General features: G+C 42.2%; 4 protein-coding genes and 1 long non-coding RNA gene across 5 annotated transcripts; 2 read left to right on the forward strand and 3 right to left on the reverse strand.

Moving 5' to 3' along the window:
• Positions 1-583: 583 nt before the first annotated feature.
• On the reverse strand, positions 584-19,966 carry hs3st3b1b (heparan sulfate (glucosamine) 3-O-sulfotransferase 3B1b). Its single transcript, XM_071462956.1, has 2 exons — positions 19,091-19,966; positions 584-3,751 (listed from the first exon to the last, which is right to left on the reverse strand). Exons 1-2 carry the CDS (start codon positions 19,669-19,671, stop codon positions 3,133-3,135), a joined length of 1,200 nt encoding a protein of 399 aa, XP_071319057.1. The 5' UTR covers positions 19,672-19,966; the 3' UTR covers positions 584-3,132.
• On the forward strand, positions 19,953-23,933 carry LOC139608853 (uncharacterized). Its single transcript, XR_011685102.1, has 2 exons — positions 19,953-21,574; positions 21,734-23,933. It is a non-coding gene; the product is annotated as an uncharacterized lncRNA (long non-coding RNA).
• cox10 (cytochrome c oxidase assembly factor heme A:farnesyltransferase COX10) lies at positions 23,542-59,707 on the reverse strand. Its single transcript, XM_071462955.1, has 7 exons — positions 59,555-59,707; positions 57,961-58,103; positions 57,362-57,758; positions 56,354-56,478; positions 35,046-35,116; positions 31,583-31,815; positions 23,542-24,701 (listed from the first exon to the last, which is right to left on the reverse strand). The coding sequence occupies exons 1-7, from the start codon at positions 59,583-59,585 to the stop codon at positions 24,268-24,270; spliced, it is 1,434 nt and encodes a 477-aa protein (XP_071319056.1). The 5' UTR covers positions 59,586-59,707; the 3' UTR covers positions 23,542-24,267.
• On the reverse strand, positions 25,264-31,576 carry LOC139608848 (M protein, serotype 2.1-like). Its single transcript, XM_071462952.1, has one exon. It carries the CDS (start codon positions 28,826-28,828, stop codon positions 27,200-27,202), a length of 1,629 nt encoding a protein of 542 aa, XP_071319053.1. The 5' UTR covers positions 28,829-31,576; the 3' UTR covers positions 25,264-27,199.
• A 44,251-nt stretch (positions 59,708-103,958) lies between the features above and the next one.
• LOC139608506 (heparan sulfate glucosamine 3-O-sulfotransferase 3A1-like) lies at positions 103,959-134,267 on the forward strand. Its single transcript, XM_071462348.1, has 2 exons — positions 103,959-105,662; positions 133,326-134,267. The coding sequence occupies exons 1-2, from the start codon at positions 105,139-105,141 to the stop codon at positions 133,945-133,947; spliced, it is 1,146 nt and encodes a 381-aa protein (XP_071318449.1). The 5' UTR covers positions 103,959-105,138; the 3' UTR covers positions 133,948-134,267.
• Positions 134,268-144,179: the final 9,912 nt, after the last annotated feature.

Below are 144,179 nucleotides of genomic sequence, written 5' to 3' on the forward strand. Positions count from 1 at the left end.
CACAATGTTGACAGATAGGGCTGGCAGCTGCAGCACTGCAGCAGTAGAAGTGTGGACACACTGCAGCCCAGCAGCTCATCCACAGCTCACAGCTTTTTCCAGCTTCTTATCGCTGGTTAAGTTGAATGCTCACCAAGCCAAGTCCACCCTGAGGCCACCGGGAAATGTCCCGGTCCTCCCTGCGGCCTGTCCTACTGCCCTGAATGAACTGTTTGTTTCTGTTTTTTTTTTTTTTTTTTTTGGTCTAAATGTAATTATGCACCGAATTTGAATGTGTTCAGTTCTGTGTGTGCTTGTGTTGTTTGGGTGAAGAAATGGATTTAAAAAATGAACATTCTCACTTGAAAAGTTAGATTCAGCTCAGTGAAAAGAAGATACTGTGGACACAGAATCTCACTGTGCCAGAACTGAGAAACAATTTAAAAGCTTTGAATGCCTTTTTTTTTAAAATAGCTTTTATGATAAATTGATCCCATTTAAAGGTGGCTTTTATGGAGAAATGCTCACATTTGAGTGTGTAATTTGCCATTTAAGTAATAAAACTCCACAACATCACTAAGCAATAAAAGTCAGACACAAAGGGTTTTGGTAAAATATATACTTTTTTATTCATTTCTTCATACAAAGAAATATTATGAATGTTCAGTATTTAATCATCTAGAAACATCTGTTCCATTTTGCTTTTGCATTGTGTAAAATTAATTCCTTTGATGTACATACCACAAAATACTTGATTTACATGTCTTTTTTTATTTTTGTACATACAGATCTGCTACTCTAAATACATATTATATGTGGGTAAGACAAACATTCTAACATTTTAGATCTCAAAACAGGTTGAATAAAACTCAACCGTAACCAATGCAGCCGCATGGAGTAAACCCATGAGTGCCACTATATTTTATTTATTTTTTATTTATTTTATTTTTTTTAATTTTTAGATATTCCCTCAATTACATGAACTTGACCAAAATTCAAATGCAGTACTCCATCAGTTACAGGGAAGATGTCAGCTTGCTAAGACATGTCACCATAAATGCTTTTTTTTTTTCTAATCAAACATTGCACTAATGAGAGAAGGGGAGATGAAGGCTTAAACCCCTCACGAGGAGAATCAAGTGAATGGATAGCACTAAAAAATAAAAAAAAAAAGTACAGTGTACGAAGCCTCCATCTCCCCTGCTACCATCGGTTTGAGGCTAAACCAGGCAGCTGGTTTCAACTGGAAAATAAGAGATAACTGAATTAAGGTCATGATCTGTTTTAATGACAGAAGCAGGCTAACTGTGCTGAATAGGAGAGTTAAAGAGGCACAACATTTCCTTAACTTCAGAAAGGAAAGAAGGACAATCAAGTTTAACTTCAACTAAAGCTGAGTGACAATCTGACCTTTGAAACTGATTTGAGGGACTTTTCCATGTGAGGATAGGTTGTGTACATTCAGTCATGAAGCCCTCCTCTGGACGCTAATAATCCTTTCCCATTATCCCTGCATTTTCATAATGGCCACCACATCGAGCATGCATAGCAATAGCGTAGCACAGAGTAACGTATCGTAGTGTGGCCGTCTCCCTGTGCCCTTTAAAATAGCGTGGCCACCCGCTGCAATGAGATGCCGCAGCACATCAAAGAATGAAAACTGCGCATTTTCTCCCTCTTGCATATCAAGGATTCAAGCAGAAAGACAAAAACAAAGAAGCAATGGGCATGATGGAGGGCGGGTAGTGAAACATGATATCAACCCAAAGGTTTTTTTTTTTTTTTTTGGCAACAAGTTGAGAGTTGAGATCTGTTGTGGAGAGACGTGACACGTGAGGATGACGAGGATGAATAAGGCATAAAGTATATAGGCCATGGACGATGGCACATGAGGTTTTCTGATGACACTACAGAGGTTAGACAATGAAACCCTGCCTGAGGCAATTCTTGCTGTGCTGAGAGTGCTTCACAAAAACCTTTTCTTTCTCCTTTGATCTCTCTAGTCTGGGATCTAAGACAGGGCCTGGTGGACTTCTGTTTGAAGGAAGGCGCTATTTCAGTGAGGTGAAGCCAAGTTTGTTGTTTGTCTGTCATCTCTTCTATCTTTATGCTCGATTTCCAACAGATATGCCTCTGCTACCTCACGCTAAAGATTTCCCATCTCACCGTGGAAACAAGGCACATACCCCCGCCCTGACCCACCGTGCTCCAGCTCTGCTCTCCACAACAAATCAAATGCCGCTCAAGGAAAATTTGATTGAGACTTTGTGTGACCTTTGAACTGAGTGGATGGGGCAAGAGCCTGGCTCTGAGCCAGCACTGCTTCTAATGGGGAGTTAGAAAGCGGAGGCTCGATCGATCTCCCAGTTACCTTTACCCAATTAGCATAATGTTAACATGGGCCCCTATGTGGTCCGGAATAGGATTTAACATTTGATGGATGGGTCATTCATTAGAGCAGGCAGCAGGAGCACTGAGAATGAAAGGGCAGCTGTATACTTTAAGCGTGAGTGACACAATGAGGATCAATTAGGGCTATTGATTTACCTGTTATTGAGTGGAAAGGGACATGAGATCTGCAGCTTAGGCCGATGCCAGTGTAGGAAAATTGCATGGTTTAAAAAAAAAAAAAAAAAAAAAGTGGAAGGTCTGTTTTTTAGTGAAACACCTTATAGAAGAATCACACTCAGAATGACAGGGTTTGAAAAGAATGAAGGTAAAGTTGTGATGTATAAATGAGGATGCACATGGATAGGTGTTCTCCACTTCTCTGTGAGCACTCTGTACCCGTAATATGGTGCTTCTACATGTTCCAGGTTCGCCTTCAGTTATCGCTGATTATCGCATTATAAAGCACCGATAAATCCACTGAGTTTACAGGACCACGAGGAAGGAGCGAGAGAATTCAAAATTAAAATGAGGAATGTTAAAAAAAAAAACCAACATGTGGGCCAGATGTTATGTACAAATATGGTTAGGCAGCTTAGTGAATTAATTGCTTAGAAATAAAAATAAATTATTATAAAATAGATTTCTGTACATTTTACATATATATAGCAATATCTCCACATCTTGCCATTGAATTACAGAGGAAAAAAAAAAACTTCTCAACAAATTAACAAAACAAAAAAAAATTGTCTCATAATTTTCACATCAATCCCAACCAAAGTTATGTCCTGTCATCTGGTAGAACTTCATGTTGAAGGGCCTGTAGAAGTCCCGTAGCCTCTGCACCACCTCGGGGTCAATGTTCGGATGGGTCCTCCCTTTGGTTTTGCCCAGGCAGTGGGGCTTGCTGCTGCCCTCTGCCTTCTTGAGGCACGGGAAACCCTTGGTCTGGTTGAAGTAAAAGTGTTTGTCTGTGATGATCCTCTTGAGCCCCAGGAAGTCCTGCACGCGGCCCAGCTCTCCGGCCGGGTCGCTGATGAGACGCTCTCCGCTCACAAACAGGATCTGGTCCATGGGGAAGTACTGCAGCCAGTTGTCCAGGTGCTTGGCGTAGATGCCGATCTGGATGGCGCTCCACGAGGTGTCGATCAGCCCCGTAGTCCTGTTTTTGAAGGTGAGGTTCTCGAAGGAGGGAATGTCAGGCTTCTTAGACAGAGTCTGTGTGTAGTCTGAGATAGCCCTGGTGACGGGGTCCCTCACTACCACGATCAGCTTGGTGTCCCGGGACATGGCGGAGATCCGGGCCGGAGCCTCTCTGGTCACAAAGTAGCTGGGCGTTTTCTCCATGGTGATCTGGCCCTCCAGGGTTTTCGGCATCAGCTCCCTGCAGAACAAAAATAAATGAGGACACAAAAAGGAGGTTAGGAGAAGGTTAAGGTGGAGCAAGGTCTTACATAATGCAATCAAGTTGATGGAGTGTACTGTGTTCTGTAATCATTGACTCACTGACTGTGTTTAGCCTTATTATAGGGCTTGAAAACCTATTAGTGCAGGCAGCCCTCCAACATTAACAAGCTCACTCACTCATAAGATATCTCACCTCTGACAGAAAACAGAAAACCTTTATTTACTGCATAATCAGACACAGGGAAGCATTTACAGGAATTTCCAAACATGACCAACCTTGAATTTTACCATATTAGGGATTAGGAGCTGGGTTTTCCCACGCCAGCTCAGGCTCCTAAAAACATCCTCTTCTATTTTGCAATTTTCATTATAAATCATTTTTGATTCACCCCCACAATGCGTTTTTTTGTGATTTCATTTTATGTGTGAATCTGATGCCTGATCCCTGAGCTCATCTTTTCTCAAATCTCACTGCTGGATGTAATGATCCAAAGTGGTCAGACTTAATCAAAACCCGCCCTCCTCTTTATACCATTGGAGCAAAAAAAAACAAAAAACAAAACCACACGCAGTCTGCCTTGCTGACTCAGGCGTAGCTGTGCCACAGTGCCCCACCCCCCTATCCAAGTTACAACGCTGAAAGATGATGAGGCTTATTTCAGAAAGGGAATCTGTTTTTTGACAAGAGTGGGTTTGGTTTTGGGTGAAGGGCTGGCTGATGGACCTAACACAGATATGTTACAAGCAGACATATAATCAAGAAGAACTTGAGAACAAACCATTTTTGAAGGAAAGGCAAATGCGCTCTGCTCTCTCAGTATTAGGTTTCAGAATTGGTGGCCAACCGCAGAGTCTAGATTATGGTGGAGGCGATAAGAGCAGTTTGACTGACATTGGGACGCAGATCACCTTTCCCTCTTTCGCCCCTGCACCAGGACCAGGAAGAAAACTAGTGATGTACATTTGGTTTGGATCATGAAAAAGACGATTACTAACAACTCAAGACGGAAAAACTCAAGGAAGACTCTGACAACCAAAAACAGCACATTAGCAGTTTAAAGCAATAAAAGGTGGAACAAACAAAGGAAAGGAAGATAACCGGGAGGCAGAGGTCTATCAGGGTGAATGCACTCTCACAGATAAGACACACTGTTGTACCCTGAACCTCGCCTTTGTTGTTAAGGCTAGAGCACTGATACACCATTGTGTAGACAGTTCCATTGTAGTGGATCCCATTCAAATACTGTAATCCTACAAAGAGTAATCACACGCAGAGAAAGGTAAAAGACGTGGAAACTACAATGTTGGACACATTCTGTACACTCAGAAGTCTGTAATGCTCCATTCTTCCCCTGGGCTTCAGAAATATACTCTAAAAGCTGGAATCTAGTTCACGTCCATCTAGCTCATGGCTAATTCATGTAACATCAGCCCTCCATCAATGCACATATTTGTGTGCAAGAGAGACGGGAATGGTGAGGGGAAAGAGAAAATGCCCAACATCAGGTAACCAATAAAATGCCTTATGGAAATGGTGTTGGCAGATTTGTGTAATCCTAATGCAGTGCCAGTGATCTAATTATGATAATATCTTCTTGATTGCTGACACATCAGTGGCTTGAATGGAATAGATGGAGGGAGAGAAAGGCTGTTTCCAAAACCTCATTAATAGCCTTTTGAAATCAAAACAGATACAGCTTGTGGTTTTATGCAAGAGCATGACAGATCTTTCCGCCAGCGAACCATTTCTGGAGATATAAATGCAAACAGCACATTATGTGCACACGCACATTCAAAATTCTCTGCCATAATTTAAAACTGTTTATACAGCAGCTCTTGAATGTCTTCAAGGAATATAAACCAAACACGCTCGACTTAAACTGCTCGCTATTTGTCATTTTCTCGATTCACAGTGGCAATACTGCCTGCGAGCTTTTTGTCATTCCTTGTGCTAACATACACAAAGAGTCCAGAGCCAACACAGGAGAGGCAAATGGCTTCCCATCTAATCCGATTTCAACATGACAATGGAGCATGGAGATAGGGAGGAGGCCTGAGTTACAATGTGCATAGTGATAGATTATGCTGATCCAAGCTCAGGGAATTCTTTTTTTTTAAGAAAAAAAATCATGTGCTGGGGGTCGTAGGAGCATAAAACTAGGGGATGGTTGGACAGCGAGGGAGAAAGAAAGAAAGTGGTGATGAAACCCTTAAAAAAAAAGGCGCCAAATCCACAAGAAGAGGCTCGACCCCCAATAAAAAATCTCCACCTCTGACTTTGCCCACTCTTTGGGCTAAAGAAAAAAAAAAGGCAGGAAGAGAGAAAAGGGAGGAGAGGAGGGGAGTTTTAGTTGGACAAGTAGTTCTTGGAGAAACAATGCCTATTATGCTCTTTTTTGATTTATGAGGTGCTGCTTTTAAAGATTCCGTCAGCAAACAGGCAATTCTATGACACCGGGCTCCTCTTTTTTCCTGCCTCTCTTTGAAAGTGAGCCATTGTCCCCGAGCGGAGGGGTGAGCAGGGCAGTGGTCAGGGCAGAAAGGCGGGGACAGGGGGCAGAGAGGAGGGTGGGAGCGGGGGGTGCTTATCGAGGGCTGAGTGAAGCACTCCTCCGTCCCTCTCAGCCTCAAGTGAGAGAAGCCTTTTGGAGAGCTCTTAAGTAGAACGTGTGCCCAAATTGCCCTGTAAACATCACCCTGTCCCCCTTCGCCACCGAGGACTCCACAGACCTCTATTGTGGGACGCAGTAACACTGAAAACTGTAAATAACTAACATGACCTCAAACATAATGATGTAAAACTACTTCCTGCCTTCTCCATCTTTCACAATATGTATCTGTCCACTGTTTTTTTTCCCCTCCATGACTCCCTGCACCTTTGTCCATTGAGAATATTTCCAAGTTGAAAGACATGCCAAAAACAGCGATAAGACACAAAGCAGAAGCCCTTGTCACATGAAGGCATCAAACAGGGGCCGGCGGAGTGGCCTTTTGGCCTTGTGTTTTAAAGAGCCCTCATCCTGCTGGAGATAAATGGCAGGCAGGAAAAGGGTTATTTCTGTCTGATGCCTCTGCCTCCCTCCTGTCACGTTTGATTCGATGATAACGGGCTGCCACCGAGCTGTCCATGTCGCAGCATCCCTGACAAAATGACTGGTTTGCTCATAGACAAAAGGGGAAAAAGCTATTTGGCGTGTGTCTGTCGATTTTCTCTTTGATACAAAAGGTTTGCAATTGTCTCACATGTCTGGATGTTGAAAGCATTTGAATCTCAAATTAGGGTTTGTTTATTTGAATATAGACAAATCAGAGGGCATTTTGTACCTATCCACCGTCGAAGGGAGGGTGCGACTTTACCCTTATGGGCATGTAAAGCTACACATGTCTGGTTTCTATGGCTGGAGTGAGTGTTATCTCCCCCGTGGGAGGTAACACCTCCTGAAACAACAACAGACACTAAACAGCGCTCTAAGTAGCTCTAAGCAGAGGATGAATTAACCTGTCTGAATAAACCTTAGGGGAGAAAATCAAACAAATCGACTCTTCTGGGAAATCCCGCAGACATTCGTAATCAACAACTCACTTTTTCTTCCTGAAATCCTAAAAGTTTTATTTGCATTAAAACACTCCACAGTCTCCCCTCCACCTCTTCACTCTGTTCTCTTTCCCATTGATACCCCAAAGTTCCTCTGACCCCTGGCAATCAGGCCTTGAGGTCCGATAGCAAAGTGACACTTCACAAGTGGAAATAAGGAGAAGGAGCAAATGAGCGAAGAAAGGCTCCCTTTCTTTTCTGAGGGCCTCTTACCCGAGCCCTTCAAATGAACCGTTGGACGTTGAAGGATTTTCAGGAAGTACAAAGAAACATCTTTATTCCGTATTGGATGATAAGGATCTTGCGCTACTTGTTCGCTCATAGTCAAAAAATGTATGTATCAAACAAAATGCATGCATTTGATATTAAATACAACAATGCACGAGATGTAATACTTTAATAGTCTCTTTCCTGCTGCTTTTAGAAAACCTATGAAAATGATGGTATATGATGCATGCGTGATGTGGATGGCTCATTCCATAAAGTCAGGGATGAGTCACTGGTAAATAAAAGCAGCGTTCCCTTTCAAAGCTCTCAGCTCACAGTAGGAGAAGCTGGAACTGCACTGAGCAACATATTTATGTAACACACATACAGTACAAATACAAACATACACACACACACACACATTATGGCTACTACTAAGGGGAGGCAGGCATGCACGCCTCTTCTGGCTCACTGAATATTTTCAAAGTAGCATTTAAGCACATACAGAAGCCAGGCATTTTGAAATATACTCCACTGTGCCTGGAGGCTGACATTATATTTAACCACAGAGCATGGCTTTGGCTGTAAATTAAAAAGAATAAAGAAGATGGTTTATGGCGCAGTCAGCTGGGCCACTCCGATGCAGAGAGAGGAGGAGAGCTCCGGCTGCAGCTACACAGAAGCTTCATCTGGTCTCTCTTTCAAGCACTTGGAGCAGAGTCCAGGTGTTAGTATGTGGCCACTTAGAGCTTTTTGACAGTTCACTTCCTGGCTGAGAGGAGCCAGAGATCCCTCCTTAAAACTGAGATCTTGCAGGAGTGTATGCTGAAGGGTTTTCTTCCCATCTGTATCTTATATCTCTCTAGTTTTGTGCTGATATGTCTGCGTCCGGGTGCCATAAAGCATGCAGACCTTTATGCTTGCTCCATATCTGCAGGTGTGTGTACCTTTCACACCCTGTGCTTAATGTAACCTAACACTCAAAACTTGCCCCATGATGAGCCCTAAGTGATGCTGCAGCCTCATCAGCTTAATCAGAGTCAACTGTCAGTGCACCTCCCGTGCCTGAGGTTTCAAATTAACAGGCTTCACTGAATAATGGTGTCATTGGAAACTCAGGAAGGTGGCTGAGTGGAAGCCCCTCTGAATCATCTGTCTGCTAAAAGGATTAATAATGCAGGCTGTCCTAGTATCACACACTCAGAAGCTGGATGCCAGGGCCCTGCATGGGATGGTGCATATCATGCAGCTGGAATAAGCAGAGCTGAATTCCTCCACTAGATTACTAGGAATGCTGTTGTCAGTATGAACTTAATCTCTCTCTCTCTCTGTCTGGTTCACTTTCTGACCAGCCTCCACTGAGGATGATGTTTTGCAGTCTGGGTATTGTTTACCACTGTCCCAGGTCAGTGTCATCCATCTAAATTTAGTATTTTCAACAGTGCTGTATGAGCGCATGTCCTTGTAAATAATGCAGGCCAGGGAGGGGGAATTTGGTTCAGATGGGTGGCTGTTGATCAGTGTAGCCATATCTGTGACACTTGTATTGGATTTCTGATACATATCTGATAATCTACACCCCTACTGATACCACATACAACTAGAGATTAGGAGGGACCTAATTGCTGCAGATCCTCTTTCTCTAAAGAGATGAATAAATCCAAATATAGAGGTTTGATTATAATATAATATTTACAAGGATAAGATTCAGAAGGTGTCCTTGAGCGATGGTGTTAAGACAGAGATACATCTGGGGTTTGCAAGATGATTCACATGATAGGAATGAAAGAGAAAGGCCATCAGTGCAACACAAACTTTCTTCACTCTGGTGAAACTGCTCACAGCTTATGGACTTTAGCAACTGCTGACACAGAGATGTGATCAGGCACTGCTGTTCAAGAGTTCAAGACTGGAAACACAATTTCTCTGCACAACTGGGAAAACAAAAACACACATACAGGCTTTGGTTTGGTCTTTATCAAGAGGGAAAGAGGGGAGTGTTAGGAAAACTTCACACATGGTATCAGGTCAGAGCATGAAGAAGCAGCTCCAGTTTAAGCAACATATACTGGGTGGATTGGTTGGACTGGTCGGAGCCTTTGTGTCTTGCTCAGTGACACTTTGACACCCGAACTCTGGTCTGCTTGATAAATGCAGCTCCCAGACCCTTAACTCCATCAAGACGTTGCACTGTGTCAGAGCAGCCTGGGAATCTACTGACCCTCCATGTAAACAAAACAGTTAACCCGAACCGACGCAGCCCGTCCATTCATCATTTTTCACTGGAACCGGGGAGTCGTGCCTCGCCAGAGGGGTGCGTCTCTCACAGCCGTGTAGTGTGTGTGATAGAGTGTGTAGGAGAGGGAGAGTGAGTGGCAGAGAGAATGTGAGTCTAAGAGGGAGGAAGAGACTGAAATAGGGAGGGGGGGGGGTCAGGCCTTGCGGTCAAAAGACCGTCCAGATTGGTTTCGGGCTCATACCCAGCCTGGGTTTTGGAAGCAACATCAGACACTAGTAAAGCAGAATAAATAAATAGAGAACTAACCACCACATATAATGTCATGGACTACATGTCAGACACCCCAGCAACACATTACTCCCAGCCACAGCCCCCCCTCTGTTATGTCCTGAAAATACTTAACTGAGGCTTCGACTCTTCTCTCATTGTGGTCGCCTTGTGATGGGCAGCATCGCAGAGGCATGACGAGCACAAATTATTCAATTCAACAAGCAACTGTCTTTGTTCCTACTGCGACAATCTGGTTTCAAGTATATTTGTTGCTGTTTGGCACCTTTGGAAAACAGCAACAGGATTGTGTGGAGCCATAGGGCCTGGAACCCACATCGGCCTGTGGCTGTAGACGACTGCCTGGAATTACCGAGTGTTAATAACCCTGCAGTGAAGCGAGCGAGCCCACCATGTGGTATAAATAAGACAGAGGAGTTGGTGAAAGGGATGGTGGAGGGTAGAAAGCCGAAATACCTCCTCCCTTCCTCTCATGAATGTGCAACAGCATGTCTGGAGAAGTGTCTTCCCCCCCTCCCTCTCTTCAAGCTTTCAAAAAAAAAAAGAAGCTTCATTTTTCTGGCTTAAAAGAGATGAAAGATCCCATCGTTTTTGGTAACATTTAACACAACATCTCACCGCTTTGTTTGACACACGATACAAGATGAGTCACCGGACACCGCCACAGTGATCAGGGCTACTCACTCACACCGCCAGCAAAACACACACACACACACACACACACACACACACACACACACACACCATCCACACCACTTGGCGATATTACCCAGAATTTGTTTAGCGTTAGTAATCCTCACTAATCAGTGTGTTTGCTCTGGGTGTTTGCAGAAGGTGTTAGCCCAGAGCTAGAGAAACACATTCCAGCTCTCCGTCAGAGTCAGGGTGTGAGAGGCTGACAGCTCGGACCAAATAAACCGATGAACTGTGAAAGGATAGGGAAAAAAAACAAAAAAACACAACAGACCAAACAACAATGAAGGGCTACAGGTGAAGACTGTATATGTGTGTGTGTGTGTGTGTGTGTGTGTGTGTGTGTGTGTGTGTGAGCATTTCTGAGTGTTGTTGTGTGCGTGCGCAGGCAGAATCAGCAATTCTGACTTGATTTCCTGACATTTGACATGCACCAAGAGGCGCATGACTCCTTGATCTAGCTACAGCAAAGATGAATAAAAGATGAAACAGACTCGAGAAGAACATACATGCCACCACCCCCACTCCCCAGACGCACACACACACACACACACACACACACACACACACAGAGACACATACACAGACAGAGAGAGAGAGAGGGAGCAAGCCAGCTACTTTGCATCCTGTTTGAATCTGCTGTCATCCGTAACTGCCTGCACACCTTTTTGAAGACAGGTGAACTACAAAGTGTGTGTGAGGAGACAGAGGGGATTTCCTCTCTGCTGTGTGTCACTCAGTGAGCAGAAAAACCATCTTCCTGTGTGTTTGGGCTATTATTATTGAGCTCCACCGTCGCTCACACTGCAGCTGTTGTTGCAGGTTAATGGTTTACAAATTCCTGAAGACAGCCCGCCTCGCCAGCTAACGTGTAATTAGCTAAATTGAGTAACGATAACACCAGTCGTGACAATTAACCTGCGCCATTCAGAGCAGAGAGAGTGGCAGCAGCGGTCCGCAGGCAGTGCTTCAGTTTTCTTTGGAGCAGAGCCTGGATGTTGTCTCCTATAATATCTCTGAGCTCCCTGAAGACAAGATAATTGCTGTTAAGAACAACAGGCGCAGTTTTAACCATTTCTGCTGCAGAGCTCTGCCAAAAGTCGACATCGGAGCTTGAAGTTTGGGGGATTCGGGGTTTTTTTTTGTTAATTCAAGGAGGCTAGTGGTGGAGCGCGATGACAAATGTTTTCACCCCTTCACTGTATCTCCATCAGTAGGCCTCTTGGTTAGAAGTGAAACAAGATCTGCTCCAACTCTGTGCCAGGAAGACAAGGCTATTCTGTGAAGAGAGTGGACAGAAAATGCAGAGCAGGCCCAAAAAATGTATATATATCTATAAAAAAAAAGATATTTGAGAAATGCCAGAGTATGCTACATGTCAGGCGTCCGCCAGAAGACTTCAAGGGATGTTTGTTTTCATAAATCTTTTCAACAGTTTTTCCTTTTTCACAAGATATCCACTCTACTTTTTTTTTTTTCTTGTCAGCCCATATCCAGAGTGCATGACTCCACAAAAACTCCACAATCCTCTAAAACCTCTTCTTTAAAAACTAGAAAATCTTGAGATTTTTAATTCATTCAGAGGTGGATCTAATCATACGCACGGCTAAAAACCGTAGCTTTTTCCATATTCCACAGTAGTTTGAAAGAAGATAGAGACAAAACCTCACATCTTCCTGGACCCACAACACTCACTAAAATCTGCTACCGGGGTGTTTGATATTATGCTGTTGTAGCAGTTTGATTGTAGTTTTCCTGCCTCCACAGATCCAGGGTGCAGTTTCCAGAGCTGCCTGCAGACTCCAATCAGTTAAACAAGGGAGAGAAAAACTACACTCGGTGGAAAATAATTGGAATTGAATTGAGTTTGTACAGGTTGTCCTGAAGTGGAAGTGTTCTTACAGCTTCTTATGAGTGAGCACATCTAAATGGAGAGAGTGACGAGTGTCGAGCAGCCACAGTGCACAGGGACAACGCAGGGCTTCTAATGAGCTCTGCTCTTTTACTGCCAGGCTAATGGAAACCTCAGGAGACCTCAGTGTGAGTGTGTGTGTGTGTGTGTGTGTCCTCCTCTATCCCAGAGGCAGGCACACTCTCCAGCACCCTAATGGCTGCCTCTGGGACTTAATACCTGGGAAGCTTTACAGGTTTACTGTCATCTTACTTTCTCCACTCCCTCCTTTCTTTGGAGAGCAGCTTTAACCTGAGCAACAGCGAATGATTAGCAAAACCATAATTTCAGCGTTTGTTTTCTCCCAGCCTCCGGGGGAACCTCTTTAATGTGCTGTGGAGTGTTTATTTAGCAGCGATGAATGACCATTAACTCTGGAGGGAGGATGTCTGGTTTTGTTCTGACATGTGTAACAACATCCAAATTATCACCTTGTTAAAAAAAAAAAAAAAGGGGGGCCTAATTCACACGTCGCACAGAGGGATTGTTTGTACGCAGCTCTCTCCATCCTCCTCCAGAGCCACGTCGTTAGACTCCTCCATAAGTATTTCATTGTTGTTGATCTCGAGCTGTGTCGACTTCGTCCTCAGGGAGGAGGAGAGCGTAAAAGACGAGCTGCAGCAGCAGTCATATGAGTCTTCTGCCGGAGTGAATGGGCACCAACAATCAGTCCACGCTTTCTGAAATGAATGCGCGTGCCCGTGTTTTTCTGTTTGTGTGAATTCAGGAGTGTGTGACTGTTTGACAGCGAGTTCCTGTCAAGCTCTGTGGCTTTTATCCTCAGCTCCAGCAGGAGGTTCCTGTCTGTGGCAGCCATATTGTCCTCACTGTTGTGGGTAGTGTTCACTGGACACCATCAGGAGGAGTAAGAGGGGGTGTGGGGGGGGTATAGGCAGCACAGCACAGCCACTCCCCTATTCACAGGTCTCCCCTTTCACAATTAACCGGTCGTAATTTGGGGATGAAAGCCGCCTTTTCACTGTTCCTCCACCCCCCGGTTACTCTCTATTCTCAGATGGGCCATGGCAGCTTAGGCAGCAGGGAGAGAGAGGGCCTCCGTCCCCTCCACGCTGACCAAAGGCTTCTCTGGGAGAGGGCCACTCGTGGTCAGCGAGGCCTGCAGCGAGCCCCGCCCAGGATTGGACGAACCAAGCGTGACATGTGACACTATTCTTACACACCAGCGAGCGCGAGTGCACAGCTGGAGAATGGAGAGAAAGCGGTTCATAAGGGAGGGATTTTGAGGATGATGTTTGAGGGGAGGAACTGGGAGGGGGAGAGGAAGTTTAGCCAACACAGAGGCACAGTTTCAAACTGCTTGTTTTTATGTTGGCCGCTACAGCTGAGGATTTAAGCAGAGGATGTGAACCTGCTGTCAGCTGTACGGTTGGCTGGCCGGGCGCTCAGTCTCCGAGGAGCCGTGGAGTTCCAGGAATCAGGAAACAATCGGAGCGCCAAAGTATCTAATCATCTGAAGTCAACATCGTCCTCTCCAGGACTTTAACTGAGTTAGAGCCACGTATAGTTTCATCGCTTTGATTCTGTCAAACGCAGGAGTTTCAAAACAAAAATCATTTACATAAATCAGGCCTGAAAAACTCTCCTGTCACACTATTGTTTCCAGCTATAAAATCCCCAGTGGGGCTCGTAGCTTCCAGCAGCTCTCTGCAGCTCTGCAGATGGTCAACACACAGACCCTGTCAGCAAGCAGGCGTGGGTTTGACCCCAGCCACAGGCCCTTAACCCATCTCTCCACATTACCTCCAATAAGGCCTGACCAATCAATACTAGCTGTCCCAGAGGGGCCAAACCACGGCGACGTTTGTGCACGCCGTCTGAGTGTGTCATTCTTTTGCGACGGGAGATGAAAATTATTTGTGACTTCACAGCTGAGCCTGTCACAACCACACAGCGGATACAAGTAACACTTTTCTACACAACATCCCTGTGTGTGCAAACATCAGCACCAGACGTCTTGTCGGTCTGATGCCTTTCACTGGCGCCCTGTAGAACCAGGTGGCCCCTTGTGCCATTGAGAGGGAGGAAGGAGGGCGAGGTCAGCGGCAGCAGAGAGCCGACGGGTCACCTACGTTGGAAATAGGAGCACCCCTGTGGCGAGCAGATAAAAGGATGTGCACCCATCCAGAACTGTCCCTGGTGTGGCTGGGAGCTGCAGTTCAGACTCCAACTCAAGAACAACCAGTGGGGTGGGGCAGAGGAGGGGGCATCTAGCCTTTAGATAACGGCTTTCAAACGACACAGACTTCTGCAGGCATCTCAGGTCTGATAGTTGAACATGTTTTTTTTTGTTTTTGTTTTTTTTTGGGAGACCCCTTCTCAACAATGCCCCCACTTGTCCTTTTGTTGTGTGGTGCTATAAGTAGCTTTTACTGAAGCTGCTTTGTGAGTCTGTTCATCTCCAAACAGACTCACAGACAAGACACAAAACTTCACAGCTAGAAACAAACATTCGGTCTTAATTAAAGAGATCGACAATCTCTGATAACTCCACAATAGCACAACTATAACTTAGATATAATAGAACATAACACTCAAACCATAAACTCTATTACTATGCTCTCTCTTGACTCCACAGCCGCTCCGAGGGAGGAGCCAACAGCGTCAACAGTGCCGGGGCCCCGACAGCAAGCTAAGACCAGAGCCCGCGACACGACAGCAAAACCACAGCACAGTAATTATATATCAAAGCCCCTTCATAGCCAATAGGGCTAAATGGAATATGAAGAGAGCGGCGTGCACCACAGACTGACAGGACGAGCTGAGGGCTGCAGTCAACAAGAGTTAGGAGTAAATAAAACGCCTCTCGCTCAAGAAGAACTGGAGGGTTGTGGGAAGAGTGAAACTTTGAACTCCCTGCAGCTCGTTCCAAAGTGATGTGATCATTTCAAACATACTGTAAATAAAGAGTTAATATACACTAAGACAAGCTTATAAACGGCTAAAGCCAAAGGCAATTGTGTTGTTAAATTAGTGCACATTTTATACTTGTTTTCTTGGGCTTTTTTGTGATTTTATAACTTTCTCTTTGGTGGTTTCTACTCTTCCTCCTTCTTTTAACACATCGTCCTCTCTGTCTTTTATTTCCTGTTTCTCTTTAAAAAGCACTTTGTGTCTCGCTACATAACTTTTATTGCCACAAGTTACATGGTAGTAAATAAAAAATAAATATACAACAGGATAAGTTGTTGCTTCACATGACCCTGAGCTGCATATGCACTGGTTACTTATCTTCTTTTTGGAATTAACTCACTGTATTTGCTATTAACGTATGTGCTAAAGATAAGCACCTCTTTTTTTTTTTTTTTTACTTATCACAGTCAGATAACACCAGTCGCGCTCTCACCACCCCAGCAAACAGGTGCAAATAGAAACTGAGAAATAATGAACTGAATGTTCCTGTTTACATTCAGTCACACTGGCCTGTTGAGCTGTGACTCTCTCTTTCTATATATGTGTGTGTGTGTGTGTGTGTGTGTGTGTGTGTTCCTTGGGGCCGGTTTATGCATGACCTCACAGTGAAAATGTGTACCTCCTGATACAAGGACCCCTTGGTCAAAAGCATGAATCATGTGTTTGTCTTTGGCACAATTGAAAACTGTCAAAGTGCATCAAAAATCCACAATAAGACTCGTTATCACCACCTCCATTCATTTTCAATCCTCTCTCCCTCACTCTCTCTCTTTTTGTGTATTTTCTGCTCCCTCTATGGCTGCATGTACTTGGTGGAATTCCAGCTCTAAATGTGTGTCCGCTGGGAGAGGCGAAGATGGTGCAAGCTAGTTACCATACTGGATGGCAGAGAGATTGTGCAAACGAACAAACAAGGAGAGGTGAGTTGCTCAACTCGCACACAGAACTGTCTATAACTGCCTCCGCAGACGACCCTCACTGCGATCCGATCTTATTCCCACGGAATAAATTTCAATGCCATGCAATATTTTTTTTTTCGCCTATCTAGAACATTCCAGTGTCGCCTCCCAACGTATCTGCTCCTGATGGGAAACTCTGGAGGATCAGCGATGAATGAAGTATGGTTTCCTTTCTCTGTCCATCCTCACTTGAGAAAAAGAAGCACTAAAACTTTTTTTTTCTTTTCTTACACTGCAGGGACCGCTTACACCAGCTGTTTCACACAGACATTCATTTCTTACTGCAAAAGTGCGGCAGGACAGATTTCACCGTTAAAAACTCTTCGATAAGAGGCAAACATACTAATGGTTTTTTGCATAGACGCATATGAGACAAATATCTAAAATGTTGTTTTCAGTGTATGAAAAGTTAAACTCCATTGTTCTATGTCTTTCTGTAGTTGTGAGGTCATTTTTTTTGGCAGCAACAGGAAAAGAAAATATGACTAAAGTGGATTTCAGCGTCAGACAGTACTCTCTATACGCCTCGGTTCTATCTCCACAGAAAACCTTGAGTCATGACTTCTTCACATGGCTGAAAAAGTATTACATTTCACGGCCTAAAAACTAGCAGACAGCACTTTTCCACAATTCCCCGACCAGTCCAGGAGAGTTGGAAACACTGCTGGTGGAAGTCGGGTTAAATAACAGCTTTTCTACAAACTCAAAGCTGAAGGCCTGCAGTAAATCTGTGTTTCTGTCAAAGCAGGCACACAAAACTTTGCACAAATCAAGGAACGGTGTCTTTATTTTCAATGCTGCCAACACTTGGCTTCTCCATGTTAAACATTGCTGGGGCCCTCTTCCCCCTCTGGCATACTGAACATGCAGAATAAGAGCATGAGCCAAAATCCTTTAATTCCTGAAGCATTTTTCAATGAACTTGACAAATAAATTTTCCCTTTTTTTTTATTATTTTTTTTTAAAACTTTAGATAAAACTTTGTGAAACCTACACATTAACCAAACGACAAGCACATGACCTGGAATTTTAAAGTTTGATATGAAGGAAAATTTCAAGTGGGATTCCAGCAGCCAATCAATAAATTGATCTATCTATCTATCTCTGGTTATTAGTGCAGAACAGTAAAGAAACAATACCCATCCCGATCAAGCCTTCATATTATTCAGATACAATTATCACCAAAAACTAACTAAAAAAAAAAAGAAGGCGGGAGATTTTCAAAATGTAATTTCGTCAAGTTTTGGTTTTATTTTCTACCAGACTGTGAGTGTTGTGACCTGCGCTCATTAAGCCCCCAGCTCGTTAGATGAACACTTTGTGCTGTAAATGACAAGGATAATGTTGGTTTGTCGACCACTGAGGATGTTAAACGGTTTTGTTCTGAGGAGGATCCGGACTTTGTCTTGCAGATCCCCCTCTCCTCTGCAGCGCAGGCTGCTCGGCCTGCAGCGCCCATTCACATAAGAATGGTGCAAACGCCCAAAACCTTTCAGCTCTGTAAACGCTAGTAGGTTAAATATTCGACAAACAAACTCACTATAATATTCTCTATTTTTTTAATTCGTGAAATCGTTTAGAAAATGTCTAACATTTGGATCTGATCGCTGTGGGATCACTCAGATTTGTGCAAACTGTGCCATCCACATTAAGCCTTTTATCACAATGCATTGTGGTTAAGTAGAAAAGTGTCTGCAGCGTCAGGTTTTATCAGACCAAAACGCAGCAGGAGGTTCACGACTCTAAAGCAAAAACTTGCTCCTGATAAATGAAATGTCATTTATAAAAACATATAGATTTGTAATAAAACAGTAAAACGGCTGAATTTTAATGTAGCTTGACAGGAAAGCCTGAGGACTCATCGCCACCGTGAAGCTGCAGTGTTGCTCTGTGTCCAATAGAGATCACTGCGCGTCGCAGAAACACGCCAGCAGCCTCAGTGTCACACAAGTCAATACTACAAAAAATTACATCTTCCACATGATCAAATCAATCTGCTATTAAAGATAAAAAATTACCACATTTAATTAAGCAGGCAGGGCCTGTGCGGGCCAACAGCGGGAGGCGTAAGTGGACGTAAAGCACAGCAGAGGTCACAGCCCGTCCCCAGCGGGTTCACAGAATAAAGCCCGAACTTGCTGCTTAATGACTATAATGAAAAAAGAAATATAATTTTTTACTTTTCCATGTGAGTGTCTTTGTAAACCAGTCAGGAGCTTGTTGTCGGTGTTAATGTGCCTGAGGGGACGAATAAAGAAACCTGCGAAATCCTCTGTAAAAGCAGTAAAATAAATGGAAACACGTCCTGATACTGACCAGGATCCGCGTCTCTGCCTCCACCTCCCATGTTTACTGCAGGAAGAACATCATCCAAAAATGTCCCAAGTCACATTCTGTTTTTCTGGACATATTCAACCATCATCCACACGCACGGCGCGGAGAGCCGGTCTTACCTGTACCACTCCAGTCCGTTCTCGTAGTTGCGGTCGAAGAAGTGCGGCTCCGCTCCCACGGCCCTGATGTCCGGATGAACCCGGAGGAACTCCAGCAGAGCCCGGGTCCCTCCTTTCTTCACCCCGATGATGATCGCCTGCGGCAGCTTCTTGCTCCCGGAGCCGTTGGAGAAGCTGGACATGGCGCTGGGCTCCGGGGCTCTCTGCTGCTCGCCCCGCATCTCGTCCCACTCCTCGGCTCTGTCCGTGTCCAGCTCGTCGTTGAGCAGGTCTCTGGACGCGGCGGTCCTGATGGACGGCTCCTCGTAGTCGCTCTCTATATCCTCCCACGGCTGCGGCTTGGCCAGCAGCCTGGACACCAGGTCCGTCCTGCTGCTCTCTGTCCTCTTGCCCACCGCCGAGCCAGTCTCCTTGCCCCGGTAACTGTCCACCACCAAACTTGGCATAGTGGAGCAGTAGCCCACGCAGGAGTACAGCATGTATACCCAGATTAAAAACATGATGCTGAGCAGTATTAGTTTCTTCTTCACGGGGCTAGACCAGAGGGCATACAGGCTGTGACACACCGGGCTATATTCCATAAGCCTCTCGGTTGAAAATCATATCCCAGCGGCGCATATTGCCTCACTCACTCCCGGTGGCACCTCGGCAATCCTCGCAAAATCACGCACATGCTCACCTAAGAGTCAGAATAAATCAAAGCTTAACAAACAAAAACAAAAAAACACTAATCTAAATTTAATCGAAGAAAATGATACATCCGGGAATGGAAAGGCATTGAGGAGTTTTCAGTCATAGTTATGGCGAGGAAATGGAAAAGAGTTGAGCTGCGACGGACGCACCGCGCTGCCGCTCCAGGCTCATCCCAGCTCCGTTACAGCGGCCGCCGGAGCTGCGGAGCTTATAGAGAGCGCGGCGGCGGAGCGGCAGCCGCGGCAGCCAATAGAGCCGCGGAGGACAGAAACATGCAGCCCATGGTCCACAGAAGCGGACCAATCAGAGGGAGGAGTGGGCGGACCTCCAGCCGTGGGAGATGAAGCGTGTACGCGGGACTCTGGTGAGAGTTTGGAAAACTTTTTTATTGGGCATGAACTTCAATTAAGTCCAGGTTCTCCCGGCGCAGACTCTTTACTCAAGTGAATCTAGACGAGTTCAGATTTTCCTGCAGCCTCGATTCATCCTGACGCGCTTCACGCATTTCAGCTCATCTCCACCGACTTTTCATGACTCAATCAAAAAAACAAAAAACAAACAAAAAAAAAAACAAACAACAACTTTCAAATCCATTTAAACTGAGCAACTCTGAAGATCAGAAAAGACGTCAGGGGAAAAATAACCTGCGCACATCAGCAAGATGAGTGTGGTGTGATGTAAAGTCTGATTTTACGTGGGGAGGACAGGTCGCTGCTTTCGCTTTAATTCATCTTAACGTTAAACAGGGAAAAACAAAGCCAGACAGCTCGTTAATCACAAATCTACATTGTTTTCATTATGTAATTACTTATACAATATTTGTGCACGTGGTAACTATTAAAACTATTACAATTATAGCTGGAAAAACAATAAAAGATCGAGTTATTAATAATGACAACCATAATAATAACGACGAGCGTAATAATAATAATAATAATAATAATAATAATTTTTGTAATGCACAGAGAAATGTACAATGTGTTTGTTTTCCTTTAACATTTTTGCATTAACTGTTTTCATTGAATGTGTCCTGACAAACTACAGGAACTTTATTGACTTTTACATGAATCTAAAAGTTACTAAAACAATAAAATAAAAGTGTAAACTGGCGCAAAGTTGAAATTACTTATTCAACAGGTTCAATTCATTTCCAATTCATTTCGTATTAATCATATTAATATAAATAATCGACTAATCGGAAGCTGCCTCATACTCTATCCTGGCTTCGCTGTTTTTATTGTCACATAAATGCCTCTGAGGTCTTGCGGCAAATTCGCAGAAAAAGCCAATTAATTATTATTTATTAATTCACTGTATTTAGTTTTTTTTTCCTCATCTCAAAAACAATGAGGGCATTTTACTTTGAAAAATATGACAGCAAAGGCAGTCTGCATGATCATGGAGCTCAAATATAGTCAAACCCTCTCAAGGGTTCACCTTCCCCACGCCCACTGCCGGTAATTAAACTTTATCTTAATTATCTGAGGGAATCTAAAGAGTCTCGGGAGCTGCCGGGAGTGAGGATGCGCACTTCACTCCAACTCAGAGAGACGAAGGAGGAAGAGGGACAGTCGCAGCGAGGATTTTGAGTCAAAGCGGATCCGTAATTTCAACCTCGGGAGCTTCAGCCGCCGTCAGAGTTTTTTAGTGTTTGGAAATGAACGAACAGAAGAGATCAAACATGTGACACAGCCACTCGGACGTGTTTTCACTGTGGATGGACACGCAGACTTCTCGGCTGCAGGGAGGCCTGAGTCATCGTGATGTGACCGCAGCCGAGGCCGAGAGCTGGTGAGTGTTTTAAGAAGAGAGTTGTTTAAAAAATGTAATTTTCCACATGAGAAAAACAAATTAAAAAAAAATCAGAGTATAGTAGAAGGACCTGTTGCTTGTGTTCTTCAGCTTTAACAGCGAGTTTATCGTTCTTAATTTTTTTTTCCATGGCACCAGAGTCTTTTTTGCAGGGTAATATTCCTGCAGGGGCAGTTTCCCTGTGGCGGCTGTATAGTTTCAGGATTACTGCAGCGCTGCAGACTCTATGCGCAACAGCCAACCTTTGAGGAGAGGCCAGAGGTCATCCGTCATCCTGGAGGTTTCATGGCCGGTTTGAAGAGTCCTGGAATACGATCTGTTGCTCGGTGTTTCCCGCTCTGATGTGAGAGTCAGAGTGGATATTAAAGCTGCAGCACCGGGCCGGACTGCAGATTGCTGTTTGGGGACTCTCTGCTGTTTACAGATGCATATTTCGCTCTTCACTTTGTTGACTCTGGCATGAAAGCTCAGGCTCACAGTGAATGGGCAAACAGCATGAATGATTTAATGAGCGATATCAGCAGTGGGAGAGAGAGAAAGCTCCCTGTTTTCATGCGCAGGAGAAGAGCGAAAGAGGGAGAAGAAATATTGTTGGATTATGAAATAACAACATAAAGCCTTTCTGAAGTTTTTCTCCATCCTGCATGAGAGTTAATGTGATAAATCTGAAGCACTAAATGTCGAATAATTGAATAACTCTGCACATGCATCACTCTGCACAGTGAAGCTCAAATGTCCGAGTTAAGTTATAAAAAGTAAAACATATTTTTGAGAGGAGGAGGTGGGCTTTAAAAATACCAGTGTTTCAATAAAGTTGTATGAGTTAGGGAACAACTCTTATGTCTAAATGTGAGACTGGATGAATTTAGTTCTACCTCCCTTGTTGCCTCTTTAGTTTGTGGTTTAGTACAGTGGTTCTCAAAGAGGGGTTTGGGGACCTCCGGGGGTCCATAAGGGAGTTCCTACGGGTCCCCAGCAAAAAGGGGAATCATTTATTTTCACTATAATTCTGTCCATAAGTAAATGACAGAATGTGTGACTATGTTGGATGTGGACTTCTTACATTTTCTGTAATAGAACATCTAAAAGCTAAAATCTTATCAGATGGGGGTCAATGGTCAAATTTGTGTTAGTTTAGGATGTGAAAACATTTGAGAACCACTGGTTTAGTAAATCAAGCAACAGTTGAAAGCTCAGTTCGAGCCCCAATGCTGCGTTTGTATATTCAATATAATTCAGATTCTCAAATAGACGCCAAAAAGACAAGACAGCACCAGAGGCACCACGGCTCCTCTGTAGGAGCGGATGTTGTAAACCTTGGCAGCCGTGGAGGTCGACGACGACATTCAATCTCCACACAGGTTGAGACTGGGTGTGTGTGTTTTTTCCCCACTTTTCTCCCAACTGTAACAGCTGGCTCCATCACTCCCCCTTTCGCCCTCTGATATGAAACTCCGTATCCGGTCAGACGCTTTACGAGGATGCCGAGCCCTTTCAGGTCTCCCGGCCTTGGCTAAATCCCACAGCCCCTCTTTTATGGAGGGGAGGAGGATGGCAGCGAGGGGAAGGGGGGCCCGCTTGTTTCTCCAAGTGCAGTGATGGAAACGTAACCAAATACCAAAACTAGGGGTAAAGGGCGGAAGGGGAGCACATGTCGACTGACAGGTGCAGAGGTGGCCTGCTAAATAGAGCTTATTGGAGGGATGGTGATTTGTGCTTAAATTGAACATATCCACTGAGGCTATAACTGAAACTTAAATCCAAATATTACGTGTACTCTGAGTCAGCACCACCACCTAACGAGGCGAGGCGGCGGCTTGTGTGTGTTTGATGAGAGTTGGGGCTTTGACTTCAGGTACACAGCCGTTCATGCACCATTTACAGCTTCTAAACTGATATTAAAGTGGAAACGGTGAGCGAGTAAATGATGACACAAAAGACAGAAATACAATCACGACGTGTTTATTGTTGGAGAACATTTACCCTTGTGTTTCTTACAGGGCTTAACTATTCCCTTTGTTGTGGTTCAGGCAAACCGTTTTGAAATAACACATTATGTAAATGAGTGAAGACCCATCAGTGCATTTGCTCAGTCGCAAAATACAACGCGTTTTATTAACTGTCAAGTAGCAGGGATCAAGTAAAAGTCAAACAACCACCAGACATCAGCTGCTTCAGAATAAGTTTGTATTTGTCCTATTGTCATATTTTCTCTTACTGAAAATTAAATATATATCTTTTGATTACACGATGGCTTCATGTCCATCTCCTAGTTTGCATTTATACAATGCATTGGGTAATCTGCAGACAGTGCTGCCGTAAGGAGCCACAGGAGCAATTTACACTGTACAAGATCATTTAACATTAGTCGTGTACAACATGGAGAGGAACTGGAGGGCCCCTGTGTAAATAAATACAGAATATATACAGTACACACACAGTGAAATGATTACAACCTGATGTAACAATTCAGTGTGTTTTCTGTAAATCAGCTGTTTTGATCCAAATCATTCCCAGCTCATTTCCTGATCTGCAGTGAGAACCACTGACTGAAGTTAAACACACAGGTAAAATAATGTGTCCATCCCCCCAGCCCCCACCGAGCACCATGGGTGTTCAGGGGAAACACTGAGCGAGCGTCTCAGAGGTCTTAGAGGCGTCGGTGAAACTAGTTAGCTCTGCAGTGTGAGGGGTAAAGAAGGAGCTGGAGGCAGAGCTGCCTCCTCCTGGTCTTTGCGAGGCTTCTTGCAAGTGAGCGCCAGCAGCAGCAGCATGGGCAGATGCCAGAGGCTGCAGAAGAACAACTTGCGGGCGCTGCCGCGGTCCGCCTTGCGATAGAAGCGGAAGGCCAGGTAGCTGATGTACAGGTTGATGGGGAGGGAGATGACGGGGAAGGTCCAGGTGGTGACGTCCAGCAGGGGCGCGAGGGTCGCCAGGCCGATCAGACCCAAGCTGTGGCGCAGGGCCACCCGCCTGCACATGCCAGGGTGGGTGACGGACATCATGCGGTAGCCGCCGCGGGAGTAGTCTTCCCTCAAGTTCCAGCTGAGGGCGTTGAAGTGGGGGAACTGCCAGCTGTACAGGAAACCACCCAGCAACAAAGCACCTGGGGGGTGAGACGGAGGGAGAGATAAAAAAGAATGAGGAGGGGGAGGATTAATGATGCAGAGTGCAGAGTCTGAGCGCGTCAGACTAATGTGCTACTTCTTCCATTCATACTCAGCTGCTAATTTTCAGCCCGAGTGCTGAAAGATGTGTGGTTTTTGGTTATAGGTGGGTTTTTTTATTTGTTTTTTATTTATGTTGATTGATTTTCAAATGGCATTGTGATTTGATCGAAGCAACAAACATCATAAAAAAAATAAATAAAAGGAACAGAACAAAACAGAACATCTCAGCTCACAAACTAATTCACTAAGACACATTCACATTCAAACAGGTGAGAGACTCAGGATTTACATCATGTAAAAGTGGAAGTAATGAACAGCTCATAGACAATTGTCGCTCAGGTCTATACAACACAAGATTACTAACCAAGATATAACATAAAACCGTCCCCTACTGTGTGAAACACACTGTCTTTGCAATGTAACGTGCAGGTCAAATAATCCAGTGATACATATTGAAGTATGACCTTATGTCTTACGTTTTGGACGGAGCTTTATCTGTTATCCAGTTCACAGTTGCATTTTCCTGCAGAGAATAAAGTGCTTATTTTTTTTTATTAAGACAGTGCTGTCATGACAAATTATACAGTATTTAGAAAAGTGCTCTGGACCTTTCTAAAAACTAGTTTCCCAAGTATATAGTCCACATCAACACCTTGGTCCATTTTAAACAAAAAAACAAAACTACCATTTCAACAAATCACTGTGGACTGTGAGAAAACCAGCAGCATCTGTTGTCTTCATGTACGATCTCATATTCAGACCTCTGTGCTCCTCCCATGTCACACATACAAACGTTTCCAAAGGTGATGTTTTGTTTTGTTGAACAACAATCCCAAACCCAAAGATATTCACTCTGCAGTGACGTGAAACACAGAAAAGCAGCAAATCCTCGCAGTTGAGAAGCTGGGAACTAAGAATTTTGGCATTTCTGTGCTGAAAACATACTGAAATGATGTTACTGAAAAGTTCCTGATTAAATTTCTGTCAGTCAACTATTTCTATCAGAAGTTTGTGGTCATAGGGGGACTTATTTTTTCCCATGCATCGTCTTGAAGAATGGGGGAAACTGCTCACCATGATTGGTTTCTCCCACATTTGTTTTCCCAGGTGATCGCGCCTCTGAGGGCCCATCTTTTTTCATCCTGATCTAATATAGTCAGATTCATGAATGTAACACTCCTGCAAGTCTATTGTTTTTTCTTTGTACTGTAAAACCAGAGGAGGGATTTCTGACACAGCTTCACCTACTTCACAAGGTTCTCGAAGAAGGAAAAATGTGAGGAGATCAAAACTCCAGCAACATTTGTAGAATAAAGAAGCCTGATCGACATTTAAAAAGAGACATTCATGGTCTGTTAATTAAATGACAGTGAAGCAAATACCTGTAAATGATATTAATATTCAGAATAATCATAAGTTTGTCAGTGATGAAGGTCACAGGCTTTTCCTGCAGAATATCATTGTTTATTACAGAGGCAGCTCCTGTAATTTACCACAGGTTAAATACCATTTAGAATAAGGCTTTTAGAACATCTGTTATTTAACATTCATCCTGTCAGAAAACAACTTTAGTTCTGTTTAACTCCAAAGTTAAAGCCTGATATAACAGCAGCAGTTGTTCTGTGCATCTGTATTCAGAGCGGCTGATACAGGCAGGAATATTATTGCAATTCTTTATTAGATTTTTTTAATTAACAGAGTGGAGGGGAAAGGAGTGGGGGGGGGGGTAGAGGGGAAGGGGAAGGGGGAGATAGAGGGGAAAGGGAAGGTGAGTGGAGCAAAGGGAGTAAGGTGAGGGAGATAGAGGAAAGGTAGAGGGGTGAGGGAAAGTGGGTGGAGCGAAGAGAGTAGGGTGGGGGTGAGGGAGATAGAGGAAAGGTAGAGGGGTGAGGGAAAGTGGGTGGAGTGAAGGGAGTAGGGTGGGGGTGAGGGAGATAGAAGAAAGGTAGAGGGGTGAGGGAAGGTGAGTGGAGCGAAGGGAGTAGGGTGGGGGTGAGGGAGATAGAGGAAAGGTAGAGGGGTGAGGGAAGGTGAGTGGAGCAAAGGGAGTAGGGTGGGGGTGAGGGAGCTAGAGGAAAGGTAGAGAGGTGAGGGAAAGTGGGTGGAGCAAAGGGAGTAGGGTGGGGGTGAGGGAGATAGAAGAAAGGTAGAGGGGTGAGGGAAGGTGGGTGGAGTGAAGAGAGTCGGGTGGGGATGAGGTAGAAAGAGGAAAGGTAGAGGGGTGAGGGAAGGTGGGTGGAGTGAAGAGAGTCGGGTGGGGGTGAGGTAGAAAGAGGAAAGGTAGAGGGGTGAGGGAAGGTGGGTGGAGTGAAGAGAGTAGAGTGGAGGTGAGGTAGAAAGAGAAAAGGTAGAGGGGTGAGGGAAGGTGGGTGGAGTGAAGAGAGTAGGGTGGGGGCTCCAGAACCCTTTTTCTTTCCTCCATCTCCTTCTCCTCTTATTGTCTCTCTTTTTCGGCCGCCTTCTCGTCTTTTTGTCTCTTTTTTTCGGCCTCCTTCTCGTCTTTTTGTCTCTTTTTTTCGGCCTCCTTCTCGTCTTTTTGTCTCTTTTTTTCGGCCTCCTTCTCCTCTTTTTGTCTCTTTTTTTTGGCCTTCTTCTCCTCTTTTTGTCTCTTTTTTTCGGCCGCCTTCTCCTCTTTTTGTCTCTTTTTTTCGGCCTCCTTCTCCTCCTTTCTTTTCTTCTTTTCCATCTTCTCCTCTTCAGTCTTTTTCCAAAACCAGAAACGTCTCCTCCTCGCCTGCTTTTTCAAAGGAAGCTCCTCCAGTTCTTGCTCCTCCTCTTCCACAATACCCTCCTCCTCCTGCAGATTTTTCTGTTCCACCTTCAGCCCTCGTTTCTCCACCTGTGGTTCTTGCTTTTCCACCCCCAGGACCTGTTTCTCCACCTGCAGATCTTTTTTCTCCTGCTCCAGGCCTTGTTTCTCCACCTGCAGGTCTCTGTTCTCCTGCTCCAGGCCTTGTTTCTCAGCCTGCAGGTCTCTGTTCTCCTGCTCCAGGCCTTGTTTCTCAGCCTGCAGGTCTCTGTTCTCCTGCTCCAGGCCTTGTTTCTCAGCCTGCAGGTCTCTGTTCTCCTGCTCCAGGCCTTGTTTCTCAGCCTGCAGGTCTCTGTTCTCCTGCTCCAGGCCTTGTTTCTCAGCCTGCAGGTCTCTGTTCTCCAGCTCCAGGCCTTGTTTCTCAGCCTGCAGGTCTCTGTTCTCCTGCTCCAGGCCTTGTTTCTCAGCCTGCAGGTCTCTGTTCTCCTGCTCCAGGCCTTGTTTCTCAGCCTGCAGGTCTCTGTTCCCCTGCTCCAGGCCTTGTTTCTCAGCCTGCAGGTCTCTGTTCTCCTGCTCCAGGCCTTGTTTCTCAGCCTGAAGGTCTTTGTTCTCCTCCTCAAGGACTTTTTTCTTTGCCTGAAGATCTTGGTTCTCCTCCTCAAGGACATTTTTCTTTGCCTGAAGATCTTGGTTCTCCTCCTCAAGGACTTTTTTCTCCCTCTGGTCTTTGTTCTCCTGCAGGACCTGTTTCTCTCTCTGCAGGTCTTTGTTCTCCTCCTCCAGGACCTGTTTCTGCCTCTGCAGGTTTTTCTTCTCCTCCTCTTTCTCTTCTGCCATCTGTATCCAGGCACATGTTCTCCTGTCGAGCTCTGCTCTGAAGTTCTTGATCCTTAGCTTCAGAAAGGCATTCTCTCGTTCGGTCTTTATGAGCTTCCAGGACATTTCCTTTTTCTCCTGCAGTAGTTGCTGGATTTGAATGTCCTTCTGTTTCAGCTTCTCCTTCATGTCATCCCCCTTTCCCTGGCTCTGCTCCTCCTGCTGTTCAACAAATTTCTTTGGCTTGTATGTGCGCTCGTTGTTTGGATGAGCTTGAGCTTCTGATCTGTTGTAATTTGCCTCATCCTCAGGGTCAGGAAGTGCAAATCTTACCCTTTTTTCGGACTTTTGTCCTGCCCTGTTATTAAAGGGCACTTGTGGAACAGGGCGCTCATGGTATGGAAATGCCGGAGCACCTCCTCTACCCCGTCTTGGACCGCCCCGAGGGGCAGGTTGTACAGGTCTTGTCCATTGCCGTGGATAGTTTTGTGCTGCCATGGCACAGAGAGACAGATGCTGCAGGGAACAGAAGCAGTACCGCACTTGTCTGTAGTAGACTGAAGTTTTTTCTAGACGTTTGCAGTCGTCAGTGGTAGTCTTGAGTGTAGAAGATGCTCTTAGATCGTTCTTGACTGTGGTTCACAATGTCTGTGTGTGAAATACAATGTAAATGTGTTTCTGAGGTCTACTTGCAGATTTTGAGAGTTCTGAAATGTTGCATCACAGAAGACGTAGAATTCTCTGCATTATGAGCCTGGAGTTCCAGAGTGCTGCATCACGGAATGCTGCCTTTGCCTTGGACACCTTTTTTGTTTGTTTTTGTTTGTTAGTTTCTTTCCTGTAGATAAAAGAGGGAGGAGCTATTCCAAGTGCACCTGGATCCAATAAAAAAAAGTCCCATTCATTTTCCAATAGACAGTGTTGTGTGACTGACAGTTGAAGCACTTCTGTTGTATGGATCTACACCAAAGTCTGCTGGTTCAAATATCAATGCAAAAGATGAACACCTGATTTAGAAAATATCTGGTTCTTAGTAAAGTAGTAAAGTATATAAGTATATAACTACAGCCCCCAGAGTGCATTTCAGCAATAAAGATTCACGTACATATGCCATTGCGCCAAGCTCGCCGAGGCAGCAGAGCACAACAAGGGCTGCTGTCGTCCACTATATAAGATCACCCACTCCTACTTGGGAGCATTAACACATTATTCCAAGGTGGTTAGCACTATTGCTAACCGTGCAGTCAATGAGACAAATAGCCTCAAGTGTAGCCATTCTTAAGTTTTTAAAGGTCTGTGGTTCTTTTCACCAAGGGACTGATATCGTCAGTCAGACATTGATCATATCTCTGACCCTGAGTTAGTCAGAGGCTGATGTGAATGGTTTTTCCCACTCAGCTGCTTGAAATTACAGTTTAAGCATAATTCAACTGTAACTTTAAACAGAAACTTCTGTTACATGCATGCTAATAGCAGGTTAAAGCTAAAGACTACACTGCTGGGAAAAATGATTTTATAATCTGCAGCTTATTTCAATTCACATTTTGAATTCACTGCAGCTCCAGTGTTTCCCATAGGATGAAGCTGTAATAGCGGAGGTGAGGGTTAGGTTTAACAGCTCTGAATCCTATTCAAATAATATGTAACATTAACTCTGTGAGGGAATCTGTCAGTTGTCTTTGAGATTGACAGTTTTTGCATGTCACAGTGGCCCTTGTGCATAATAAGGCCCGCCTCCAGGAAGTAATCAGTGTGCAGTTATCATCAGGTAGGCTCAAAGTTTAGGGTTTCTCGTTTATATGCTTTATTCACAGCTGTGTGAATTGACCTGGATATAAGTGTCATGTAGGCCTAACATGAGTTTCTAAAGAGATAAAACAGAATCCGTTCCTCTCCAATTAAAGGAAAAAAAATGTTGTTAGGTGCAAACAGGAGAAACACTGGAACAGGATGAGTTGCCATGGAATCAGTGGTCCTCTAAAAATAAACAGCAATTGAATGGACTAGAACTGAAAAGCCAGTAAATTCATTAAACATGATGTTGAAAGAGACCACTAAATATTTGTAGCATAAACATGAACTTGTATGAGCACTCCTCAGGGATACGGCGGCAACATGATGAAACACATCTCATGCAGTTGCCATAACAGAACACTTAATGTGTCCACCAAACAAGCTGGATAAGCCCCCCAGTCTGTCTCTTCACTAACTTAACATCACATTCATTTGGCAGATGCTTTTGTACAAAGCCACTCACAATAAGTGCATTCAAACTCCACAGGCACCGGGAACAACGACAGCTAACAGCACTGCAGGGATTCTGGGCCATATGTAAATAAAGCTTTATGTAGTGTGATGTCAGGCCTGGTCAGAGAGGTCCTGATGAACCCAGTGAAGTACAACAACTCAAAAAAGTTTTAACCATGGCTGCAACAGTTATTTTCAGTATGAATTGATTGTCTAAACATAATCAATTTACTATCATACAAGATAACAAACAAAAAGACATTATTCACCTTTGAAAAGTTGAAATCAGTTAATTTTTTGGCATTTTCACTTTAAAAATGACCTAAACAATTAATTGTCAGTACTGGTGCAGATTAATTTTCTGTCGATTGACTAATTATAAACTGTCTAATTGTTTCAGCTTCACATTGAGTGAAACTAAACTTCTGATCTGATGAAGTCTAACACAGACTGTTAAGATGTGAATTGTGTTAAATATAAGAGAACCTAAATGATAGTTACAGTGACCATGCAGCTTTTTACTTGTTTGTCATACCAAACAGGTTGGAAGACTATTCGATTAACAGCTGAATTTAATATTAATAAATGAAAAAACAAAACAAAGAAACAACACACATGCCAGTCTAGGTAGGCAGATATGACTGAATTTTACATATTGCAGCTGCACTTTGTCCTCCACAGTGTTGATCATTTTTCTAATCTTCTAATCTAATCGTTTAATTTCATAAAATCTCAGTAGAAAGCCTATTTCACTCTCTCAGAGTCCAAATTGATGTTTTGTAATTGCTTCCAAAACTGAGAGATATTTAATTTACACTGATATAAAACAGAGGAAAGCAGCAAATCCCAACTGGGGAGCTGGATCCAGTGAATGTTTAGCTTCTTCGCTTGATAAATAACTTACCAAAACTGAATACTTTTCTCAACCACCTTCCTGTTTCAGCACTAGCATCTACACACGTATGCCAATCCGCTAAACCCCATATCTCAGCTGGTGAGTCGTACCTGGCTCCAGACAACCTGTGGCAGCTGTCCATCCCATGACAGGAGGTATTGCACCCACCACTGCCCCCATCCAGGTGTTGGTGATGCTGAGCCTCTTGAGTGGGGTGTAGCAACAGGTGTAGAGAAAGATGTTAAGGGCACCCAGGAAGCCTGTTAAGGGGTTTACAGCCAGTGTGAGCAGAGCTACTCCAGGAACTCCACAGGCCAGAGCAAAGGACACTGCATGGAGGGGACTGATGTCAGAAAATGAAAGAGAATAAAGAGACAGAAGGAGAGAATATGAGAGTCAACTTAATCAGCGAGACAAAGAAAATAAAATCCAAAAGCAAATTTACAAGATAAGTTTTTTTTTTCTAAAAGATAAGTTACAGTACACACATTCATGCACAGACAAAAGTCCATCACAGCAATGTGGACTACGGGATGATAAAGTTTTGTGGGCTTGTGCAGACACAAGATAGGACAATGATAAGCAAACATGTTCAATACACACACGTGCAGACCAATGGGGGCCACACACTGACAGTCTGCAGCCGTGCATGGCGGAGTCCCAAAACGGGAGGCTTAGAAGAAGCTCATCTGATAAGAGTTTGTTGGGGATAAAAGTAGCCCTGCAAGATGAAGAGCATATGCACACGCCAGAGATCAAAACTAGCGGAAGAAAACCACAGTGGCTCAGGCTTTTAGCCGGATGAAGATTTCCTCCTCCTCCTCCTCCTCCCCTCATCTTTTATTGAAAACAGTGATGGCAAGGTCTGGTTCAAATTCACCAGTAAATGCTCCATAAATTAAAGAGAGGGTAGATTAAAATCTTGACCAAATGCAGGCCTTTTCTTCAAAAAGCAAACAGGGCTTTTATTTTGGTGGTGTGGCCGAGCAGGGAGATTGGTACATTAATGTGATTAGTGGTGTTATGTCTGTTTTATGTGGGCTGAGGTGGGGCCGTGCAGGCTGGCTATGGGCTGTTGACAGTCTGGCTGTGGGCTGGCTCAGTGGGGGTCAGAGGAGGGAGTGTGTCACATGGCCTGAGGTGGGTTTACTGTCCTCTGCTTACAGTCTGACACAGCCGCAGTCATAACGTCAGGTGGATAAAGTCAATACACAAAGGCAGAAATGTGAGCAGCTGGTCAGACCACAATCAAGGCCATGGATCCTGATTTAAAACACAAGGGAATGAGTTAAGGAAACAGGAAGATCCCACTTAAAACTGAGTTACCTGTTAAATATTCAAGTGGTAAGAAACTGCAGTGAACCTGCATAAAGAAAATTGCCTTGACAATTTTTTGCTGCAATTTGTGTGGGAAAAGTAAAGAAATGGAGGAAAAATGCTAAATTACAACATGATGTTAAACAACATAGAATTGTTGGTGAGTTAACATTTCTGCACAAAGAGCTAGATGAAGTGGATTGTAAAATGCTTCTCATTCACAGCACACTGCACTGTCTCATAGATTCCTCTCCATTTTTCTCCCATAAAAAATATCTCCAGTTACATGATTTAGACAGTCACGATTGCTGTCATTTACAAAAAAAACATAATCACAAAAGCTGAGCATTAAAGTTCATTTTTGACATTGGAACAAGGTTTTCTCAATAACGCAACTCCATCCACTCATGAAAATCAAGATTTACGGTTTCACTGATTAGTTCAAATCATTTTCTTGAGAACAATAGACAGCAATATGACGAGAAGACTAACCTGACATGTACAATTTTATCTCCAAACTGTCAGAACTAACTGACCTGGTCCTACTTGGTTAACAGTTGTGACACCCAAATCACAGCCATCTTCAACTCAATAACTGCAGTGTGTGTCTTCATCATTCAGAGACTAAAGCTCTGTGCTCCATCTCTTACCGAGCTGAAAGCTATTCACCACATGGAAGCCTCAAATTCTGCAAAACCACAACAAACGATGGAGGACTGCGGTCTACATTTTACAGGAGAACAATAAAAGGTGGGAAAGATGATACACTATTGTAGTCCTGACATAAAATGGCAAACTACTGCTGGCATCATGATGAGCAGAAAAACTCCTGCAGTATGGCAGATGTAGTGGAGGAACAAGCCTCGTCCTTGAAACTAAATGGAAAATGTGTAAAATATGGCCTTTTGATGAATTGTTTGACAGGAGAGTCCAGCCTCCCATCTGCTCGCTGTCTCTATGCAAGATTGTGTGTGTGAGGGAGAAAGAAGAGAGTCAGAGAGAGAGAGAGAGATAAAGTTTCAGTGTGTCTCGCAGACAGACAGACACACACCTCCTTCTGTCAGGGGCACACTAAAAGCCGGAGAGAAGAGGCTGTGTTTAGACAGTCAGAGAACATCTTCAATCAGCTCAACAGCAGGAGAGTCCACTTTTAAACAGTGTGTCAATGGAGAATTCCTACAACTGGGATGAGATAGCTGTGCGTCAAGGCCCAGTTATGATACTAACAGGCTGTTAAGTCATAAAGTCACTATGTTGCTGGTATATAATAGAAGGTAACAGAGGTATTTATATTAGTAGTAGTAAAAAGTGCTTCATCCTCTAAGGTCAACAAGTTGTTTGCTTTTGCTCCTCCTGGATAAAAATGAAAGGTGAGACGAGGAGCTTATACAGTGGCACTGACAATGGGTGAAGAGGACGTGTGGTTGGTTTGTGTTTTTTGGTTCATGAATCAATGAATATGTGTGCGTGTGCCTGCTGTTGAAGGATGGCAGTCTCCCAAAGATTTGTCGGAGCGTGGTGATGCATCCAGTTCACTGACTGCCAATACAGAGGTTATCTGTCATCTAAGCAGTGGAGGCAGCAAAGTAGGTAGGGGTGGTTAGGTAAACTACACCCTCGCCTCAACGTTGTCCCTGCTCCCTTCCAACCTGGTAACAAGCTCATATTACACCTGACAGGTGTAACGCAGGGGATCTTCACTGCTGGCGTGCATTTCTCTTATTGGCAGCTTCGCTCTCTGTCTTCCACTATTTCACACACACAGCTACTGCTCTGTTCCAGTGCCATACGAAGTCAATAACAAAAGCTGGAACAGAAGTACAGTATGTAAATCAATACCGAATGTGTGCTCGGCGCTAATGTTTTATTTAAGGCTAACTCTTCATTATAATATTGCCAACAAATACACACAGGCTTCGACACCACAAGCTGTTATGTCATGTTTCACCCCTTGAAAAATGCCCCCTAGCAAGACTGGGTAAGGTCAGCGAGCGAGGCAACAGTGGCAGACTTTGACATTTGTCCAGTATGAATTCAACAAAAGGCAGCTTGGATGGCTCAGTAGCTGTCATGTAGTGTTGCTGGGGTGCCTCTGCACTGAACCGAACTCCAACTCATGCTGAGCTCTTGCCTCTCTCTCCAGTCCATCATTTTAAAGTAATAAACAGTGCAGATGGGGCTGGTATTTCAAGTATTACATGCAGAGGATCAAGAGAAAAATGCTGTTAAATAAGCACAAAAGACAGAAAACTGTACCTGATCTGTCCTCTGACGAGTGGACGGTTCTTTGTACGGTTCATGTTAGAGTCAAAGGGCACCTCAAAGTACTGTGGAGACAGAACAACAACAGGGTTAATGCAGGAGACACACAAACACAGCACAATGACACATACTGTTCCAGACACAAGACGCATTCAGACCAAAACCAAATATGGGATCTCTCCACATACTGCAGGCAACAATGAAAATTCACCACATCGGGTTTTAAAGCCGCATTTAGACATAACTTTTTAGGCAGTTTAGATGTATTTTTTATGTGTGGTTGATGCACACCTCCAATGCTGCAGCTCAGAAGGTACAGATGTGGTTTAAACAATTCAGATTCAGATTTTATGTTTTCAACAACACTGAGGTGCAAAGGTTGGGCTGAGATGCAGTTAGCTGACAGATGTATCTCCTGCAATAATTCTGCAGATGCTTCTTATACATTTCTCTGATGTTGGTGCTGAAATTTATCACAGTCAGAGCAGCATTACATGTAGAGTGCATGGCAGAGCAAAGATGGGAGACTTCCACCACTGCTGCCTCTGTGAGTCTTTCTATGCAACATCTGGAGAGAAAGAAAGTGAGGAGAGTCGCTTAGGACATAGTCACAGCAGATCTCTGAGCCAAATGCTCACCCTGCACCTTTGAGAGTAAGTGGACTGGAGGTGGAGGTGGAAGGTGGAGGCAGTGAGCTGTTGGGTGGGAGGTGGTGGTGATGTTGGTGGTGGGGTGATCTGGGATAGAACTATGTGAAAAACTACTTATACTCCTGTTTTATGATCTGCTCTGGAGGAGTATGCTTCAAAGTGCTCCCATGAGATTGGCAATGTGTGACTTAAATGCAAACACATGGGGTGCTTATATGCAGGAACTGGCTAATCTGTGTGTGTGTGTGTGTGTGTGTGTGTGTGTGTGTGTGTGTGTGTGTGTGTGTGCGTGTGTGTGGGAGCAAACGCACATACATGTGTGTACTTGCCTGCCTGTATAAGAGCCTTTAACTAATGAAGAAAACAGATAAAGCACTTAAGACTTGGGAATATCAAGATCCATCTCTTCTGATATATGGTTCACATAAAACGTCTAATAAACAGATAATCCACTTTTCTCTTCTTAAACCCCAGTTCCCAGATTTACTGCACTCATGACATCGGAAAGCCACCATATTATTAAAGTACTCCTGGTGGAAGGCATTGCATTTCATATTGCACAGATTTTTATTTTGAAGAACATTAGGGAGTGGGCCGCACCATTAAGGTCTGATGCACAAGATATCTCACATAACTCGACCGTGACTTGGAGTCATGATCCAAATACAAAGCACCAACAAAAAGATCAAACGTGGTTGATAACTTTGAAATTTGGCCTTTTTAAATGAGGGTGCATCAGGTTTGGAGTTTTGGAGGCACATTAAACCTCTAAGAGCAGAGAGTCAATAATACTGCTAAACGACTCCACTGAAATGCCAACCCTAAATCTCCATCCAGGCCTTTGGGTCGCTGGTTTTTACATTACGTCTCACTGTGATTTGCATGAGCCATGAGAGAACTTCCTCGTGATGTCGGGCTTGAAGTGGATCATAGCAACATTTAGTCAAAGTGCAATTGTGCTATTATTTTTGCATTATTTTCAAGATAAAATTAGCTACATAATAAAGGAAACAGAGCCTTTAAAGAAACAGAGTGAATGGGGAAGTAGTCTCAGACTTTTGGACTACACTGTATGTCATTTGGCTTTAGTTTCTACTGACTTTGCAGCAGCACTAAAACTCCTCAACCAACCAAAGACATTAAAATTAGCAGTGGAATATGCTCTTTTCATACGCTCCAATGAAAATCTCCCGCTTCCCTTTTCCATCTTAGCTTCAGTTGTCATGCAGCACTAGCTAGCTGGGTCTGACTGGACTGGGCCAGGCTAATGCACAGCTGTGTATGCGGCTGTGGGACCCCAAGGCCCAGACTGAGGTGTTAATTCTATTTCCTGGGTCAGGAAATGCGTCAGGAGGTCAGGGGCCACATGAGAGAGAACTGCACTTTGTGGCCGGGCCAGAGCAGAGCAGTGCTGAACCAGGCCTCAGGCAGGCCCACGGCCAAGCTCGCTGCAACACTGCTCACATAAAATGGATCCACTTAGTTTCCAATAACATCCTCCCACATGTTACAAAAAAAAAAAAAAATACTGATAGTGTGCATAACAGCATGATGTCTATTGTTGCCCCACAGACACATATGGCACCTACAGCAAATAAGACAAAGACGAAGTTTGCAGAGGGAAAGTAATATCTGAAAACACAAGACCTACAGTGTTGCCATTGTTTGGATGAACCTGTTGTGTGTTAATACAGATGATTTAATGTGAATGTCAAAGTCACTCGGTCCACCTCACTGTGTGCGCTGTGCTGTCAATTCAGTTTGTCCAGTTCCGCTCTTGTTCCTCCCTCTCTGCCTTTTAAGTCAGAGTGCCTCATCTGGTTCGCATCAGTGGCTCTCCCAGCCCATGTCATTATTTCCGCCCGACACTGCCATGTGTTACAGTGATGGCATTAAAATAACTGGGCCGCTGGTGTTGTGTGTGCATGCACATGTGCTGCTACAGGTAGGTCTCGAGGCTGCAACAGTTCAGAGTGCATCACTTTAAAAGTGATGGATTTCCACAGGTCTTCACCTGCACTGAGTTTACTGAGTTGACATAACATTCAGCTGTTATGGTTATACTGTTTAGTAATATGCTCCATTTCCAGTGGGGCACCTCTGACCAGTATATTCCAGTGTATATTTTTTCAGTGTAAGCTTTTAATCAAATTGTAATTAAAATTAGGCCTACCCCCAAAATACTCATGAAACTTGATGAATGTGAATATTGATAAAGTGGAATATAAAACGTCTGTTACTATTTATAGGCAAATAAACATAATATATACAAAACAAATGATAACAATGTTACATTAAAAACTACAGCAAATTTTACAGCTTTGCTTCAGATTTTTTTTTTCTTTTTGTTTTATAGTCTCCTTCAGTATTTTGAATAATAAAGGTAAAAAGACAAAAAAGAGAAGAGTCAGTGAGTGTCAGTGGGGATGTCAACAGCCTCGCTTCATTTCCAGCATAAACAATAAGCTAATGTTCAAATTCAGTTATATCTTCATATTATAACTTCATATTCATATCTTATTAAAACTGCTGGTGTGTTTGCAGAGCTAAATATGCTATTTTTCATAAGTGGTGTACAAACAAAGGTTTGAAAACAGATTAATCTTCAGGCAAGATACAATTTCATGAACACTGCCTGGATCAATACACACCCCAAAGCTATGGATCAGCTCAGGGTATACACAGAGAGGTGGCTCGGGCGACTGAACCGGAAGTTATGGAGAGTCTGGCTGCTGCTCTCAATTATGGACACAAACACACACAGACGCACACGCACAAACCCATAACTGTAGGGGCAATTATCTGCCAGATGACGAGGACTGAAAACAGGCAAGACCAAAGTGAGAAGCAAAGAAGAGGGGGTGTTCAGCTGCCAGAACCTCCCAGCTATCAAAGACAGAACGTGATCCACCGCCAACCACCCGGGCAGAATTGATAACAGGCTGCAGGAAGGCATTTCCTATTCTTGTGTGGAAGCAGAAGAAGATAACTTGGCTTTGTATCATGGTGACACTAAACCATAAACTCTATCTGTTTGATGAGTGTAAATCAAGACTTTATGTGCTGCATAGATTTGACATAAGTGTGTAAAATGTTTTTTCCCCACTGAGTGAATGTTGTGAATTTGACCTGTATAACGACTACATTAAGGAGAATGAACGAGACTAAAAAATTCATAATTTTATCCTGTGATTGTGCACCAGCCACTCTTTGTGCTCCCCATGGGAGAAGAGTTGCCTGACCAACCCCATGACAAGCACACCTCCGATCTGCCAGCAAAAAAAAAAAAACACTGGGAAGTGCAGCAAATATCAGAGAGGAGAGATACAGTAACTACGCAGCGTGCATTTACTGTGTTTACTCGAGAGGCAAGAGTGTGCTTAAACACAGGCTCAAGAATACACACAGCTGAGCAGCTGTATGGCTTTGGCTCACAGAAACATCAGCTGGCCTAAACAGCGCGTCTCTCTCGCTTTGCAGAGGGAAACCCAGGTGCATGAGCTAAACCCAACAATAAGACCAAGTCATCACTTGTCAAAATGTCAACTGTTTGCACGCTGAAGTAGAATGGCAGACTCAAACTTCCACAGAGGAGGGTGGTGCGCCGATCCCTGAGCCAAGTCTACTTAAAAAAAAAAAGCTTGAGGGCTCTCAAAGCCCCTTCAACACCAACTGTGAACGGTCTCTGATCAGCCACTTGACAAACAAGCAGTCAAAGATTTACATAGATTAAGCTGTCCTCAGAAGTCAATTCAATGGTCTTGGCAGACATTCGCTTTGTTTTGAAGTCGAATGAAAGAAAAGAAATGCATGAAGAAAGGCATGCAACCTGACTAGTCACAACACAAAAAGGCTGGTTAAGCAGATCAACGTTATTTCAAGGTGTTTCTGCGGTAGAAGTGGGACTGCTGCTCTGTCTCTGAAATGCTATTGATGTCTCTGGAGTCAAATGAATAGACTTGGAACTATGCAAGCAATGCTGTGATTTTTGCACCGGTTCCCTGAAGAACCTGTTAAACACTTCCAAAGTACTTATTAAACTTAAACTGTTAACATGAACCCTTGTGAGTGTCTGTGTGGATGGCAGGGGTGTTATGAAATGAGAAAAAGACCTAACGGCAAAAGGACGAGTAGGAAAAGAAATGAGGAAGCAGGAGGATGAACTTAAAAAGGAGGAAACATAAAACAAAGTGTAGAAAGAGGGAGGAGGCTGACTGCAGACAGTGATCAGACACTGTGCATTGTAATTAGGGATGGGTGGTTGGTGGTTTTTGACTGGTATACACAGGACACCAGTTAAAATGTGTGTCATCATATGGGGTGAGTCTAGAATGAAATTTTTGGATGGTAAAGTCTGAATAGAAATACATTTCAGGGTTGTACAGAAAAAAACAGCTAGAAACTGAATTTTGGCATGAACAAGAAGAAGAATGCTTAGGATAGTTCAATCACTTGATTTCCGTCACTAAGAAAAGAGCAATATTTATTTCACAGTATCTGCAGTGGAGGTGAAAGAACAAACAGGAGGCATGTCTGGGTCTGGAATGCAGCGTATGGACAGCTGGCAGATGTTTCGGGGGGGTCCGTGCCCTCTGCGATGCTTTGATGTGATGAAATGATCTGGGATCATCTGGTGTGATTACACATGAAAAGCTAAGATTGTTTGCACTGCTTAATTTATTAAAGAAGAAATCAAGAAAAACAGGACAAACAAACTCAAACAACCTGTGATCCAGACATCTTTTCACAATTGTGAATTATTATTTTTCTTCAGACCTTCAAAAGAAAAGACTAGTTGAAACTACCCATACTTCTTGTTCTTCCAAATACCAGAACTGTAGTTTCCTGCTGCTATATATTAAAGTCTCCATTCGTTCTGTTTAAGATGGAGGCTGCAGTACTCTGTCTGGCCAAAGAGTGGATCACGTCTCCCTTTCAGCTGTGTGCTGAACCCACACCTTTTCTCCCTCTCTTTATAGTAGTCTGTGTCGGGCTGTTGGCAGCAGTTCAGCTGGCACAGCTTCTCTCTTGATTAATGGCCTGAGTGTGAGACAGTGAAGTGCTAAACTGTCCTCATGTTAATCAGCCAATTAATGCCGTGCAGAGCCGCATTACCTCTGCCCTGCCGATAATCAGTCCCTTTGCCTGTGAAGATATGGGCAGGATCTGGGAAAGCTTTACTGCAAGCCAGAGGCATGCTATACTCTCACTGCCTGGGCCACGAAGCAAGGGAAGGAGCGGTGATACAAAAAGAAGATGAAGTTTGGACTGAGAAAAACAGAAAAGGCTAATGGTAGAGAATTATCTTACATTCTGCTTTTCCTCCAGCTCGTCTCATCAAAGGAAGGCTTTGGCAGCTGCTGCTTTACCTCCATAAAGAAAAGTTCCTGGTGCAAAACTAAAGATAAATGAGCGTTGTCTATTTCTGCTCTGCACAGAAGACCGTCTTAAACCACTAAGGCGGGAAGCCTGGGGGAATATGTTCCTTTTGTTTAGAAGTAATGCCATAGTTCATCATGCATCCCTTGTGTGTCGTGTCACATCACTGTTTTCATCATTTATGCTCCATCGTGACCAAGCTATAGTGCCTCCCAGTGTGAGGGAGGACTCCAGTTACAAGCCATATAGGGTCTTCTGGATCAACAGAACCTCTCTTGGAAAGATATTTTATCACAGGTTATATTGATTTAACATTTGGACAAAACCTTGTAGCTAGATCCTTTGGTGAAATGGCTTGAGTTTTGAAAATTAATCCTGATTTTACAAAGTGGCTTTGTATCATTTGCCAAAAAGTCATGACACGCTGGCTGACACATTAGTTTTCACACCACTGTAAACATGAACTGTGCAAACAAGACAAATTCCTTTGTTGGAGGACTGGCCAGCCATATCTCCAGTCTCGGCCTGATAAGTTAACACTCATACTAATGAGGGCATATCACTCCAGTTCCTGATTACCATTAACTGCACACACTTGAGTGCTTTCTATTCAGTCTCACATTCTGTGGGAAAACATATCAGTGAAAGCTGAATACATAGCACAGGCCTGTGTGTGTGTGTGTGTGTGTGTGTGTGTGTGGTCACTTGTTTAAAGAGAAATAAACAGTCCTTTCCGCCATCCGTGGGCATTTGCAAATAACTGCAAGGGTGCGACTGACATGACAAGCAGTTTGAAAGCCTCTCAACAGTTTGGGTGCAATTGAAAAAGCGGCATGTGCATGACAGTGTGTATGTTTGAGAGAATGTGAATGTTTAGATTTTTTTTTTGTCCACAGCTGTGTCTCACCACAAGGAAACTGCAGAGGGTGTGAATGTGTGTGTGTCAGCTTTAATACTGCTGTGATATGACTGGTCCCTGAAGATTTGCAAGAAATGTACTTCTTGGAAGTTAGAGGTGATAAGGAGTGGGTGCATATGAAGGCCCTCACTGTTCTCTCAAACATGACAGCAGCCATCAGCACCTCTGGAATATTTGGATTTGCAGCAGTGACCCGTAGCAAAATCCACCCCTTCATCTAGACAGGCTCATTCAACAAGCCTTTCAAATTGAAATGATGAGGACCTCAGAAGAGGACAGAGACACAGTGAGGTCTAGATCTGTGTGCAGCCACTGTTTTACCCACTCACCATAGCATTACCTTATAAGGACATCACATTTAAATTCTGGATGAAGGTCAACTACCTATTAATCTTTCAATAAGTGACACGGTTAGGTGCTCCACAAGATGCCTGTCATGACATGTACAGTAAAGAGCAAAACAGACAGCTGCGATTTTCAGTGTTTGCATTTACGACCAGTGGATTTCACAGGAAATTTATTTGTTTTACTACATTTTAATTTGGAGACAACACATCGTGTAATAAACAAAAATACACATATGCCTTAAAAACTTTCTTTTTAGTCTATTTATCTTATCTCTGCAAGTACTTTGGTGGTTTGCTGGGACATGGGTCACAAGTTTCATATTGCCAGCTTTTCCTCCATTTCTGAAAATATCCTACAGATCCTACAAACTAAACACAAAGTAACACAGGCTTTACATTGTTCAGTCTGCTTCTTTGTTCTCCCTCCCTTTCTGCTCACTAACAAGTTCTGTAAACTAGATGTCTGATAACACATGCGGCTCAGGTTGCAGGCAGAAAGATAGTATTCTTCCTTTAATGTGATAAGTGTGCAATGAAGTTTTTTATGTGGATTTCTCTCTTTGCTCTCTTCAGCAAACATACTAACAAACTGAATCACATCCTACAGAGCTAGACAACCACCTCCTTCTTGACCCAAATAGGAAAAGACAAAGACAGCACTAGGTAAATGACCTCATGAAGTAGAAGGGAGAACTCTTCAACCATTAGATTGGGTTGTTGTTAAATAAAAAACACTGTCAAACTGTAGGGTTTCCTGATTATAAACTAGAAAGAGTTGTGGTTTCCAGGCTTGTAAACTCAGTTTGCTGGTGTGCTAACCCTCTTCTTTTCAGCTTCATGCTTTTGAGTGACAGGAAACAGAATAAGGAAAAAACTGAACTGTGTTTATATGGAGGCAGAACATTTGCTGATACACCCAACACAAGGGAGCAGACAGTAAACAGTGGCAAAAAGCAGCAGGAGTAAATAATTTATCCACGAGTTTAAATCTTGTTTGCTGGAGCAAATGGGAGGAGACTGTATGAACAGGGTAAAGAAGTTCCTGTCAGAGTCTGTCGTCCTCCTCTGCCAGCGCTTTGCCCCCGAGACCCAACCATCTCTCTGCCATATTCTCCGTGTCTTCTCGCCTCTTTCACTATCCCCTAAAGTGGAAAGGCAACCAGTTAGCTTTTCGACGGGTTTGAGAAGTGAGCTGTCAACCATCTGTCCCGTGAATGTAACAGAAATGCTTCCTGTCAGGTTGTGGCGTGACACAGCTTCCAGTGCGTCTGGATGGGGAAAACTAAGTGCTGGGATAGTTCCTCAAGTAGCAAGAATGGTCACAAACCACAGAATGACACTACTTTAGCTGAGATTATTCACAAGAGCACGATGGTTAAGTCATCCAGCTAAATATCTGAAAATGTACAGGTTTTATTTAGTGTAAAACAAAGAATGCAGAAGGCTAGGTGATCATGTCTGAAAGCTTCAGAGAATACAACTCACCCATTTTGTCTTAAAGCTGAGGATAAAAGGTAAATTTCTTTGTCTGCCTTACAGCGCACTGCATAAAGGACATACCTCTTAAACAAAGAAAGCAATTTCAAAGCAGTAAAGTGCCATTAAAACTGTGGGCTGGTGAAATTGGAGGCACTCTGGCCCCACCCATCCTGTCTCTTAATAAGCAATTATTACAAAAGAATCATCCAGATAAAAAGGTCTGTATGCACAAGGGAGGAGAAAAGTGCAAAATCATAGGATGATGAAAAGTGATGTTACCCATGGAGACCACCCACCCCCCACTCACACACACCATAAGCACAGCCAGAAAGATTCAATTGCTTGCATCTGGGCAAGTTAGACAAAGAGATTCAAAGTAATACACACACATGTGGGTACAACCACTCATGGGCATACACTCAGCTGTCCATCATTCTTATATTGATTAAAGTTGTGTGGGTGTAAAATTAATGGGTACACAGCAGTGGTTACTTCCTTCAACTTGACCGTATGGGGATATTAATAGTGTTCAGAGGCTTCAAGGGTTTTTTGTGTGTTCGTGACTGTTGTTATGGAGGCCTGTGGGTAGGCAGACAATGCTCCAGCGGACAAGTGCAGCATCAAGTCTGAATGATCATACAAGGTCTGCTTTATCACATGGCCCCTAAATGTTCATGAGATGGAAAAATAAAATGCAGTTTACCTTGAGCCACTAATTTAGGGAATGCATAAAACAACAAAGGCGTAATGACAGAAGCCACTTCAAAGCAGAGTGAAGTTATACAGCCACACTTACAGAGGATACGTCATTGTTGTTTGTGGGCTGACAATGAAGCAATATTTCTAAAAGCTGGCTTACAGGAGACGTGGTAATGAGAGAAAACAGTTATTAAGACTTACAGCATAGAGAAGGAAAGTAGTGTTATTCTGTAGACATAAACAAAGAAAGAACACTTATTGTGGTTTTACAATCCCTTTGTGATCCCCAGGTGGAGTTAGCTACAGAGCTGCATCATATAAAGAGTCGAGAGGGAAAGGTACAGTTAAAGGCATCAGAACCAGAGTTGGTTTGCCTACTGAAGCTGCACACACCCAGAGACAAACACTTTGATCTGTCCTGTGAACGGTAATCAACAGTTACTACATGACAGAGTCTGACAGACAGACGGCCATGCCATCATAAGGCTGAAGCTCCTTTTAACTAACTACAGTGTCTCCACTGAAACGGAAACAGAGAAGGGTCCACACCCAAACCCAGCAGGATGACCTCCTCCAGTGAGAGAGGAATGACTGGTGGAGAACAGGTGGACAGAAGACAAGTAATGTTATACTCAAGAAGAGGCACAAAGGCAGACTCAGCCTTTTGTGCCTCTGTGATGCAGCCACCCTATATAAAACACCACGAAAAGATTTAAAGGAGACGTTCAAAAAGCAGATTAGCAGGAGTTGGTGCACAAAAGGTGGAATTTATCAACAAAAATATTAATGAAATTATGGCAAAAATTAACTCAATAAATTTCAGCTAAAATAACTTCAAATTGAAGACAATGGGAAGGGAAAAAAAAACCAAAGCGCAAAAACAGCTTTGGCCTTTTATCTTCTCAGCCTCACTGGAACTGCACTGGAAGCAACCAGACTCATACAAAGCTTTCAAGGAACACAGAATAACAAACATTAATATGACACTGATAACAGCCATGAGTTCACCATGTTCACCCTCTCTCCCTCACCTGTACCGTGCCTGGTCACTCACCGCTTAGACACCATGCTGTCCAGGCAATGCAGTTTGCTTTATCTAATCACCTGAGGTGCACCTGTAATATACACAGTCAAACACACCTCTACTCTTTATCCATATGCATTTGAGATACAATAACACGAACAAAAGGAGGAGATATAATGTATGAATGACTTCCACTGATTTAACAAAGGTTCACCTCTGAAAATCATCAGCAGTTACATACAGATGTGAGAGAACACAACTTTTCATCGACCTGAACTGTAATGAAACCCATTAGCAGGAGACATACTGCAGATTCATATAGTGCAGCAATGCTATATCTAGGAAAGCTTTTCAAAACGTCAAATAGTGGTTCCTGCTTCTAACACTAAACAGGCTTAGCATGGTCACAATTGCCATGACAATATAGCCATTATGACTATTTTTGCTTTCAAATGAGGCTATTTTGAGCTCTTTCAACAGTTTGGGATATGCTGTGTGATCACATAATAAGGACTGAAGACTTAGGTGGCAGTAAAAATCAGGAAATAAAGTCTGTATAACTTACCTAGTCACTGGAGACCAGGCAAGATCCCTTTTAAAATTTCAGGAAATAAAAGCTGAAAGCACAGAAACAATTACCCAACTAAAGAGTAGTGAGAAATGACAGCTGGTCTGAATCTAAGGCGGTTGGTAATAATGTGATGTCTTCTTAATGCTCAGCCAATACACAGCACTTTACAACAGTGGAGTAAAAGGATCTCTGAGGATTTTTTCAATAGGCGAGGTGAAGTGTCATGCATACTTGTTCAATTCATTTAAAGGCTAAAGGTGTTTATGAACCCATAGTGATGGAGAAAGAAAAATGTTCAAATCAGTCAAAGTTGTAACTAATAAACAGGACAACAGCAACAGTCTCCTGATGTGTCAGTTTGCCAACGGGAACATGACCATCTGAGCACATAAATGCTAATCTGGGTTTAATTAATCCTGCCACTAGCAAGATTTAGGATAATAAATACATCCCTCATTCAGCAAATGAAGAGATGGGAAACCTAATGAATTTAACCCTTCATATACCATTTAAAAATCACATCCCCTCATCAGTTAAGTTAAAAATGCATCATGTTCATAGGACTTTAATGTAGAGCCTTATAAGACAACCTTGTGATTTTGGGGATAAATAAATAAACTTCAATTTCTAACTGAGATCTTGCGCCTGTGAGACGCACCCGATGCTTAGGTGCATGCTGGTAACCATTTTGTTTTCCGGCAATGATGCCCTTGCCCCAAAAGCTTCTAGGTTTGACTCAAATTAGCATGCAGTGTTGGCTCACGGGCATGCCATAAACAGGGCTGCTTTTGTTAATTATCCACGGATCTCAGTATTACAAAGAGTGTTCCCTACTTGCCTTTGGCCAAGTTACCTTCAGATAGAGAGGGTAAACTTGAGTTTAATGGAAAAAGAACTGTACGCAAATACATAAACGTGATGTCTTAAAAAACAGATGCCCTACATAGATGTCTTTTCCTGAATAGAAATTGTAGAATTAGTATTGTAATAAACCTTGCAAAAACACACCGTTCTCTACTTCTTCATTGTTTAGCTACCATAAAAACAGACAAAATTCTGCCAAGTTTTTTTTTTAATGTATTTGCCCTTTATGTCTGAAAGAGGTCTCTAATCAGTCAGTTTAGGAGCTGTCTTTGTATCCACATGTACAATTATCCCTCCAGCAATTAAACAGAAGACGCCAGGCCACAGAACAGAAATCTAAATAACTAATAAGTTTCAGCTCAGCAGAAAACAGCAGGAAATTTGTCATTCACCTCTCTGTCAGTGATTTTAATACAATACTGTACCGCACATCAAAACACTGTACGTATTCATTAGCATCACAAAAGATGCTCTCCACCATTGCTAAGTCACTGCTCTTTCTGTCATAATACTTTTACTGTCTTCTTGTCATGGATTTTGAGCTGCTCAGCTAAATAAAAACCATTTGGGCTGAGGCTTGGCAATATACAGTGATGCAACATGCACTGAATAAGACATGCAAACCTCCAGCCCCAGTCTGCCAATGCTCAGCAGTGCAAAGGGTTGATGACAAGCAGAGAGGGCCACTTCTAAAATGAGAGCATCTTCAGCAACCCATTATCACTGTCCGCAATCTGCTTCAGTGTGACACTAGTGCCAAAGGGACAGTTTGTCCTCTAGACATAAAGGGGCCAGTGCACTGACTGTCTCTAATCACTGATCCGTCCAGGATGCATCTTAAAGGTGCTGACATGTGTATCATCTGTATCAGTGGGAAAGCAGGTCCAGAAATGTCAGAGGAAACTGAAACTGAGACACTGATAGAACAAACACAGCTACACAGAGTTCAAATAGCTGCTTTGAGTATTCTGATAGAAATATGGTCCTAACCTGTTGACTTTACACGTTCAGACTCTGCTTTTTACCTGCTGAAAACTCTGCCACAAGCAGTAATAAGAGCATCTTACTCGGCATAACAGAATTAGCTCAGCTTGCATGAGTTCAGCCATTGCCAAATGCAGTGTGAGGTGTAGAAAGGTTCACTGGTGCCAGACAGTGCTGAGGTGGGTGGTTTCATCCCTCTGACTGAAGTCTCAGTGGTGTCTACATCTCGCCTTGTTGGTCACTGAAGCCCATAATCACAGTGTTTTTGTGAAAAACTAAAGGCTAATCAGGGAGGTGTTGAGGAGGTGCGCCACCTGCCCATCAGTCAGTCATGCTCATCCCCTCAGGTGAAGGCGACTCTATTGTGGTGAGGCGTGTTTGCCCAAACAAGCCGTGACGTTGACAGATGACAGACACTTTGCGTGTGAGTAGAAGAGCATCTCTCAAGTGTGATCTTCACAAAACATGACAACATGGTGCTTTTGAAGTAAGGACACCTCGTCTTTGTATAGGCATTGAGTGGACTAGGATCGCAAGGAATTATTAAGTAAAGGTGAAAAAATGTAGGGGGGTTTAATTGATGTTGGAGGTGATGATCATTTTCCTAGAGCAAAAAAATATCAACAATCTTGTTTCAGAGTCTGAACAGTTTTTTTTAACCATGTTTTATCTGTGATTGTCAGGCTGGAGGATGAAAACTAATGGAGTTTAATTTCAGAATGAAACAGCTACCATTTTAATATTGAGAATATAGACTATAACTGTTACTGTTAATAGCATAGCAATATTTTTTTCTTATAAAAGTAACATTTTATGGCTTTCAAGGTAAAATTATTGGAGTCATCATTTGATACGATAAGTTGTTGAATTGAAGAAAAATTATAAAAACAGATACTTAGAAAGACCTTGCTTTAGCTTTTTCTGATATTTCTCTAACTTCACTCTGCTGGCCTCATTAAATTTGATAAGGCAGGTTTTATTGACTGCAAGATGTGAGCTAAGGATCCACATCAGTAGGAAAGCTGTGCTGCTTAAAAGGAACACCATTCAAGTATTTCATTAGACGGCTGCTGTTGCCTGCCAACACTCTTTCTTAAATGAATTGCCTCCAGCTCCACGTCCATTTACTTTATTAAGTTTGTCCCACACCTTAAAATGTTTAAAAACTATGATTGGAATGTATGAAATGTTAACAGTGTCAATAGCTACATTACAGCCAGCTGGTTTTTGAAGCTTTCACTCAAATTTTACACAATATCAGAAACTGAATTTTATCAGTGATGCTTTGGCACTGGTTCTCAACACAGTGTTTGTGTAAATAGCACAGACAATTTCTAGGCCACACAAGACACTAAGTTATTGATACAAGATAATGAATAAACTGTCTGATGTCAAAATCTTCTAAAAGAATGTTAAAATTAAAACACACACAAATAAAATTAAATACATTATTGGAAACCAGAATATTACTAACATCTCTGTATCTCACCCTGCCTGGAAACAGTATTTGCTCTTGCCTCCCCTCGGGCATCATCTTGGGGGTATTTAATAGGTGGATTTACCCTTCATGATATTATCAGAGGAAAGCATCTGTCTCCCATCTGAGGCTGCAAGAGACCCAGTTGTACATTTTGAAATGGATTGGCACCCTGTGGTTGACAAAGACAAAAAGGGTTTAAAGAAATTAACTATTAAACAGGACTGTCTAGTTAAATATTCATTTTAATCCAGCACCAAGAAGAGAGATACCCATCAAGCCCTTTCTGTGCCATCTTGCCGGGCAATTAAAAAGGAATTTCCATCCCTTCTTTCAGGCTGAACTAACAGCTTGGCAGAGACCATCAAAACAAAAACTGAGAGAACTATCAGTGTCAAAGATCAGCTTGCCCTTTTGTTTTAACTAAGCTCCTGGAAAACACGATCTTAAGAGCAGGGTCTGCACGAAGACAGGGATCAGATTTGAGTTAAATCGCCCATTTGGCTAAGCTTCTGATGTGTCTGACCTTTAACTCCAAAAAGTACCCAACAAAAAAATGCCTAACACATAATCCTTTGACAGCCAAAACATTTTTGAACAGTCAATTACAGTACCTAGCCACTGGAACGAATATGACAAGCACTGATACTTTCACAACTCCATCTGGCTGAAGATATCGTTGAAGCTTTCTACTCATGAAAAACAAATACAGTACTCCCTCAATATAGGGGTAATTTTGAAGGTTTCCACTGCAATTCATCAAATGGACTCTGTTATGAGAATGGTGGGGGGTAATTTGTGAGCAGAATTAAAATAAACTGCACAAAAAGGATAGTAATGTCATCATGCTAGAGGTATTTGATGGCGCCCATTTGAAACCATATCTTCTGTCGCTACTTCTCAGTGGGGAACAGGCGCAAATCCAGTGGAAGGGTTTCACTGTCTTTGAAGAGCGCAATGGTTGGTGAGGCTATGAGGTCTTGTTACAACTAATGATCCTCTCAAGAGGTACCATGCTACGTGAGGTACCCCAAACTACAATGAGAGGAGCCCCATCCTTGAAAATGATTGTGGCAGCCTTGACTTTGGAGGCCCAGCATTTCTGCCACCATCCCTGCCTGAAGCAGACAACCACCACCTACTGTGCTGCTGATGGACCACTATCTACACCTTCAGTCTGTCTGAAGCAGTAACATAAAATACCTATGTAGTCGGCAAAGATCACTGTAATTACAGTCAACCATCTTGGAACAAAGTGGAGGATATCAAATGTACACTGTGGCATAAAAACCTACAGAAGGCAGTGGCTAATCACTGTCTGTAACAGTGGCATACTGACTACTGCTGAAAAAGAGACTTCTTATAATTTGAATAAACATATATACAAATAACTACAAACAAAAAACCTATCCTAAATCAGCATACACCAAAACATTCTTCCAAAAATGCTCACTTTGTGTCTTCATACACTGGTTCTCAAAGTGGAGGGTCCCTGAGGGGGTTCCTAGAGGCCCCCAGGGAAAAGAGGAACTATTTTTTCTCACTATTATTCCATCCTTGAGTAACACAATGACAGCATGTATGACTATATTGGTCATGGGTTTCAAACACTTTGTGTAATAACAGCAGTTTTCAAGAAAACTGTATTGGTGATTGTATCTTCTATTACTGCCAATTAAGGACTGCCTCATAATTAGGAGTTTGCTATGACGTATGAACACTTTGAACATGAGGGCTCTGAATAAGACAACTTATCTGATTACTTTCTGTCTCCTAAAATGGGGGTACTATGTATAGAAATGGCTACAATTCCTACAAAAACTTACCCGATGTGGATTTAATTAAAGCTCAGAGCCAGCTTTAAACTCCATGGTCAGTGTTTCATTTCAAGTCACACAGGCTGCAGTCCAGATCCATAACAAAAAATGTCACACTCCTAATACTTTCTGACACTGCAATGCAAACATTTTGCTATGCTGCTGTTACCTAAACGTACCCATGTGTGATTTAAGGACTTTCACAAAGATCGGCTTATGAATTTGCATCAGTGCAGTTCAAAAACCCTTACAGATTTATGTACTACACTAGATATTCCTCAAGGGGGGATTTCATATGTATAATAACAATGAGGGAATTTCCAGGCTTGATTCAGATCAAATTCAGGTGGCAGCACACCAATCTGACCTCCAAATGCTTGGATAAATATGATTAACAAGATGACTGCCACTGCACACAATACAAAGATGGAGATCAGAGATACAGATATCGACTGCGAGAACAAGCCTGCATTGTAATAGCATGCTTGAAGCTGTAATAGCATGCTTGCAATAATAAACTGTGGTGTCAGTAGAATTTGACAATGCTTTTAAACATGAAAGCATGAGCTTAGAAGAAGTTTATATAATGACATTGCATAGTGTAAACAGATTTAAATAATATCAAGGTGCTATCAGTTCCCTTTATTCTGCTGATTAAAAGGATATATACAAAGATATAGAAATAATCTGTATCAATGTCAAAACTGGTCAGTGAGCTTTTCTATATGGTTGCACTACAGTATTAGGTGTCTTTAAAAGGGTGAGAATTTGAAGTATGGTATCTTTTAAAAAGGTTTTAAAAAAGTATATCAAATATGTTAGAATGTTCTGATTACACACGATTGTCTGCATAACCTGCCCCCATGTTCAGTCATGTACCCATACACTGGAAGGTTATGACCAAGATGAACTCAGGAGGAAACATGCAGCAGGGTAAATAATGCATGCCTGCACAGGACAAGAGAGAAGGGTGCAGCTTAAAGTGGTAGGAGTGAATGGGCTGGGGGCTTGTGGGGGCTCGCTTATGCGTGCCAGCCTCAGACAGCTCACCACAGGAGAGACACAGACACAAAAGAAAACTCATTGCCATCGTCACGAAAACAGAAACGACACTAGGCAGCCACAAAACAGGCCAGCTTGAATTTTCATCAAAACAAACACGCGAGCTGACATGGTGTGACTTACACTATAGCCGCTGTCAAAATAGCTGAGCGGTAGTTATTTGACAGTAAAAAGGCCACATCAGGTCTTGTTTATACTGCTGGGGACCTCAAGACTTCCCTGGGATCTTTTAGGCCCCAGCCTGAAACTCTCATCTGACCCAATTATCCAATTAGCTGAAGTAGTGGCCAGGCTGAAAGGTGATGACGGCTGGAACACCTGCAGAGGCTGCGCCTGGTGTGAGGCCCAGGGGTCCTAAGGTCCAGCACCTTCTCAACAAACCTTGTTCAACTCTATCCTGCAGGAACACACAACTCTACAGTGAAACCTTTGGTGTTTTTTTTTCAGCTGAACACCTCCACACAGGCTTTAATGCCAGTCTAGCTGCAGTAAGCAAAATAATAACATACTAAAAATGTTTTTAATTGCCTATCCATGAGTGGTACCTGAACTAGAAGCTTGAAATAATTACACCCCTTTGCTGTTGGACCTCATTGTCGTCTCCGACTTTAAGACCAACATGACAGCATTAAGGCTTTGGACTGTGGTGAGAAACTCTAGATGTTGACATACCATTGTTACGTGACTCCAAGTGCTTACATCCTTCCGTCAGTTGCCTAAATAGAGTAACATTTTAAAAAGAAACCACAACATTCTGTTTGGCCTGCAGGCACTTCCCAATGGGACAAAGAGCAGCCTTGGCTTCTGACAGCTCCGCTGAAGGTCTGGCTGCCACTTCCAAGAGCCAAAGTATTTTTCTCTCCCTCAAGACATTTTCCTCCTTTCCTCAAGGTAATTCGACAGTTGTGTGGTCACATACTTGCACACTCCTCTTTAGATGCAGAGAATTAAGGGATTAGGGCAGAATCCATAGGAAGTGATCTTCACAGGGGCCTTACACTGCTTTGATTTGTTTGTCAAGTTTTTGTTTGATTTTTCATATAAAAGACATCTAGCTTTGATCATAACTAACCACACTAATGATGAAGCACAATTTTTTTTTTAAAGATGAAAGGGAGTAAAAAGGAAAAAAAAAAAAACCCTGGCAGCAGATCTGAAGGTAGGATGTTTTTCCTTCAGCATTCCACATTCTCTTTTCAGGATTATGAAAAACAAATGGATGAGTGAAGTGTTGAGATTGATTACGCACAGGTAAGGGTGTGTCTTTGACAAAAAATAACTCACAGTTAGTTCTAAGTGTGTTAGTCCATTGCAAAGAGGTGCATAGTACCGCCACAATGGCAGCGCAACAGGCAATTACGTGTCACACATGACATCCCTTGTGCTTCTGTGTGTATAATTATACTGAGGAAAATGACATTCTTCTCCAAACAAAGCAACACCAACAACTACTTTAACATCATAAGAAGAAAGACATATACTTTTCATTCCAGGCAAGCAGAGGGAGACAAGACACTGCCAACTATAAACAAATTTACTTTTTTAATAATGATCAGCATTTATCTACCTTTGAAATATGGAGCCTTTGTATGAGTTTGTCTCATACTCGACTTCATAGACAGCCACACTTGAAGACATCTGGCCAATCTGTCTGAAACAATAACCCCATCTTCTTGTCTTGTCAATTAAGACCGCGATGACGCACACCACATCCCCACAGAGAACGATGGATAAAGGAGCAGAATGAATCTGACTTGTGTGAAGGTTCGGGCTCACATACCAGCGACCAGCCACAAAAAAAGGGAGGTCTTGGCCTCAAACACAGTAAGCACTGATGAATTTCAGCCTAAGAGACACAAAGCCATTTGTGAAAACAGAGGGAAATGTTGGAGTAATATTCCACCAGGGTCTCTTTACAGTCTGCTGTATATTTATCTACAGAAACCATGTGATGCATTCCAATAATACTACACATTCTAACAAAGAAGACTTCTGGCAAAATGAACTCTTCAATCCTTCTAGACATCCACAATCATATTCCCCTTTTTATATAAGTATTATCTGGATGGTCCATTTTAAAAGTCTTCATGGGTTCATACTAAACTTTTATAACTAGTCTACTCTGGCTTAATGTAAAAAAAAAATGTAATTTGCCTGCTTAATTGTGTCATATTTCTTTCAAGTTCTGCTGTAATTTTAATTCATTTTTAAAAAATGCTAAAAATTTAGCTGCTTTTATAAAAATGTGTCTGTTACAAAAAAGCCTGGAAAATATATTAACTTTCCAGGATTTCCAAGCTGATAGAAGTCCAAAGTGCATGTATTTCCTGTAGGTTTTCACACTCATCTAATTGGCAATAAGAATTTGGACTGCATCTGATGATTCACCTTTACTGTAGGTTAGAAACTAGATCTGGATGGAGGAAACTAAGAGAGAAGCTCTGAAAGGCAAATAACATTGTTACAATGAAATATGAAGCCATGTAGTATCCTAACCTCGAGCTGAGTTAGTGGAGAAAATGAAGACTGACAGGAGTAATGTGAGGGTGGGCCCACAGATAAAGGAACACCCAGGGTACGAACAGTGGCGTCCGCTTCTTACATCACTCAGCGCTCTGAAAGTCTGGGCTGCTCTCTTCAGCACGAGGAGAAGAGGACATTTTTCAAATACCTGAAGAATATTTACACACCTGCTCAGTGTGAGGTAGAGGTGCACAGAGGAGTTGAAGCACAGCTACTGATGGTACAATACAGTTTTAACTTGAGCAGTGGACTGATTGAGACTATTCAGGCCTGACAACAACAACAAAAGTGTGTAAACATTTGCACATTTGTATCCATAGATCTAACCCCCTGAGGTGAAGCACAGCATTGTCAGACTGTACCTGTTTGACAGATGAAAATTCAGGTTCAGGATGCTCAGTGTTACTACAAACTAACTCGTAAAAAAAACAAAAAAACACTATATAGCAGGTGGAACATGCCGGTTGAGGGTAGGCTTGGGCAGGGGGGTTGGAGGGTCTGCCCCAAGGGCAGGAACCTACAGTGTAATCATGGCCTGTGCCAAATTACAGGCCAAAGACACAACTAAGCAGAGTTCAATCCAGGGCTGAGGGAGAGGTCACCCATTACTCTAATATTCTTAAGTCACGGAGCAAATTCCGATGTACAACGTCAACACTACAAGGCAGAGGCAGGCCCTACTTACTCTAGGTATTCTAAGTGTATAGGTACACTAGCTCCCCTTTGTTTAGAGCTTTACAAAGCTTTCAGCAGGCAAATAATAACAGCACTACAGTCAACTCAATGCATTTTTGAGATGTGTAGCAAAGGAGGAATGTAGGGTGGTTAAAAAAATTGAGATGTGCTGGCTCTTTCAGCATTTTCTAGAACGCAAGCAACACTGAGGAGGAAAATTGTAGATGTGGGTGTCTGTCAACAAGAAAGTTCATGTTTGTATAACACGTAAACATTGAATCTATTATGCCTTATAAGACCAACAGATATCTTTCCAGCTCTGTGACTAGTGCTCATTACTTTCTTTCCAAAAGGAAATTGGTACTTAAAAAATAAACAGATTAAAGACCAGAAACATTTGCACTGTTTACTGCAAGTCTTGAAACAATTACACAAGCCATGTGTTTAATATTTTTTGCTTCATGGAATCTTTGTAGATCGAGTAAATTAGCTGTGGTTAATCATTCATTTTATACAAGTTACCAGTTTATTAGAAATACCTGTATAATCCTGCAGTAACTCCCAACTCTGTGAAGCCTATAATGCTCGGTTCTCATTGACAGTGTGTTGAAAAGGTGATAATTAAACTCCATCGTCAGATACTGAGGGCTGAGTGACATTCATCATGCTCTATTGAGTTATACACTAATATGAGTCATGCTGGGATTAGGCCTACAAGTAGTGTGTAATATGCCAAAACAAACAAATACACACAAAGAGACAAAACACACACTCACACATGCTGAAATAAACATCCAAGGACTTGTTTAGCCTTGTTCTGAGAAAAACTGACCTGGTTGATGGAATTGGCGGAACAAGAGGCAAGGCCTGTTCCCAGAGAAGACATGAAGAAGAGGACTGGATCAAAGGGCACTGGAGCCATTGCATAGCCAGCTGCTGCGGTTGTAACCACCAACGCTAAAATCATAAAGCAAGAATAACAGAACAGGAATTTCAGAAACTGTCTTTCAGTATTTTTTTCAGGTAAAAGAGTGTCGTTAATACTAAACTTTGTTGCTGTAGAGGCCTGATTCAATATTAAACAGGCAGAGTGAGGAGGAAAACACAAATTAACAGCACATTATAAATTAATATTGCAAAATGAACTGCTTTTTCATGCAGTCTTTTTATTTGTTTTTGAACTATCCATATGCCATCAAGCTGTCAGTGTGCATTGGAGTCAATCCAATCATTCTTATTGAGTCGAACTGAATAAATTACACTGCGTGACCCTAACCACACAATTAACTTATCCACTGTTGAGCTGTGATTCTCCACAAACATAGCCAAACAAACTACAGGCTCCCCACAGCTCCGAAGCTCAACTAGAAATAGCATATTCAGCGATTCACTGCAAATACGAGTGTTGTTTGAGACAGACTGAGCATCCAAATCACCAGTGGAAAAGTGGATTATGCTGCACATCTTGTCTCCCGTGACAATAGCCCAAGCATGAGGCAACAAGGAGTGCACTAATGCTTAGCTACATTGCAACTCTAACCCTAGACTCACTCACTGAGTGAATGAGATGACTGTTTTTTTTTTTGCACACAGCTATGTATTCTTGCCCGCTTGCACAGTTGTAATCTGTAAATGATAAATAAGCAGGTGCTTTGTATATGGAGTCATGATCACATCTCTTTATTTGCTTCATCCAGCTATGTTATTTACCAAGTTCTGACATAGTTTCAGGGATATTCGTGATTATGCAAGTACTTCAAGTAATTATTTGCATATATTAACTTCTCTCTGTAAATAGTTCTTATTATATGCTGTAATCAAGACATACTGTACACTCTACCTGTAAGCTTGATTTTGGCTAGCCTGGCGTAGATATCCGGTAAGTCAGCCACATCAACCTTCAGCTGCTTCCATTGTCTGTCTAGACGTGCCTCCCTTGCCTCCTCTGTCTCCACCTGGATATGTGGAGTCTCAGCTGAAATCACAGCTGTCCTGGACACAGAATCTTTCTCTCCCGCCACATCATCTGCAGTGGAGTTCAAGGTGGAGACTTCAGGCTGCATCTTACTGGTGACATCCTCTGACTGTGACACAGCGTCCGTGGCCACAGGTTTGATAGTTGGTATTCTCTGCACCTGCCTCTCAATACTGTCCTCTCTCTCATCCACAATGGTGAGGAGGGGGGCCTGTTTGGGGATGGCGCGTTGGTGAAGCTCACTGCTCTTCTTTGCTGCATACTGAAAGGAAAACAGGTGGACAAGGTGATTCACAGGATAATTTGTTGAAATGACAATAAAACAAGGCCAGACATGTATTGCAAAAAAAAATGTGTACATCGTATCAGTAGTATGGTGGAGGGAAAAGCATTGATAACAAGCACCAGGAATTTTTTGAACTGAAATTAAAAAACAATGAGATAGTGGGCCAAGTGAAAGCTACCTGGCGTTTAAGGTAGGTGAGATGCTGATAAGTCGACCAGCTTGATGGATCTCTTCTGTGCAGCTGAACAAGGCTCCGAGCAGTCGGGTTACATCGAGGAATATTTTGAACTAATTTCTGTTTCACACTTGCACCAACCAAACCTACAAGACACACAACACAGGCTGTTTAGTTATCAGTATAAATACTTTTGGTTCAGTTTGATTCTGTCAGTAATAAAACAATAAACACATGACTTACATGACTAAAACTAAAAACAGAGAAAACCAAGACAACAAACTAAGGCTGAAATTTAAGACTGTTTTTATACTGATTAATCTGTTAATGAGATAAATGCTGATCACAACTTTTCCAGTCCAAAGTGATGTCTTAATATGTCTTGTTTTGTCTAACCAACAGAAAAAACTAAACAACATTCAGTTTATTATGATATATGACATCATAATTTTTCCTTGATAATCAAGTGAGACGATTAATTGAATATCAAAATAGTTGACGATTACTATTTCAATTAATTAACTGTTAGCTCTATGAACAACAGATTCAAATGTGCATGGAATATGGACAAGACAAAAAATAAAATGAAGAAATAAAACTAACTATAAATAGCATATAACACAATGTGTTAGCATGAAGTTGAAGCATGACGAAATACTAATAAACTAACAAACACTAACAGTTATGATAACTTATTTCCATGGTGGTCCTGGCCTTCCCAAAGTACAATTTATATATATATATATATATATATAAAGACTGTTTTGACCTAAACCCACTTTGTGCCTCTCACGTATTACCAGTAATGATAATACAATCAGTATTTTGCTCTGATATGCATCAGGTAGCAGACAGAAGTAAACTTACAGTTAAGATATATTATATTTTACAAATGTTTTATACTCTTTAGATGTTTAGGTTGTTATCCATCACACATTAACATTAAGGATCAGTCCCAAATTCACTCTGCAGCATGACAGTAACACCAAACATACAACCAGAGTCATAAAGAACTGTCTTCAGAGACAAGAAGGACCAGGAGTCCTGCAATAGATGGTGTGACCCCCACAGAGCCCTGACTTTGTTTTTGAAAGCACCATTTTGTTATCCAACCCCTTTCACACAAACGCATTGCAATATTAATCTGCAGTACGTCGTATCTTCAATGAGTTCGTTATATTAAACGGTGTTTCTTATATTTTAGGAACACCCCATTTACAATAAGGAGGACACCGTGCATATTAGCACTGTCGACGAAGCAGTGTCTTTATTATACCTGTCACGTAACCATTGTAAATACACCACTTTTCAGTTGGCATTTCCTGATGTTTGATAACATACAGTTCCACTTAAACTGCGAAAACTCCGTCGTGATAAAAGCTGTCAGTAATTGTGTTATTTTGGTCCAGATGCAGTTGACTTCTATGTAAGGTCACTGCTAGCCTCCTGCAAAATATGCAGCAGGATAGCCATATGCTAAGCTAGCCAGCTAGCTTCCGCTTTAGCTTCAAAGGCTGTTTTCAGCGGGCGTAAATTATAAACGACTTTAAAATGTAACAGCGCCTTACACGACATGCCACATTTTATCCGGCATTACCTGACAGTCGGCTACATGGCGTTTTATACATGTTCTCGGATCATAAAGCCGGCTCCCGTCTCGACCCCTTCACATGCAGCGAGCCGCCATTTTGACCTCGTTAGGTAAGTGAAACGGTTCCGGGTCACATGACGTCAGCCAGTCAATGAGCTGTCATCCTGGAATATTATGTTTTGTTATAAATTAAACCACCTTATTTTATATAGGCTACAACTGCAACTGAAAGGATTTAAAATTAATAACATTCATTGTTTATTTTCGTGCCAAACGTTTCATGGATTCAGCTTCTCAAAGTGTTACGAATTGCTGCTTTTACTTTTAATTGTTTTAACAATTTTAATTCAATAAAAAAATATATATTTAAAATATTATGTAGGTGTCACTGTGAGGTCTGGTTGATTGTATGGGTATTTTTTCAGATTATTTCATTTATAATGAAAACTAGTGTCACATCCAGCTCATCCAACTATAACATTAAAATGCTGCTTATACAATAAACAGTAATAATAACCATATATTAAGTATAATGTAATACATGGACAATGGACTTGGTCTGTTCTGAAGGATTACTTTTACTTCTGATATTTTAATTATATTTGCTTTTGTGCTTTTACATAAGAGGAATTATGAATGCAATTATTTTTATAGTCTTGTGTAAGTAAAACTACTTCTAACACAGCTTATATGGACACAAGAACGATAAACATAATATTTAATTAGGAATCATATTAAAACACAGCAAAAATAATATTTTATTCTGTATGGCAATATTGTATAAATGGATAGTTTCACAGGCTACCCTTGTTTCTTGTTTTTTTTAAAATAATATTGATTTGTGGCTTCCTGTGACTCATTTTGTCATGTCACTGTTAATGGGACACTTGAAAAGAATGGAGCCATTGTTAATGATTTTAGTAACACCAGTGCTTTTTCTGCTATGACAACTGAAAATGTCTGCTGTGAAAAATGAATTAGTTTGCTATTAATTACTTATTTACCACCTTAGTTCCTTATGTTCCATGTGTGACCTTTCTAAGGTTTCCCCAGGTGGTTGTTTAGCAGGGTCGTGCCACCAAGATCCTCACATAACTCATCGTCTTTATCATTTTAGATGACGGACTAAACAAAAGCCACATGAGCCACATTAAATATACGACATCTGTTTGAAATAGTGGCTCTGCTCTTTTTCACTGAATGTTAACATTTCATTTTATACTTCGTTATTCATAGAAGTGCATTTATTTCTTATTATGGTGTGAGCTATAAAATCGGTGTAAAACCCTCCAAACAATTGTGTCTGTAGCAGTATTTTATTCTAAGGATTTGATGCTCTAGTTTCAAAAGGAGCTTATTCAACTTCTTTTAATGATTCAATCAGTTGAGCTGAATTACAGGAATGTGTGACAAAATGTGTTTACTTGTTACAAACACCAGTTGGAAATTTATGTTTTAGAACTGAGGTTACCAGAAAACTTGTGTCACTGACCAATAAATCTGAGCTGAAGATTGGTTTTATTTCATTCAAAATTGCTGTCTAATTCAATGCCTGGCCTTTTGCCTCCCGCCCTTGTGTGTCCTCTGACTAGCTCTGCTGTTTGGCCTGTTATTTATGTGTATGATCATCTTGTTGGCCCTGGCTGCCATGGCCAACAAGATGGAAACCTTCTGATTAACACTCTCTCCACTGCTTTGCAGCCTGGCTTTATTTAAAGAAAGATAATAAAACAGTATGACTGTCTGTTTCATGTATTACATTTCCTTGCACAATAACATTTTACTGACCCAGGAGGACGATTATTACTGTGATCTGATTGGAGAGATCATATTCAATATAAAAGAAAAACATTCCTTGTTGTTTATCCGCTAATTCAGTTTCAAGGCAATCTTGGCAAACTTTGCAGTGGTCATGTATGTTGGTATGTGTGTTGACATTTAGTTCACACAGAATCATATGACATGTATGATTTGTTTTTATGAATGCCCGTGATGTAAATATCCTTTACAATCACAGTTGTTGTCTATGAACTCAAATCCCAGTGCAATCCAAGATGAGCATCCAGTTCTCCTGATTCATCTCACTCATTCCACTCTATTGCCAGCCCCCCACCCCTCCTCCCCACCACCACCAAGATTACATGGTGTAATCTTCACGCACCATCAAGATGCAGGGGCTGATGAATGCCAACAATACACACAAGGCCATCCCAGATCCCAGCACAGGAGCACCTTTATTGCAGAAGATAACCATTATGTGCTGTTCTACACGATTTCATTCTGCACTGACCCGGTCAACCTCTTCAGGTTTGGTTTTGATTTGAGCGCTGAAAAGGAGGTTTACTGCTTGGTTTTACACCATATTATTTATTTCTAGGGTGCTGTAATACAATTTCAGCGTTCCATGTTTTGCTTCATTTTGCTTCCTCTGGGCTGCAGGGATACAAGATCAAACCTGCCAAGTTTATGGCTGTGTAAGGCACTGTGTCAAACCATAATCTTTTGTATAGCAATCTGTAGCCTACCGCTGCCGATGACTGACATCCTTAACAGAATGTCAAGGCCTCACATTAACAAACTGGCTCATTCATAAGTACACAGCCGCCCCTCTTCCTCTGGGCTGGAATGGAATAATATTTGTTTATTGCATCAAGGAAAAGTTTATCCCCTGCCAATGAGTGTTGGACTAACTCAGGGTAATGATTTAGGGAACGAGCTCTCCTTATCCCTAAGACTGACCAGTAATCTGGTGCCTTGGGCTATACCTACATCACCAGTACTTCTCCAATTTAAAGGTGGAAATATACCATATGACATACTGACACCCTTTGTCTAGGATTTTGTGTGTTGTTCTCCTAAAGTCAGGAAGTTCCACTTGTTTAAATAATTGCACGATTCACTCCAGTGGGTAAAGACAAAGCCAAACATGCCTTTAATGCCTTCTGTCCATAAGGTGGACCAGAAGACAGGACCTGAGGAACAGATGGACAAAATGGGGTGGAATGGCTTTGTAACAATAGGAGGAGTTTTGTGAGGGTCTGTTCAACCCAAAGGGGTCTTTCAAAGGCCCTTTACAGTTGTTCTACCTCTGGTGGTGGTCTCAGTGTGAGGGCCTTTTATCACGTTGCTTTCACTGCATCTTGAGAAAGTGAAATGGCTGAAAACATCCTCTCCTGAGAGAAACAAAGACACAAAAGGAGTTAAAGGCTTGTATTGTGAGAGAGTGATGACGTGTAGTTTATCATAGTAAGGGCAAACTGATGTCAGCCAGGGAATGCTGGACCTGTAGTGGTGTCTAGTTGCGGGCTGGGTTTGGAATTTTGTGTATTTGGAGTAATAGTAAAATATGACTCAGAGAGAACAATGGCAGACTTATAATATGTTTAGGCTGGAAATAGCTCTGCTAAATGAGATCGAAATAAAAAATACCATTTAATGACTAATATAATAGTAAAATAATATGCAGAACTTTCTAAAAATGAGATTGAAGACAGCAGTACTAGATAGATATGTTTTTTTTCTTAACAAAATAATTAATGGTGGCTCAAAATCTTTTGTTATCTTAACCAAATGGTTTTAAAATGGCATAATTTATTTACATTTAAGCAAAGGAAAGACAAATAATTGTGAAGTGGAGAGCAGATGTCAGTAAGATTAATGGCTGAGCACAGTGTTAGGATCTCTGGCTGTCTGGTTTACTGTGAAGTTAGTGTGGATAGAGGAAAACAGGTCTCTTTAGCAATTTCAAGGGTCCAGGAATTACTCGGTTTTCTATTTAAAGCACAGCTCCTTGGCGCTTAGTGGTGAAAAGGTGACATGTTGAATCAATTGAAAGTAGCATGGGCCCCAGGTTGTGTAAGCAAAGTGCTGAAGGGTCATTAATAGACAGTAATAAGAAAGGCCCTGTTACTCCCTGCAAACAGTCTGCTGCTCACATATGGCCCTCACAAAATGGCCAAATCATTTTTTATTCTAGTTTTACATGTCTCACACTGGGGAACACACTAAGCGCCTATAATGAGACACCCCCCCCCTTCCAGAATGCCCCAATAAATGGCCTAGTCAAATAACAGAGGCCTCCCAGGCCTGTCATCGCCCCAGTTCATCTGCTCTGATTTACAAGCACTGTCCCAGAGGCTTTAGTGCCATCACTAATCCCACGGGGAAGACCATCTGAATGGCAGTGGAGTCAGACCTTCAAAAAAACAGAAAGAGGCAGACAGTGCTGCATAACTCCAAGCAGAAACAGATGCAGAGATGCTTCCCTGTTTATAATTGATTTTCAAGGTCAACATCTTGTTGTCATAGTTTGTCTAACGAGCCCCCGCCTGGCGCCCTGTTGCTCGTCAACCACAGGGTGTCAGATGGAGCAGCCGTTCACCACCCTACCCCTGACTGGGATGGCACCATGCTGAAATACTGACATCACTCATGGAATTTCCCTGTGAAACAGACTCTTGTTCTTGTTGTGCTGACATCTTTTTAGAAGGTATTTTGAGTCGGTCAAGCATCCAAAACCTTCAGAGAAGAACTGCTGTCCTCCACAGCTGCCGGCTGAAGGCCTCCCCTCTTTCCAGGGACAACAGGTATTCTCAGGCCCAATGGTCGCCAATGTTTATGTCTGAGATCACGGTGTCTTTGTGGGCCTCCAAGGCTAAGCCTCTAATTGGCCATGGCTCATCAATCACACAGAGCAACCCCTTTCACCCAAAGTCTCATCCAAACAGCTAAGAGAAATGAGACCCGTGGAATGGACTCTATGCCTCCCAAAGGCCTAAAAGTAGGCTTTGGGAGGGGCAAGTGGTTTGTGAGAAAGCCACACTTATTCCAAGTTTGTGTCAAGCAAAGCATGCGTCTCTCCTCTGTCTTTCCTGACACTCATAGACTACTTCCTCTCACATCAAACAAACAAATTGTATAGATGTAACACAGCAGTTTAGGATACAATTGAGGAATATGGAGTTCAAGATGCTTAGACTGGCATGTGCATGCTATTAACTAAACAGAGATTTTGCATCTAGTTTGAATCTCATTACAACAGTTAAATACTGGTTCAAGGAAAACAGACAAACATCTGGCTTCATATAGTTTTTTATTTGCTGTTTTTGCTCTAAATTGACCTCGCTGGGATTTATTGAACAAGAGAACAACACCATTTCTTTCATTCAACTTTATTACCTTGGTTTGGTGGCAGTGCCTGGCAAGTAGGCAGAGAGCCATTTCGCATGGCATCGGACAAGGTGATGCTCTGCACTGTGCTGGTTAAGTGTGTCAGAACCATAATCCAGAAACATGCTCCAGACTGGGTCAGAGGGGTCATAACAACTCCTCAGCCATTATTTGGTTTGGCGGAACTCTCAAAGTCCAGGATTTGGCCACAGCATAGTGGCGAGCCCACAGATTTGTCAAGAGGAGTAAAGAAAAGTCCACAGCACATGCGGTTTATGGGGTCACAGCAAAGTCTCTACATTTCTTCACATCCAGAGACAGCATGCACAACACTCACAACAGTGTGTTTTTTCCATTAGTCTGGGTGTGTTTTTATTTTATTTATTCCTTCATTTCCCTCTCCCTTCGTTCTTTCTTTCAGTACTTTTCATTCATTCATTATCCACAAAAAGTCAAGTTGCCTGATGTTTGTCCATGGGAAACTTGGGTGATGGAGGTCATGGAGGTTTGGTGAAGATCAAGTCTGATGACGACCACAAAAAAGTCTGGGTTACTGTGGTTCCATTCACCCTATCATGAACACAAACACACACACTAAGACGAGCTGAAACCAGTCCATGTCCAATTCTCTTCAGTAACTGAGAGTAATCAGCTGTGTCATCCTTGTCGTAAATCTCCAAGTACGGCAGTGGCTCCCAGCCCAGATGGGAATAGGCCTTGTTCAGTCGCACTTGCCTCCGCATCATAAATCCATGGCCGTCTTCACAGGATCGGTTTCGTGCTTTGCGTGCATCTCCCAACAGAAGAGTACACGGGGGAGGGCGAGGATATTGCAAGACCACAGTCTCCTGAAGGAGTCAATTTGCAAAATGGACTGTCTCTTCCTCCCTGCTGAAATAATGTTGGGTTTCATGGCAATTTTTTACCATCAGATGCAGATCTGCAGCTTGGACCCTGTAGATGAAGGTCTGTGAATCAATGGGAAAAACATGTACCCCCCTGTGTAAGTAATGCTGTACATTAAGCTTTCATACACAAAGAGTGCATGGAAAACACAAATGTGTGCTTGTCCATTTTGAACCCCTCTGACAACCAGGCTCAATCTATGGATACAAAAACAGACCAATACCATAAAATGCTATTTCTACTGAAGAACTGTCCCCAGTCTGTCTGACATTTATTGGTTCAGGAGGAGATTAATTTCCAATTGACCTAATCACAAACAATAACGTAAGCCTGCTCTATACTGCTGCAGTCACTGTAACCCCAGTTTACATCCCTGGTAATGTTAGGCTCCTTCCATTTCAAAAAATAAGACACAAAACTAAACCTCATCTTTAAACATCTTAAAATATTTTACTGTGCGGTTCAGACGTACAATAAAATCTAACTGAACTCAGAGACTTGACTCTTGTCTTAGAATCATTTTTACACATTTTTTTTAAGACTCATGAAGAGTGACTTTTATCACAGTCTCTCTGTCACATAAATTGGCTTGAACCTTCACTGTATTTAACCTTTTACGTGCCTGTGTTGCACACTTTCTGTGATGACTATGAACTTTCCCTTAGTCTCTGAGAAAACGCTCTGCTCTCAGTGGAAAGCAGCGAGTTTTACACACCGTGTGATAGCCTCAAGGCCGGAGGAGAACCTTCCTGACTGCAGGTCAGCATGCATGGCTGGTCGTATGACACTGAGTCTTGACAGCTGTGGTCTATCGGGTCTTGTAAGGCAGAATAATGTGGAACATTCCTAGATGCTGCTCTTATCTGTGGGGACGAAGCTGTTCCACACATTACCGTGACAGTCTGGGCCGCCTACACTGTGGTGGTGGTCCGCTCATCACTTCCCCCAGCCCCTGACTACCACCTATACAGGGACACAGCATAGAGAGCAACCACGACATGTGATAGGATTACACTCTCCACTTACTAAACAATAGTAAATCACAATCAAATTCATGATTAATATTGAATTATAACCAAATTATACCAACAAGCCATTAAATGCAATAGAATAGGGCTTTTTGTTAAGTTTCAATATTCCAGTAGATTACATTCCTGATTGCAATTTGAGGCACGAACTCTATTAATTTTTCTGAAATTACATTTTGAATGTAAAGAAAAAAAGAGTAAAGAAAGTAAGATTATGACCCAGACGCTCATTCCATTGTTACAATAGCCCTCCAAGGCTGAAACCCCCCCCCCCCCCCCCTTTTTTTGGAAAATGGCAGAATGACAAAGTGCATACGAAAAGCACGGTGGCAGAAAACGAGGGAACCCTATCAGTGCATGAATTTAATTACCACTTAGATGGCTCCACATAATGAGGAAAAGGTGGATGTGCGAGAGACCTGCATAATTCATTTTGCTTTTCTCATTTCAACCTGCCTAACCACTCCTCTGTGTTTCCTGCAATGTGCCACATTTTTCTGATCTATGATCAATAATTTATTTTCAAACCAAAAACATTTGCATAGCGGGAATTATCCGTGCAGCATGCAGCACACAGGGAGAACTTGCTCCGCCTGGGAATACAGGTGGTTGAAATCAGCCTTCGTGCCATGCTCTCGTCTCCTCTCTCTGCTCCTAATTTTTCTTCTCCTGTTGTAATAAATGGCAGAGCAGTGCCACAGCCTTCCCACCGGAGTCAAGACTTACAGTCGAACACCTCTTACACCATTTATAACAGCCCTGGGTGGGCAATAAAAGAGACACGAGTCCATTTCATAATTACACTCTGATGTCATACTGGTGAACCGAAAAATATGACCAACGGGAACAAATTTACGGAATCAGTTTTAGATTCTATAAAATGAAACTAATTTTGTTGCAGTGCATCAAACTAACACTTATCAAGCTCAGTAACAACTACACTCCTACCATCATCCCCATGGGAAGCAATTTCCAGTAAACAAACACATAAACTGAAGATGCAGATGACATATGTTTATCTTCTCTCCTTTGCTGGCATCAGTTGTTCCATGTACCAGCATTACACCATCTAAGAGCAGCAGTGCCCATAAAAATACAGCTCAGATATCAACCAGTTGTACATCTATACACTGACAGGTTTAGTGAAGGCTGAACATCCTGTTTACACCAAAGAGTAAAGTCGTAGTTCTGTGATTTCTGGGTTAAGGAAAAAGCTTCTTGTGCAGAACTGCCACTGTCTTAACATTAGTGGAAACAGTGTGTGTGTCATTGATCAGGTAAAAGACAACTCAATAAAATGATTAAAGACACAGGTAAAAGTTCAAAACAGTTCACCTTTACTATGACTGGAAAAATCCATAAAAAGCCAGACAGCAAAAGATATGAAAGCTAGAAAGCTACAGCACAAAAGCAAAACTGAAAACCTGGCAGGGGACAAGAGGAAATGGGCCGGTATACATACTGGGAGCTGATTAGAGGATTGGGAACAAGTGAGTAAGTGGGCAGGAAGAGGCAGGTGGTGGAAAGGCAGGAAGGCCAGGGTTACTGTAGGCCAAGCAGGGAGAGAATGAATGAGTGAATGAATGAAATGTGAGTGTGAATGTTTGTTTGTCTCTATATGTCAGCCCTGTGATAGACTGGCGACCTGTCCAGGGTGTACCCTGCCCTCGCCCAGTGTCAGCTGGGATTGGCTCCAGACCCCCCTGTGACCCGGTTCGGATAAACGGTAGATAATGGATGGATGGATGGATGGATGGATGGATGGATGAATGAATGAATGAACGAACTGGGACATTTTGTTCTTTGTGGGGCATTTACCCTCGAGATGTACTGTCCTTAAGAGACTTAAAGCACAAAGCAGGTTAGCTTGCCATTTCCTTCCAAAACATCCCATATGGGAAGTTTATAATCTGGCACGTCTATTGATGTTGGTTGAGTTTAGGAAACTAAAACGACTTGGGTGGGTTGGGTTTGGGGAGAGATGAAGAAACGTTGCAAGCAACCATCCACTCTAACCATCCCTGTAGATCTGAGGTGCTATAAAAATTGTCATGTAGCTTCCAACTCAGTCCTGTTTCCACTGCTCTGGAGATGCTTCCATGAAAAAAAAAAAAAAAAAAACGTAGGTGGAAATGTTTACAGACGTGTATTTGCCAAACCAACCAGTTATCCTTCATCTTTAAAGCCCTCTGTCTTGTAAAACATTAGAAAACACTTCAGATGAAGCATAAATCTCACCTTTCTGTCATTGGTCCAGGCTCATTTCGTTGTGCCAAATGGGCTCATTACTGCCCCCTGAGGCCTGAAGGTGAACTTCCCCTGAGGACTGCAAAGGGGCAGCAACATTATTCTACACTTGAAATTCCAAATATATCTTTTTAGATTTAGATTTTAATTTCCTACACACCAAAAAAGAGACATGTTGTCTGATATTATCCAAATAAATAATCAAAAGGCCCTAACGTGAGCTTAAGTTAGTTTTTGGAACTGTATCTAGTTAATTTCCATCCTTAAATACACAACAGTATGTAACCCCTTATCTGTGATCTTGTGTGAGACTATAATACAGAAGCTGGGCAGTGGTCCATCTCTCTGAAGGTCTTTGTCTTTCAAAAGACCTCTGGGTTCATTTACAGAGCCTTAAAGCTTTCATTAGGCTGAATTCCTGAGTTTTTACAATAAACTACCAATTGCCTGACGTTATGAGGAACATGTCGCCACACTAAAGACATTTTACACATGGTTTTCAGTGCATGTTTGTGCATCTGCAGCGTAATGAATTCACATTCACTAGAAAAGCGTGTGTGTGTGTGTATGTGAGTGTGTAGGATGACGGGGTTGGCTGTTTGAAACTTGACCCTGGGGCCAGTTGGATTCATGAAGGGCCTCTTTCATGTCCTCTTGCCATCCGGTGTCTGACTTGAATCGTCCTGCCTGAATCAAGTGCTTCCTTATGCCAAATGTTTACATGGCTACTTAAGAATATTAAACAGGTCTCTCCATTAAGGGGCAAACAACACTGATGATGTGTAGCATGTATGTGTTGCGGTATCAGTCAAACGCCTGCTCTCGACGGAAAATCTCCTTCCTGCCCAAATCTCTCCCACCTTGACCGCGTCTCCAATCATAGACGTTGATTTGAAACTCAAGAGAAATCCACATGAAATCGCTTGATACGTGTATATACAATATCAGCCTCATAACACCCATAACAAATCGCACTGATTTATTTTTTTTTTCCCAAACTTGATTCTGTGTCTTTTTAGAACATTTGCGCCAGGTGGAATAGTCATTATCTGGAGTTTGCGGGACAGTTACTTGGGCGGGAGTAAGACAAGAATTGATGGACATTCCGTACTGAGGAGTCCCAGGATAATTTACAGGACTCAAGAACAGTTGTGACAGTTTCCTGTGCAGCAAATATAAGTTTAACCATCAGCGCTCCTGCAAAAAAAAACCCCAACATTCATAAATGTGGATGCTGTCTCCCACATTGTGAGTAAGTAAGGAAAGGAGAAGAATGTCTCCTAATTCAGATGGGGAGAGGAGAAGAAAGTGGTGCGCTTTCAATGAGGAGCAGAGGAGACATCTGCTGTATGTGTGTGTGTGCAGCTGTGGTGTGCTGCAGTTAAAAATGTCTGCTGTCCAGATTCAGGTGTGTGTGCACGCTTTGAAGGGCCTATAAATACTGTAGGACTAATTTGATTTAAACTAAAATGGAAAACATGTTTTGACCCCTCTATTAAAGACAGCTGTGTGCTAGATGTGGTAGCCAGGTTGAGGAGCCATCTTTTCCTTGTGTGTGTGTGTGTGTGTTTGTTCCCCCGGTGGCACATTATTTCCGGCTGGAAACCTTTCAGCACAGCACAGACGTGTTTGATAGTCTGAGGTTTTTGTTACTCTTGCTGCTGATGATCAAAACTTAAAGAATTGTCAGTAGGTTGAGAACACCTGTGCTTGCTGCTCCCGTCTTAATGAACCAAAATAGAACTGTTCTTTATGATGGATTCTTCTTTCGCCTTATTGTACTGTTTTACATTCTGTAGCCTTTACATTTGTGGAAGAATAATGTCGAACATTTGTCTTAATCCTTGCATGCTTCCCTCTCAAAACAAGAAAAATGATGAGCTGCTGATTACAACTCAAAGACAAAACCAATCTCTTGCTTTTACGGTCTAAAAATGGGAAACAGGAACCTGCAGGATGCACTGTTACACCTTGATCCTTCCCAGCAGCCTAATAGCTTCAAAATGGTTGTGAATCTCCAAATCAAATTGCCTCTGTGTCTGGCAGCACCTGTGTTCAGTCCCCTAATTCTAATCAAAAACCTTAGATTTCCCTCTGCAAAAATTACATTTATGTATCTTAAGATCATCGAGATGAAAGTACAGTGCATATGTGCTCCCTCCTGGGAAACACCATCAACATACCATGTGGGAAATTTTTGCCCTTAGGACCTTTTGCTGGCCTGTAGCTCTTCTGGGAACGAAGGAGGAAACCAAAGACAATCATTCATATTTTGTTAAAGATGTGTTCTGACCTCTGCCGCTAAGTGTGAGGAATGTCAGTCAGACACTGTTTCTGTTTCTAATTACACACAGAGCATCACTGCTTTTCAGCTGCAGATGTATGAGAACAGATTAATTTGTTTTTTCCCATGGGCCATGTTTTTCCTTTGGAGTGGAAACAGAACATGATGTTTTTATTATGTTGCACTCTCATTGTGTAACTTGAATAGCTCTTACCATCTCTTTGTTGCTGAAATTTAGATAACAAAGAATTAATGCCTTGCGGTTGTATGCATCAACCAGCCAAAATACGGTTGCAATCTGCCCTTTCTGAGTTACAGCACTGAACAAGGGCCAGTAGTGTTTTTGCAAAACATTATGATGTCTCATGACCATTTGGATATAAAATTTCATCACTTCATTTTATCCTTATAGACATTTGAGTTAAATTGTGTCGTAATTAGTGTATGAATTTGCGAGTTATGGCCAAAAACCTTGACCTTTGAAAACCAAAATCTAATCAGTTCATCCCTGTATCCAAGTGAACGTTAGTGCCAAGAAATTCCATCAAGGCATTACTGAGATATTGTGTTCACAAGAAGGGAACAGACAGACAACTGGGAAAGATAATGTCTCTCCGGCCCTGGCTGTCACCGGAGTGGAGGCATAAATATATGGTTCAAATTTTATATTTCAACCCTTCAGTTTTCCTGACATAAAGTAATAATAATTGTAATAATAATAAAGAATAATGATAAAAATACATATTATTTGTAGGCGTCTTTCAAGGCACTCATGGACACCTGACAACACAGTAAAAGATAAAATAGCAGCAATTTGTTCCATGAACAACGTGTTAATTGGCAGAATTTCAGTTTAAAGTTTAAAAGGTAAAAAAAAATCCAGGTGTCACACCTCTCAGCTCTACAAAACAGGAAGAGATTATATGTGGTATCTCACAGAAAGCAAGTGAGACAGAGCAGCAGGATGACATGCTGTCCATTTTTGAACATTCTCAACAAGCTAGCGTTTGTGTTAAGGAGCAGTAGAGAAAATGGACAGACGAGGTTCAACCGAGGGCAAACAGCTTCATGAATGGGTATCGCTGGAGCAGCTCAGCGCTTTTAATTGGGAAGTGCACTCTTTGACTGCTGCAGGAATCCCAGCCAGTTCCGGACACACTCCCATCATTAGGTGTTGGAGGAGTCTCTGCCAGTGGTTTGGAACCTGTTCAAATGGACGTCTGAAGAGGTTTAGACAAGGAAATGGGGGTTTTGGGAGACAGTTATGCTTAAGTCAGGAATGAGTGTGTGTTAAGGAGTCGGTCACCGCTGAACCTCCCTCCCACACTGATACCTTGCTTGCACAAAGTGTTATTTTCTCAAGGGAGGAAATCTGCCTTAAATGATAATATTGACAAGACCAGATTGGCTTTTTGAAGCTTGTGCCAGGTATTTGGGTTCCAGCATTTACAGTACATCATTCCTCCAGTGTGGCTGCATTGGCTCATTTTTTAAGTACCCTCAGACGAAGCCAAAAAATGAGCAGGAAGAACTTTTTTTTGTAAAGAAAACAAGTCTAACAGGCTTGAATATATCTAAAATTTCTAAAATCAATGACAGCAAATAGTTTGATTTGGTTTTAAAGCTGCACTTATCAGCTTTTTACACAAACAATCGATCAAATAACTGTGTGTAATGTGAAAGTGATGAACCTACAGAATATTATCACCTACACAATTTCAAATGAATGCCGATGTTGCTTTGTTTTGTTCCATGTATAAATAATGTATTGTTAGCTAACACGTTCATCTGAGACACAGAAATGTGTACTGTCATTCACGCAGCACCCACACTAACAAGTTGTGATGTCCCTGATGGAAAAACAAAAAAAACATGGACCTTGCTACAGCAGCGTTCGAAGTTCTACAAGGTTTCTCTCACTATACTCAGGAGTCATGCATCTGTCTTTAAGCTGACTGCGTCAGATATGGATTATGCTGTTAAAGCCATCACTTGCATGCTAAACACTCAGCACATCCTCACGGCAGTGAGTCTCAGCCGCTCGGTTACTCCATCCAGCTCATGAATAACTCAGCCACTTTGCTCATGTTTAATTCAGTCTCAGAAAAGCTGTTGACACACGCTTTATGCCAACTGCCCATTGCTTTTATTACACTTTTATCACCACTTTGAGAGAAAGTGAAGTTTTGCTGCATGTTCAAAGTATGACCATTACAAAAGAGCTTCGTCAGCAATGGGAATTCCAACCTGCTGTTTCTGCAGGGTTATTGTAATCATGCTATATTACTTCTAATTGGTTTATAGAAAAAACTGCTTGTGTGTATTTGCATGAGCACAGATGCGTGTTCTCAAATCACCTCTCCTCACATGTGCCTGTCCAGTGTAAATGCTCCATGGGGAAGATGGGAAGTTGAGTGAAAAATTAGTTTAAAAAGAAGCATTTTAAGATTAAATGATAAGTGTTAGCATTTGTCCTGATGTGTGTGCATGTGTCTTGTATGTGTGTGTGTGTGTGTAGCTGCAGCCGTGGAGACACAGCTAATGTATAGATATTGTTCTGCTTGGGTGGGCTCAGGACCTCGTGGTAATCTCTGTCATGCAGCTGCCACCAGTGGCGGATAAACTAACGCCAGTTAAACGATGGTTGAACCCCAGTGTGTGGGGGGGATTTGCCTGTGACACAGGTGTCATATTTAATACCGTCATATCAATAATTGGCTGGAAAAGAACAGAAAGGAGCCATATGTGCAGGAAGAGCTCAGACAGATCCCCACAGATAATCTTGTGTACATTTAAAAGCCCATTTACCATTAGCTGGCTGGTTCTCTTTGGGGGCAACAATGAAATAGCCAACATTACTCTGCACCACATGGAGCCAGAGTGCTCCTCATGAGTTTGACCTTTTACCTAACAGGAAAATAGCAACAACTGAAAAAAATGGGAGTTATACTGAAGACAAGGTCCTCTTAAATGGATGTGCTACTTTTGTGCGTCCCTACTGTGTTTATGGTGATGAAATGCCATGTTATCTGACGTGTGTAGACTTCGTTCACTTACAGATATGAAAAAAATGAAAGTGTGAAATAAAAAAAGCTAATAGAACTGTAAATCTTTCTTAGCTGTTCTAAAAGGATCTCAAATCTCAGCTAGAACCTAAGGTTGACTATGAAGGAATACGAACAGCCTCCTCCCTGTTGTCTTTTGATCTGATATCACATGACTTCAGCAGCGTGTAACAGCGGTATCTTCCTGAAATGCACACTGCATTTGCAATATTCCAGGGAAAACACGAAGGGTTGCCGGACACCACTTTGCTATCACTCGGAGACTAATTACACTTTCGATCCCCCCTTCCGCCCCTCCTCCTCCTCCTCCTCCTCCTCCTCACTGCTCTTTCTTCTCTAAACCACACATCCATCTCCTCTCCCGTGGGCAGTTATATGCACAAGTTCACACACACATACACACGGTGTTAAACACACACGTCTTATTTTCCTTATCAGTCTTCTAAGCCGAAGCCACCGCACCTCCCCAGCCACGCTGCAGTCAGATGTCTGGCTGCCCCCGAGTCGCTCCTGCCATTTCTCTCACTAATTTAAGGCTACTGTATGGATTCCCTCTATGTCCCTGGGCAGATTTCCCTCTTCTCACTCTCCCCAATCAATCAATCACACCTAATTGCTCAATTACTCTAGTAAAAAGCTAAGGAAGGAGAGAAGGAGAGGACATTTTGTCAGCTTGGATTGCTTAGTCTCCTTTGGTAAACAGACACAGGCTGGAATGATAAAGTGTGTCCTCCTAGAGGACGTCAGGGGATGAGATTTCCTAATTAATCCAAACATTAGGCAAGCAGGGGCTTTCCACATGCATCAGACTCTCTCTCTGTCACACAGACCTGCTGTACAATCCACTCACACACAGAATCCTGCACACAACAGCGCCACAGTTTCAAAGTTACGAGGACGTCAAGGCAGTGGAAAGACGCTTGCATGCAACATATATACCACAGTTACAGTGATTTTAGTGTTTACGTGTCTCTTGTGTCTTCAAGCTGGCTAATGTACAAGGCTGGAGTCAAGAGGCAATTAGCTTAGCTTAGCATAAAGACGGGCTCTCTCCAGAGTTCAGAAATACTTTCTTAAGTTGACTAACTGACATGTTGTATCCTGTTATGTCATCTGCAGATATAAAGAAACATGAAGTTGAATTTAAACAAACAAGATATAACATAAATGTGTCCACCATTCCAGCTAGAAATGATAACTTCATTGTTGATTGAGATCTGAGAATGCTGCAGCATCACTAAACAGAAACTAAAAAACACAAGCACCTGGGCAAGTTTTACAGATATAAATGATGAGCGAACAAAAAGGCCAAAAAGTTAGAAATGAAAAATTAGAGTCATTCGTTAGCCTAGAAATAAATTTTTTTCCAATTGAAAATAGGACACCCCATACTCAAAAACAAAAAAACCATCACTGGGCTCATCTTGTCCACTCTTTCCCTCTTGAAGTGCACACTGTTCTCACACATGTAGGAGCGAGACCTTCTCTCTTTTTCTGGTTGGAACTAATACAAAGTGTCTTCAGGGAGACAAATATTTTGAAACTGAAACTTAGTGGTGCTGCGCTTGAAGTTTCATGTTTATTCACTCAAACTGTCATCAGATACAAAGGCTGAGGCGGAGGAGACTAAATGGAGGAACAGCTGCAGAAGCTAAGCAGCTGGGCCTCTGCCTGAGCGCGGACGTTATTGCGAGCGTTAGCCCGGCGTGTCAGGGCTGAGTCCTCCCGCAGTCTGATGACCCCGTTAGCTCTTGTGCATGGCTGCCCTCGCTCTGCCGAGCTGGCACAGGCACTGCTGGTCTAATGAGACACTGGCACTTGCCTTTATTAATGGCCGCATCCCCTCGCTCATAAAAGTGGCACTTCCAAGATAAGCATCACCCATGGCAGCGAGGTCATTCAACTCATCAGTGAGAACTGTGTGCGGATCTGTGTGTGTGTGGCTGCGTTAGGCTGTTTGTCTTTCTCTTCTGTTAAGTGTTATGATGTTCGGTATTGTAATGCATTACACACTGCTCTGCTTTGCTTACTTAATTCCTAATTTGCATATAACACATCCTCATTTGTCATATTTCCATTAAAATAGGAAAGCATGAGCTTTTCCCTATAGAACTAAAACGATGAGTAAATCTAAGGGAATGCAAATGTCCTTGTCAGTTGCTCTCATCTAGGCAGACCCATATTAATCCATTGGGTGATATGATTTATCTCCCGTCTGTCCTTCGCTCAGCAGTAAGTGAAAGACACATTGGACTGAGGGTAAGAGTTTAGCTGCCTTTTTCCTCAAACGCCCTTCTCTCTTAGTCTCTCAGTTCTGCGTTTAATCTCCTGGGTGAAGCAAAACAAGGCAAAGGAGGAGCCGAGTGGAGAGGAGAGATGATAGAAAAAAATGTACGAGGCATTCGAGGGATTGAAAATGTCAAGTGAGAATAGAGCAGATGGGAAGAATGAGCATTGATTAGCTCATTGGGGTGGGAGGGTCAGGAAAACATTTTGGTATACCCAGAAATCTTTGTCTATTCAAATCATGACACAGGAAAAAAAAAACATAATGAGCTGGACTACAAGCGGAGTGTAATTCTTGTCTGTTCAGGGACAAATTAAGCAGCGACAGCGTCCAGGAGTCTTCCTGCTCTCTGCGATTGCAGCGCTTGCTAATTGATTTTCAGCCAAGCACAACGTCAAGAAAACATTACGCAACAGAATCAGGACCAGTGAGAGGCCCGGGGTCCTTGTAATTGTAGGTGGGGAGACCTCTAATTTAATCTTGGTGGGTGTTGTTTTGATAATGGGTAAGGATACAGCTGGGACAGGTGGTTTATTGGCTCCCAAAAACTGCTAATTTTGCAAGAGGAAGACCAAGTGGTGTTTGTTCCTTAAGCTTTGGCACCACAGACATGTTAGATGTCAGGATGCAAGGAGGAAGAGAGGCAAGGAAAGGAGGAAGAAAGGAGAGAAGTGAAACTGAGAAGAGGATGAGCTATGAGACGTCTTTAGTCTGGCTGCTATTATCATCATCTGTTCAGTGGTCATTACTGCCTTGGGAGTCTGCTGTCTGGACCAAACCACTGATGGAGGGCGGCGACGGAGCAGCTGCAGCCAGAGCTCATCCCACCTCTGCAAGCTGTCACTTATCAACAGGAGGAGGAAGAGGAGGAGCAGGAAGAGGAGCAGGAGAGGAAGAACGTGAGGAAAGGAGGAGGGAAGGTGTAAAGGAGAGTGGTATCCAGAAAGACAGGCTCAGTAGATCTTAACCAATCACACCTACATAAGATGTTGGCACAAACGTAAGAGGGAGAACAAAGGAAGGAAGGTAGAGTTAACACAGAGCAGCAGGGAAGAGAGAATATAGGATGGGAGGTGAGAAAGAGAAGGAGGAAGAAAATTACATTAGGAGATGAATTGAACTCATCACACCTACGCAAGCTTTTGGTAATCAGCAAGAGGAAGAGGTAAATGGTTGGAGAGGAGGAGGAGAAGAGTAAATGAAAGCAGGAGAAAAGGGGGGGGGGGGGGACATCCTGGGTGTTTTCACGTTTAGCTCAGTATTGCTGGCTTTTAGATCACTGTGACTCTCTCCTCGCTCGATGAAAGGAAGCGAGAGCTTCAACGCACTCTTTTGAAACACAAATCAAAACACTGTGATTAATATCTTCCAGTATTTGTGACACTAAATTGCCCTGTCTGAGCAGCAGGAGGTCGGCGAGGCGTAAGTGCAAAGGGTCCTATTCACTTGTCTTCATGGGTAGAATGAAAATGTCATAATGCTTTCAGGTTGGACCGCAGGGAGGCGAGGACTAGGAGGGAGTAATTAAGGTGAAAAGGAAAGAGATTTGCATGAGATTTCAAGTGAATTTGAAAAACAACAGTTTGACAATAGAGTGAGAAAGGCCATATAATAGACTGCACTGTATGTACTGTGCAGGAAAGAGTAGATAGATGTCAGATTTCTGAATCTTCTGGTATCAATTCTTCTCTCTTGGAAGTACTTGGAAGAGTCGAGGCAAAAACAAGCATGATTTCAATATCCCCTCTGTTTTCTCTTCTCTTATTGGTAAATTTATAGATCAGTGGTTCAAAGAGCAGCGCCGGAGACTCCACAGGCGCCGCAGCAACTCAACAAGTTCAGCGACTTTTATGTATCTCCAAGACTCACAGTTCTGAGCTGTTTCCTCTGCACAAGCAGAAGGAAAATCTAAGAAAAATAGCTCGGATGCTACAATAAAATAGAGTGCTGATGTTGGCAGTCTTCTCTTATGGGGTACTCCGTCTTTCTTTTTCTGCCTCTCTGTCTGCTGCTTCCCTCTCTCCACCAATCTTGTTCAGTGCCTAATATGTTCTGTGTCCTGCAGTTTAGGTTTCACTGTTAGAGGATCACTTCACCTGTTGTTCTTCTGGGCCAACTGCTCAGTCAGAGGTGAGTAATGCTGTTCATTTCCTCACCTTTGTGGCATCTCTCAGGACCAGCCCCCTGTGGCGTTGCATATTTATGTATTACACTTATGTTGCTTTAATTGAAAATTTTGATTTAAAGACACCCTATGGAGTTTTCTTGTACAAACATACAAAAATGCATTGTGGGTATCCTGGAGGCCTAATGATTTGTTGAATCAGTTTCCTTGGTCATAAATCAACATGTTCTCCTTCTGCATGTTTTGCTTTCTTGTCACATTATCACCAGCATCAGCCAATCAGCTCAAAGTTACTATGGCCCCTAGAGGTCGCCTAACAATAAAATGCACAAACGACCTGTGGGATCAATGATTTCATGGCTATGTTTAGGCACTGAAAGCACTTGCTAAAGGTCAGAGAAATACTGTAGTGTTCAAATATTGAAAAAGTCAAGTGATTTACAGTAAGGACCAGATATACTTACTTGAATATCCTTTAACTTTTTCCCCAATCTTAGCGATCCAATTTTATTCTTTTTTTTGCCTAAACATAGTGTGACCCAGGATGCAAACTCCGGTCACATGTGTCATGGCCTTGTGCTTTGTATGCCCAACATCCACCTCCACCACATCCCTATGCTTGAGTCTGAGTGAAAAACTAGCATTTCCCTCAGTGAAAAAAACTAATCTCAACTAATTATGTTTCCTGAAGAGAGATATTTGGCAAAATAAATTAGTGGTAGACTCACCAAATGTGGCTCTGTGGCACCACTAGTGGTCAAAAACTCCACAGGGTACCTGGGAATTCAAATGAAACAAAAGTATTAAATGTGGTTAATTCTGGTAAATTAACGGAAACCTTGTAATAACATGAACAGACAAGTCCTAGAATGACACTGAGTAGAGCACATACCTCTGCCAAGGCCAAACAGTCCTACATGTCTTTTGCTCTCAAGTATAGCTTTATTTATTTATTGTTTTTAGTCCCTATGCAACACAGCTGTATGGTTTTATTACCTGTTGCGTCAAATGATGACACCAGCATTAAACAATTCATACAGCTCTACAGCTGTATGAATTGTCTCATTGCTATGTCGCCACTGCTGTTGTTATTTTATGAGCTGCATGTTGAATTAAATACTGATGTAAACATTCCCAAAGGCTACTTACTATTAGTAATAAGTACAACTGTATGTAATGTTTTCTTCCTCCAGATCTGGATTATTATCTGGATCTGCACCAAACTGTACAACCTCATTGATGTCAATTCCATAAATATGTCTGACTTTTTAAATCAAGATCCAAATATTATTTCCTGAACTGACAGAAATGCCCTATCTCTCAATGTTATTTGTCATTCATTCATCATTTGCTTCTCTGCTGCTGAACGTGGTTTCTTGCCGGGAGCAGGTAGTGGTGATTGTTTTCAGCCATTGTTGTCTTTATAATGCAAGAGGTTATAATAGCAGCGCTACATCTTCAGGGCAGATTGAAGGCTACAGGGAGTCACTACGGGAAAGTGTCAAGATGGGCTAGGTGGTTAGCATGCTAACTTCAGTAGAAGAAAAGACATCTGTCCCTTTAACTGGATCAGCACCAAAATTAAATTGGTTCTTCTGTGGCCCATGTCCTATCCCTTCACCAAATATGGTGGAAATCGGTTCAGTACTTTTTGTGTAATCCTACTGACAAATAAACAAACATATGGTAACCTCTTTGGCGGAGGTAACGGGAGCGTTCTGCCTGCCTGATGAGGATAACTAACCACCTACGATTGCAAACAACTCTGTACCTCTCAGTGTGACAAACAGCTGAAATGTCTATTCTCCACTCTTCTTCGCTCTGTTGCTGGGCAGAGTGTCAGGTACAGAATAATACAACACTTTCTGGGAAAACCTTGAAATAACAAAACCATTCTGACACATTCAGCTGAATTGTTGTGCACCATGGAGTTGCTAAAACACTGCTGTGGACAATTCCACATCAGTTTCCTGAGAGAAATGTATTATTGCATGGGGTTGTATGGAGCATCCACCATAGCACTCCATTTTTTCACTTTCACTGTGGATTTTGTATTCCCCTGGTCAATTAAAGTATTTGTGAGTCAGTGATGCAAGGTGATGCTGTTTGTCAGTCAACAGCTGACGCAGCATTTATAATGACATGTACTTGGCTTTGTGTACTGGGCTATATGCCTTTACAAATGGCAAGGAATATTTTCTGTATGAATCATCACAGAGGTCTGCGAAGTCTGCGAGATGAGTTGTTGTTAATTGTTGAGTTTCTAAACTTTTTGTGAGTCATCGTAGTTTCCTGTGCAGAAACCACTTATCTGGTTCTCCAAGCTGTTCTGCGCAAACACTAAAAATACAGTTTGATCTGAGTTTACTGGCCATATGGTTTCCTCCTGCACTTCCTCCTGTTTCTCACCAAATCAGTGCACCCCTGTCTATCTCCTTTTCACTGTGGCATCAGCTGGTGTGTTGCATAAAGCCAACGGACATGAACACAATGTTGGTACAACGCCGCGGTCCTCAGGCAAAACAGCGTGGCACTGAGCCTAATAGAGACATCACAGAGGCCTATTAGCACAGATGGTTGTCATATGTATGCAAATAAGGAGCAAAGTGAATCATGTAGCACCATCAGCACCACCTGTCTGCCTCACACAGCTACACCAGAATCTCCCTTCAGCATCCACACACACACACACATACACACTTATGTTCAGACTACCTACTTTCCAAATCCCTTCAGAGGGACAAGTCTGTTCTTTCCAATCTACAGCTGTATATTAATTAGACTAAAGACATTAATCATCATTTTGTTCTTTTTCAAGAGCTGGCATGAGAAGGAGGGACTGGCAGAGCAGGATGATAGACAGATACAAGCACAATGGTGAGGAAAAGGGCAGATCAGTTGTTCTTTGTCTTTGTTGAGGATGTGCTGAGGGTGTGCTTACTGGGCTGAGGTGTTAAGTGTGGGTTTTTGTGGTCAGGGAGCATCACACCCGAGGGAGTTGGCATATTGCCCAATTCTTCTGCGTGTGTGTGTTTTAGGAGCGACTGTGTGGAATTATACCTTCCCACTGGTTTGCATGTGTGAGAGAACAACTGAAGGAGTCCTGAATGCCCTTTATGCCCCCTGATGACACTGTCTATACAATACGTGACAATTCAGGAGAAACAGTCCCATAAAGACATGATAACTGAAACAGGATTCATCTTTTGGTGATTATATTTGGCCTGTTTTGGAATTAAATCTCTAAACCTTGAAGCATTAACAGGCTATGGTAAAGAACACAAGGCTAACTGTTTACAGTCAAGCTAACAGCTGAGTGGCCCTTTCAGCTAAATGCTAATACTAGCATGCAGACATGCTCATAACATGATGTATGGCAGGTATAACCATGATCACCATGTTAGTTTTGTGTGTTAGCATTTGCATTAGCATGGAGCTAAACACAAAGTGCAGCTGAAGCTGATGGGAGTAATGTTATTTTGCAGGTATCTGTTCATGAACCAAAGTATAAGACAAAGTGAAATTTAAAAAAAAGCCTTGATGAAGAGCTCAGCAGAGTAATGTCCTTTTCTTCTTTCCCTTCTTTCTGTGGAGGATTAGTAATGACTGGCAATAATCCCTCAGGACCGCTGTTTTGATAACACCATTTTACTGCGCTCCTGATCAAATGCCAATGCAGCATTGCCAGCTTATGTCTTAGCATAACATTTAGACTGTGGTTTCCCATATTCCACTTAAGTAAGTAGTATTTGAGTTGACATTTTTCAGCACTTTTTTTTTTTTAAATTTTGGACCAGCCTGCGTTATTCGTTTTTCTACTTTTCTACTTCACATTCCTATCGTTTTTGATGCTGTTGTAGAAGTGACTCTGCTGTAAGACTTTGAACAGGGAGAAATCCTAGTGGAGAACAATTACAGGCAGCTTCAGTGTTTTCTGCTTTCTGTTGTTTAAAAAAAAAAATCCCAGTTGCTGTCCTCCATGACAGTTTAAAATTGATATCACAGGAATATATATCTTTTGAGAATAAATTGCAGAAGATCAAAAACAGCTCCTTCCTTTAAACTAACCTTGGCTATGTCAGCATTTTGACAAGAAAATATCTGGACAAAAATAGAAAAGGTATATCAGAAGAGAACTATATCCTATTCCCTTTGCTATCTGTATCTTTGGATCTGAGGCTCAGTTAAAAAAGAAAAGACAGAAGCAATGTCCAGTGTTGCTTATCACTGTGACTTAAGGCATAAGTAAACTTTGTAATCCCATGGGTTTAGTGGCTTCACACTCATGTTAATCCCATGTTATACTAACAAAGTACTTGTTCCCCACAACCTCCACAGGCACAAACTAAGCAAGGATTAGAGCAGAGAAAGAGGGGGATTTAAATGCTGCTAATACAGGGCTTAGAATTTTTAAAGTTGTGTACTCAGAGCTAACCCCCCCATTTAGGTGCTAAATGTAATATACAGTAAATACCTAATGGAACAGTCAATTTCAAGCCAGCTTTATTGACGCTCCGCTACTGAAGTGCCCTTCATCATCCCAGACGGCATCCATCGTTCAGTTTGCCCTCTTCACACTCGTTCCCAAAACATCTCCCATGGGTCCTCTTCACTTCCTTTTGTAAAACACACTTCAACACTAAATTCCCTTTCCAGAGAATCATTGAGCATAAGCACATGGCCCTGAGAAGATTAGGTTAGCCAGATTAGTATCTACTTTTAAATATCTCCTTAAAACACACTTTTTTTTTTTCTTTTTGGAATTGCTTATTTCTAAGCCCATTTCTACTCTCTTTCTCTGTCTCACTCTCGGAACACACACATTAAAACACTGAGTGGGGGTATGGTGGAGGCCTGTGAGTGGTTTTGAAATGTAGTGACAGGCGTATGTGTGTGATGAGCCCTGGGAAGTCCCTTTATGTCCATTTCTCCACCACATCAAGCCCCTCACAGACCCCAAGCAGTAAGTTCTTTTTCGTTTCTTTACAACCTCTGTGGACCCACTTCCACGCCACTAAACCCTGCTCTCCCCAGAGATTTAATTTCTCACAGTCATCAGAAGTAGATTTTAGTGCCACCGATGGCTCAAACCACTTCGTTACCACACATAATAATGAGGGCGAAGCGCCACCCATTGATAAGTCACCACCTCCATATGCTGCAGGGAGATCCTACCACCACCACTTTGCAGGTACAGCTGGAGAGGGCATCAAGTCGCCATATGTTTTCATTATAACCCAACAGCACAGTGCTTTGACTTATTTATTGCTGTTCATTCTCTCTTTCTCACATGTCATCCAGTTTTTGAGGTTTGCTAGTCAAACCAATAACTCATAATTCTGCTTTGGATTGGCCGGCCATGTCTGCCCAAGCATGGCCGTTATTTATGAAGCCATTCTGGGCTAACTTCTCTCCTCTATCTTCGCTAATGCATTTGAGTTCATTGTGCAATCATTGCCTCAGATCACAAGGCGTGTCCTTGCTGTCTGTCTCTAATGCTCAGACGGAGATGGGAAAGAAAAGAAAGCTGTCACATTTTCTGCTCCAGCCACCTGCTGTAAGCTACTCTGCAAAAGAGAGTGAATCGAGCAAACTGATGACTCTGGTCAATCTGAAGACTATTATAACTTTTTGTGATAAAGGATTCAGTCTGTAAATTGTCTCTGTTCTTTTTAGTAGTTTTCGTATTGTTCTGTTTGTACTTTTTATTGCAGAAGAGATCTCTGGCCTCAATGTGAATAAAGGTTGTACCTGTATAAAAAATATTGAGTTAGGGTCTACATGCTACAGGCTCTCTAAGGCTGTAGAAAATAGCATCATGCAATGTTTACCAAATTCTTCCTTCACTGACAAATTATATTCACAGTACTTGATATTATTTATAACTGCTCTTCAACTGTTTGATTTGTGCATGTGAACAAACTTACGTTTTCCTCTACAGGCTACACTACTTTTGTTGTGATGATACATTCCACTGCTAACATAGCCTCAATAATCTGATTTTTGCATTTATTTCATCCAATTTCAGAAATGTCAAGCTCCTATCTGACACAAGTCTTCCACTGGATTGGTAAGTTATTCATCAAAGGCAGCAGGAAAGGGAAATCTGTCGATAAAAAGCAGCTCAATACAATATTCACAACAGCAGCGGTTGTTATACCAATCCTCAACAATGATGCAACCTTTAGAAATCTGTGCAAATAAAAACTTTTTGGTCATCTCCTGAAAAATGATCACTGTTGGTGCTCACATTTCTGTGGCTGCAATGGAGCTAATCAGAAAGTGTAAAACTTTTAAAAGTCAACTCTTCAATGTTAATGGGAACACTCTCACTCTCACAGGTGGGATTCCTCTCCACCTAAAGTTTACTTAGTGCAAATATTCTGGAAGCCACAGCTGCAAAAACATATCAAGAACATGATAAATTGAGTGTGTTACGGGTGTTTGACAGCACTGGATTTGCAAAGCACACAGAATATCCTTTGAATGGGTCATCATAAGGATTCAACACTGTAGATTTTAGTCCCCGACAGTTTTGGGATCAGCGCCCTTTGACGAACATTCGTCATTTAATTCATGCCAAAAAAAAAAAAAAAAAAAAGTGACCTTATTTTGACTTCACGTTCATATCAGCCTCCTTCTCTGGAGACAAAGCAGCACATTGTTGAGATACCTGTGTAATCATGAGAGTCTCTGGCGCCTCTTGCCTTTTGACCCCGGTTGTATTATCCACTCCACTCCTTCTCTGTCTTATCCAGAGTGTGTCCTGAGCAGGACTGTCAGCCTGGGCTCATGCTAAAGGCGCTGGAGCGAACCGAGCAGCATGACATAATGACCATGTAAAACTGACCTTGGCAGGGGATTCCTTTCTTAACACGCAACACCTACGCTATGTAGCGAGACACATCATTTAGTATTTGAGGTAATTTTCAGCAGGAGTACCAAGACCATGATGAATGACAGACCATATGTGCTCATTCTATTTCGCTAATTGCCATTTTGTAATTTTTCCTTCTGCTGTTCAGCCCAAACAAAGCAATAACATAGATACAGCACAAAATCCACCCGCTGACTTCTCAAGGCTGCGTCCTGAATTTGTCAAAGTGCTGTGGCAGTTGTCTGGCACTGGGAGTTGAGCTGGAGTCCTATTAGTCTCATACCTCTCTCTGTAACGCCTCCAACTTTACAGCAGGAGTTCCACCGAGTTAATAAAGGAGCTGGGAGCCTTCATGTAAAGCAGCTCTGTGGATGAACGACGTCTCACCGCAGTATAATGGTGCCTTTGTGAGGCGGTGGCAGTAATATGGAACTTCATCGGTCTGACGTGTCTGCCGGGGCCAAATTAACTTTGTCATCTAGTCTTTGTAAGGTGCTCGCCACATTTATCACTTAGCAGCATCAAGCCTATGCGCCAAAAATACTGTTTGCATATGGGTGTTTCAGTGTGAGTATATTAACATGGCTTTGATTGTGTGTGTGAAAGAAAGAGCTACAGATGCAATGAACAGAATCACGTTCGTTTGTTCAGCTCATTGGGAATTCCCCTGATGGTTTCCCTGTCTGTTGAGCTTTCCAAACGGATCCCTGTGCAAACAGTTTACAAATGGATTCAGCGAGTGTCTCACTTTGCCAGAAGATTTTTAACAGTGAGTCAGATACAGATAAGTTTATCAGGAAAAAAGCAGTCAGGTTTCTGGCTGCTTCATTGCATCTGCTCTGTTTTAAATTCCCTTTTAGTGAAAGGTAAATAATCCTAGAATAGTAATTCGCAGACTCACTTTTTCATTCACATCTCCCATTCAATTGACTGCCTGTCACAGCCACCGCAGCCAGTTATTGATAAGTCATTAACACACATTTCTCCAGTTAAGTCGACAGCCTGTCGTAACCTGTTGTCTTTATAATGAAAAATGACAATTGCGCACATCCCTTTGATTGATTAGCGCATGCAATTACTGTCTGGGCCATAGAGCTGCATGAAGAACAGCTCTGCCTCTGCTCCCGTCCGCAGCTACTCGGTGTGACATTTTAATCTACCGGCAGATTAATGGGACACTGGTGGAGTGGAGAATATTCCACTATTGATTCTTTTCTGATGAATCAAATGCTTCTGTTTTAGTGACAGGTTTACCATATATCTACCCAGGTCTGCCAGCTTTTTGTGTGTGTGTGTTTGAGTTTTTTGGGAGTGTGTGTTTCTGTGCATGTGCGTGTCTGCATTCCTCACAAAGACAGGACACCCACAGCGGCGTCAATGCTCTGTAAACAGGCTCATCAGATGTCTCCTGTTCCCTGCCTTAGTTCCATTAAAGCGGGCCGGGTCCTGGTCACAAATTTGTCTGTGGCTCAAGAGAGTCCTAAATTTTGTTGGAGGTGCCCACTGAGAAAAAGAAAGAAAAAAAGAAAAAGAAGAAAGAAGTGTTCCCTGGCTCTGCTGATTTACTACTCGACTTTAATTGGGTTGTAAAATCAAATCCAGAGTTGTTTCAGGAATGCCAAAATGTGATTCCTTGGCTTGTTTACAGGAGGAGCTCAGCAGTCAAGGACACAGACAGATAGTGAGTGAGAGAAAGTAAGATGGTAAGGGGGGAGGCAAAGTGATAGTGGGAGAGCAGGGAAGATAAAGGGCTTGTTAAAAGAGAGCGAGCAGGCAAAAGAATGGAGACAGATGGAGAAGAAGGGGATAGGAAGGGAGGAAGTTGAACTAAGTTTGGCCCATCATTTATAGGCCTGGCCTGCGCTGCTTCACTCTGATTAAAACCGCCTGTGATTTATTTCAGCCAATATGCCTTACCACGAAACAACCAGCGGCTCTGATGTGTGAGACAGAGAGAGGGAAGGCCCACACAGAAACCAGCCTGGCAGCGCGCAGCCACTGTACAAACTCAGCTGCAGGATACATACACATGTAGCAAAACAGACGCGCAGTCGGCTGCAAGGGCCGATGTTGAAGTTGGAATTAACAGCCTAGAGAAGAGGGTTTACAACCCAAACGTTGTGGGCCTTTAACACATCCACAAACACAAACAGTGCATATTTTCCTCTCGCGTAGTGAAAATAAATGACGACGGTGAGGCAGAATTTTCCAGCCACGCTCACCCAAGCCTTGTTAGCGGCTGGACGGGGCGGTGGAAGCCGAAAAGGATTTGAGGATTTTATCGGCGACAAGGGGCTAATTTGCACATGATTAAGAAAACACACAGTGTAAAGTCTCTCAGCGACACGAGAGATTCAGAGGTGAGTCCAGGCATTGGAGGGGTTGACACTGAAAACGAATGGGAGAAAGAGAAGGGGAGGGGGGGGGCATGGAGACAACAAACCTGCACTAAAAGACTTAAAGCGAAGTAACTTAAAGCAGCTTTTACTTACATTCATTACGGGTGATTACCATGATGGAGACATACACAGAGGCCCCACAGTTCTTTGGAATTTGTGTCTGATTTCTGTTAACATGGAGAAATAGATTAAGGCAAATATTTATCTCCATCTAATCCTAGAATCATTAAAATGTCGTTAGACGAGGATAAAATATTGAAAATCAATGGGAAAGCCATTGTTCATCGACTGGTAGTTCTAGTGTAAGCACAGCGACATTTTTATTTTCTAATGCTCCAGCTGAACTCCTGAACCCTCATTATCCATTTCCACTCAGTCCAAAATATCATCCCTCACCATGATCATTTACATATGCATCAGACTGGTATTATTTCTATTGTGATTATGAGACCCCTGCCTCACATCCGTTCCAAAGAGCACTTAGGGGTAATTAGGTGTAAAGCTTTGCAGGAAAAAAATGCCTTATATGGGGTGATATAAGGCAGTATTACACATGATTGCATATTAGTGTGGTTTTCTCCCCGCCCTGCCCCATCACTTTCTGTATCCGTCTCCATTTCTCTGTCTCTGTCTCACCCTTCCCTCGTTATTCCTCAGTCGTTGGGAAAGAACAATGTATTTCATTGCGGATGCTGATTCAACCTGCCTCCAGTGACCCCTCAATCAGCGAGCGAGACAAAGAAAGAGAGGAAAAAAGTGGAATAGCAAAAGTCAGCAAAGAAAAATGGTTCCTACAAGTTTGAAGAGCAAACATTTCTCTCTGAGGGCTGGGAAAGACTTAGTACAACTCCAAATCTACTTAATGCCCATCTCTGCTGTCTCTTAATCACCCTTTGTAGCTGGATAGAGAGTAAAATAGCCTAATCTACTGTACACCACTATTCTTTCTACCATTCAACACTCTAGGAGAACAGCAATACACAAGACAAATAAAGCCATAAAGGACAACAACCTCCCTTTGCTGTAAAAGTAAAAGTAGGCCAGCCACAAGGGGTAATGTCTCCACAGTTACAGCCAAAAAAAAAGACATAAACACCAGAGGCAGCCTGAGCTGACACTGAGGCTCAGTGATGTGCTACAAAATAGTTTACATTAGAAACATGGTGTTTCATTTAGCCAGATAAGCTCGGTTCAGAGGTCTTTGCGTGGGGCTCAGCCTTCCTTTGCTGTCAGTACAAAGCCAAGCTCAGAGGAGGAGGAGAGGAGGGGAGGAGGGGAGGAGGGGAGGTGAAAAAAAAGGGCAAGACAGGCTCTAATTAGCTATGCAAATCCCATGCACTGTCGGATTGAGTTTTGAAATGAAATTGGTCCTTTGGATCTTCTCAGCTTTTTTTTTTAAATCTCTGCCAATGTGACCAGTTAAGCAGGGGTGGCTTGAAATGGTGAGCAGAGAGGATGGAGAGGTTTCTTATTAGAATCCCTGCTTACTAGTCTGACTATAAGACCCCAGCGAGCAGTTATCCATACACTTGCTGCACACACACACACACACATACATACACATACACACACACACACCCACGCACTCACCCACCGCCCCTTTACACAACATGCACCTAAACACTGGGCTGTCAGGGAATGGAGGTTTCATCAGTTTTCTGTCCATTACAGCTCAGTGTTCCCATGGGGCTCCTAACCAGAGGCCTGAAACTGTTGCTGCTTGCTTCTGCAGAAAAACACAAAGACATGGAGGTGTGTATGGCACAGATCTGTACCATCTGCTGAAAAAATCTGAGCATACTTGAATATATATATATATATATATATATATATAGAGAGAGAGAGAGAGAGAGAGAGAGAGAGAGAGTAGATATAGCATTTGACAGTCTAGATTCAATATGTATGCTTTTGCTAATAAGATTTTAAAATGCTTGACTGCTTCCATCGCCAAAAATGCTAAACCTCAAACCTCAAAATGATTTTCGAGCTGACCGAGGAGTAAATTCAGTTATTCTACGACACAATGCATAACCCCGCTATGCAGGCTGTACCTAACAACTTAATTTCACAGTCAAAACTGTTCTCTTTTGCCAAGACATCATTAACCTCAAACAGCGTAGCTGAAATCCTAGCAGTGGCTGTGGTGAGTTTTTAGTGTCCTCAAGGGCCAGGGGTTAGAATTAAACCATGTAACAAGCCAAAATGTGGCTGTACATTAATAAAAAGTGGCCACCTCAATTTTCCCCCCTTACGACTAATCCTTAATACTTTAGGGTGCTGTCTGAGAAACAAGCCTCACATTGTGGTAAAAAAAAGCTTAAATCCCGGTGGTTTTGAAAGAGCACGTTGTTGCCCTCTCATAAAAGCTTGAATGTAATTGGACCAGTGCGTGTCCTAACCCCAATAGATCAAGGGTTAGCAAAGCAGGTATTCATTTGGCACGTCAGGGATTAATTGGCTCAGTACACTGGTCTGGCAGGGAATATGTGTCTGGATCAAAGTTCTGTCCTAATACGTGACTTGTAATTAGGTTCTTGAGAGGAAAAGAGCGGAGAGGAGAGAAGAAGCATTTCGGCTTGACGTTGATGAGTTAGAGCTGTGCATGACACAAGGCAGCCCCAGTGGAAAGCCTTCAGGTTTGTTTAGGGAGAACTGACATCTCTAGAAGTTGCCATATTGCAGCATTTGGAGACGTTCCATCTGTCTGCATCGCTGCACACTCATGCAAGTAATAAAGATTGATTTAAGTGTAATATAAACTGTTATATGGCGAGGGCACAATGTAAACAAAAGCTAAAATGAAAATATATCCGCAGTGTACACAGCGTATCTCAATCATAACACACGAATGCAGACTAAAACATGTCCTTTGCCCTTGAAGATGTTAATCCTCCATCTTGCTGGTTTCACCATGTTAGAGAAACATGGTAAAAGGAAACAAAGAGCCTCTACTTCTATTATACATAAATATTAAACCCTCCGAAGGCTGGCAGTCTGTGTCCCAGTTATCATAATTTGGTTTGACACTTTCCATTAATTACAACACAGTTTATCAAACAAACTGTGCATGAGAATGTTATACATGTTTGTTAAAATGTAATTGCATTTTATTATACATTGGCTCTTATTTTTATAGTTTTGGCCATCATTTCTAACACTATGTTAACCAAAGTCACTAGAAAGAAGTCAGATGGGGACTAAAGGACTAAAGTCTACAGTGGAGTTTTTACTTAAATGCTAAGATGCTAACATTCTCACAGCAACAATGCTAACATGCTGATGTTTAGCTGGTATCAGGTTTACCATGTTCACTTAGTTTGCATGTTAGGATGGTGGCATTTGTAAATTAGCATTAAACACTGAGTACATCTGATGGTAAAGTGATATGATTTAAAATTTTGACCTGATAATGATAACACTCACTTTATTTTATTCACTTATTTTATTGTATCTATGTCGTAAATGGTATTTTATTCTATTTTTTCTGTTGTTTTATTAAAAATTTCCTATTTTTCTAAAGTTATTATAGGTTTTAAATGTATTTTATTGTATCTCATTGTCAGCAGGAAGAAATACTTGATTTGTACTTTTTCTTTTTATCCCATCAGTCACCCGTGCTAAACAAATAAAGTTTGACTGATTGAAGTTTGATTGATGGAGGAAAAGATCACCAAAGTTCACAGTCTGGTGCCCGTGAACGTCTGTACTAAATTTCATGGCAATCCATCCGATAGTTGTTGAGATATTTCAGTCTGAACCAAAGTCATGGATCGACCGACCGACAGACCAACATTGCCATCCATAGAGCCACATCACTGGTGTGTCCAAAAAGACTAATTTAAGCTTTGGGCAGCTTTGGAGCTAAGAGGCCATTTGGCCAAACAAAGCAGTCCCACAACTACTCTATGTGTGGCAGAATATTGTCTCCGTTGCTACAGTACTTGAGCAACTGAGTTGTAAAAACGAGTTATAATCAAAGCTAAAAGCATAGAGTGCTGCAATTTCAAACTGGACAATGTAGTCAGACTGGCTTCATATGTCAGAATAATATGTGCTTCACCATCTTCAACAGCAGTGTAGTAAACAGTACAAAACTACACCCTCACAGGAGAATACGACATAGAGTAATTAGATGTTCTAGTGCATCACCAGTGCAGTTATTTTTACAATCAGAGGTGATGCACGACCATCCTAAAATAAAAGCCTTACCCTTCTTTTGCCCTGCTCAGTAAGTATACGGCCGCCCACAATTTCAAAGGCAAGATGGTAAATCAGCTATAAAGACTGTGACAGCTGAGGATCTTGTGTATGTGTGTGTGTGTGTGTGTGTGTGTGTACATTCACACACTGCATATGTACGCTCATGTGCAAAGGTTCATATTTGCTTGTGAGTGTTTGTGCATGTGTCTATCTGGGCCTGGACTGGGTGCGGCGTCTGTGGCCTGCAGACGAGACAGGGATTCATCTTGTCTGACTGCGGCTTATCACCGGACTGGCTGTCACCTAATGAGATATAGGCAACCCTGCATTTAAAACGTGAAGGACATAATAATAATAAAGAATAAAAATAAAAAAACATGCATGCACAGCAGAATGGCTAACCAATGATTTGCCTGGGCGAGTTTGAAGTCTGTCATAACGATGTTTTAGTTATAACTGTTTCACACTGTTTCCTTGTTGATTAGTAGCTGCACTAAGTAGAGTAAAAACACAGACAGGCATAACATCATTGTTTCTGCATTTAATTGTCTTCTTTGCTTTAGATCTAACACACTGTATTGTCACTGACTGGTGCTGGATGCATCAAGAAGCAGTTGAGACCCATCATGTTGACATTACTCTGAGCTTTGCTTGGAGTTCAGTCATTTCAAAGGGAAGAAGCAGGACTACAAAGGTTTGGAGCCCAATGAGCCATGTCCTCACACTAATCTTTCTAATGCCAAGAATGCCCAAACCACAGTGACAATGAGCGACAGTCCACATTCAGAGGCTCATCCCCATTAGCCGTCATTCTGCCTGTATCCATCGCCACATTCCTTTGTAGGCGGGGTGTCACGGGGACTACGCTAAATGTGATACATTAGGTGCCAGCGGGTAAACAGAGGCTACAAAAAATGTTATTAGTGCCCTCTACAACAGGATCTAATGGGGATCCAAATAAAGAGTAAAGGCTACAGCCTGTGTGTTGCAGTCTTTGGATTACTACATGACGTTGAGGGGCATTCTTTCCGAAGACGAGGGGACTAAAAGAAGGATGCCGCCAACTGCAGCGTGATCCCAGTTGATACAAAAGACCCTACAGAGTAAAGAGACCTAATCGGTGTTGCTTAAAGGACGGAAAAATGCACGTGTCTCTGTGTGTGTGTGTTTGTAAAGCTGATGTTTTTCCAGCCCATCTGGAGCCGTCACGGCCCTGTCTGTTGAGCCGTCACGGCCCTGTCTCCGTCCATGAAGCGGGCGGCTGTCCGCGACTGTGACGCAATGACAGCAGACATTGCCTTTGACTGACAAGGTGGGGTGGAAGCCGTGGTATTAAACAACAACAACGTCCCAGACTTTGGATCATACTATCTGGGTCTTTATGAGATGAATACATAAATAGTTCAGTAATTTGTTGGATATTACACATAAGAGTCAAACAGTTGTGAATAGGGAACGTTTCGAGACTAATGTCAGTTTTGCTGTGACATCATCAGTTTATGTAAATGCAGAAATTATTATAGCCCCACCTTTGTTGTTATTAGTGAACGCTGCTGACAAATCAGACAGCCTTTTCCCCCGCTAAAATCTGTATGCCCACCCATCGCTGCCATTAATCATGGCTAACAAACACTAAGTCGTCCCAAACGCGCCGGGCATGCAAGACGCCGATGACAAGCCTCATCCAAACAGACTCTGACATAAACTCCAGGATTTCCCAGGTGTGTGGGAGGCATGACATCACATTGCCTCCGTACGAACACAATGAGGACTTTGAGAGGTGCCGGTGAGAACAGTCAGCAAAACAAGCTCCGAGCCATACATCAACAAAAAAGGCCCCTTCTAAATAATATGGAAAGTGGAGATGAGAGCCAAAGCAGTTTGCAAGCAGCTGAATCCAGTTAACGCCTGGAAAAAATTATAGAAACATTTTGATGGGGGGGGCAGAGGGGAAACACCGATGTCTGACAATTTGGAGGGGTGTGTGTGTGTGATGACAGCTGAGGGGGGTATACATATTCAAAGAAACAATATTCTTTCTCACAGCGAGACTCTGTGTAGACATGGACTCCTGGCTTGTCTATTTTTTTTAATTTTTTTATTCCAAGACTCTGGAAACAACTGGGTGTTTGTGTGCAAGCCGTAAGCTGTCAGTTTTACCTTATTAAAATGTCATTGACTCTTAAACTGCATATTTATGCGGTGTTAACCAGCGCCTGATGGCAGAGCTTGCATATAGTTTTCGTTCTGGCTGGCAGGCTGAGTCAGACAGACTGTGTCACCCAGAGATAAGCTTTATTACACAATGTATGCACAGGGCCTGTTTGATTGATGCGTCTCCATTATTATTATGTTCTGGCTAGGTAATGTATTCCAGGCTTCCATAAAAGACCAGTCCTAAATTAGTTGTGTCAAATTGTGGCGGCAGAGGTGTTGGCCCTATCTCTCCTATCTTTACATCGAAATGAGGTTGCGCTGACATTGTGGTTGGGATGGAGGAAGAGAGGGGGAGCAGAGGGGATGTTCAGTGCAGTTGCAGCAGCAGGACAGTCAGCAAACCTGGATCCCAGTAAATGAAAGCTTTTTTTCCCCAGTCTCTATGGGAAACAGCCGTTCACTCCTCATTCTGGGGTAGTAATTAAAAAAGAGCAGGTTGAGTTCCTCCTGAATTCCAGCTGATCTATTTAACTCCTTGTTTCTAGGTGCCCCAAGCATCTCAATCATACACATAATTACTGTTTTCAAAGCGATGGCCCTGATTCCTCTTATGCATCTGCATTCCCCATCCTCATTATGTATGAAGGGGAGTTGACAGAACCTTGGCCGGGCTTTCGCTTTATCACCCTCTGTCATCCTATGAGTGGTAAAAGTGATATGATAGGTTGTGTTACGACACCATGTTTTATTCTCATTTCCCCTGTTTTGGCAGCTCATCGGAGTGAGATGGGATCTCTTCTTTTCGGTCAGACGCAAAGCTTTGCGGTGAGGTGTGTGAATGGAATGTAACATTTTGACCAGTTTGACAATTAGGAAGAAAATTGAGAAAGCATGGCACTTACACACATATGCACTGGTGCTGCATCTTTAGCCTGTGTGGGTGGAGACAGCAATATGTTTGGGGTATAGAGGGGAACACTCCAGGGAAACATCCACATACCTAACTGTTAGCCCAGATGTGGCTCTGTTCAGATTGTCAGAGCAGTCACATCTGTCTCGGCTCTGCGATCAGTACATGTGGGTGTCTCCATGTGTATAAATATGTCTGTGTGTGTCAGTTTCCCAGCATATGTGCCTGTGTACATGAGTCTGTCTGTGTGTACACTATTTGTCTGCACAGACACTGGCGCTGATGGATCTCAGTTAATGTTCTGCAGCACAGGGACCCTCATCCCTTAATAGCTTTAGCAGTTTCACCCAGTGAAGAGTCCACCTGACTTCAGCAAGACACAGGGTAGTTACTAGTCCAACAGTTGAGCAACATTTATGGCTTTGATGACTTCACTTACTCTGCAGTGATTAACTTTAAGTGACTTTGTAGTAAAGATAAACATTTAAGACCGAGTTTCACAGTTGAAGGTTGTGCTAGCCCAACCCAAAATGGAGGAAAAGGCGTTCAAATACAGACCGAATATACAGCTCTGATTGATTAATGCATTTGAAGTTTGCACATTGGCTGCAGACACCTTCCACCATTACATTAGCATTAGCAGCATGGCATTAAGCGCAATAAGGAAACACTGTCTTACCAGTCTTAAACTGGATGCATACTTTGCTATGAGCAACTTGTTGCCTTGAATATGGCAGCATCTGTCCAATCACCCCTCACTGAAATGGAACAGGTTGCTGGATTTCAAAACCTGTTTACTGTGATGGATGATGATTCTCTTCATTATGTTCTCCACCAATTTTACACATTAGAAAATGTGTTTACTAGTCATAGCAGTACTTTTCAGCCTGTGAAAACAGTATAACAACAACCCTGGTGATGTCATTAGGGTTATCTCAGCTTGGCTTTGAGGACCGGAAAATTTAGAGCAGAAAACCAGCACTACAACCTTCATTTGTCAGTTTGAAAGATGTAGGGCGAACAAAAAGATGTCACCGAGTTGCATCCTGGGAAGAAACGGTTCTAGTGTTTTTGGAACCATAGTATGGACTAAAAAGTATCTTGGCCTCAGTTGTTTCGATTCTGAGCTCTCTTGTTGTAATCAATCTATTATGTGTATCCTTGAATTCCAACAAATTTGATGAATGCATTTCCTTCCTCATAAAACACTTGCAAAGCTGATTTTTCTTAAAAAATTAGAAATCTACATTGTTAACATTCATGTTTGCTTGTAACCAGTCTTCTCCTCTCTGTCTCTGTTCGCACATTGCTGTGATTCCAGGCATGTTACCACCACCTGGAGGTCAGTGGAACATGTATGCATGCTCGTGCACATGGATGGGACAAACTAAAGGGAAACCGAATCATAGAACAGCTGCTCCATCGTACTACTAGTGCACAAAAACACAGGTTACCGTTAAGAGCAACAACACAGCAGCATCAGAGACCGTGATCAGTTGTCTCCCAAAGGACGCTGCCATCCCCAACAGGACTGTGAGATTTCCCTATGGGGCTTCAAATCATCCTCTTCAAACTTTGCATACGTTTTATGTGCAAGGGCGAAAATGAGATGCGACTGATGATACTTTAATGTAGCCGCAACAGATAAGATCCTTTAGTTTTACTTACACTACAGTGGCCAGATTGCACATCATCCATTTCAAGCTCCAGCAGTGTCACTGTGCATTCACTCAGGTGAATGATTGACTGTCTTCAGCAGCTCCATTTTAAGACTTTTTTGAGGGGTCTGTGGTTCAGCTACATGCAAATGTGCAATTTCTAGTGAATTTTGAAAACCACGTCAACATGAATGGAAATGGCAAGGCTGCGTTAAGTGGCTTCCTGAGTTTCTTGTTCCAACATGCAACTGGAGTCTGAGGAAGCTAATTCATACAGCAGTTCAAATACTGTAGCTAACTTTTACCTCAAACCTGTTTTTAGTTGTGATGTATGGTGAAATTACGTCCACTTAAAAGGGAGAAATGAAAGAGTTTCATATCCAGCCTAACTGAAGGCCTGATCTGTTTGAAGTACTGTGAGCAGCAAAACTTTAATAGTATTCTGACACAGATTGCTGTATTTTTCAAGGCAAAACAATCATTTTGAAGCAGTGACGGCAGAGAGGTTAGAAAAAGACACACATTGGCAGCAGCATGCAAACACAACCTTGTCACTGCTTTTTGATTATGTTCCGCAGCTAACAAGGTATCATTCACGCTTCAGCTGTTATTATTGAGTCATCCGGGGCTAGAAATTTAATTACACTTCTGAGGCGTCTGAAAAAAAAAAAAGGAGAAGAAGTCAACAAATGGCCGAGGGCTCGGATTATTTCAAGAGGCACCACCAGGCCCAGACGCTGACATTAACAAATAGTCTTCATTAGATATTTTCCATTTGACCAGGCGAGAGCTTCTCTGATGTAAATATTGCCAGTGTGGGACGAGAGGTTAGCTCCTCACCTAGGAATGAAGGATGAAAAAAGCAGCCTTATCTGTAGCGAGAGACAGCAAGTTTATTGTCCAATTGACAAAGAAAAATCACCACAGAATATCATTTCCTTCTCATCTGCCCTGTTCAGTAATGTAATTTAAAATGAGGGTTTGTGGTTATATGAAATATAACCACAAAACTTTAGACACTTACCTCCCTAAACTTGTTAATTTAATCAGATCTGATGTAACAAAATGATCCAACATTTGCCTTTGAGTTTTAATCATTACCATGAAACTTTTTTAATAGATTTTAGACCCAGGGAATCACCTAGTTGCCTGTTGCTTCCAGTTATCAGCACTGCTAACAAATTGCTGGGTGTATTAGTCTGCCTCATGCCCCTCAGAGTGTCTGGTGGCGACATCAGATGTAACACGATCCCTTTAGACGTCATCCCAAACACACTCACAGACACAGCCTCACTGCCAGTCATCGCAGTTCTCATGACCTCTCTGACGGAGGGGACCAGACTGTGCTTTTTAAAGATTGTGTGGTTTCCAACCTGGGTGCACCTGAGAACAAAAAACCATCTTAAATCTGACAGCCATAAAAGGTTTGAATTGATATCACAGCACACCTCATAGATGGTCCAGGAAGAGATGGAATGTCTGTGGGGTAAAATGTAAGAAGATCAATCTTTTTTCCAGTCACTTCAACCATCCATTTGTCATTAGCAAGGGAGCCCTCTCCAGAGGTAAGGCAATATCCGCCATATCTAGCACCACAGTCTTATATATCGCTGCATCTCTGCTCATATACCCTTTAGGGAGGCCATTAATGGGAAGGAGGTTGGGCTAGGATCTCCAAAAACAGTCTCTCTCCATATATCACGCTGCACACCGTCAGGTTTCCTGACTCTGACGGCAGCTACACCCATCATCCTCGGCTTCACTTTGACAAAGAATCATTCTAACTATGCACAATAATCACACAAACTGATGGTCTTGTTTGTCTTGGAGACCATTTCGACTCTCGCATGTCCATCACTGCAGAAGTCAGGGTTGACTTGCGCCTCGCTGTAGGCTGAAGACCGCACAGAGCCAAGCTCGTTTACAGACAGAGGTTTGAAGTGTCATGCCTCGGGTTTATATCGCTTTCAAAGAAAATAGGTGAGAGGGAAGGAGAGTAGGCATGACATAGTATTGCTGGTGCATGATGCATACTAACTGTGCAATGTCATACTCTGAGAAGTAGCTTTAAATGAGTCTGATTACTATGATATCATCAAAGACGTTATTTAAGTCCCAGTTGTGGTTGTGCAACATGCCTTAAAACCACAACATCACATATTCAGTGCTAAAGCTAATATAATTTCCATATGGTCCGTGATACTGTAGTTTGTCAGCGATGTGACATGAAACATGGTCATTTGCCAAAATAAAGACTGTTGCTGCTGTGAATGGACTGTACGACATCAGGCCAAGACTATTGAGCAGAATACAAGCAGAAACGTCATACCATTATTGCAGCCAGGCAGAAAAACACCTGATTCAACAAATGATTGCTTTAATCGATTCTGCTTGGTCTCCATCATCGCATTACGACAGCAAACAGCGTGAAGATATCCTGGCCAGATTGTAGGCCCTAACCCTCAATCCCATACAATTTCAGGCTCAGTTAGCAACGTAATTAATTCAAACTCACAGTTGGAAGATGGGTTTTTTGTGATTACACTGCCCTGCGGTGGCAAAAAAAAACAAAAAAAAAACCACACAGCCTAGCTGTCTTCTTTGGATGTATGAGCAGATACTTATCTGCAGGAAATGGCAGATCAGACTTCCACATATTGCTTTTTAATGAACACAGCACGTCGCTGTCCAATGGGGCTCTAATGGGCTCGCATGTGACGCATCATCTGCACTGGTCATTTTGGATGCCAATATCAATCCCATATCACCCAAGACAATCTCCAAGGTTTTGGCCTTATCCCAGGCACAAAGAAGGGTCAAAAGGTCAACGTGATGTGCATTTGTTCCTGGACTTTGTGTAATGATGCTATCGTCTCTTCCTGCAGCATGGTTATTTATAGAGGACACTGAGGGCCAAGTGTCTGACAAAGACAAAAAGGCATTTAATCTAATTTAATCTAAACCTTGAAACAAAAACAAAAAAGTTTGGTGGGATCATGGGAGTTGTTGTATTCACCACTTAAAACTGGATAAAAAAGTCAACTTTGACACTTCTGGCAGACAACCACAACATAAACAGCTGTTCATGCTAACATTAGCTATGTAGCAATAGCAAAACTTACAATAGCATCTTTAACTTTGATTAAAATTACAGATTCCTCAAGGTTTGAAAACTGATGCAAATATTTAGGATAATGTAAGTATACACCTCAACAAAACATGATATGGTCTAATCCTTTTAGACATTTTAATACAGAAAAGTTGCATATTATATCTTTAAAGCATATTCTCCTGGGGTCCTTCATTAACACAATTTACTGCCATAGTTAGAACAGTGTTTTTGTCCATTCTCTTCTCCCTGGTTTAAAGTGCACATAGCTCAGTTAGAAACAGATTATAAAGATTTATCTATATTGGACTTAAAATCTGATGATACTTGTTGGGGTTGTTTGATTGGCTGAATGTTAGAGAGAAATACTTAAGATTTGAAACAAAGGGTCCAGGGGCTTTAATTAAATATTTATCTCATGTTAAAACAATTCAGATTTTTAGCTCTCTCGTAAAATTTCCCATGTGGAGCATTAAAAGGTTGAGTTTCATACTTTGGCTTGACTCAGAGTCACCATCACAGTATTTTCCTATAGTGCCGAGTGCATTTGGAGATTAATCTGGGCAGTTGTTCTCCTGTTTGCAATACATCATAGCCACCCATATGTGCCCACACCAGCCTGTGCTTAAACCTGATTACTGGCCTACAGTGACGGACACGCAGCCACACAACCTTCCAGCATGAACAGCGCCTTCCTCCCCACCCCTCCTGCCTGGCTCATAATCAGCAGCATCCTGCTGCCTCTTGGAGGAAGGAATGTGACACAAAGTGTTACACACACAAGCCTCTGTATAAGTCATTTCAGAGACGACGACACATGCTTTGGCATCGCACATTACTGCAAACGATGGTTGTTTAATCTTCACTGAATTTATGTGTCTCCATGAATCATCCATGAATTAATTATGCTTTTATTTTGAAACGTATCCAGTGGTGTCAGATTATATCTTTCCCTTGAGAATACTGTTACATGTATAAACAATGATTTTGATATATATCTACTGTAGATTTGTATTTGTAGCATATTAAAACAAACTGAATCACAACACCCTCCCATTTAAAAAAAGATGGAAAACCCTTCATCATGCTCCGTGCCTTCCTTCTCAAACAAAACTCCGAACATAAAGCTTTGATGAATGGAGTGTCATCGTTTGTGTGCTTCATTCAAACTGGTTGCATGTAGACATTTTGAGACTATTTAGAGAAACGGCCCACTTCAGATGAGCATTAATCTGATTAAGAGCACAATTTATTTGGGTTTCCGTGCTCAATAGAAACCTTTCCTGTTGAGCACACGGCCTGCCAATGAAGCTGAAGAGCCCAACCTCGATGAATGGCCAACAGCTGTGTATATAGAACGAGTACATTTCCTCTCGCAGTGAAAAAAAAAACACCCTGTTTCAGTAAAACACTGACTCACCGCTCACACACCATATACATATGTGCGAGTACAGAGATTTTTTCAACTGGGAAATTTTACCTTTTCTATATATCTGTAACATATAAATATATTTTTAAATAGGGTGGTACTGTAGGAATTGTACTGCAAATTTTTAGGCTTCTCAAATTCTTACTAAGGTACCTAATTTAGCTTTTAAGTGGGCAGTGCCATTTCAATTTTACTCAAAATGAGATTGTTTTAAGAGACGAACTTCTGGAGCCAAGGAGCTCAGCTTGGGTGGAAATTTGTGACGCTGATCACAGTTCAAGCATGGAACATGCCATAAATTATAAACATACAATTTCCACGTGTAAATCTTTTTTTTTTACTAGCTGCATCTGTTTCTAACCATGTTTGCCCCATGGAGAATTCAACAGCATATTCAATACATACAGTAAAGTTTTAGGCAACTTATTAAATTTATATGCCATTAAAACAGGCTGGTTGTCCATAGCTGAAGATGAATATTGTCCTGAAAATATAAAAAAGGGAGGATTTTACCGCCATAGATTTCAGGTCGAGAAACGTAAAGCCATAATATTGGCAGTAAAGATGTCTCCTCCAAACTGACAGCTCCCAAACCTCAGTTCATAAACCTGTCTAGAGATTATGTGCATGGCTGAGACACACAGTCTAACTACTTGGCCAGCTCAGCAGTGGAAACAGTTTCTGCTCGACTATATTCTCACTGTTGATGGTGCATTTGAGAGAGCTAATGCACAAGCCTAGGTATGGTTCATACATTTCTGTGAAAAAACAATCAGACTCAGATAATTCAGACGTTCCTTATTTGGCTTCACTTTGGCAAATGCTTGCTTTCCCATGGCATGCCCTGAGAATTTATTCAATATGCAAAGTAAATGCAAAATTATATTCAAACAATAATAAACAGTTTGTGTTTGTTCTGCCTTTAAACTTAAAACCCCGACTCTGCATCCAAGATTCCAAAACGGCTGCGTCAGTGTAACCATAGTGCTGCAATTTGGATAAACGGTGAAGATGAAAGCCGAATTACGTTTTTACATGCCTTCTAGACTGCTTGCACATTTTTCTAAAAGCACCAATGTCTGGGTGTGTAATTACACACTAAATGCTGTTTTTTTTTTGTTTTTTTTTAAAAGGAAGTATGTGTCGCTGCACAAACATTAAGCCTGACTGAAAATGGGTACATTGCACAAGGCACACCCCAGATTTAGAGTCCCTGCTCAGACGCCACTGAACACAACAGTGCTATTAAACTAATCAATGGTCTTTATCAGCAGTGCCCAACTTTTCTGGCTGACAGTAAAATGAAGCAATGTCTGACCCCTTGACTTCAATTTAATATATCTGTGAGTTGTGAGCAGTTAAGCCAAAGTGATTTTTACTTCTTTAAGATGATTTTGAGAGGCTTTAAATGGTAAAATTACGAGTGGACAGTAACTTAATACTGTTACTCAAGCAGGCCGCTGTAATTAAATTCACTTCTGAGCTACTTATACTTGACTCAAGCTTTTTTTATTTCATGGTCTTTACACTTCTAATCCACTATAGATAGAAGTACAGATAGATGTAGATGAGATAAATGTACTCAGTGTGCACATCTGTTACTATTACAGACTTGTTTTTCATTCAAAGCCAATGATCATTTCATATACATATATATATATATATATATATATATATATATATGTAAAGTAGTTAAAATTAGCTTCACATCAACCAATTACAACATTAAAATGTCAATTACACAATGCATTAGTGGTAATGATCTGATTATATAAAAGGGGGCAATTTTTACTTTTACCTGCTAAACTCTATGTACATTTTGCTGATAATACCCAATACTTTTAGTTTAGCATAGTGTATAATCTAAGTACTACCTCCACCATTACTTGGATTACAAGTCTGTATCATGACAACCTTGATTCATTTCACTGGTGAGAGTTTGAATACAGGGCTTTTACTTGTAACTGTGATGTTACAACTTTTACTACAGTAAAGGATACAAGTACTTCTTCCACCTCTCTGTAAAAATAAACACTACTTCACAAAAAAAAAAAATGTAAAAAAAATCATAAGCCAGGACAAGTCAGAGAAAAACACGATTTGGAGTGTATGTTGCATTCTCTCTCTCATGTTAATCATGTCTGACCCCTCAGGTTTCTCTTGTTACCTCTTTTTACCGGGTCCAGACTGACTGTTTGGGAAATGTTATGCTATTACCATAACTGTGTAAAGACATAAATAAATAAATAAAGTGTGCTAACAGTAAGTCTAGAAATTTTCAGCATTTATTTTGTCATGACTTTTTATTTATCAGCATAATAAGACGGAGTGTGAAGCCATTTGACCTGTGTGAGGGAATGGTGGGTGTCGTCACAGTTGTTTGAGGGGGTTGAGCATCTCTCCAGTGTCAGGGAGACAGAGAAAAGACATGGGGTGTGATTTGTTAAATGCGGGACACCCCCTTGTATTGTCTCGACAACACGGGGGGACATCTGGCACTGGCAATACAGCCCAGTGTTGAGGTCTCCATCCTCTTTCTCGAGCAGTGAGCTGTGCAGCATTGAAGCACTGCCTGCATATTCTCATGCTAATACCCAAAGAGGCAGGAGCAGATGTGAAACATTTGGTTCTGTTCTTGTTCACTTGTAAAGAAATAATGTGCCCCGTTATCATTATTTCACTTTTTTTGTCCTTCTATGTGTCATAAAAACAGAGTTCATGGTGGAGGCCATCTTCTTTGGTGGCCTGACTTTAGCTGCGTGCGCCCGCTCTCGGTGGCGGAAAATGGTCTTGCGAGTGTTGAGAAGATCTGAGGAATAATTCTGGCGTCTCAAAACATGCTGCGACAGTGGAAAATTTTGAGGACAGTGCACTAAACAAACATCTCTAAAATTACCCCTGCAAGCATGACAGCAGATTCTATTTGTCTGTACAGTTTGTGTGTGTGTCTGTTTGATGTTATGCGAGAGTTCAAGCATTTCAAAGTACAGGCAACTTTTATGTATTGTAATCTGTGTTTGTTGTGAATTTTTAGTGCGTTTGTTTGTGACTATAATGAATATGTTGATTCTTGTGCACAGGTCTTGGTTGAAAATCTCAAGGAAAATAGGCTACTATTTAAATAAAGGATTGAAGAAATAAATAAATAAAATGTATTGAAATATGTGTCTGTGCCTGTATTTGGCAAGTCTGCAAATGTGAGTGTAATGTTTCTTCCTACATTATTTAACTACAACCTTATTTTGTAAATGAAGATTTCCTCCGTTTGGCTGAGATGGGCTGTGCCAGCGTACCCGCCTACCTGGAAAATCATTGGCTCCTGTCTGCTTCTCTCATCATCTCATTGGCCAGAGAGGTGCCCGTCAAGCAACCTGACATGCCAGACAAGTTTACAACTCTATACACGTGTGGCTGGTACATCAGGGCGAGTGGCAGCATCCTGAGCAGAGCCCGGCAAGAAGAGACTTTATTACCTGAGAGCATCCATCGCTGGACGCTGTTAACAGGCACCTGTGCGCTTTTATTCTGGGGGCTTTGCTCTTTCTCACCTGTGCGCAGCAGGTACCATTTGGCTTTTTTTTTTTTTTTTTTTTTTTTTTTTTTTTTTTGGTGGAGCCAGAGGTGTTTTCCACAGCACACCGTGGATGAAGTCTCACTCTTCGGTTTCTTCATGGCAAGAGGACTCAACAATGTGTGCCTAGCATGGCTGTGGCTCCTGCACCGACCACCCAGGGACCGGTATGGCTTTTAGCCGCATCAGTAAACTGGACCCCCCATCCCGCGGCATCTTTAGGAAAGCGGCGGTCATGCTCTGCTGCCTCCTCACCTCTCTCTTCCTGCTGCACTGCCTCGCCGAGCGCTGCAGCACCACCTCGCCCTCCCCGGTCAGAGCCTCCTCCGGCCGGGCTGCCGGGCTGTTAGAGGACCTGAGGTCGCTGCGGACTAAGAGGCTGGTGTACGAGTGGACCTCCGGCTCTGAGCTGGGGGGCTACGGGGGCCGGGTTTTGGAGCTGCCCGAGGAGTCTCTGATCTTGCCGCCTCTGGATTTAGTCGCTTCCAGGAAAGTGTCGCCGAGGTTCGCAGGTAAACTCAGTCCGCTCGGGGAGGGGAGCAAGAAGCTGCCCCAGGCTCTCATCATCGGGGTGAAGAAAGGAGGGACCCGGGCTCTGCTGGAGTTTCTCCGGGTTCATCCGGACATCAGGGCCGTGGGAGCGGAGCCGCACTTCTTCGACCGCAACTACGAGAACGGACTGGAGTGGTACAGGTGAACATTTAAGTAACTGATGATATAAACTCAGAGTCAACCAACATCCTTTTTTTTTTTTTTTTTTACATCAATTCAGATTCATATTATCAAACTGGGGTTACTGTGGAAATAGGTATTACATACACATTAATTAATGCCCCTCTTAAAATCCAGGCTTCACTTCAGTATATTGTTATTAGTCATTAAATTGCCATGATGATAGATTGTTGTTTTTCCAACTTTTCACTTTGCCAGCTACTACATCACTGATAGAGACTAGTCTGCACAAGCCAGGAATCTTTATTTAACATCTCAACTTTTATAGAAGTAGCCTAATTGCTGCTGGAAGAATCACTGTGGACAGCCTGTTGATTTATTACGCCACATTAGGCCTGCTTTCATTAGATGTTATCAGGCTGCTCATTTTGATGCACATTTTAGGGTTGACTGCCTTTAAGTTGCTGTGGTCAGGGCCATGGAGGAATCTCGGTTTACAGCTTGATTAGTCTGAGAAATAAGATGAGGATGAATCAGAGTATTTGATATTTTAAACAAGTTGCAAATTACATTTTCTCATTGGAAGAATTAATGCCTCATAAACTACATCTGCTTGTGAAACTTTAGACACTTTTTGTGCAGCTTTTCTTATTTTTTTTTTTAAATTTCATTTCACGTTTAAGACTTAAAAACACTGTAAGGTCTGTGATAAGTAGCCTACTTTTTCACTAAACATAAATCTTCACTTCTTACATAACCTTTTCAAGTTTTTTGTAATATTTAATGCATTTTATTTCACTCATGTGTTTCATCAAACTAAGACCTAAATTAATAATTTGATTATTAACATAGTTTATGTGCATTTGTCCTGCTGCAAATCTGCAAACATCTTTTTCCTGCACGTTTCAGGAAGTCATACTGGAGCTCAACTTAATGCTTAGATGGGCCGACTATTAAGAAAGTACAAAGCACTTTGTTAACAGGAGTTTAAACAGGGACATGTTAATGTAAATTACAACAGTGTGGATTTCCAACAGTGTTTATAGAATTAAGAGTCAATTGTAATGAAATTGTAATTAAGTCAAATCTTTTACTGCTTCAAAAGGTGTGTTTTTTTAAAATAACTTTTATGGGGGAGAAAAAGTTCACAGCCTTGTTAACTGTTTATTCTGAGGAGGCAGTTTTACTCTGAATTTGCTTTTATAGAATCAGGTTGAGTTTTTGCTGACAAAAGTGAAACTCCAGAAAAACTCTGTCCGCACATAAACACACATTTACTCTCCTTCAAATTCTCCGTGTCCTCATGGAGGAGTGCGCTGCATTTTCCTCGCTCAAGTCGAATTTGTGATTGATTTCATCTGTCACCGCGAGTGTGTGAGTGAGTGTTGTGTGTTCACATTTCCACAGGCCTGTAGGGAATAATGGCTCTCTCTCTCAGTGGTTCTCTGTCTAATGGGGCATTGCCGACATTGCAGCTCTGTTATTAAGAAGGATTAGGGCCATAATGAAAGGTTACCTGAGTGTCTCAGGAGGTATAATTCACCTTTTGATTGAGTTAACACTACACACAGCACCCACTAAAAGCCTGGAGACAAAACTTTTACTCTCGCTCACCGACAACTCCCTTCAGACCCTTCTGACTCACCCCCTCTCTTCCCCCAAACACTCTGGCTCTCGCCCATCTCCCACTCACACACCTCCCTCTTTGTGCCTCTCTGAGAGTGAACATTCTCTTTTCGCCATCACTCTTTCACACCCTTCTGTTTACCTATTCATCCATTGTGGGGGTTTATATCCATGAGGGTCCCATCTATCCCGAGGAGTTGCCAAGATTCTCTGGAATTTGGACCGTGCCTCCAAGGACAGACCTCAGTGCCGGTTCCCCTTAATGCTGTCCATTTAAAACAGAAGGACCTTTGAATTGAAAAGAGGAATAAATAACTGTTAAAACAGCGCGGCCCACTCTGCAGGAGTTCATCTCGTCAGTTCTCCTCGACAACATCTGCGAGTCTTCCTGTTGATAGCTTTTTGTGTTTTCGTGGAAGCTGTTGATCGAGTCGTGTTCATTTGAAGTTGTTGGCTCGGGGTCATGTAGAGGTGTTATTGTGCACTTCAAAAGTGCTTGTGAAAACCAGGAAATCAGCGTGATTGCGTTGCTAAACGGAAGCAGCCCCTTGTCAAAATCGTCACAATATCAGAATCTCTGAGCCACATGAAACATGACAAACTAATATGTGGAGGTTGAGGAACAAGTTCCCAAATACTAAGAAGCAGCTCCACACATTTCCTGTACATGTTGAACACTCTATAATACTGTCCCATAAAATTAAAAAAAAAAAAAAAAAAAAAAAAAAGACAGATCTGCTGGTGTTTGTACAAAACAAGGCCAGATTTTCTGTGACTAATCACTGTGTCCAATTTGCTTGAATTATGCAATTCCTTTCATTAGCAATAGTGAATACTTCAAACATAGAAGCTTCCGTCTCAGGAGACCCTTTGTTTATTGTCGAGGCTGATGTGTGTCCTCAGCATGAATCACTCGTCTCTGTCCCTATGGGAATGTGTAGAACATATTTTAGCACCTCTAAGCTCTTAATGTGACGTGGCAACATCTCCAGCCTCCTTTTCCAGCCTTTCCCTGAATTATACTTGTCTGGCTTATTATGGGAATTTCCATCAACTGCCCTAAAAAGTCAGTCGCACACCCTCAGCCATGATGCAAAATTCTGTAATTTATGGAGAAGGATAAAAGTTGCCGTTTTGACAGCACGGCTGTCAGAGCTTGAAACATTAGTAGCTTTGAACTTATAACTTCACTTTTAAGTTTCCAAAAAAAATCTGAATAGTTGTGTAAAGTTCTGTCTCACCATCTGCATTTATTTAGATCTTGGTAAAACCTTCATCTATTTATTTTTTACATTTCAATGAGTTTCTTTTTTTGGGTGTTCCCAGTTAGCATATCCAAAGATGTTGACCGTACCTCGACTGAAGGGAAATGTAGTCAGTTTTGCAAATTTACTTAAGACAAAAACATATTTTTAGCTATTTGAATATAACATATTTATATCTTTTCATGCATTTTCTTTGTGAAGAGCCATATTCCACAAGTCCCAGTTGTGTACTCTTGATAAATTCAGGCCTTTTGTTAAACAGGAAACCAACACCCGGCCCGATTGCCCAGTGTCAGTCAGTGTTACATTTCACTACACATTTCTCAGCGGTGTATCTGTATAATCACACACAACCTGTTAGGCTTTTGTTGTGGAAATGGACACTCAGAGTGAACAAGGAGGTCAAGCACAAACACTGTAAACTAAAGCAGAGGTCCACACCATAGAGTAGTCACTATTATGTTTTCGGCCTACTTGGGTTACTGAACGCCAAGCTTTCACCTGTCTAGACCCAGCCGCCGCAAATTCCTGTTTGATGTCTGCAGACCGGGTGGATCAGGCTTCATCAGATCCCTTAATGGGTTAATTACCCTTCAAAAAAACGTGCGTGGACAATGCGTCACAAATTCCGTCACACACATATTTATATCGATACAAAGAAACACAACCCTGGTCAGTGCAGCAATACACACATTTTTTCTTTTTCTTTAGTCTGCTCAGACCGGGCTATAACAGACAAGGGCTTATAAATATACAGGAGATTAACAGGTGTATGGCAGCTTATGTGTCTGAAAATCTTTTGTGTAAAGTTGATCAGTTAGTGTATCCACTTCAGGTTCTCCTCTAAAGTTTTCCTTCATATAATAATATTTAAAACCATGAGAAAGTGTTATGAAAAGAGTGTGCTCAGCTAGGAAAACTGAGGTATCACATTAAATTAGGGGTTTCCCTGTTCATAAAACTGGCCTCATTTGAAACGATCTTCTGTAATGGTAATAAAAAATGGGTCTTAATCATAAAAGCAGTGACCCAGTGGGGACTTGTGTCAGAAAACCAGCAGCGCCGTGTAGCCTGATCTATATTTCCATGCCGAACAGTGTGGCAAGACGGATTCAGATGTGGATATACACAGAGCAAATCCAAGATTTTCTGTGTGTTTTCAGATACAATACAAGACACAGATGTAAATGTGTGGAATAATAATATGGGCCCTGTCTCTGTTTAAATTCCATGAATGCCCCCCTTTTTTTTTTTTTCATTTGTGATTAGCATTTCCCGACATTAGGCTTCTCGGTTGGGTTTGTTGACCCAACAGAAATTTAAAGAATAAAATAAAATCACATTTGTCAAGTGCAGATTGTGAAAAGCCGGTAAATTCCCAGCATTTGCAATGAGGCTGATTTCCAATGTTTCGCTCGTGTTGGCTGTGTTTAATTGGGTGGCAGAGTTTAAACTCTGGCTGTGTTCTCTGCGTGTCACTCTGAGTGCGGAGAGGAAACCAGTGGAAAGCATGACGTAACTCTCAATGGGAGAGGCTTGATGTTTAATAGTGAAAAAAAAATAAAATTCTGACAACCCCTTCGGTTGTGTGTCTTACAGGATTATAAAGTTAAAGTCACAGTCTCTCAGACAATTCTGTATATCTCTGAACCATATAATTCCTATAATTAAACCAATTCACAAATACTTTGGAAAGTGCACAACATACAAAACTAGTTCTGACGTGTGTGTACATGTTTATTGTGTATCTGCACCAGGTGGTCATGACAAAACCGGACACCAGCTGGAACATGAGGCCAAATTTAACAGTATGTGTTTATATGTGTGTGTGTGTGTGTGTGTGTGTGTGTGTGTGTGTGTGTGTGTACTATAAGTCTGTATTTATGTCAGCATACAAACTGTAAGCACCTCCAGTGTACTTTTGGTGCTCGTTGCTGCCCTTGCATGTAACCCAGCCAGGAATACAGGAATGACATGTTCCTCAGAGTTTTAAATAGAGACAGTCAGTTGAAAATAGTTTTGGTCCTCACCACCCGTTCCCTTTGCACTAGTCTATATACACCAACTCTAAACTACTTGCCTATCTGGATTTATGTAACCATATTATCCAAAAGCATGAGGAACATCCTTCAATGTTTTTTTTTTTCTGGCATTGATTATCTGTCTGTGCAAAAGCTTAAAAATGCATCTCCGTGGTCTCTTTATAGAGGCTTTAAAAGGAGCTACTCGTTTTAGCATTTCTCCACAGCACAGTCAAGATTTTAAAAACGGATTTAACCAATTTCCCCTGATTGATCCCCTGTTTGATTTATCCTGTTTTTCATTGGAAAATACTAAGCGCTAATGAACTATACTTAAAGGTCCTTTGAAATGGCTTTGGATGGTAATTTTCTAATGTAGTTTGACATGTTTTATTATTTATTATTTTAAAAGGTTTTTAGATGTTTTCTTACAGGGAGGAGCTTTCCAGTATGTAAAACCTTCAAGTTTAAGTCCTTTCCACCATAAATCATTTTTGTCTCGTCAGCCCCACTCATAAAATTTTGCTAAAAAGCAAAAAACTTTTTAACCACATTTCTACAAAATTAGGTGGCACTGTTTTTTAGGAGCACCACTACAACATAGGGACAGGTTTGTGGAAGGCAGGTGGAGTGGCGAGAGCTGGCAGAGGTGGAGGGGTCAGGGGTGGGGTTGTAGAGGGCGCACAAACAGCAGACGTAACGTGATCACCAGAGACCTCCTGAGCATGAGCTCTGAGCTGCCTCAGGATTGTGAAAGTGATTATCGTGGGGTATAATTGTAAAACCAGGACGCTCACCTCCTGCTGAAGGCATGTAACCCCACCAACGACTGTAGCCCCCCCCCTCCTCGCCAACTCCTTGACCTCCGCCACCCCCACTGACATCTTTGCATGCCCTTAGCAGCTGACCCTAGGAGGCCCCATGCAGGGAAGATAGATAGAAGCGAGGGAACTATCCAAAGTAGTGCCTGTCAGCAGCTGCCCTCTGGCATCCTGGGAATCTGCCCCCCGATGGGTGGGTGAGGACAGGCAGCAGGTGCAGGGTGCTCTGTAGACACCACCTGGATCTCCACCAGATGCTCACACCTGATGCGTTCACCTGACACACCTAAAATAAGAGCTGTTTGTTGTCTCCTTGCAACCGAGCGAGATGAAGGAAGCTCGGTGGTTACTGCGGTGCAGATTTTTCAGGTGTCAGGGATCAGGATCTCCAGCAGCTTTGATGAACATGTGCAGAAAGGGAGTGTGATTGATCACGGTCGGAAGGGTCACCTAGCGGGGTGGCGCAGAATGTGCCACCCTCAGAGTTCACAATGCCAACAGATGGTACTGTAACATTAAGATCAGGTTACATTGTTTCTAGGATTCAGTTGTTTATTCACTTTTGGGTTTCTGTGTACACTAGTCAGCAACCTGTTTGACCTCGTCGTATCTCAGGCCTGTTCAGCTCAGCAGCTGTTGGTCCTTTTATGAGGTATTAGCCCTTGCATTATGAAGCATTTATTCTGGGATTCATATTTCAAAACGAGCACTTGAGGTCACTTTTTTATTGTCTTGACTGTACAAAAATACATCGCTGTGTAAAGCTACAGTGCTCTGTAATCATTTCTATCACTTAATCGTTTCTGAAGTTGAGATATTTGACCTTTTCAAGATGTCGAGTTTTACCTCAGCAGGTCAGTGCTTTATTTGCAGGCGGTATACCTGAAGAGTTTTACCACTTTTGTGGTTTTCAAATAATGCTCATGAACGTCAGTGATATATTTTCCTTGAACTTCTTGGAAACCTGCCAGGTAATGTTTTCTAATATCACAGCAGTTGTTGCCTTCGGGCACTTTACAAGCAGTATGACTGAAATGAAAAAAAAAGGAAGAATCATGTTTGCAATATTCTTCCTTCCTCATACTATATTTCTGTTCTGATATGTTTCATTTTTTTCTTCTTGGCAGTCCAAGGTTGATGGAAGTTAAGTGTTATCCTTCCACAAACAAAGACAGACTGTAACCCTATCATTTGGCACTGAAGAGTCAAGGGGCTTTAGACCAGACTGTTTCGGCGTTCTTCGTAGAAGCGAACTAAACAAACCGCAAAACAACCTCCAGAATTCAAGCATATCAAGACTTTCAGAGGATTTGCCAGAGTGCTTTAGGATTTCAGAAACATGCAGCCAAACCCATGTTATTTGGGCACAGAAGGGCTTGGTAAATGATGCATGGATGGAGCATGTATGTGTTACAGCCCTCAGTGGTGCAGATTGGCAGGGTAAACCAACGCCTCAGCGTGATGGATCTCTCCTTCCCATCTCACAGGCAACAGCTTTATCACAGGACAGGGAGCCCTCCATATTTTCCACCGGCTAGAAAAAGACAGAGACAGACAGAAAGAGAGGGAGAACCAGAGCTATGGAAAGCCTGGGAACCAATAAAAAGAAGGAAGCCCTCTCCTCTTGGGTACTCCATTTTCCGTTCCAACTGTAGTGTTTTCTTTAAAATACTTTTACCCCATATTTATTTTTTTCTGGCATATATCTACATCCTGTATTTTCAAGTCCCTGTAAAATTAAAAAACGTTTAAGTGTTTACTACTCAAGGAAGTTGGAGGTCTGTCTTTCCAGCTTTTTACTTCCATTCACTTAGCGGTAAAGTATTTCATTCTTTTCAAGGGTCTTTTTTTCGGCTTACTGGCCAAACATGGAATTGTTTTCCTTTCTGCCTGTGTGCTTAAAGGCATGGACTCTGACACACTTGCCATGTGTGCTATCTGCAGCTGCCTGTGTGGTGATAGGATGGCACCAAACATGCTTTTTCTGTTGCTCCATTGGGGCATGGCCAGTGCCAGTTGCCCTGGCAGGGTCCACCCTGCAGACATGGGCAGAGGCTCTGCCAGACGGCACCTCAGGCACAACCTCTATTTGACTGCCCAACCTCTGTCTCCATGCAAAACACAGAATTATACTGTAGCTAAGCTTCAGGCACAAGTGTGTGTGTGTGTGGCTCTTGGAGTCCATCTGAAATGAGGGATTGGCATTTTTTTGGCATGGCTTACAAAGAGGCCAACACATTATTTCCTTCAGATGTTGTTTTGGAGCTTTCAGCACTTCTACATCCAGTGTATTCTGTGTATTCCTGCTAGATGCTGAACAAAGAGTTGCATGGTGGTGACGAGTGAAATAAAACATGCTGAAGATTAGGATTTGGCAGCACTGTAAACCGTGACCAGAAATCCTGCACAATTTTTTAAAACAGCTAATAATGGAGGTGGTGAATGGAGAGTGAATGACAGAGTGGCATTTAATCTGCCTTGAGAGCTATTTTATTCAAACAGAAGCTCTGCAGATCCACTGCATGTGCGGTTTTCAAAAGCTACCTGGTTCCTCAAGTTGAAATCCAGCTGTTCAAACAAATGCTTTACACAAAGTCTGTTGTATTTCTAATAAGAAAGGTTGTGTAGCATAAAAGAGCCATTCACAGCACCACAACCGCAGGATTTCTCTTCTCAAAGTATCACAAATATTCAATGAGGGTACACAACATGCAGATTTTCCTTTATTTCCTTTTTCATAAAGTCGGTCATTACAACCCCAGCTGCTCTATTTTTAATTTCCACTATCATTTTATTCATTTGGAGAAAAGATGGCGTACAGCTTTTACTAACTACCCCCCAAATGTCAGGCTGCTTGATTAAAGAGAGGAATGTGTTAGAAAATGAGTTTGCCATCCCCGGACCCGTTTATTGATAGATGGAGTGCAACAGCGCAGTCTGCGTCTTTTTACATAAAGATGGAAGAGGGTGATAAAGGGTCTGTGTAGCGCAGAGGCCGTGATTGATATGCCCACAGAGGAGTGCAAGGAAGCCACCCAGTAATTCAATTAATCTTAACCTGAACACTAGTAATTGCTACTGTAACTAGGTCTGACTGTACATTAGACAGGAGGGAGATTGCTGTCACAGGAGCATGTCTCGCTAATAGAAGTAGGAAGGAACATCCTCAGTGCTCTGGAGTTGCACAAAGGGGCTTCTCCTTTTTCACTATTATCCTTTCTACTAAAGATGAGGATTTGCATGTTAATAAGAGGAGCAGAGAACAGATTTGGGACCAGCATGAGAGAAGTATGAGATGAACTATGGCAGGGAAATTATGGATGCAAAATCTAGGAGGAGCTTTTCACTGGCTTTCAATAGACACATTCACGCAATAAAGTTATGCAATCAACTGTGAAGAAAATATCCATTCATCAGAAGAGTCCTACTTTCTGTGAAAAATGCCTATTTTTATTTTCTTGTTAGTGTTAGAGCAGAGGATCCATACCAATACATAGACAGACACACATGCCAATTAAATGTGAAGCTACAGATAGCTGCTGGTTATCTGTCTTAGCTTAGCATAAAGACTGAAAAACAGCTACCCTGTCTCTGTCTAAAGGTAACAATATCTGCCACCCAGCCGTTCTAAATCTCACCAGTTAACACTGATCTGTTTTATACACAGAAATAAATAAATTTGTGGTTTTAAACAGGGTTATGTGCTTGACGATTTCATCTTTTGTACGGTAAACAAACAAGATATGATTTGTCAATTAGTGAGTTTAGGAGGAGCTGGTAGGTGGAATTTGTTACCTTTGGTAAGACTAGCAGTTTCTCTGTGCTCCCAATCTTTATGCGAAGCAAAGCTAAGCTAAGCTAGCAGGCTCCTGGCTGTAGCTTCACATTTAACAGACATGAGAATGGTATAGCAAGTAAGCAAATTAACCTAATTTGCGATATGTGAAACTATTCCTTTAAGGGTGAAGCTTCTGGCTGTGAAGGTGCACGTCTTGTGACGTATTTCCAAATTTTCATCTTCACATTGTGCCTTTCTGCGTTGCCTTTCGTCAGACACACACAGGTGTATTCTTTACTGGCTTCAATGATCAGACCAGGTCATTGTTCTTCTGTTCTCTTGTGTCCTGCTCCTATTAAACTCTAGAACAAATGCTTTTGGATTGTCAGAAATCCTTTGAACACACCCTGAGCTATTGATCCCATTGTTTCCTGTAAGAGCACAACAGTGGTTTGAAGGTGTTGACCTGTGGAGACAAGAGGACAGGACTTTTTTATGAGCTGGTTTTATGCATTCTTTGGCAACTGGACATCCCGAGAACTGCAGATAAATCAAGTTTACAGTAAAATCTATTTAGTTTTTACGCTCCATTATTCTTTTGCCACATCCATTTCTTTCTCATCAACTTGTGAAAAACATTCACTGATTTTGAGCTGGATCACCAAGCTCCAGATCCGATGCCAAGCATTTGTAAAAGACTGACCCTGTTGTATCAATCCCTTATGTTTCATTCCTGCATTATTTCAGCCGTTTTTATTTATGCAGCTGGCTTGTTCTGGGGCAGCCTCGGTCAGTCTGGAGGGCGTAGGGTGTATCAACATTGCGGAGCCTGTGGGACTTGACGTGAGCCCAAGTCGTTTTAACCGTCAAACATGTGGCGGGGCTGGGGCTCATTATATCATTATGTTGTCAGGGCGATTGTTTATTCTGACATCTTCGATTCACGCACAGTTACATCCTCCCCTCGCAGTCCCATCATCAATAGAGGGGAGGAAGCTGGTACAAGGTATAATATTCAAAGTCTTCTCTAACAAGACGATTGAACCGTATGTGCTTTATCCAGTGCAGCTCCCTCCGCCAGCTCCTGGAACGCAGCCCCATCAATTATTAATCCAGTCAATTAGCAGGGCTGCATTATTCACCAGGAAGCTGTGATCACATCCATTAACAGCACTGCCTTGCCTCATTGTGGCTTTCCCATGCGGCACTCACACAGCCCACTGTCCCTTCACCCAGTGTACATATTTGACCACAAGATTGTGTTTCCAGCATATTCATGTAGTGCTTCATTATTATTTTCTTTTGTCTTTTCAGCTGCTGCACATACAGAATATGCCTGACTTAGTAATACTTTAATTATGTAGACCCATTCGAATGCAGAAATGTTAATGTTTGGTTTTTTTTTAATTTGTGGTATTGTCGCAGTGTTAATTTCATCAACGAAAACAATGTTGACAAATCAGATCTGACAAATAAAAGTAACCTTTGAAAAGAAGAGGAAGTAATGTTTCTGCTTTCCTCCCGCTGTTTCCCAGAGCTCCGCGAGCACAGCAGCGATCCTGATTGCTTGTCACCGGGATTTATGGACCCTCAAATCGCTGAACAGCATCACTTCCTGTTTTTCCTGTGTTTACCGGACACACGGGCGGGCGGCCACGCATTTGATAAAAAGTGATTTATTTTCATTTGCTTATCTGCTTAATTGATGTCCCCCAGGCCTCCCTGACAGCCATAATTTCATTATACAAACAATTTAGAGAAGTTTGATTAACACAAATGAGAGTTCAGGGCCCCCACTGGTTTACATGTTGTTCCTACACATTTGGAGTCATGCTTCTCTTCACATTGACTCTGTCTGGCTCAGTCCTTGTACCACAGTCATTAATAACCACTCTCTATCACAATCGACAGTAGCAAGAAGAACAATTATTTATTGCTCTGTTAATTATATTGAAGCTGTTTTGCTATTTTACTTTGATTAAACTGCCTCATGTGAGAACGCCTGCTTTGTTTTAATCATCATACTGTAATTTAACATGTGTTTCACACCTTACTGAGCCTTAGCTCACTGGAATGAGCCAATATGTGGCTGATTTAAAATCCTTACCTTCAACCAGATTCTCATTATGGCCATTGAGACGCAACTGTATTGATTTTGTTGTTTAGGATTCACTACAAGCATTGATTTATGGCCCTTCTGAGACAACTGGGTGTAATTAGGCTCATATTGTCAAGGGTTCACCCCACTATCACCTCAGCTGTAGTGGCCCTCATTGATGATTCTGCGCTTTGTTTGCACCGCCAAATGTTATGTGAGCACTAATGGAGAGGCCAAAACACACACACACACATATACGCATGCACACACAGGCACAAATGCATGCGCAAACTCAGCGGCTGTCGTGGGCAGGTCTGTTTCTGACATACCATTTGTTACATCATATTATTTTCCACTCAGCAGCAGCAGCAGCAGCAGCAGCAGTGAATATTCTTTTTCACCGCCCTGTTTTTGCTCTTATGTTTCATGTCTCTTTTCTTGCATCCAACTGGCTTTTAAACAGGGTCGGTTCTGGCAAGGCGTAAATCCAGCAGGAGGGATTTCCCCCTCACCCACAAAGCTTTTACTTCTGGCAAATGAGTGCCACTCTGTGCAGTTCTAGTTCTCCCTGATGAACTCTTGGATGCACTTTACAACAAAAATGGCCCTTTAGAGCAAACATGCACACGCAGACACACTCAAGCAGACATACCATCACAAACATATGTTTGCACTCAACATATTTCGCAGACGCACTTTGTGATACATTATACACATAAACAGGTCTTCACCCTCATAAAGGACTGTGTTAAACTCAGTAGTTGTTTGCAACACTTTTGCTTCACCACCATTTATCTTGTAGGTTTACTATTGCATTAAAGGCCCATAATGTAAATGCAAATGTGATTGAAAGTGGTTCATAATAGCCTCCATTCGACTGTCATGAATATGAATGGCATTAATATGCATTTCGTTTTGGTTTGCTTCTTTTCTCCGTAAATGTGTTCTCTTGAAGGATCGTGCACACCCAGCCCCTCCTCATCATTGTCTTTACACTCTATTTATTTGTTTTCTAATTGTGATTTGGACGGATCGTATTTATTCATGCCACAGCCCCTCTTTGTATGTAAGGCACATCCGTCATTCAAGCCTGGCAGAGTTTGACTCAATAACATCGCAAATATCCCGCCATTATCTCTCTATGGAGTACTCCCTCAATGTTAATGTGCTTTTGGGACAATTACATCAACGTGAAATATTGAAAAATAACCCCTCTGATTGATAACATGAATCATTAAGCCTGTGTCCCCTCCCCCTTGAACACCTCATTTGCCATATCCATGACAGTGTACCAGGGAACTGCCTACATGCAATCACCTGCTCACATGAGATCGGGTTGCGGCTTAGTAATCACACGAGCCATGGCGAGAATTAGAACATTCGTTATTGGAACGATAGGGAAAAGCAGCTCCACAGGCCTCGCCTCTGTAATGCCGTGCATAAATACACCGCAGACCTGCTCGTAAAAGAATGAAGTGCAACATCCCTCACGGAGATAACTGTTAATCTATAGCTGTTCAAGTGTAAGAGCCTTTTTTAGTCAGGTCTTCTAGCTCAGCTCCGAGGCTTAACCATTTCAGCACTGGAGGTGAAGTATTAAAACGAAGCATGAGTTCTGCAGAATAACCAGTTCATCTGGCAGCAGGCTTAGAACCGTTACTACAGATCATAGTTTCTCTCTCATTTTCCCTATCACTCACGATTAAGACTGAGAAATATGGTTGAAATCCTAGTGCTGGTAAGGATCGTTAGTTTATTTTTGATATCAGTATGTGTGAAACAAAAACTTGAATGATGTGTGGGGCGTCCTGGTGGTGGAGTGGTTTAAGACCAAATGCATATCATATAACCATGACATTCCCAGTTCAATTCTGGTTGGGAATCTTTGTCACATGTCACAACCCCCCTCTCTACCCGAGTTTCCTGTCTGCCTTTATACTATCACACTATCAAAATAAAGGCATTTCTGCCATTGAAAAAATAAAAACAGCTAGCTCAGACTCTTTGATTTAGACAAACAAATCGATAGAACAAAAACATGGTAAGATGACTTGATCAGATCAATTCTGCAAGTTAATTTACCATTAAAATCATTTTTCAAGCAAAATACTAAATAATGCCGAGTTACAGCTTCTCAATTGTGAGAATTTTCTCAGATGTATGTGACAGTGGGTTGACAGGAGTTCATAGGTGGGAAGCCAGTGAGGGATCACTATCTTGTTGCAGAACCGGCAGCTCTTACTGGTTGGTCTGCGTGCCTGTACATAGGGTGGGTGGCATCAGGGGGGCCCATCCGGAGTAAGTTCCCTGTGTTGAACTGGCCTTCCCAAACAGGGGAACAGAACAACAGAAAATAAAAAATTAAAATCAAAGAGATCTCTCATGGATGTGGCAAATGAGCTAAATCTGAAGGAGCATCATTTGCGTTGGTGGTTTTGTGCCAGTGTTCTGCTCTCTTCTCCAGCTTTGACAGAGTGCCCTTTTTAGCAGAGAGAAAAACAGAAACCTCCACTACACTATTCACATGGTCCTAACCCCGACAATGAGGTTTTGCCCTGTAATTACTTTCTATTTCTAAAACCATCCGTCTTTGCTCACAAGAGCTGACAGGCTAAAACATTAGCACGTTGTCAGCGGCTCGTCAGACGCCGCAGTTCTCCGTTACACTTCATATTATCTTGCACCCTGAATCCAGCTTCCCAGATGGAGTTACCTCTCTGCAGTCTGGGGAGGAAGAGGAGGTGTTTTCCTGTTGTGCGGCCAGTTTAGCTCAAGTGCGATGGGGCCTCCTGGTTTCTCACTGGGGGTCTGTTGAATTCTGGGTCACAGCCCAGCCCCAGGCAACCGCTGGCCCCCTCGTTAGCCATTCGGTGTCGTTTTAGCCTCTGTGACATTCCACAGTGGGTAATTTTTCACCTTTTCTTTCAGCAACAACCTGTTCTTCATCATGCCCCACCTCGCTGGCACTGCTTACAATCACCGTGAGCTTGTGCAACTGGTGCTGATAGCAAGGCGACCCCACACACCTCAACGTCACCTGTTCGTTATGCATGGCCCTGCTGCCTCGACAGAAATGAGCTGCACCAAGTTCCATTTTCCCCGGGCTATTTATTTAATGGATAATGCAAGGGACGCAAAATGGAAATCATGCATTCGACCATGTCTTTAACCCTGACTCCTCCCTGCCTGCCTTCCCAAACTGCATTCATTCTCATCTCTGGTGAGCATAAATCATTTTGGTAACTTGTTATTACCAAACTCATTATTTATTCTCCAGGATCTTTAAGAAGAGGAGAAGCAAAAAAAAAAAAAACTATCAAATATTTAAAGCTCCTAGATGTGAGCAAGCGAACATAATCTTCATCTGCCTCTGGCTGTGTCTCTATGGCACTACAAGCTAGGAGGAGAAAAAAAAAAAGCCAGAGATTGTGTGAGCCCGTTTGTAGTGAGCTGATGTCAAAAGAAGCGATAAGAGGGAGCATTCATACATGCTAATCTCTGCCCCCCCCCCCATCTCTCTCTCTCTCTCTCTCTCTCTCTCTGCTTCTCCTGTGGTGGCAGGACGGCGGAGAGGGTGCGAGCTCGCTGGTGTGCTCTCTCTCTCTCTTGCTGTGGCTTGGCACAAAGATGAGGAAAGCGATGTGATGGTGCCAGGCGCTTTGTATTCTGAGGCTTGCGAGTAGAAGGATGGAGGGAGGGAAGCAGGAGGAGGGAGAAAATGAAATAGTGAAAGGCGGTAGACAGAGAGGAAGAGGGCTTGGAGACAGTGTAATCACTTTTACACTCCCCGATACTGCTGTCCGCCTGATGCTTGACTCTTATCCCCATCGTTCTCTGCACTCTCCTCACAGTGTCTATCTGCTTTTCTTTTTTTTCCCCCCTCCCTCTTACTCAGTCTAAACAGAAACTTGAGCCTGCAGATTTTGTATGTGTTGCATATGTGCAGCACTGTTTGGATATCTTGTTAAGTTTTTGTTCAGCTAGGTAAACTTAGACTCTTGACTCCATGTGCACCTAAAACTGTTTAAAGTTAACTGTCAAATATTTGGCTTTCATTATGTTACACCTCTCGAATTTCATGTGGAAATTATGTTTTACTGCCTCCTGCCCTCTGCTGCCTATAGGTCCTGAGACAAAGTACTGTAAGGGAGTAAGAAGTGTAATGCAATTCAGCGGGATGGCAGCTGAAACTGACACCAGCTCTCTGCTGCGTGGTAGTCCACGGTGTCTGAGAGTAAAGCAGAATGATGTTCTGAGTTCACAGCGAAACGATCTGCCAGCTCCGTTGGCTTAGATACTACCTGACTAATTTTGGCATCTCTATATGCTTGCATTTGAACAGAACAATGACTCCTTTTCAGAAGTTGTTCTATTTTAGAAAATCCCAGGCGGTTTACAGTCAGAGCTCTCAGAAGTATGCCAACGAGACTCAGACTTGGGCTTTCAACCTGTCAACTTCTTACTTTAATTGTGTGTGTGTGTGTGTGTGTGTGTGTGGGAGGGGGTACAGTGCAGTTTGATTTGGAAAGCAGCTATGCCACTGTGTTATTATCAGTCGCACTGATATCCTTACCTGTTTTGTGGGTCTGAGATCGAAATATTGTGGAAGATTAAAGCAGACACTCGCTGGATCAGATTTTGGTTTTTAGGATGCACATGACACCTTCTCTACAAGCTTTTCATCTATTGGTTGTGACAAACACATTCAAATTTATAGTGTCGTTAACAATGACACACACACTTACAGCACAGTCACCGCCACACCCAGCTCTTCCTCATTCTTCCTCCCTCCTTTAAGCTTTTCTTGTCTCACTCCCCTGAGTTGAATCCCCCTATATCTCTTTTTGTTTTCCACAGATTAACAACTATCTTCACCTTTTGTTGAAAGATAAGGCTGGTAATATTCCATATGTTTCTTATTGTCAATAAATTCCATAAAAAGAGCAAAACCAACAATGAAATGATCCAACTAACAAGTATTGTGTGTGTAGCTAAAGCCTGATAGAGCTCATTCCTCTGTGTTATAGACCTCCATTGCTGTTCATAATCTATTAAAAACACATCTATGAGCCACACTATTACACTGGGTGACATGTTCCTTCATTATAATGAACATGGGGAATGTAGTTTATCTTGAATCAATTTCCCCACACCCCATCCTTCTGCCATAAACACTCACTAGTGCACCAGATGGGTGTTAATCTGCAGCTGAAAATAGTCCCTAGTAATGCACATATATTTCCATCTTCTAGGAGCCAATCAATGACAGAGGTCAGGGTCGTACTGAAAGATGGTCTAATGCAATGCTGGATTTGGTCTTTTCAACAAAAATTGCCTTGTCTTTACTGTAAATGCTGCACCACAGTGAAACCTCCTTAAATGCTTCTCCCTATAGGTAACCAGGTCAGTAAGTCACTCATTTTCACAGGAGCGCCCTACTGGATGTTAATCAACTGTTCTGGTGAAACAGGAACCATAGCGAGTTGAACTGCTCTGTCTCTTACAGTATAATGGAAAACAGATGCAGCCCCCAGCCCCCCTCCCCAAAAATGCTCAGGATTAAAGATAGCTAAGAAGTGGTGATTGTTCATGTGTTGAGAGTTTGAAATAAGCTACAGTTCGTCTCAGGGTGTTTATAGTAGGGTTGGTTAATGGAGCAACACTTGATAAGTATATACTTTATACTGCATTGAAAAAAAAGAATGATACTGGGTTTAACTTCATATGATAACAGACACACATCTATTGCAGTAGATGCATTTTTAGCTCAAGTAATTACTCCTCAGTGAATAAACTACAATTTAAGCACTTCGCAGAGAGTTTAAAAACCAAACGCTCTTTGTGCTGCCTGTGAGAACACCCTCTTGAGTCCACTCACGTTTCCTCACACTGATAACTATAATGAAAGCACCATCTCTGGTTTTACAAGACTGTGTTCAATAGGCTGCGTTTTGGAATACATATTAGATCCTAGAGGAAGAGCTGTGGACTGAAGCTGAGCAGAGTAATGTTTCCGACCTCAGAACAAAAGAGAGGAATGGATGAGAATATCTGAAAGCAGCAGCGTGTTCTCATGAATCAGTTTCATGACCGAAGAGCCCAAAAATCTTCAACAGGAAAAAACGAAAAGTACAGTAAACCAGCATGCACCAAAGATGGAAGAGGTTTCACCCTAATAAAAAGAGACAATGTCAAATGCTTTAAGTGTTTGTTGGTGAAATCAGTATCACCACAATGAAAGGGAGAAATGTTCAGGAATGCTAGTGCCAGTGTGTCTCAGTCTGCAAAGAGAGAAGCACAGGGTGGGGGTGTGATGGATTGTCTTTTTGCCAGCCCATCATTTTACAGCCGTGTTCTTGAAATGAGCTGAAACTGGGCTTAAATTATCAGACTTTAGCCTTTATATTTTTTCTCAAATCATAAGCTCTAATGTCTTTTTTTTCTGAGCTCTCATATTTGAGTTGCTTCGTCTCTCAACACGCAGCAGGGGAGGCACGAGCACGCGGGACGTGTGCCAGCAGAAATGCGGCCCATAACGGATATCTTCTAAGTGACAGTCTATATGGCATATTCAGCAGCCTGAACTGTTTATATTGAATGTTTCAGCAGCTTGAAAATCACCATGGTAATGGTCCCAAAGACAAAACCCCTAGCCTTTTGTCATGGGTAATTATCGCAGAGCAGCCCCTTCAAAGCCTTCCACTTGGCTCTGAACAAATTCACATTTAATTTTGCTCTCAAGCATTTGACACAGGGCTTTTTTTTTTGTATTCAAATCAGGCTTAAATGTAGAATTTAAATTCCCATTGAAATGGTTTCCGTCTGAGGCAAGTGGTTCTCTGTGATCCCCCCCACCCCAACCCCCAGATTATTTCAATACAGGAAACTATAGAGAAAGGATAAGGCAAGCTAGAGAAAGGCCACTCGAAATTTCCTAATGAAGCCACCTTCACTGTATAAGCGAACATTCAAGAAACACAATACCTTGAAAATGAGCTTTGGTGTTAAGCCCAAGTTTAGGTGTCTTATCTCCCACAAGCTGTTGAGACCTTAAAAACTGAATTGGCAGAAAGGAAAATAGTAGAGAGCTGTTGCCAAAGCTGATCCCACTGAAGTTGCCATCTCCACATGCTCTGTCTCACACTCCATGTAACTCTGAACAAGTGGGTCAGAGAAATATGAAAAAGTAATGCGAGCACTGTGTCTGAGAATCCACTCATAGAGCAGAGACATACAGTTCACCCCACGTGATGACATTAGATACAATACAGAGCCCCTCTTTGGGTTATATTTAGTGGTTAGGTCTTATAGTAATTTGGTTTAATGGAACATGAATCACTAGATGTAAAAATGTAGCCTCGCCTCTGCTGGCTGCTCTCAGTTTGTGTGGGATTTTCAGACTCTCCAGGCAATAATCACAATCGGTTCCACATCTCGGCTAATTCGGACGCAGGCTTTCGCTTGGCTTACTCTCACCACGTTTTACATCCACAGCTGAAATGCATCCAAGAGGTCAAGTGTCAGTGAACCTGCACCTGTCCACTTCAACATCCAGGTATAAATGCAGTAAGGCAGCGTAGGGGACAGATTAAAACTCAATTGCTCAAACCACCAGGGGAGGTGTAGAATAGGAATTATTTCAAGCCATGTATCTATTTTTATTCTTCACCAAAATCCACCCCAGAAGTATGAAGCCTACTGACTTTGATGATCCCCAGACTTTTTCCTCCAGCACCACCATGAAGTTGACATTTGTGGTTTTTGAGTGAAATAGCTCAACAACTATTGAACGGATTGCCATGAAATGTACGCACATTCATGTCCCCCTCAGGATGAATTGTAATAACTCTGGTGAGTGACTATCTCCGACAGATCTGACCACCTTTTTCCACCATCTTTTTGGGCCGTCATTCATATGGGTTATGTTGACACAGCTATTTCTGAAATCAGGGAACACAGCAACATTGTTACATTGAAGTCACATGGTCCAAAAAAACAGGTTGTAAACAGGCCAGATTATCTGAACCACTTCATTCACAGGTTAAATTAGAAATGTCAGTAATAATCCCTCAGTGCACAAGAAAAGCACCAGTTTGGTAGGTCAAAGTTAAACCAGGAAGTCGTCTGTAAACTTTGATTGATGTTTACAACAGATTTATGGAGTAATTTTACCATTTGACTTCATTTCCACCCTCAAATACTGTATGTTTGGATAAGTTGGGAGTTTCTTTAACACCTCTATGATTTGCCAGAATTGTCCCACTGTGGGATAAAATTACATAATCGTATAAAATGCCAGTTGTAAATGGGATATTTCTGACTGTGTTTGTTTTCTTTCTTATTTCTATTTTTGCTCTCTCTCTCTCTCTCTCTTTCTGTCCTTCATCACTCTCACCCATCTCACTTCACTCCTCACCTCAACCCCCTCTTCTATGCTGATATGCAGCAGACTCTGCTACTTGATGTCTAAAAGGCTTCATATGGCTTGAATATGTCCTGCCTTTTTTTTTTTTTTGCTACCCTCAGTCACTCTTCCACCACAGTTAGAGAGGGTGAATAATTCACAAGCAAGTTGCCATAAAGATAAAGCGTATTTTTCCCCCTTATGCAATAAACCGGGGACTTACACCGAGCAAAAAAAAACAGAAAAGACTTCTGTTAAAAACACTGTTGATAAATTTATAAGAACATCCTGCAAAGCTAACTCTATAAATTTTTTACTAAATCACATAGTGGTTGTTGTATAGAAAAAAAAAGAGGTTCAGTTGTGAGGCGGGCGTCCAGCAGGGAGATTTATTTATATGAGCTTTTATGTAAAAAAAAAAATGTTTTAACTGTAGTGTATGATACAATATTATTCTTGTGCTCCATTTATAATCAACTTCACCAAGTAACAAATCGCATAGGTCTGATTATTTTCTCTGTCCAGACATTATTTATGAGGTCTCTAATATTCGAGTGCATATGAAAAAACAGAAATTTTCCAAGTGTAGCCAGACTTTCAATGGAGGTGAATTACAATGGCAACAGGCCAACAGTCTTAAACCTTGTGTTTGAGGCTAGAAGTGTGTGTCTGAATGCTTTCACCAGCTAGTAGCCTGACTGACTCTTAAGACAGATGAGGATAGACAACACACGTTTGCGCGGCGTTGTATAATTTCCCTTGTTGACTTTCTCCAGTCTTCTCGTGTTGTTGACTTAACTTTCCTTATTGTTTCTCCATCTCGACCTGAAGGAGGACACCGGGTTTATCCTACACAAAGTTTCCCACTCCTCTTTTCCTTTTAATACCAAGTGGTATTAAAAGGAACAAAGTTGTGTTATTAATGAGTCTGAGGTTCAATTTTAAACTTTTCTTTCCATTTTCAGTCTAATTTATGGCTCTCCTCCCACACACAACCACCACAAACGTTAAAACATACGTAATCATCAATCTGACAATGAATTTTCCGTCATTTGAAAGCTGACATTTTTGAAGTTTCTCATCCACAGTGACATTGGTATCTTACGTCCCCAGTGTCATGCAGGGTTTCCGACTTACTCTTTATCAAAAGCTTGTCGTTTCCCAGAGGAAAACAGTAGACCCTGTCCTCCCATGTTGTTTTCCAAGAATAGACGGCTCTTATCTAGTAATTGTACGTCTCTCAAAATTGCTTCCGACCTCCTACAGTTCCCATGTACCACTCCAGTTTCACTCTGTATCTCCAAGAGCTCACCCTGGATCATTTGTCTTAATTACAAATTACTGGAGAATGTACTTTTTATTCATGAATAAAAGAACTACTGGAAGTTACATATACAAGGCATAGACTCCAAAGCCCTCATCTTCATCATAGCAAATGATTTTGATCAAAGCAGTGGGAACAAAACCTTAAACAATGGCCAAGTTTGTATAAGAACCCAACAGCATTTAACTTTTAACTTTTAAGTTCCATTTTCAAGTGTCCGTTGGACCAATTATGTAGCAAGTTATGGAAAATGTGTGTGATAGTGAGATGAAATCAGAATTGAGTCAGAATTGATCAGTGATATGAAAATAATTAAAACAAGAATCACCATCTCACGGTTGTTTGCCTCTGCCAATCCGAGTAGTTTCAGGTTACATCCATGTTTATCCAGAGTCATATAAAATATTTGTGTTTGTGTGTCACATTTGAGTGAAATTTTATCATAATTGCTGTGTGTAGTCGCGACTTATGGCTAAAAAGGTTTTTTGTGTGGTCACACTGACCTTTGACCGCCAAAATATAATCAAATAAATATAAAAATAGAGGTTTTTTTTTTAAACAGAGCTTTCCACTGATGTACAAAGGGAAGCTGAGAGCATCCAAACTTTCATTAGAATCAAAGGCAACAACATTTGATTTCAGTGATTCATACTCCTTCAACCAGGGAGCAGGAACAGACAGATATTTTGGCATGTCATAGAAGGGACAACAAACTAGCACACACTGACTGTCCTTGGTTTGATCCGATGTCCTAACAACAGAAAACACGAGATGCTAAATATTTTTATGGAAGCACTGTGATTCAGACAGCAGTAATCCTGTGTAGCCATGTTGGAGGGGTAGTTAACTGTCCAGGAGGAGGGAGGATTTAGAGCTGTAAAGTGCAGGTGTGCAGACAAAGGTGACACAGTGCAGTGGATTATAACTCCAGTGGAGGAAAAAAAAGGTCAGGTGGGCTCATCTTGGAGAACTGAGGCTGTCAGGGTCATAAAATAGACGATTGTCCTGTTCAGGACTGTGTGCCGCTGGGGAGCTCGCATCTGTAATCCCTGAATTATAAATAGTTGGATCTCTCACCAGCCAGCCTCAGCTGATGAAGGCGGCCGCACTGCACGACTCTCTGCCCCCTCCTGAAAACTGTGATCATTACTAAGGGAGGTGAATTGAAGTTTATAGTAAACATGTCATTTTGTCATTCAGTAGTGTTTCCATGGGAATCCCAGAGTAATTTGCAGAGGCTGTTACACACAAAGATCCCACCTCATATGTTTCCTCTTGCATGTCCTTATGTGTGGCAGTGCTGCTGGCGATTACAGCCCGCAGGGCAGGTAAAGGCCTGTGTTGCTGCACAAGGTTGACAGAGCAGTAAAGCTCCAAGTTCAGAGGAGTGGGCTTTCCCCTCACCGCACAGCAGCCATTACTCTAAATCACCCCCCTTTCTCCTCCTCCTCCTCCTGTCTCTCTGACCTCCGCCAGCATCCACTGACCTGGAAAATATCTGGTGAGTCCAAGACGCCGAGAACAGCGCTGGCCCTTGCTTCCCCTGCAAACAGCAGAAATATTGAGCCAATTACAAGATTATTATCTGACGGTAGGGGCAGGGGAACACTGTGGGAGTGTATTTACGCCTGCCAGGGCTCCCTGCTGCAAGAGGAAAAATGAATCAAAGGCTTGTGGGGGAGAAGTGGACAGAACTCATGCCCACTTGCCTCAATGTCTTTACAACTCCTGTCAATTGACAGACATTGGCCTCAATCCAAGGCCCTTTCTACAAGGTCCAGGATAACACCAGGAAACGGCCCATTCCAAGCTGATCGCTTGTTAGTTTGTTTTTATTTTTACTCCTCCCTGATTCATATGTCATGCTGTCAAATTATTTGTGCACCCGATTTACAGTAAATAAGACCTTATGGTGCATTTATACTTTTTTTGCCATTTATAAAACAGGCAGACATGAGTAACAGCCTGTATATGAGTGCAGAGTTGAGTTGGTTTGCGAGTGAAATTTGTTCAGTAGGGAAATGAAAGCAGTGATGCATCATGCCCTTTATCCCGATGTGGTTACTTTATAGACGAGCCTACAAAGGACGCATTGAGTGATGTACTGCACGTTACTGTGTACATTGGAGTTGGTTTTTTATTAGGGAATAGAGTTGCTTGAATGAGCCCTGGCATCTCTCTCCAGCTAGTTGGTTCCATATGAGATGGGATGACGTACAATTACAACATGTATTATGTTTTGTCATGTACACAAGCTGTTTGTTTGTGATGCTCTAAACTTCTTAGTCATCCTAAATATGTTTTATTGTTTCACTCCAGCACTTAACTGCATGTCAAAGCAGAGACTTTGATTTAGAGGTAGGCCAGGGTTCATGTGCTGTGTTTCTTATTTCGGTGTGGGTCTGTGTCTTGTTTCATGAGTGGATCCCGCTGCCTGTGTTTCATGCATCAGTGTGCTTAGGGAGTCGTATTTTAGCAGCGCGATGAAGACATCAAAGCAGAATCTGGAACTGCAGTAAATCTCAAGCACTTGGACGGTTTGTCATCTGTTACATCACCTACCCTGCCAATAAAGTTTCATTAGAAAGCACAGTGTGCTTTAGCTGTAGAATGGAAAGAAACACCCCAGTGTAGTTCACTCACTTTAAAACCAAGCATTTCTTGTGTCTTTGCCCAGCAAAAACTTAAAAGCTGAGAACTGAAGTTCTTTGTTTGCATAACATCATGTGCATTAAATGTTTCTTGATTGACAGAAAATTAATCAACATAGGGACTGCAATTAACAGTTATTTTAATCATTGATTAATAAAAAAAAATGAATCAGCAGATTAATCATTTTGTCTGTAAATTGTCAAAAACTAGTGGAAAGAAAAACTTGTAATTTCCAAGAGCCCAGAGTGACACTGTCAAAATTCTTGTCCAATCCAAACCCACTTCAGGCTCTGGTAACCTATAATGGGCATTTTTTCACTTATTTTTTACATTCTGTCTATTAAAGGGAAGTTTTGCAGCTTTTACACATTAAAGTCTGTTCACAGGTCTCAGGGAGCACTACTGCACATGTGAAATAGTTGTATGAAGCTTTTTGTGGCTCCGTAGGGAGCTGCGCAAATCCTGATAAGGAAAGTGACTTGACTCAGTGTTGGGTCTGAAGCAAACAGATTCAGAAATGAAGGGGAAATATGTGGATGTGGAGTTAGAAAGAAAAGGACTTGATAGATCTCCATAGCCCGCTTCTCATCCCTGCTTGAGGCGAGTAGTTTGAAGTTGCTACTAGCACAAGATTCCTGAATCTCCCAACTGTTGCATTGTGGGTAATGTGGCTGCCAGGTTTTGACAAGGAAGAAGAATGTATGGAATAAAAAGACTATTTCTGGTGCTGCCGCACTGATTGTGATCCTTTTTATTAAACTTTATTGAGTCCATCAATGTTATAGGGGTGCAATGCTAAATCAGTGGAATATTTATGTAATCAAAAATATATACAATAATATATATATATATATATATATATATATATATAATAAATAGAATAAATAATTAGTTGAAGGCCTAGTACGCATGTTTCATTTAACAGAACAACAACTGGGGTGTGCCCAGTATCTTTTTCATATGACTGATCGCCACAGATGCACCTGAAACCATTCTCACAATAACTATAAAATTTACATCAACCTGAATACATGAGTGCTTTATGACTTCCATACTTCCAAACATGCCTGTCTTCGTGTTGCACACCATGTGACATACTTCACTGACCTGTAAACCCCCCCCCAACATGCCCAATGCCCACCCCACACCACCGCTGTGAGTTCATTGAGCACAGAACAAGCTCGCCACATGCCATCAATATGGATGCTTCCTTTAGCACAGTCTCATTTCTTTTTCATAGCACAATAATGTTCTCTTTTGCATCCTAAAGTTGTAACCGTGTAACAGTTTCAGAAGTCTGGTGGTTCCCAAATCAGCATGTTGCCATTATAGGCAGGAAGGCTACCTGCACACCAGCATCAGACATCCCCCTTTTATCAATAATTAGTGTCCCATGTTCTTTACTATTGACTTGTCAGCTTAGTAGCTGTAGCCTTCCCCAATGACACTGGGTTTGTTTTAGAGCACCATTATATAGCCTCACTCTGGACTCTTGGTGCAGTGGTGCAGAGCTAATGTGAGAGGAAAGGAGCCCTGCCCATGTTCCTACACAGCTGTAAGAGAGGTCACTGATACTGAGAGGACTTGGGGTGGGGGTTCAGGTTGTGGTCAATGTTGCCATTGGATGTCGACACATCAGTGTACCTGTGTTGCTGCTCTTGCTCTTATCGACCACTTCCTGCGTGCCCCCCCCCCCTCCTTGTGCTGACCCTGTGATCTGTTCCTCACAGAGAGAGAATCCATTTGGGATACTCAACCACATAAACTGCATGTATTTTGACATTGGCCTGAAGGTATTGACTTATGGCTTTTAGATCCGTTTCACTTCATATGCTGAGCTCAACCGGCAGCTGCTTTAAAGCCTGAAACAAGCACAGGGAAAAGTGGGAAAGACACACATGTGCTGTCTCAGCAACTGTGACTCTGACATGGTTTTAGTTTAATTATCAAAAGAGGAAAGTAGCGTGATGTCAATACAGGGCCACAAAGTCCACAGAAGGAGGAGGAGGTCAGATGGGGGGATGGGTTAAGAAAACGTTCGACTTTGGCTCAAGAGATCGAGGTTCGTTGCTGAAGTTGGTTTCTTTGAACATGACCACGATCATTCCCTCATCCATAAACAAGTCATTATTGTTCCTACACCTACCCCAACCTTAATCATAGCAGTATCATAGAGTTAAGCTTGTAATGTATTTCATGAATATATTTTGTTGTTTAGCTCTGCAGGACTTGCTGGAGATAAGCCTTCAGTGAAACCAGCCATCACATTCATCATGACAGCTGGTGTCTTTTAGAAACGCACTGTTTGTGTAACGCTTGGCCTCGGCAAGCATCTCGGCACCCCCTGTCTCATCTCACTCTGTGTATGTTAAACGGAGCATGATTGTTTACCAGCAGTTTTGCAAGGCAGAAAAATGGTGCCCATCACATCAGAAAAAGACGCACGCTGGTAAGCAGAAGCTGCACTTTGATGGTACTGTATACGCTGGTGCTTGGCACTGTACGATCATATAAACAGAATGGAGTACTGAGGCCTCTCCAGTCTACAAAAAAAATTTCGGAGGACCTCCCTTCTTTAGGGTGTCAGTAGTTGTGTCGCAAGCGGAAAAAACTGCGTGTACCGTGGGAGCAGCTCGGGCCACTTTGTCAGCGCCAGTCCTCGCTTTAAGCAGCACCAGCCAAGCAGATGAATAATTGACGCCTGCATTCTGTACTTTGGTGAATTTTAAAGCTGTATTCTGCAGAGGCTCTAAATGGCAGGGGGAGGGCACGTTAATCATTCATGAGCTGCTTTTACCCGCTTTGCTTAGAGTCACTGTCCTGAAGGCGGGTGGGCAGAAGGGAAGTGGAGAAAGAGGAGTGGGAGTGGAGGGGTGGCATGGCCAAATAGAGTAGCTTGTTTCACATCTCTTTTGTGAGTTTGTGGCTCAGGAGGAGATGAGGAAATTTTGCTGAATAAAATCTACCAGGGTTCCTCAGGGTTCACCTCGCTGAACTTTTTTTTTAATCTAAATAAACTTTCATCACTAAGATTTAATTTCATGGAAGTGAACACATATAAAAGAGAGTATATGCCTGTAGTGTGTTCAGATTACTCAAGTACAGCTACAGAAGCACTCCTACAAACAGGGCAAGTCCCCAAATCATAATTTAAATAAACACAAAACAGCTTCTTGATGTTCTTCCATCATTTGTTGCAAAAGGCAAAAGGAAGGGCCTTTCGACTCGCGCATCAATATTTTATAGCCAGCACTACCATAGTATGGGTATAGAGATTGACATTCTTCTTTTCGCACCATATGAGAGTGAAGAATACCCCCTTTCAAATGCACCCCTGGGAGCCCCTTTCTTGATTTCATAAGCCCTCAGGCAACATTAAGGAACGCTCAAGGTAGCATCTGCATACCATCACGGCGAGTATGTCTCTACATCCAGAGATGAGTCTGAGCGCAAATCAACATTCGGTCACACCTGATAGAGATCAAGTAAATAAACTTGTGCAAACAGGCCGTTAGCAGTGTTATTCTTGATTGATTGGATTCAGAGTTTTTGATGACTTAGCCTGAGTTCATCCAGTTGTAGTGTTTATTGTAATAAGAGAGGTTGTACAACTGTGTCAGTTGCTCAGTGTGCGTCAGTCGGAGGTGCAGGTCAAACAAATATCTCACTTCTTTTTTTCCCTTCTTTCCTCTTAGGGAGCTGATGCCGAAAACCCTGGAGGGCCAGATCACCATGGAGAAAACGCCCAGCTACTTTGTGACCAGAGAGGCTCCGGCCCGGATCTCCGCCATGTCCCGGGACACCAAGCTGATCGTGGTAGTGAGGGACCCCGTCACCAGGGCTATCTCAGACTACACACAGACTCTGTCTAAGAAGCCTGACATTCCCTCCTTCGAGAACCTCACCTTCAAAAACAGGACTACGGGGCTGATCGACACCTCGTGGAGCGCCATCCAGATCGGCATCTACGCCAAGCACCTGGACAACTGGCTGCAGTACTTCCCCATGGACCAGATCCTGTTTGTGAGCGGAGAGCGTCTCATCAGCGACCCGGCCGGAGAGCTGGGCCGCGTGCAGGACTTCCTGGGGCTCAAGAGGATCATCACAGACAAACACTTTTACTTCAACCAGACCAAGGGTTTCCCGTGCCTCAAGAAGGCAGAGGGCAGCAGCAAGCCCCACTGCCTGGGCAAAACCAAAGGGAGGACCCATCCGAACATTGACCCCGAGGTGGTGCAGAGGCTACGGGACTTCTACAGGCCCTTCAACATGAAGTTCTACCAGATGACAGGACGGTTTTTTGGCTGGGATGACTGAATGTGTTACCTGTGACACTAAGGACTGTGAGAATTACTACAATGGACTATTAGGGCCACTCGAGGAGGAAAAAAAGATTTTAAGAGTAAAGTTGTAATATTTCAAGAAAAGAGTCATAAGGTTAATAGAAACAAGACTTAGATTAAGACAGATAGTTACAATTTATTTAATCTGGTTTACTGAATTTAAATTTTGGTTGTTATTGTCTATAACGTTTTTTGCATAAAAATGATAACATTACTCTCATAATATTATGTTGCTTTCTCATAGATTTAGGATTCCATTATTTTAATATTTTTGTAACATTGAGGCTTTATTTTGATAAAATTGTGCCTTTTATTTAATTTTTTTGTCTAAAATATACAACATAATTTAATAATATATGTAATATTTGTATATTTAAAAGTTATAATTGTATTCTCAAAAACTGAGAATGAAGTGATAATTGTACAAGAAAAAAAAGATGTTATATTTCAAGAATATTGCAACCAAAATATTAGTTAATATAGCAATACTGCTTTTTTTCCAATATTATACGTTTTTCTTGTTAGACTTTATTTTCTTAATATTGTAGTATGTGAAGTTTATGACTTTTGCAGAACTATGACCACTTTATTCTTAAAATCTTATATTTTTCTCCGCAAGTGTCCATATTACTCTGTGGTGGAAATATGGCCTCGACACTAACCCTAAGCAATATGTGGCTGTTCCAGGAGAGAAAGAGGCCCAGTCTCTCCTCAGTGGCACCCCAGATATGCAATCTTTCACTGTTACATTTCTCATCATCAGAGCTGCCTCTAAGTCCACAATCACGGAGGTGTTTTCCTCTAAGAGAAGACAATTGAGCTGTTGAAGGACTTGCGTCATGTCTCCCTGCACTATCTGAAGAAGTATGAGGTCCTTGGCTGTGAGACAGTACAATTGTATGCAGTGCTTCTTTAAGAAGATGGGTGAAATCACATTGAGTTCTGGGGCTTTTGATAAAAGCTCTTACTGAGTGATTTAATGCCATATTTTAAACATACATAGCTGCTTTCAAATTTTCTAGCAAAAAGAATATGAAAAGATAAAAATATATGTATTTTTGAAATGTATTTATTCAAGAGGTACACGAGCAGTATGTATGTATTTTGAATAACTCCTCAGTGATTATTTGCTCTTTTATTATTATGCTCCCCATGCCTTTTAGAGTTTTGTTTGTTTTATACTGAACACTAAAAACACATTATCCTCAATTTAATTTCAGGCCATGCATTCTAATACATATTTACTATACATGGACAAGTGTGGGAACACTTGTCTCCACTTAGCTTTCAGTTCAAGAGCTGTGACTTTGTTATTTCAAGGATTGTTTCCCCACCTTCAGTTAATGAATTTACAGGCAAAGATAGCGCCCGCTATTATTCGAGCAACAGCGACTCCGGTGGAGGGAGGAGACCTCCAGAGGGCCCTCCCAAGCCGTGACTCAGATTTCCTCAACATGCTTCCTTGTGAATTGAATACACTTGATGTCACTGGCCTTCCTTGCCTCGAGGCAATGTGTGTGTGGAAGTCTTTTTAAACCCAGGGAGCATGAGAACAATGCCTGAGTTGTGTTCCTAATTTGTGTCTACTTGTATTGTGAGCCACTTTCTGAAAGCAGATGTTTCTCAAAAGACACAAAATACAACTTTTTTTTTGGTGTGAGCATCAGAAAAGAACCTAATATAGATTTTTTTTTTTTTTTTGGGAGGGGGAGGGGGGAGTGGGGAGTGGGGGGGTGGTGGTGTTGGTTATGTTACCAATCTAACTGTACTGTTCTGACTGTTGTTTAATTCAAGTTGTTGGGATTTTTAAGGCACTCATTGAATAAAATAAAAGATGTTATATGTATTGACCTTTATATATTTTTCTGTTCTTCCTAGCAATGATTCAACCTCAATCATGTATTCACCAGAGTATGCATAAGTGTAATCGGATACCATATCCACATCACTAAGGAGAGAACATTAAAGAAATTACAGTGCTGCTCATGCATCTAACAACCTCACCTTCCTGCAGAACCATAACAGCTCTCCCCTTTCTGCTTTCCTATCTCCACTCTTACACCTTCACATATTGTCTCTGCTTATCTCCATCCAGCCTCCAGGGCAGAGTGTCAAAATGAGGCGCTGAGGATTTTTAAAGATACTTGCAATCTGAAAGTCTTATTTTGGCTCTCCTGGCAGCTGCTTGGCAGCTTTTAGACTCTGAGTTACGGGCTTTTTGGGGGACAATGTCAAGGAAGTCGGAGAAGGATTCCTGTGTCTTCAAAGTGGCTTCAAAATTCAGTCCTAGCTAATATGTTTAATTTAGCATTAAAAGGATCATTTATTCACAGCATACATACATTAAATAAAATATTCAGATATTTTACTACTTATGATCTATTGATGCTTTCGCTTAAATCAGACTACATGTTTTAATCAGCTGTTCTGCATGAACAAAACATAGGACCTTATTATGCTCACACTGTATGGTCTGATCAACCAGTCACTACGTGGGTGTTCGCACAGAAAAACAGAACTCCTGGTAAGTTCTGTGCATTGACAATTCCCATAAAGTTTTATTCAAACGAGATGATGGCATCACGTAAAACTGCAGCATTACTTTACTTGGAACAGAAAGCAAGGAGGAAAAAAAAGAAAATGTTCCTGCACAGCAGTCCACTCTCAGTCAAGACTGTAAAATAACAAGTTCAGTAGGTTTAAACAAGCCCACTTCATTTTATAAAGGATCCTCTGATGGCAGCCACATGGGAAAGGATCGTAAATCTGCTCAAGCTGATCAAACTTTCTGAGGAGAAATCACTCCCAACATCAGATCATTGATCATTAAGGCACTGTGATCACCTCAAACTGAATGTCGAATGACTGTCTGTCAGGGGGAAATTTGGCTTCACTCTATAATTAGCTGGCATTAAAATCAAGATTAATCTTCAGGGCCTGCCCAGCTTTAAGGAAGCAATTTTCCAGTAATATGCATAGATATAAGCCCCTCTTGAAGAGCCTCTAAAGAAATGAAGTTGGTGTAAGAGCTAAGTGCTGATACATAATGTATGTATATGGTAATATTCAATGAATCTTCTTTAAAGCACCACTTCTTAGACCTGTGAAATTAATAGCCTAATTAATGCTACTGGGCAATCTACTGGCATAGATACTTAGGCTACATCCAAAATAATAAGTTTTAGTTTTTAGTTTTAGTTGCATCACTTTTGCTACGTTTACACCTGATGTCAACACTACTCTGGAGTTTTCAAGCCTCTAAAACTGAGACTTTTGGAAATGCTGCTTGTCCCATTTCAGTTAAAAAACTTGGAGTTGCATTTTAGTCTGGACAGGCAGAAATTGGAAAAGACAACACAGACAACCACATTCACTTCCTGATTGGATCTTATCCATCATGATGTATCCTTTCCTCATTCATTCACTCAATGGATATTGCTCCCGGTAGCACACTAATGTGTCATCATATTTGGATGGTCATGTGATAGTAGGGACCGAGATTATTACTGCTATGGAGCTAAAACGCTCATCTGGACGGAGATCATTGAAAAAGTATTTATGTGGACGTTGCCTTGCATATATTCTTGTCATTTACTCCCCCTGATGAAGGTTATAAAATAATATTGAGATTGACATACATCTGTCACTGTGGTCTTAATGTAACAGTGTATATAGCCCATATCAGTCACAGCTTGTGTCTGAAGGGATAAACTGTTTTCACCCCATCTCCATCTTTTCCTCTCCTCCTCCACTGCACCTGAATGTTTGTCTTTGCTAACGGGGTCCCTTGGCCTCTTCCTCCCGCAGTCTGCTGACTGATTTGACAGGCACTTAGTAGATGGACCACGATGAGACGAGGAAAGGATTTTTGAAGCTTGTTCCTGCTAGTGGTCAGCATGCTAAAATAACGTGACGTTAACAACCTGCACAGAGTCATGGGAGCAGAGGGAAGCGGCGGCCGATGTCCATTTGTTGACTTGTCCAATTTGCTTGTTATTCCATCCTGAGTGGGCCGGCAGGGCCTCTTCAGCGACGGTTACTCACAGTAATAAACACAGACAGTTTTCATCCTCCCGCTTAGTTCTCTGAAGGGCAGCTAACTATGAAAGAGAAAATGGAAAGGCAACATCTGCTGCGGGACAGCATACAGACCACCCCTGTCACAGAGAATTCAGCTCAGTATCGATGGCACGGACCTGTGGAGAACTTGGAGTCTATCTATTAAAAAACAGCTTACCGCATGTGGTGGGTTTTTTTTTTTTGTTGTTGTTGTTGTTTTTTGTTTTTTTGTTTTTTGGGGTGGGGCGAGCTGCTGCAGAAAGACAGGCATTTCTGGAAGCTTTGCAAATCTCTTTGTTCTGATTTTTCTTTCTTCTTAAATTCCCCTTTTTGCTTCCTTCTGCTCATTCCGTCAATATGGCATCACTCACCCTCGCAAACACGCACGTATATATAGACGCAGGAACACCTGAGTGAAGTCACGTGTGCACAACTAGCTTGCATCCAGCCCCTAAGCTACCAAAACCTCCACTCATCCACACACCCCTCTCCATACACGCAACTCTGAGCCTGTTTTTGCACATGTAGACGTTAAAGAAGTGTGGTGAAAGATGGGTGGGCTATACGATAACAACCACCAGCGCTTTAGAAAAACATGGTGCTAAGAATGTGTGTGTGTGTGTGTGTGTGTGTGTGTGTGTGTTTGCATGTGAGGTGCCCTGGGCATCATAAAGGCCATGTAAAATGATGAAGTAAAGGGATCAGAGAGATTGCTTTGAAGAGGAAGGCAGCAGTGATAGCATTTGCGCACACCCAGAATCGTTTCTGCACCTCTCCCTAAGTGCACGCAATCACACGCACTTAAATGCACATGTGGCCTCACACTGTCACATAAATACAAAATCCCTCACACACACACATGCTGACCCAACTGGTTTCCACACACCAACACAGTCGCCACACACTTTTGCCCCGCGGAGGGACATGGAGGGGATCAGACTTCTGTTTTCTCTGGGTCCCACCAGAGAAGCCCTTAATCCTTGGCCTAGTCTGAGCAAATATCTCCGCCAGGCACGCTCCACACACAGCCTTAATCAAAACAGCCAAGGGGGTGACTGAGTCGCACTTTCAATTTCAAGTTTGCTTCATCTATCATGTACTCTGTATCTTAAGGAGAGATCTTCAAACTTCAAAGCAGCATTTCAAGTCTTATCTGGTGCACTACGGCCAGATGTACCCAAGATACCTGTGTTTTATTCTCAGTCTCCAGGCAGGTAAACATATATGCACATCAAACACACAGCACAGCACGCATTAGCCGTCAGCAAATGCAGTGTTGTTCATTATACAGATTCAACTTGTTATTCTCTGTGGAGTTTTCATTCCTAAATTTCATTTTGAACCACAAAGCTGATTTTCCTCATTGTGACAGCACACAGAGACTGTGGCCTGCAAAAAGACGTACAGACAGAAATGTTCAGCTACGCTGCAGCAATTGTTGGGTTTTAAGTTTAAAGACGTTCTCATGAAAATGACCAATTGTTTGTTCGTGATGAAAAGGCATTTCACCAATGGATTGCATGCTAGTAATAAAACGGGGGACTGCTCTTTGAACTGTCAGTTCTGTGCCCGGAGTACAGCAGACAACACACAAAATTAGCAATTAAGATTGTCTGGGAGCAGGACTCTTTCCAGACATGTGTGTTTTGACTTCGAAGTTTTCACGCATCTCTCCTTAAAGAGGGCCTTCTTCAAAAGAGCTGCTGCCTTTCAAAGGGTGATAATTGATCCTGACACATGATTAAAGATGTGTTCATGTTAAGCTCAAATTTTCCTTCTCCTGGATGAAAAGCAGGGTGACAGAGTTCTAAACAAGACGGCCAGATCGTCTGAGGGGCAGCGTCCAAACGTCCTCCAGGGAGGAGAAGTTTGCCCTGTAAGTGGAAGGCTCTGTAAGGCCTGCCACTCAGCACTGGAACCTTTTAGTCACATAATCACAGAGTGCATTCGCATGGATACTGGAGTTGGGTGTGTGGAGGTTATGGAGAACTGTATAAATGCGTTTGTGCACATAAACATAATAGTTGTTACTGTGCTTATCCGAATCCCAAAAGACTTAGGGAAGTTACTTCTAAATAAACTGTAAGTGACAACATGATTAGTTGATCAGTCGACTCACAGACGGACAGAAATACCATTTTGTGGTTCTAATGTCTCAAATTTAAGGATTTCCTGCTTTACTATGAAATATTATTATACATTTAAAGGAGAAGGTCAACTTTCTGAAAAGTACCTTTTTGCATTCTTCCCCAGATTTAGATGAGAAGATCGATACCATTCTCTTGTCTGTACACTGAACATACAGCTAAAATAGTTTAGCTCAACTTAGCTCAGCATTAAGACTGGAGGTAGGGAGAAACAGCTAGCCTGGCTGTGTATAAAGTTCAAAAATCCACCTAGTAACAGGTCTAAAGCTCAGGAAGTTAAAGTATGGTTGGACATTTTGGGAAATCTGCTTATTCGCTTTCATGTCAAGACAAAAAGATTGATATCACTTTCATGTTTGTACACTAGATAAAAAGCCAGGGCCTGGAAGTAATTAGCCTGGCTTCACATTAGGACTGGAAGCAGGAGGAAGCAGCTAGTCTGACTGTCCAAAATTTAAATTAAAAAAAATGCTGACCAACAGCTCTTAAGACTATTGGTTGAATCACTGGTAATCTGTGTAGTTGCAGCACATTTCTCCCAATGAAACCACAAACTGTCACTTTAACTGTAATTTCTGGTTTTAGAGAGAATAAGCATGTAATGTTACATTTGCCAAGATGTCTTTTCTTTTAATATTTTCCTCCTTAGGCTGTGGTGGACTGTGATTTTCGTATTTCTTTCCATGTTTGTAGACAACAATGATAATAAAACTCCTCTGTATATTTTACTTTTTACTGTTCACATTTTAGATTTGTTGTATTATTCAATTTTTGCAACACTTATTCCTCATACGGTGTAAATTTGCATTATAAAATGGCAGCAGGGTGAGACGGTACCAAATGTCTGTTTGTTTTTGTTGTTGTTTTTTTATCTCCCTCTGTTTGAGACAGGCAGGAACAGAGTTGGATAAAGAGTACCAGTTGTCTTGGAGGGAAATTAGCCTGTGTGGCCTGAAACAAATAGCTCTAAATAAATCATCACACACTTATTCCCATTCACTGCACAGTCTCTGTTTGCCTTATGAATAAATGAGGACTAGCCCCTGTTTACCTCCCACTCATTATAGTCATTCATTGGCCCATCATGCTCAGAGGTCCTCGCACACAAACACACACACACACACACAGGAAGCGGTATTGCTGAAAAACTCTTTGCGCCTCCTTGAACTCTTCATACAAATAACAAACAGCAACATATTCAAGCCTGATCATCCATCAACTCATATTCACACGTTTAACTTTAACTTTTTGTGTTATGCAGTATTGTTCACACTAAATTCCAAACACACCAAGCACACACTGAAGCAAAAAAAAAAAAAGGAGCTTGTTAATAATTGACAGAGTGCCACAGCGCTGAGAGAAGGGACAGCATGCAAACACCACCGAAGAAAAGTAATTATTTATCACCTGAGGCTATAGCTGTGGAGGCAAAGTGTTGCCGGAGAGAGCCAACAATGACGGACTGGCCTAGAGGAGAGCGCTATGAGGTGTTACAGACGGATTCAATATTACATCTCAGACTGCGCGCTTTGGTGGAGCGGGTCACGGCACGCTTGGGATTGATGCAGAGATAGAGAGCAGGCGATGGGAAATCTGAGCTGCAGTGAATGAGGCGAATTTGTCCCTTTGGTCAAACGAATTAGATTTAGTCAGTCGCTTCTCAGCCTGGTTTGGGAATGGTGGAGAGGCGTTCGCACTGAGAGCCCTATGACACATTACACTGTGTGTGTTTATCCAGCATCACTCCCCATTCTGTCACTCCACCCAATTTTGGAGTGGGGGGGGGGGGGGGGGGGGGGGGGGGGGTGTTCTCCACTCCTTAAATTAGCCTTTCAGTTAAGGTTTGTCTTTCTCTGACAAATGCGAGTGACATAGGGGCCACTGTGTGAAGTATGTATGAGGTCTGGCTGCTACTATCAGTGGCCCTTGAACTCTGAAATATGACAGCCACGGCTGTTTGTTTTCTCCTCCTTTTCCAAAGGAGTGTGCTGCCACGGAGGTTTGGGTGTAATCAGGTGATGGATTTGTTTCTGGGGATGCCACAGTAATCAGCGGGGTTGTATGGAGGATCACATGTGCTGTCAAGTGTTTCGCCACACACTGACTGTTGTAAGGAACGCTGGAGTGTGATGTATTGCTGCCCATAATGCCGCCAGGCCTTTAAAAAACAGTCATAAACCTTGTGGACGGTTCTTTTCTCAGCGAGCTTTGTGGTCATGCTGGTATTTGGTATTTATCTAACGAGGGAAACCTCAATGGGATTGAAACGCTCTTTTCAAGTAAATCCTGGCCACAACAACAAAGTACAAAACATAAAATAAACCTTACAAAACCAAAAATAGTGTCTAATAAATCATATAAATTTGCTTAGGTTAAAACTCTTCAATTCCAGTCCCAGGAGTCTCTGGTTTGGTTGTGCATTATAGCAAATTCCTGGCCATGTTCCCTGGTGGGAGGCCAGTGAGGGTTTCCACCTTTGATGTTGTGAAGACACTTTTAGAGAGCAAGCAGCTGCCACCTCCATTTTCTCTTTGGAAGACGAGGCTTTTTGCTGCTGCCACCTGAGTTGATCATAGTTTGACGTTTTCAGCTTGTTGTCACCGCTTGCTGTGTAACCATGGCAACTACAGGACAACAGACTAACAATTTCATCACTGGTGTCTCAGTTCCCTGAATTATACACCTCCTCACTTGAAAAAAAATACAGCAATGAAGAGAAACAGTCTGTGAGGAACATCAGCTTCAAAGTTTGATTATGTCATCTGGGCAAGTAAACAGCATTTATGATTTATCAGTTTAACCATTTCCTTTAAGGTACAACCCACTCTGTTTGGCTGGAGTATGAGATCAGAGAAGGTACACAGCAGCAGCCTGTAGTGTATGGTACAGGCCTTTATTAGGATCAGCGGTATGGGAGCCACAACGAGGGAGTTGTGCCCTGTTGTTGCCCCTTCAAGCTACAGAACATCAGCTTTGGCTGGCAGCTGGGTAGCATGAACCCCCCATGCATCACGACCTCCTGGTGAAGCTCATCACTGGCAGGTGAAAAGCAGCAACTGGCAGCAGCATGTGTCATGGAGGCAGCACATGGCACATGTAGCTGCCCCCAGGCCAACAGCAGACTCAGCTGCACTGACTTAAACATTTCAAATTGGGAGAAATCACAAAGGAGGTTAGACCCTAAAAAGTACCTTTAAGAAAGCCTCAAATCCTAGAATAAAGCTCCATAGCACTGGCAGCCAAATGAGACAATTACCAAAGAGCAATGTGTGCATGACTGTACTGGACAATAGGAGTAAGACAGGGATATCGTTGGCGTTTGCATCTGTATCCGTGTGTGTATGTAGCATAGTTTATGTGTGTGTGTGTGCCAGGTAAGTGATCCAGGTGCATGGCAGCAGAGGGGCTCGGGTGTCCCGTTTCAAGCAGCAGCTGGTGAGCGAAGCCTGGCCGAGGTCACCCTCAGGGACCCTGCCCCCTCGTCACCTACCCCCGAGCCCCGCTCCACACTCGCCCTGTCATCGTCATCTGATCTCAGATCTGCATGCATGGGAACAGCAGCTCTGCTGCATGACAATGTAGCTCTGTTAATTATCCAGGACAGCGTCCTCGCTCAGGTGATGACGGCTAAAATGTTTTTGCCGCAGTCATGAGTCGAGCACTTCAGGCATTCGGGCATGCAGCCTCATAGGCACGGTGATAATTGATCACATAGTAGAGGCGTGTACGCAGTACAAAGGCCATGTAGGTGAGTGGTGATGCTTTTAGCTCAGATCACCACAGTGTCAAAGCCTCATGCAGTGGGCATATTTAAAATAACTACAGATAAAATGCACAGAGAAAAAGTCAAAAATTAACTCACAGACATGAAATTGATATTGACGAAAAAGCTTAAAAGTGTATTTCCCAAACTATAGAATTAATCCTTAAACAGTTAAAGCAGATTTTTCCTACAGCTGATACAATCCACAAAAGGAAACAGCTGTAACTAAACTAAGAA

This window comes from Trachinotus anak, unplaced genomic scaffold (assembly GCF_046630095.1).
Source record: "Trachinotus anak isolate AG129_WGS33_773 ecotype Australia unplaced genomic scaffold, CSIRO_AGI_Tana_v1 ptg000025l, whole genome shotgun sequence".
Classification (NCBI taxonomy): domain Eukaryota; kingdom Metazoa; phylum Chordata; class Actinopteri; order Carangiformes; family Carangidae; genus Trachinotus; species Trachinotus anak.

Excerpts from the sequence above, each read along its gene's own strand:
- LOC139608506 (XM_071462348.1), top strand. The coding sequence starts at position 105,139 with ATGGCTTTTAGCCGCATCAGTAAACTGGACCCCCCATCCCGCGGCATC. Across the intron at positions 105,663-133,325 it reads AACGGACTGGAGTGGTACAG|GGAGCTGATGCCGAAAACCC; the intron begins GTGAACATTTAA and ends CTTTCCTCTTAG.
- hs3st3b1b (XM_071462956.1), bottom strand. The coding sequence starts at position 19,671 with ATGGAATATAGCCCGGTGTGTCACAGCCTGTATGCCCTCTGGTCTAGC. Across the intron at positions 3,752-19,090 it reads AACGGACTGGAGTGGTACAG|GGAGCTGATGCCGAAAACCC; the intron begins GTAAGACCGGCT and ends TTTGTTCTGCAG.
- cox10 (XM_071462955.1), bottom strand. The coding sequence starts at position 59,585 with ATGTATAAAACGCCATGTAGCCGACTGTCAG. Across the intron at positions 35,117-56,353 it reads CCGCCAATTCCATCAACCAG|TACTTTGAGGTGCCCTTTGA; the intron begins GTCAGTTTTTCT and ends CTGTCTCCACAG. Across the intron at positions 31,816-35,045 it reads CTCGTCAGAGGACAGATCAG|TCCCCTCCATGCAGTGTCCT; the intron begins GTACAGTTTTCT and ends TTCTGACATCAG.
- LOC139608848 (XM_071462952.1), bottom strand. The coding sequence starts at position 28,828 with ATGGCAGCACAAAACTATCCACGGCAATGGACAAGACCTGTACAACCT.